This window comes from Lemur catta, chromosome 21 (assembly GCF_020740605.2).
Source record: "Lemur catta isolate mLemCat1 chromosome 21, mLemCat1.pri, whole genome shotgun sequence".
Lineage (NCBI taxonomy): Eukaryota > Metazoa > Chordata > Mammalia > Primates > Lemuridae > Lemur > Lemur catta.
Genome location: NC_059148.1, coordinates 2472424 through 2616602, shown reverse-complemented (window position 1 = coordinate 2616602; position 144179 = coordinate 2472424).

The following is a 144179-nucleotide window of genomic DNA, read 5'->3' as shown; positions in this document are numbered from 1 at the left end:
ATGATAACCCTAACCCTAACCTTAACACTATCCTTGGGCTGATGCTAACCCTAACCCTAACCCTAACACAATCCTAGAGCTGATGCTAACCCTAACCCTAACACTATCCTAGGCCTGATGATAACCCTAACCCTAACCCTGACACTATCCTAGGGCTGATGCTAACACTAACCATAACACTATCCTAGGGCTGATGCTAAGCCTATCCTTAACCCTAACACTCTCCTAGGGCTGAGGCTATCCCTAACCCTAACACTATCCTAGGGCTGATGCTAACCCTAACCCTAACCCAAACACTATCCAAGGGTTGATGCTAACCCTAACCCTAACACTATCCTAGGGCTGATGCTAACCCTAACCCTAACCCTAACACTATCCTTGGGCTGATGCTAACCCTAACCCTAACAGTATCCTGGGCCTGATGCTAACCCTAACCCTAACCCTAACACTATCCTAGGGCTGATGCTAACCCTAACCCTAACACTATCCTTGGGCTGATGCTAACCCTAACCCTAACCCTAACACTATCCTAGGGCAGATGCTAACCCTAACGCTAACCCTAACACTATCCTTGAACTGATGCTAACCCTAACCCTAACCCTAACACTATCCTAGGCCTGATGATAACCCTAACCCTAACCCTAACACTATCCTAGGGTTTATGTTAACCCAAACCCGAACACTATCCTAGGGCGGATGCTAACCCTAACCCTAACCCTAACACTATCCTAGGGCTGATGCTAACCCTAACAGTAACACTATCCTAGGGCTGATGCTAACCCTAACCCTAACCCTAACGTTATCCTAGGGCTGATGCTAACCCTAACCCTAACTCTAACACTATCTTAGGGCCGAGGCTAACCCTAACTCTAACACTATCCTACGGCTGATGGTAACCCTAACCCTAACCCTAACACTATCCTAGGGCTGATGCTAACCCTAACACTAACACTATCCTAGGGCTGATGCTAACCCTAACCCTAACCCTGACACTATCCTAGGGCTGATGCTAACCCTAACCCTAACACTATCCTAGGGCTGATGCTAACCCTAACCCTAACCCTAACACTATCCTAGGGCTGATGCTAACCCTAAACCTAACACTATCCTAGGCCTGATGATAACCCTAAACCTAACCCTAACACTATCCTAGGGCTGATGCTAACCCTAACACTAACACTATCCTAGGGCTGATGCTAACCCTAACGCTAACCCTAACACTATCCTAGGGCTGATGCTAACCCTAACCCTAACACTATCCTAGGGCTGATGCTAACCCTAACCCTAACCCTAACACTATCCTAGGGCTGATGCTAACCCTAACCCTGACACTATCCTAGGGCTGATGCTAACCCTAACCCTAACCCTAACACTAACCTAGGGCTGATGCTAACCCTAACCCTAACACTATCCTAGGGCTGATGCTAACCCTTACCCTAACACTATCCTAGGCCTGATGATAACCCTAACCCTAACCCTAACACTATCCTAGGGCTTATGCTAACCCTAACCCTAACCCTAACACTATCCTAGGGCTGATGCTAACTATAACGCTAACCCTAAAACTATCCTTGAACTGATGCTAACCCTAACCCTAACCCTAACACTATCCTAGGCCTGATGATAACCCTAACCCTAACCCTAACACTATCCTAGGGTTTATGTTAACCCTAACCCTTACACTATCCTAGGGCTGATGCTAACCCTAACCCTACCACTATCCTGGGCCTGATGCTAACCCTAACCCTAACACTAACACTATCCTAGGGCTGATGCTAACCCTAACCCTAACACTATCCTAGGGCTGATGCTAACCCTTACCCTAACCCTAACACTATCCTAGGGCTGATGCTAACCCTAACCCTAACCCTAACACTATCCTAGGCCTGATGATAACCCTAACCCTAACCCTAACACTATCCTAGGGTTTATGTTAACCCTAACCCTAACACTATCCTAGGGCTGATGCTAACCCTAACCCTAACCCTAACACTATCCTAGGGCTGATGCTAACCCTAACACTAACACTATCCTAGGGCTGATGCTAACCCTAACCCTACCCCTAACACTATCCTAGCGCTGATGCTAACCCTAACCCTAACGCTAACACTATCCTAGGGCTGAGGCTAACCCTAACCCTAACACTATCCTACGGCTGATGCTAACCCTAACCCTAACCCTAACACTATCCTAGGGCTGATGCTAACCCTAACCCTAACACTATCCTAGGGCTGATGCTAACCCTAACACTAACCCTAACACTATCCTAGGGCTGATGCTAACCCTAACCCTAACACTATCCTAGGGCTGATGCTAACCCTAACCCTAACCCTAACACTAACCTAGGGCTGATGCTAACCCTAACCCTAACACTATCCTAGGGCTGATGCTAACCCTAACCCTAACCCTAACAGTATCCTAGGGCTGATGCGAACCCTAACCCTAACACTATCCTAGGGCTGATGCTAACCCTAACCCTAACCCTAACACTATCCTAGGGCTGATGCTAACCCTAACCCTAACACTATCCTAGGGCTGATGCTAACCCTAACCCTAACCCTAACACTATCCTAGGGCTGATGATAACCCTAACACTAACACTATCCTAGGGCTGATGCTAACCCTAACCCTAACCCTAACACTATCCTAGGGCTGATGCTAACCCTAACCCTAACACTATCCTAGGGCTGATGCTAACCCTAACCCTAACCCTAACATTATCCCAGGGCTGATGCTAACCCTAACCATAACACTATCCTAGGGCTGATGCTAACCCTAACCATAACCCTAACACTATCCTAGGGCTGATGCTAACCCTAACCCTAACCCTAACACTATCCTAGAGCTGATGCTAACCCTAACCCTAACCCTAACCCTAACCCTAATACTATCCTACGGCTGATGCTAACCCTAATCCTAACCCTAACACTATCCTAGGGCTGATGCTAACCCTAACCCTAACACTATCCTAGGGCTGATGCTAACCCTAACCATACCCCTAACACTATCCTAGGGCTGATGCTAACCCTAACCCTAACGCTAACACTATCCTAGGGCTGAGGCTAACCCTAACACTAACACTATCCTACGGCTGATGCTAACCCTAACCCTAACCCTAACACTATCCTAGGGCTGATGCTAACCCTAACCCTAACACTATCCTAGGGCTGATGCTAACCCTAACCCTAACACTAACACTATCCTAGGGCTGATGCTAACCCTAACCCTAACACTATCCTAGGCCTGATGATAACCCTAACCCTAAACCTAACACTATCCTAGGGCTGATGCTAACCCTAACCCTAACACTATCCTAGGCCTGATGCTAACCCTAACCCTAACCCTAACACTATCCTAGGGCTGATGCTAACCCTAACCCTAACACTATCCTAGGCCTGATGCTAACCCTAACCCTAACCCTAACACTATCCTAGGGCTGATGCTAACCCTAACCCTAACACTATCCTAGGCCTGAGGATAACCCTAACCCTAACCCTAACACTATCCTAGGGCTGAGGCTAACCCTAACCCTAACCCTAACACTATGATAGGGCTGATGCTAACCCTAACGCTAACCCTAAAACTATCCTTGAACTGATGCTAACCCTAACCCTAACCCTAACACTATCCTAGGGTTTATGTTAACCCTAACCCTAACACTATCCTAGGGCTGATGCTAACCCTAACACTACCACTATCCTGGGCCCGATGCTAACCCTAACCCTAACACTAACACTATCCTAGGGCTGATGCTAACCCTAACCCTAACCCTAACACTATCCTAGGGCTGATGCTAACCCTAACGCTAACCCTAACACTATCCTTGAACTAATGCTAACCCTAACCCTAACCCTAACACTATCCTAGGCCTGATGATAACCCTAACCCTAAACCTAACACTATCCTAGGGTTTATGTTAACCTTAACACTAACACTATCCTAGGGCTGATGCTAACCCTAACCCTAACCCTAACACTATCCTAGGGCTGATGCTAACCCTAACCCTAACACTATCCTAGGGCTGATGCGTACCCTAACCCTAACCCTAACACTATCCTAGGGCTGATGCGTACCCTAACCCTAACCCTAACACTATCCTAGGGCTGATGCTAACCCTAACCCTAACCCTAACACTATCCTAGAGCTGATGCTAACCCTAACCCTAACCCTAACACTATCCAAGGGCTGATGCTAAACTTAACCCTAACCCTAACACTATCCTAGGGCTGATGCTAACCGTAACCCTAACACTATCCTAGGCCTAATGTTAACCCTAACCCTTACCCTAACACTATCCTAGGGCTGATGCTAACCCTAACCATAACCCTAACACTATCCTAGGGCTGATGCTAACCCTAACCCTAACCCTAACACTATCCTAGCCCTGATGCTAACCCTAACCCTAACCCTAACACTATCCTAGGCCTGATGCTAACCCTAACCCTAACACTATCCTAGGGCTGACGCTAACTCTAACCCTAACCCTAACACTATCCTAGGGCTGATGCTAACCCTAAACCTAACACTATCCAAGGCCTGATGATAACCCTAACCCTAACCCTAACACTATCCTAGGGCTGATGCTAACCCTAACCCTAACACTATCCTAGGGCTGATGCTAACCCTAACGCTAACCCTAACACTATCCTTGAACTGATGCTAACCCTAACCCTAACCCTAACACTATCCTAGGCCTGATGATAACCCTAACCTTAACCCTAACACTATCCTAGGGTTTATGTTAACCCTAACCCTAACACTATCCTAGGGCTGATGCTAACCCTAACCCTAAACCTAACACTATCCTAGGGCGGAATGCAACTCTAACCCTAACCGTAACACTATCCTAGGGCTGATGCTAACCCTAACACTAACACTATCCTAGGGCTGATGCTAACCCTAACCCTAACACTAACACTCTCCAAGGGCTGATGCTAACCCTAACCCTAACACTAACACTATCCTAGGGCTGATGCTAACGCTAACCCTAACTCTAACACTCTCTTAGGACTGAGGCTAACCCTAACCCTAACACTATCCTACGTCTGATGCTAACCCTAACCCTAACCCTAACACTTTCCTAGGGCTGATGCTAACCCTAACCCTAAGACTATCCTAGGCCTGATGCTAACCCTAACCCTAACACTAACACTATCCTAGGGCTGATGCTAACCCTAACCCTAACACTATCCTAGGGCTGATGCTAACCCTAATCCTAACCTTAACACTATCCTAGGGCTGATGCTAACCCTAACCCTAACACTATCCTAGGCCTGATGATAACCCTAACCCTAACCCTAACACTATCCTAGGGCTGATGCTAACCCTAACCCTAACACTATCCTAGGGCTGATGCTAACCCTGACCCTAACCCTAGCACTATCCTAAGTCTGATGCTAACCCTAGCCCTCACACTATCCTAGGCCTGATGATAACCCTAACCCTAACCTTAACACTATCCTTGGGCTGATGCTAACCCTAAGCCTAACCCTAACACAATCCTAGAGCTGATGCTAACCCTAACCCTAACACTATCCTAGGCCTGATGATAACCCTAAACCTAACCCTGACACTATCCTAGGGCTGATGCTAACACTAACCGTAACACTATCCTAGGGCTGATGCTAACCCTATCCTTAACCCTAACACTCTCCTAGGGCTGAGGCTATCCCTAACCCTAACACTATCCTAGGGCTGATGCTAACCCTAACCCTAACCCAAACACTATCCAAGGGTTGATGCTAACCCTAACCCTAACACTATCCTAGGGCTGATGCTAACCCTAACCCTAACCCTAACACTATCCTTGGGCTGATGCTAACCCTAACCCTAACACTATCCTGGGCCTGATGCTAACCCTAACCCTAACCCTAACACTATCCTAGGGCTGATGCTAACCCTAACCCTAACACTATCCTTGGGCTGATGCTAACCCTAACCCTAACCCTAACACTATCCTAGGGCAGATGCTAACCCTAACGCTAACCCTAACACTATCCTTGAACTGATGCTCACCCTAACCCTAACCCTAACACTATCCTAGGCCTGATGATAACCCTAACCCTAACCCTAACACTATCCTAGGGTTTATGTTAACCCAAACCCGAACACTATCCTAGGGCGGATGCTAACCCTAACCCTAACCCTAACACTATCCTAGGGCTGATGCTAACCCTAACAGTAACACTATCCTAGGGCTGATGCTAACCCTAACCCTAACCCTAACGTTATCCTAGGGCTGATGCTAACCCTAACCCTAACTCTAACACTATCTTAGGGCTGAGGCTAACCCTAACTCTAACACTATCCTACGGCTGATGCTAACCCTAACCCTAACCCTGACACTATCCTAGGGCTGATGCTAACCCTAACCCTAACACTATCCTAGGGCTGATGCTAACCCTAACCCTAACCCTGACACTATCCTAGGGCTGATGCTAACCCTAACCCTAACACTATCCTAGGGCTGATGCTAACCCTAACCCTAACCCTAACACTATCCTAGGGCTGATGCTAACCCTAAACCTAACACTATCCTAGGCCTGATGATAACCCTAAACCTAACCCTAACACTATCCTAGGGCTGATGCTAACCCTAACACTAACACTATCCTAGGGCTGATGCTAACCCTAACGCTAACCCTAACACTATCCTAGGGCTGATGCTAACCCTAACCCTAACACTATCCTAGGGCTGATGCTAACCCTAACCCTAACCCTAACACTATCCTAGGGCTGATGCTAACCCTAACCCTGACACTATCCTAGGGCTGATGCTAACCCTAACCCTAACACTAACACTAACCTAGGGCTGATGCTAACCCTAACCCTAACACTATCCTAGGGCTGATGCTAACCCTTACCCTAACACTATCCTAGGCCTGATGATAACCCTAACCCTAACCCTAACACTATCCTAGGGCTGATGCTAACCCTAACCCTAACCCTAACACTATCCTAGGGCTGATGCTAACTATAACGCTAACCCTAAAACTATCCTTGAACTGATGCTAACCCTAACCCTAACCCTAACACTATCCTAGGCCTGATGGTAACCCTAACCCTAACCCTAACACTATCCTAGGGTTTATGTTAACCCTAACCCTTACACTATCCTAGGGCTGATGCTAACCCTAACCCTACCACTATCCTGGGCCTGATGCTAACCCTAACCCTAACACTAACACTATCCTAGGGCTGATGCTAACCCTAACCCTAACACTATCCTAGGGCTGATGCTAACCCTTACCCTAACCCTAACACTATCCTAGGGCTGATGCTAACCCTAACCCTAACCCTAACACTATCCTAGGCCTGATGATAACCCTAACCCTAACCCTAACACTATCCTAGGGTTTATGTTAACCCTAACCCTAACACTATCCTAGGGCTGATGCTAACCCTAACCCTAACCCTAACACTATCCTAGGGCTGATGCTAACCCTAACACTAACACTATCCTAGGGCTGATGCTAACCCTAACCCTACCCCTAACACTATCCTAGCGCTGATGCTAACCCTAACCCTAACGCTAACACTATCCTAGGGCTGAGGCTAACCCTAACCCTAACACTATCCTACGGCTGATGCTAACCCTAACCCTAACCCTAACACTATCCTAGGGCTGATGCTAACCCTAACCCTAACACTATCCTAGGGCTGATGCTAACCCTAACACTAACCCTAACACTATCCTAGGGCTGATGCTAACCCTAACCCTAACACTATCCTAGGGCTGATGCTAACCCTAACCCTAACCCTAACACTAACCTAGGGCTGATGCTAACCCTAACCCTAACACTATCCTAGGGCTGATGCTAACCCTAACCCTAACCCTAACAGTATCCTAGGGCTGATGCGAACCCTAACCCTAACACTATCCTAGGGCTGATGCTAACCCTAACCCTAACCCTAACACTATCCTAGGGCTGATGCTAACCCTAACCCTAACACTATCCTAGGGCTGATGCTAACCCTAACCCTAACCCTAACACTATCCTAGGGCTGATGATAACCCTAACACTAACACTATCCTAGGGCTGATGCTAACCCTAACCCTAACCCTAACACTATCCTAGGGCTGATGCTAACCCTAACCCTAACACTATCCTAGGGCTGATGCTAACCCTAACCCTAACCCTAACATTATCCCAGGGCTGATGCTAACCCTAACCATAACACTATCCTAGGGCTGATGCTAACCCTAACCATAACCCTAACACTATCCTAGGGCTGATGCTAACCCTAACCCTAACCCTAACACTATCCTAGAGCTGATGCTAACCCTAACCCTAACCCTAACCCTAACCCTAATACTATCCTACGGCTGATGCTAACCCTAATCCTAACCCTAACACTATCCTAGGGCTGATGCTAACCCTAACCCTAACACTATCCTAGGGCTGATGCTAACCCTAACCATACCCCTAACACTATCCTAGGGCTGATGCTAACCCTAACCCTAACGCTAACACTATCCTAGGGCTGAGGCTAACCCTAACACTAACACTATCCTACGGCTGATGCTAACCCTAACCCTAACCCTAACACTATCCTAGGGCTAATGCTAACCCTAACCCTAACACTATCCTAGGGCTGATGCTAACCCTAACCCTAACACTAACACTATCCTAGGGCTGATGCTAACCCTAACGATAACACTATCCTAGGCCTGATGATAACCCTAACCCTAAACCTAACACTATCCTAGGGCTGATGCTAACCCTAACCCTAACACTATCCTAGGCCTGATGCTAACCCTAACCCTAACCCTAACACTATCCTAGGGCTGATGCTAACCCTAACCCTAACACTAATCTAGGCCTGATGCTAACCCTAACCCTAACCCTAACACTATCCTAGGGCTGATGCTAACCCTAACCCTAACACTATCCTAGGCCTGAGGATAACCCTAACCCTAACCCTAACACTATCCTAGGGCTGAGGCTAACCCTAACCCTAACCCTAACACTATGATAGGGCTGATGCTAACCCTAACGCTAACCCTAAAACTATCCTTGAACTGATGCTAACCCTAACCCTAACCCTAACACTATCCTAGGGTTTATGTTAACCCTAACCCTAACACTATCCTAGGGCTGATGCTAACCCTAACACTACCACTATCCTGGGCCCGATGCTAACCCTAACCCTAACACTAACACTATCCTAGGGCTGATGCTAACCCTAACCCTAACCCTAACACTATCCTAGGGCTGATGCTAACCCTAACGCTAACCCTAACACTATCCTTGAACTAATGCTAACCCTAACCCTAACCCTAACACTATCCTAGGCCTGATGATAACCCTAACCCTAACCCTAACACTATCCTAGGGTTTATGTTAACCTTAACACTAACACTATCCTAGGGCTGATGCTAACCCTAACCCTAACCCTAACACTATCCTAGGGCTGAGGCTAACCCTAACCCTAACACTATCCTAGGGCTGATGCGTACCCTAACCCTAACCCTAACACTATCCTAGGGCTGATGCTAACCCTAACCCTAACTCTAACACTATCTTAGGGCTGAGGCTAACCCTAACAATAACACTATCCTACGGCTGATGCTAACCCTAACCTTAACCCTAACACTATCCTAGGGCTGATGCTAACCCTAACCCTAACACTATCCTAGGCCTGATGCTAACCCTAACCCTAACCCTAACACTCTCCTAGGGCTGATGTTAACCCTAACCCTAACACTATCCTAGGGCTGATGCTAACCCTAATCCTAACCCTAACACTATCCTAGGGCTGATGCTAACCCTAACCCTAACACTATCCTAGGCCTGATGCTAACCCTAACCCTAACCCTAACACTATCCTAGGGCTGATGCTAACCCTAACCCTAACCCTAACACTATCCTAGAGCTGATGCTAACCCTAACCCTAACCCTAACACTATCCAAGGGCTGATGCTAAACTTAACCCTAACCCTAACACTATCCTAGGGCTGATGCTAACCGTAACCCTAACACTATCCTAGGCCTAATGTTAACCCTAACCCTTACCCTAACACTATACTAGGGCTGATGCTAACCCTAACCATAACCCTAACACTATCCTAGGGCTGATGCTAACCCTAACCCTAACCCTAACACTATCCTAGCCCTGATGCTAACCCTAACCCTAACCCTAACACTATCCTAGGCCTGATGCTAACCCTAACCCTAACACTATCCTAGGGCTGACGCTAACTCTAACCCTAACCCTAACACTATCCTAGGGCTGATGCTAACCCTAAACCTAACACTATCCAAGGCCTGATGATAACCCTAACCCTAACCCTAACACTATCCTAGGGCTGATGCTAACCCTAACCCTAACACTATCCTAGGGCTGATGCTAACCCTAACCCTAAACCTAACACTATCCTAGGGCGGAATGCAACTCTAACCCTAACCGTAACACTATCCTAGGGCTGATGCTAACCGAAACACTAACACTATCCTAGGGCTGATGCTAACCCTAATCCTAACCCTAACATTATCCTAGGGCGGATGCTAACCCTAACCCTAACCCTAAAACTATCCTAGGGCTGATGCTAACCCTAACACTAACACTATCCTAGGGCTGATGCTAACCCTAACCCTAACCCTAACATTATCCTAGGGCGGATGCTAAAAATAACCCTAACCCTAACAGTATCCTAGGGCTGATGCTAACCCTAACACTAACACTATCCTAGGCCTGATGCTAACCCTAACACTAACCCTAACACTATCCTAGGGCTGATGCTAACCCTAACCCTAACACTATCCTAGGGCTGATGCTAACCCTAACACTAACACTATCCTAGGGCTGATGCTAACCCTAACCCTAACCCTAACACTCTGCAAGGGCTGATGCTAACCCTAACCCTAACCCTAACACTATCCTAGGGCTGATGCTAACCCTAACCCTAACCCTAACACTTTCCTAGGGCTGATGCTAACCCTAACCCTAAGACTATCCTAGGCCTGATGCTAACCCTAACACTAACCCTAACACTATCCTAGGGCTGATGCTAACCCTAACCCTAACACTATCCTAGGGCTGATGCTAACCCTAACCCTAACCCTAACACTATCCTAGGGCTGATGCTAACCCTAACCCTAACACTATCCTAGGCCTGATGATAACCCTAACCCTAACCCTAACACTATCCTAGGGCTGATGCTAACCCTAACCCTAACACTATCCTAGGGCTGATGCTAACCCTAGCCCTAACCCTAGCACTATCCTAAGTCTGATGCTAACCCTAGCCCTCACACTATCCTAGGCCTGATTATAACCCTAACCCTAACCTTAACACTATCCTAGGGCTGATGCTAACCCTAACCCTAACCCTAACACAATCCTAGAGCTGATGCTAACCCTAACCCTAACACTATCCTAGGCCTGATGATAACCCTAACCCTAACCCTGACACTATCCTAGGGCTGATGCTAACACTAACCATAACACTATCCTAGGGTTGATGCTAACCCTAACCCTAACCCTAACACTATCCTAGGCCTGATGCTAACCCTATCCCTAACCCTAACACTCTCCTAGGGCTGAGGCTAACCCTATCCCTAACACTATCCTAGGGCTGATGCTAACCCTAACCCTAACCCAAACACTATCCTAGAGCTGATGCTAACCCTAACCCTAACCCTAATACTATCCTACGGCTGATGCTAACCCTAATCCTAACCCTAACACTATCCTAGGGCTGATGCTAACCCTAACCCTAACACTATCCTAGGGCTGATGCTAACCCTAACCATACCCCTAACACTATCCTAGGGCTGATGCTAACCCTAACCCTAACGCTAACACTATCCTAGGGCTGAGGCTAACCCTAACACTAACACTATCCTACGGCTGATGCTAACCCTAACCCTAACCCTAACACTATCCTAGGGCTAATGCTAACCCTAACCCTAACACTATCCTAGGGCTGATGCTAACCCTAACCCTAACACTAACACTATCCTAGGGCTGATGCTAACCCTAACGATAACACTATCCTAGGCCTGATGATAACCCTAACCCTAAACCTAACACTATCCTAGGGCTGATGCTAACCCTAACCCTAACACTATCCTAGGCCTGATGCTAACCCTAACCCTAACCCTAACACTATCCTAGGGCTGATGCTAACCCTAACCCTAACACTATCCTAGGCCTGATGCTAACCCTAACCCTAACCCTAACACTATCCTAGGGCTGATGCTAACCCTAACCCTAACACTATCCTAGGCCTGAGGATAACCCTAACCCTAACCCTAACACTATCCTAGGGCTGAGGCTAACCCTAACCCTAACCCTAACACTATGATAGGGCTGATGCTAACCCTAACGCTAACCCTAAAACTATCCTTGAACTGATGCTAACCCTAACCATAACCCTAACACTATCCTAGGGTTTATGTTAACCCTAACCCTAACACTATCCTAGGGCTGATGCTAACCCTAACACTACCACTATCCTGGGCCCGATGCTAACCCTAACCCTAACACTAACACTATCCTAGGGCTGATGCTAACCCTAACCCTAACCCTAACACTATCCTAGGGCTGATGCTAACCCTAACGCTAACCCTAACACTATCCTTGAACTAATGCTAACCCTAACCCTAACCCTAACACTATCCTAGGCCTGATGATAACCCTAACCCTAACCCTAACACTATCCTAGGGTTTATGTTAACCTTAACACTAACACTATCCTAGGGCTGATGCTAACCCTAACCCTAACCCTAACACTATCCTAGGGCTGAGGCTAACCCTAACCCTAACACTATCCTAGGGCTGATGCGTACCCTAACCCTAACCCTAACACTATCCTAGGGCTGATGCTAACCCTAACCCTAACTCTAACACTATCTTAGGGCTGAGGCTAACCCTAACAATAACACTATCCTACGGCTGATGCTAACCCTAACCTTAACCCTAACACTATCCTAGGGCTGATGCTAACCCTAACCCTAACACTATCCTAGGCCTGATGCTAACCCTAACCCTAACCCTAACACTCTCCTAGGGCTGATGTTAACCCTAACCCTAACACTATCCTAGGGCTGATGCTAACCCTAACCCTAACCCTAACACTATCCTAGGGCTGATGCTAACCCTAACCCTAACACTATCCTAGGCCTGATGCTAACCCTAACCCTAACCCTAACACTATCCTAGGGCTGATGCTAACCCTAACCCTAACCCTAACACTATCCTAGAGCTGATGCTAACCCTAACCCTAACCCTAACACTATCCAAGGGCTGATGCTAAACTTAACCCTAACCCTAACACTATCCTAGGGCTGATGCTAACCGTAACCCTAACACTATCCTAGGCCTAATGTTAACCCTAACCCTTACCCTAACACTATACTAGGGCTGATGCTAACCCTAACCATAACCCTAACACTATCCTAGGGCTGATGCTAACCCTAACCCTAACCCTAACACTATCCTAGCCCTGATGCTAACCCTAACCCTAACCCTAACACTATCCTAGGCCTGATGCTAACCCTAACCCTAACACTATCCTAGGGCTGACGCTAACTCTAACCCTAACCCTAACACTATCCTAGGGCTGATGCTAACCCTAAACCTAACACTATCCAAGGCCTGATGATAACCCTAACCCTAACCCTAACACTATCCTAGGGCTGATGCTAACCCTAACCCTAACACTATCCTAGGGCTGATGCTAACCCTAACCCTAAACCTAACACTATCCTAGGGCGGAATGCAACTCTAACCCTAACCGTAACACTATCCTAGGGCTGATGCTAACCGAAACACTAACACTATCCTAGGGCTGATGCTAACCCTAATCCTAACCCTAACATTATCCTAGGGCGGATGCTAACCCTAACCCTAACCCTAAAACTATCCTAGGGCTGATGCTAACCCTAACACTAACACTATCCTAGGGCTGATGCTAACCCTAACCCTAACCCTAACATTATCCTAGGGCGGATGCTAAAAATAACCCTAACCCTAACAGTATCCTAGGGCTGATGCTAACCCTAACACTAACACTATCCTAGGCCTGATGCTAACCCTAACACTAACCCTAACACTATCCTAGGGCTGATGCTAACCCTAACCCTAACACTATCCTAGGGCTGATGCTAACCCTAACACTAACACTATCCTAGGGCTGATGCTAACCCTAACCCTAACCCTAACACTCTGCAAGGGCTGATGCTAACCCTAACCCTAACCCTAACACTATCCTAGGGCTGATGCTAACCCTAACCCTAACTCTAACACTATCTTAGGACTGAGGCTAACCCTAACCCTAACACTATCCTACGTCTGATGCTAACCCTAACCGTAACCCTAACACTTTCCTAGGGCTGATGCTAACCCTAACCCTAAGACTATCCTAGGCCTGATGCTAACCCTAACACTAACCCTAACACTATCCTAGGGCTGATGCTAACCCTAACCCTAACACTATCCTAGGGCTGATGCTAACCCTAACCCTAACCCTAACACTATCCTAGGGCTGATGCTAACCCTAACCCTAACACTATCCTAGGCCTGATGATAACCCTAACCCTAACCCTAACACTATCCTAGGGCTGATGCTAACCCTAACCCTAACACTATCCTAGGGCTGATGCTAACCCTAGCCCTAACCCTAGCACTATCCTAAGTCTGATGCTAACCCTAGCCCTCACACTATCCTAGGCCTGATTATAACCCTAACCCTAACCTTAACACTATCCTAGGGCTGATGCTAACCCTAACCCTAACCCTAACACAATCCTAGAGCTGATGCTAACCCTAACCCTAACACTATCCTAGGCCTGATGATAACCCTAACCCTAACCCTGACACTATCCTAGGGCTGATGCTAACACTAACCATAACACTATCCTAGGGTTGATGCTAACCCTAACCCTAACCCTAACACTATCCTAGGCCTGATGCTAACCCTATCCCTAACCCTAACACTCTCCTAGGGCTGAGGCTAACCCTATCCCTAACACTATCCTAGGGCTGATGCTAACCCTAACCCTAACCCAAACACTATCCAAGGGTTGATGCTAACCCTAACCCTAACACTATCCTAGGTCTGATGCTAACCCTAACCCTAACCCTAACACTATCCTTGGGCTGATGCTAACCCTAACGCTAACACTATCCTGGGCCTGATGCTAACCCTAACCCTAACCCTAACACTATCCTAGGGCTGATGCTAACCCTAACCCTAACACTATCCTTGGGCTGATGCTAACACTAACCCTAACCCTAACACTATCCTAGGGCTGACGCTAACTCTAACCCTAACCCTAACACTATCCTAGGGCTGATGCTAACCCTAAACCTAACACTATCCAAGGCCTGATGATAACCCTAACCCTAACCCTAACACTATCCTAGGGCTGATGCTAACCCTAACCCTAACACTATCCTAGGGCTGATGCTAACCCTAACCCTAAACCTAACACTATCCTAGGGCGGAATGCAACTCTAACCCTAACCGTAACACTATCCTAGGGCTGATGCTAACCGAAACACTAACACTATCCTAGGGCTGATGCTAACCCTAATCCTAACCCTAACATTATCCTAGGGCGGATGCTAACCCTAACCCTAACCCTAAAACTATCCTAGGGCTGATGCTAACCCTAACACTAACACTATCCTAGGGCGGATGCTAACCCTAACCCTAACCCTAACATTATCCTAGGGCGGATGCTAAAAATAACCCTAACCCTAACAGTATCCTAGGGCTGATGCTAACCCTAACACTAACACTATCCTAGGCCTGATGCTAACCCTAACACTAACCCTAACACTATCCTAGGGCTGATGCTAACCCTAACCCTAACACTATCCTAGGGCTGATGCTAACCCTAACACTAACACTATCCTAGGGCTGATGCTAACCCTAACCCTAACCCTAACACTCTGCAAGGGCTGATGCTAACCCTAACCCTAACCCTAACACTATCCTAGGGCTGATGCTAACCCTAACCCTAACTCTAACACTATCTTAGGACTGAGGCTAACCCTAACCCTAACACTATCCTACGTCTGATGCTAACCCTAACCCTAACCCTAACACTTTCCTAGGGCTGATGCTAACCCTAACCCTAAGACTATCCTAGGCCTGATGCTAACCCTAACACTAACCCTAACACTATCCTAGGGCTGATGCTAACCCTAACCCTAACACTATCCTAGGGCTGATGCTAACCCTAACCCTAACCCTAACACTATCCTAGGGCTGATGCTAACCCTAACCCTAACACTATCCTAGGCCTGATGATAACCCTAACCCTAACCCTAACACTATCCTAGGGCTGATGCTAACCCTAACCCTAACACTATCCTAGGGCTGATGCTAACCCTAGCCCTAACCCTAGCACTATCCTAAGTCTGATGCTAACCCTAGCCCTCACACTATCCTAGGCCTGATTATAACCCTAACCCTAACCTTAACACTATCCTAGGGCTGATGCTAACCCTAACCCTAACCCTAACACAATCCTAGAGCTGATGCTAACCCTAACCCTAACACTATCCTAGGCCTGATGATAACCCTAACCCTAACCCTGACACTATCCTAGGGCTGATGCTAACACTAACCATAACACTATCCTAGGGTTGATGCTAACCCTAACCCTAACCCTAACACTATCCTAGGCCTGATGCTAACCCTATCCCTAACCCTAACACTCTCCTAGGGCTGAGGCTAACCCTATCCCTAACACTATCCTAGGGCTGATGCTAACCCTAACCCTAACCCAAACACTATCCAAGGGTTGATGCTAACCCTAACCCTAACACTATCCTAGGTCTGATGCTAACCCTAACCCTAACCCTAACACTATCCTTGGGCTGATGCTAACCCTAACGCTAACACTATCCTGGGCCTGATGCTAACCCTAACCCTAACCCTAACACTATCCTAGGGCTGATGCTAACCCTAACCCTAACACTATCCTTGGGCTGATGCTAACACTAACCCTAACCCTAACACTATCCTAGGGCAGATGCTAACCCTAACGCTAACCCTAACACTATCCTTGAACTGATGCTAACCCTAACCCTAACGCTAACACTATCCTAGGCCTGATGATAACCCTAACCCTAACCCTAACACTATCCTAGGGTTTATGTTAACCCTAACCCGAACACTATCCTAGGTCGGATGCTAACCCTAACCCTAACCCTAACACTATCCTAGGGCTGATGCTAACCCTAACACTAACACTATCCTAGGGCTGATGCTAACCCTAACCCTAACCCTAACATTATCCTAGGGCTGATGCTAACCCTAACCCTAACTCTAACACTATCTTAGGGCTGAGGCTAACCCTAACCCTAACACTATCCTACGGCTGATGCTAACCCTAACCCTAACCCTAACACTATCCTAGGGCTGATGCTAACCCTAACCCTAACACTATCCTAGGCCTGATGCTAACCCTAACCCTGACCCTAACACTATCCTAGGGCTGATGCTAACCCTAACCCTAACCCTAACACTATCCTAGGGCTGATGCTAACCCTAAACCTAACACTATCCTAGGCCTGATGATAACCCTAAACCTAACCCTAACACTATCCTAGGGCTGATGCTAACCCTAACCCTAACACTATCCTAGGGCTGATGCTAACCCTAACCCTAACCCTAACACTAACCTAGGGCTGATGCTAACCCTAACCCTAACCCTATCCTAGAGCTGATGCTAACCCTAACACTAACCCTAACACTATCCTAGGGCTGATGCTAACCCTAACCCTAACACTATCTTAGGCCTGATGATAACCCTAACCCTAACCCTAACAATATCCTAGGGCTGATGCTAACCCTAACCCTAACACTATCCTAGGCCTGATGCTAACCCTAACCCTAACCCTAACACTATCCTAGGGCTGATGCTAACCCTAACCCTAACACTATCCTAGGCCTGATGCTAACCCTAACCCTAACCCTAACACTATCCTAGGCCTGATGATAACCCTAACCCTAACCCTAACACTATCCTAGGGCTGATGCTAACCCTAACCCTAATCCTAACATTATCCTAGGGCTGATGCTAACCCTAACGCTAACCCTAAAACTCTCCTTGAACTGATGCTAACCCTAACCCTAACCCTAACACTATCCTAGGCCTGATGATAACCCTAACCCTAACCCTAACACTATCCTAGGGTTTATGTTAACCCTAACCCTAACACTATCCTAGGGCTGATGCTAACCCTAACCCTACCACTATCCTGGGCCTGATGCTAACCCTAACCCTAACACTAACACCATCCTAGGGCTGATGCTAACCCTAACCCTAACACTATCCTAGGGCTGATGCTAACCCTAACCCTAACCCTAACACTATCCTAGGGCTGATGCTAACCCTAACGCTAACCCTAACACTATCCTTGAACTAATGCTAACCCTAACCCTAACCCTAACACTATCCTAGGCCTGATGATAACCCTAACCCTAACCCTAACACTATCCTAGGGTTTATGTTAACCCTAACCCTAACACTACCCTAGGGCTGATGCTAACCCTAACACTAACACTATCCTAGCGCTGATGCTAACCCTAACCCTACCCCTAACACTATCCTAGCGCTGATGCTAACCCTAACCCTAACGCTAACACTATCCTAGGGCTGAGGCTAACCCTAACCCTAACACTATCCTACGGCTGATGCTAACCCTAACCCTAACCCTAACACTATCCTAGGGCTGATGCTAACCCTAACCCTAACACTATCCTAGGGCTGATGCTAACCCTAACCCTAACCCTAACACTATCCTAGGGCTGATGCTAACCCTAACCCTAACACTATCCTAGGGCTGATGCTAACCCTAACCCTAACCCTAACACTAACCTAGGGCTGATGCTAACCCTAACCCTAACACTATCCTAGGGCTGATGCTAACCCTAACCCTAACCCTAACAGTATCCTAGGGCTGATGCGAACCCTAACCCTAACACTATCCTAGGGCTGATGCTAACCCTAACCCTAACCCTAACACTATCCTAGGGCTGATGCTAACCCTAACCCTAACACTATCCTAGGGCTGATGCTAACCCTAACCCTAACCCTAACACTATCCTAGGGCTGATGATAACCCTAACACTAACACTATCCTAGGGCTGATGCTAACCCTAACCCTAACCCTAACACTATCCTAGGGCTGATGCTAACCCTAACCCTAACACTATCCTAGGGCTGATGCTAACCCTAACCCTAACCCTAACATTATCCCAGGGCTGATGCTAACCCTAACCATAACACTATCCTAGGGCTGATGCTAACCCTAACCATAACCCTAACACTATCCTAGGGCTGATGCTAACCCTAACCCTAACCCTAACACTATCCTAGAGCTGATGCTAACCCTAACCCTAACCCTAACCCTAACCCTAATACTATCCTACGGCTGATGCTAACCCTAATCCTAACCCTAACACTATCCTAGGGCTGATGCTAACCCTAACACTAACACTATCCTAGGGCTGATGCTAACCCTAACCATACCCCTAACAGTATCCTAGGGCTGATGCTAACCCTAACCCTAACGCTAACACTATCCTAGGGCTGAGGCTAACCCTAACACTAACACTATCCTACGGCTGATGCTAACCCTAACCCTAACCCTAACACTATCCTAGGGCTGATGCTAACCCTAACCCTAACACTATCCTAGGGCTGATGCTAACCCTAACCCTAACACTAACACTATCCTAGGGCTGATGCTAACCCTAACCCTAACACTATCCTAGGCCTGATGATAACCCTAACCCTAACCCTAACACTATCCTAGGGCTGATGCTAACCCTAACCCTAACACTATCCTAGGCCTGATGCTAACCCTAACCCTAACCCTAACACTATCCTAGGGCTGATGCTAACCCTAAACCTAACACTATCCTAGGCCTGATGCTAACCCTAACCCTAACCCTAACACTATCCTAGGGCTGATGCTAACCCTAACCCTAACACTATCCTAGGCCTGATGATAACCCTAACCCTAACCCTAACACTATCCTAGGGTTTATGTTAACCTTAACACTAACACTATCCTAGGGCTGATGCTAACCCTAACCCTAACCCTAACACTATCCTAGGGCTGATGCTAACCCTAACCCTAACACTATCCTAGGGCTGATGCGTACCCTAACCCTAACCCTAACACTATCCTAGGGCTGATGCTAACCCTAACCCTAACTCTAACACTATCTTAGGGCTGAGGCTAACCCTAACAATAACACTATCCTACGGCTGATGCTAACCCTAACCTTAACCCTAACACTATCCTAGGGCTGATGCTAACCCTAACCCTAACACTATCCTAGGCCTGATGCTTACCCTAACCCTAACCCTAACACTCTCCTAGGGCTGATGTTAACCCTAACCCTAACACTATCCTAGGGCTGATGCTAACCCTAACCCTAACCCTAACACTATCCTAGGGCTGATGCTAACCCTAACCCTAACACTATCCTAGGCCTGATGCTAACCCTAACCCTAACCCTAACACTATCCTAGGGCTGATGCTAACCCTAACCCTAACCCTAACACTATCCTAGGGCTGATGCTAACCCTAACCCTAACCCTAACACTATCCAAGGGCTGATGCTAAACTTAACCCTAACCCTAACACTATCCTAGGGCTGATGCTAACCGTAACCCTAACACTATCCTAGGCCTAATGTTAACCCTAACCCTTACCCTAACACTATCCTAGGGCTGATGCTAACCCTAACCATAACCCTAACACTATCCTAGGGCTGATGCTAACCCTAACCCTAACCCTAACACTATCCTAGCCCTGATGCTAACCCTAACCCTAACCCTAACACTATCCTAGGCCTGATGCTAACCCTAACCCTAACACTATCCTAGGGCTGACGCTAACCCTAACCCTAACCCTAACACTATCCTAGGGCTGATGCTAACCCTAAACCTAACACTATCCAAGGCCTGATGATAACCCTAACCCTAACCCTAACACTATCCTAGGGCTGATGCTAACCCTAACCCTAACACTATCCTAGGGCTGATGCTAACCCTAACGCTAACCCTAACACTATCCTTGAACTGATGCTAACCCTAACCCTAACCCTAACACTATCCTAGGCCTGATGATAACCCTAACCTTAACCCTAACACTATCCTAGGGTTTATGTTAACCCTAACCCTAACACTATCCTAGGGCTGATGCTAACCCTAACCCTAAACCTAACACTATCCTAGGGCGGAATGCAACTCTAACCCTAACACTAACACTATCCTAGGGCTGATGCTAACCCTAATCCTAACCCTAACATTATCCTAGAGCGGATGCTAAACCTAACCCTAACCCTAAAACTATCCTAGGGCTGATGCTAACCCTAACACTAACACTATCCTAGGGCTGATGCTAACCCTAACCCTAACCCTAACATTATCCTAGGGCGGATGCTAAAAATAACCCTAACCCTAACAGTATCCTAGGGCTGATGCTAACCCTAACACTAACACTATCCTAGGCCTGATGCTAACCCTAACACTAACCCTAACACTATCCTAGGGCTGATGCTAACCCTAACCCTAACACTATCCTAGGGCTGATGCTAACCCTAACACTAACACTATCCTAGGGCTGATGCTAACCCTAACCCTAACCCTAACACTCTGCAAGGGCTGATGCTAACCCTAACCCTAACCCTAACACTATCTTAGGGCTGATGCTAACCCTAACCCTAACTCTAACACTATCTTAGGACTGAGGCTAACCCTAACCCTAACACTATCCTACGTCTGATGCTAACCCTAACCCTAACCCTAACACTTTCCTAGGGCTGATGCTAACCCTAACCCTAAGACTATCCTAGGCCTGATGCTAACCCTAACACTAACCCTAACACTATCCTAGGGCTGATGCTAACCCTAACCCTAACACTATCCTAGGGCTGATGCTAACCCTAACCCTAACCCTAACACTATCCTAGGGCTGATGCTAACCCTAACCCTAACACTATCCTAGGCCTGATGATAACCCTAACCCTAACCCTAACACTATCCTAGGGCTGATGCTAACCCTAACCCTAACACTATCCTAGGGCTGATGCTAACCCTAGCCCTAACCCTAGCACTATCCTAAGTCTGATGCTAACCCTAGCCCTCACACTATCCTAGGCCTGATTATAACCCTAACCCTAACCTTAACACTATCCTAGGGCTGATGCTAACCCTAACCCTAACCCTAACACAATCCTAGAGCTGATGCTAACCCTAACCCTAACACTATCCTAGGCCTGATGATAACCCTAACCCTAACCCTGACACTATCCTAGGGCTGATGCTAACACTAACCCTAACACTATCCTAGGTCTGATGCTAACCCTAACCCTAACCCTAACACTATCCTTGGGCTGATGCTAACCCTAACGCTAACACTATCCTGGGCCTGATGCTAACCCTAACCCTAACCCTAACACTATCCTAGGGCTGATGCTAACCGTAACCCTAACACTATCCTTGGGCTGATGCTAACCCTAACCCTAACCCTAACACTATCCTAGGGCAGATGCTAACCCTAACGCTAACCCTAACACTATCCTTGAACTGATGCTAACCCTAACCCTAACGCTAACACTATCCTAGGCCTGATGATAACCCTAACCCTAACCCTAACACTATCCTAGGGTTTATGTTAACCCTAACCCGAACACTATCCTAGGGCGGATGCTAACCCTAACCCTAACCCTAACACTATCCTAGGGCTGATGCTAACCCTAACACTAACACTATCCTAGGGCTGATGCTAACCCTAACCCTAACCCTAACATTATCCTAGGGCTGATGCTAACCCTAACCCTAACTCTAACACTATCTTAGGGCTGAGGCTAACCCTAACCCTAACACTATCCTACGGCTGATGCTAACCCTAACCCTAACCCTAACACTATCCTAGGGCTGATGCTAACCCTAACCCTAACACTATCCTAGGCCTGATGCTAACCCTAACCCTGACCCTAACACTATCCTAGGGCTGATGCTAACCCTAACCCTAACCCTAACACTATCCTAGGGCTGATGCTAACCCTAAACCTAACACTATCCTAGGCCTGATGATAACCCTAAACCTAACCCTAACACTATCCTAGGGCTGATGCTAACCCTAACCCTAACACTATCCTAGGGCTGATGCTAACCCTAACGCTAACCCTAACACTATCCTAGGGCTGATGCTAACCCTAACCCTAACACTATCCTAGGGCTGATGCTAACCCTAACCCTAACCCTAACACTATCCTAGGGCTGATGCTAACCCTAACCCTAACACTATCCTAGGGCTGATGCTAACCCTAACCCTAACCCTAACACTAACCTAGGGCTGATGCTAACCCTAACCCTAACCCTATCCTAGAGCTGATGCTAACCCTAACACTAACCCTAACACTATCCTAGGGCTGATGCTAACCCTAACCCTAACACTATCTTAGGCCTGATGATAACCCTAACCCTAACCCTAACAATATCCTAGGGCTGATGCTAACCCTAACCCTAACACTATCCTAGGCCTGATGCTAACCCTAACCCTAACCCTAACACTATCCTAGGGCTGATGCTAACCCTAACCCTAACACTATCCTAGGCCTGATGATAACCCTAACCCTAACCCTAACACTATCCTAGGCCTGATGATAACCCTAACCCTAACCCTAACACTATCCTAGGGCTGATGCTAACCCTAACCCTAATCCTAACATTATCCTAGGGCTGATGCTAACCCTAACGCTAACCCTTAAACTATCCTTGAACTGATGCTAACCCTAACCCTAACACTAACACTATCCTAGGCCTGATGATAACCCTAACCCTAACCCTAACACTATCCTAGGGTTTATGTTAACCCTAACCCTAACACTATCCTAGGGCTGATGCTAACCCTAACCCTACCACTATCCTGGGCCTGATGCTAACCCTAACCCTAACACTAACACTATCCTAGGGCTGATGCTAACCCTAACCCTAACACTATCTTAGGCCTGATGATAACCCTAACCCTAACCCTAACAATATCCTAGGGCTGATGCTAACCCTAACCCTAACACTATCCTAGGCCTGATGCTAACCCTAACCCTAACCCTAACACTATCCTAGGGCTGATGCTAACCCTAACCCTAACACTATCCTAGGCCTGATGATAACCCTAACCCTAACCCTAACACTATCCTAGGCCTGATGATAACCCTAACCCTAACCCTAACACTATCCTAGGGCTGATGCTAACCCTAACCCTAATCCTAACATTATCCTAGGGCTGATGCTAACCCTAACGCTAACCCTTAAACTATCCTTGAACTGATGCTAACCCTAACCCTAACACTAACACTATCCTAGGCCTGATGATAACCCTAACCCTAACCCTAACACTATCCTAGGGTTTATGTTAACCCTAACCCTAACACTATCCTAGGGCTGATGCTAACCCTAACCCTACCACTATCCTGGGCCTGATGCTAACCCTAACCCTAACACTAACACTATCCTAGGGCTGATGCTAACCCTAACCCTAACACTATCCTAGGGCTGATGCTAACCCTAACCCTAACCCTAACACTATCCTAGGGCTGATGCTAACCCTAACGCTAACCCTAACACTATCCTTGAACTAATGCTAACCCTAACCCTAACACTAACACTATCCTAGGCCTGATGATAACCCTAACCCTAACCCTAACACTATCCTAGGGTTTATGTTAACCCTAACCGTAACACTACCCTAGGGCTGATGCTAACCCTAACCCTAACCCTAACACTATCCTAGGGCTGATGCTAACCCTAACACTAACACTATCCTAGCGCTGATGCTAACCCTAACCCTAACGCTAACACTATCCTAGGGCTGAGGCTAACCCTAACCCTAACACTATCCTACGGCTGATGCTAACCCTAACCCTAACCCTAACACTATCCTAGGGCTGATGCTAACCCTAACCCTAACACTATCCTAGGGCAGATGCTAACCCTAACCCTAACCCTAACACTATCCTAGGGCTGATGCTAACCCCAACCCTAAACCTAACACTCTCCAAGGGCTGATGCTAACCCTAACCCTAACACTAACACTATCCTAGGGCTGATGCTAACCCTAACCCTAACTCTAACACTATCTTAGGACTGAGGCTAACCCTAACCCTAACACTATCCTACGTCTGATGCTAACCCTAACCCTAACCCTAACACTTTCCTAGGGCTGATGCTAACCCTAACCCTAAGACTATCCTAGGCCTGATGCTAACCCTAACCCTAACACTAACACTATCCTAGGGCTGATGCTAACCCTAACCCTAACACTATCCTAGGGCTGATGCTAACCCTAACTCTAACCTTAACACTATCCTAGGGCTGATGCTAACCCTAACCCTAACACTATCCTAGGCCTGATGATAACCCTAACCCTAACCCTAACACTATCCTAGGGCTGATGCTAACCCTAACCCTAACACTATCCTAGGGCTGATGCTAACCCTAACCCTAACCCTAGCACTATCCTAAGTCTGATGCTAACCCTAGCCCTCACACTATCCTAGGCCTGATGATAACCCTAACCCTAACCTTAACACTATCCTTGGGCTGATGCTAACCCTAAGCCTAACCCTAACACAATCCTAGAGCTGATGCTAACCCTAACCCTAACCCTATCCTAGGCCTGATGATAACCCTAACCCTAACCCTGACACTATCCTAGGGCTGATGCTAACACTAACCATAACACTATCCTAGGGCTGATGCTAACCCTATCCTTAACCCTAACACTCTCCTAGGGCTGAGACTATCCCTAACCCTAACACTATCCTAGGGCTGATGCTAACCCTAACCCTAACCCAAACACTATCCAAGGGTTGATGCTAACCCTAACCCTAACACTATCCTAGGGCTGATGCTAACCCTAACCCTAACCCTAACACTATCCTTGGGCTGATGCTAACCCTAACCCTGACACTATCCTGGGCCTGATGCTAACCCTAACCCTAACCCTAACACTATCCTAGGGCTGATGCTAACCCTAACCCTACCACTATCCTGGGCCTGATGCTAACCCTAACCCTAACACTAACACTATCCTAGGGCTGATGCTAACCCTAACCCTAACACTATCCTAGGGCTGATGCTAACCCTAACGCTAACCCTAACACTATCCTTGAACTAATGCTAACCCTAACCCTAACCCTAACACTATCCTAGGCCTGATGATAACCCTAACCCTAACCCTAACACTATCCTAGGGTTTATGTTAACCCTAACCCTAACACTACCCTAGGGCTGATGCTAACCCTAAGCCTAACCCTAACACTATCCTAGGGCTGATGCTAACCCTAACACTAACATTATCCTAGCGCTGATGCTAACCCTAACCCTAACGCTAACACTATCCTAGGGCTGAGGCTAACCCTAACCCTAACACTATCCTACGGCTGATGCTAACCCTAACCCTAACCCTAACACTATCCTAGGGCTGATGCTAACCCTAACCCTAACCCTAACACTATCCTGGGCCTGATGCTAACCCTAACCCTAACCCTAACACTATCCTAGGGCTGATGCTAACCCTAACCCTAACACTATCCTTGGGCTGATGCTAACCCTAACCCTAACCCTAACACTATCCTAGGGCAGATGCTAACCCTAACGCTAACCCTAACACTATCCTTGAACTGATGCTAACCCTAACCCTAACCCTAACACTATCCTAGGCCTGATGCTAACCCTAACCCTAACCCTAACACTATCCTGGGCCTGATGCTAACCCTAACCCTAACCCTAACACTATCCTAAGGCTGATGCTAACCCTAACACTAACACTATCCTAGGGCTGATGCTAACCCTAACCCTAACCCTTAACATTATCCTAGGGCTGATGCTAACCCTAACCCTAACTCTAACACTATCTTAGGGCTGAGGCTAACCCTAACCCTAACACTAACCTACGGCTGATGCTAACCTTAACCCTAACCCTAACACTATCCTAGGGCTGATGCTAACCCTAACCCTAACACTATCCTAGGCCTGATGCTAACCCTAACCCTAACCCTAACACTATCCTTGGGCTGATGCTAACCCTAACCCTAACAGTATCCTAGGGCTGATGCTAACCCTAACACTAACACTATCCTAGGCCTGATGCTAACCCTAACACTAACCCTAACACTATCCTAGGGCTGATGCTAACCCTAACCCTAACACTATCCTAGGGCTGATGCTAACCCTAACACTAACACTATCCTAGGGCTGATGCTAACCCTAACCCTAACCCTAACACTCTGCAAGGGCTGATGCTAACCCTAACACAAACCCTAAAACTATCCTAGGGCTGATGCTAACCCTAACCCTAACTCTAACACTATCTTAGGACTGAGGCTAACCCTAACCCTAACACTATCCTACGTCTGATGCTAACCCTAACCCTAACCCTAACACTTTCCTAGGGCTGATGCTAACCCTAACCCTAAGACTATCCTAGGCCTGATGCTAACCCTAACACTAACCCTAACACTATCCTAGGGCTGATGCTAACCCTAACCCTAACACTATCCTAGGGCTGATGCTAACCCTAACCCTAACCCTAACACTATCCTAGGGCTGATGCTAACCCTAACCCTAACACTATCCTAGGCCTGATGATAACCCTAACCCTAACCCTAACACTATCCTAGGGCTGATGCTAACCCTAACCCTAACACTATCCTAGGGCTGATGCTAACCCTAGCCCTAACCCTAGCACTATCCTAAGTCTGATGCTAACCCTAGCCCTCACACTATCCTAGGCCTGATTATAACCCTAACCCTAACCTTAACACTATCCTAGGGCTGATGCTAACCCTAACCCTAACCCTAAAACAATCCTAGAGCTGATGCTAACCCTAACCCTAACACTATCCTAGGCCTGATGATAACCCTAACCCTAACCCTGACACTATCCTAGGGCTGATGCTAACACTAACCATAACACTATCCTAGGGTTGATGCTAACCCTAACCCTAACCCTAACACTATCCTAGGCCTGATGCTAACCCTATCCCTAACCCTAACACTCTCCTAGGGCTGAGGCTAACCCTATCCCTAACACTATCCTAGGGCTGATGCTAACCCTAACCCTAACCCAAACACTATCCAAGGGTTGATGCTAACCCTAACCCTAACACTATCCTAGGTCTGATGCTAACCCTAACCCTAACCCTAACACTATCCTTGGGCTGATGCTAACCCTAACGCTAACACTATCCTGGGCCTGATGCTAACCCTAACCCTAACCCTAACACTATCCTAGGGCTGATGCTAACCCTAACCCTAACACTATCCTTGGGCTGATGCTAACACTAACCCTAACCCTAACACTATCCTAGGGCAGATGCTAACCCTAACGCTAACCCTAACACTATCCTTGAACTGATGCTAACCCTAACCCTAACGCTAACACTATCCTAGGCCTGATGATAACCCTAACCCTAACCCTAACACTATCCTAGGGTTTATGTTAACCCTAACCCGAACACTATCCTAGGGCGGATGCTAACCCTAACCCTAACCCTAACACTATCCTAGGGCTGATGCTAACCCTAACACTAACACTATCCTAGGGCTGATGCTAACCCTAACCCTAACCCTAACATTATCCTAGGGCTGATGCTAACCCTAACCCTAACTCTAACACTATCTTAGGGCTGAGGCTAACCCTAACCCTAACACTATCCTACGGCTGATGCTAACCCTAACCCTAACCCTAACACTATCCTAGGGCTGATGCTAACCCTAACCCTAACACTATCCTAGGCCTGATGCTAACCCTAACCCTGACCCTAACACTATCCTAGGGCTGATGCTAACCCTAACCCTAACCCTAACACTATCCTAGGGCTGATGCTAACCCTAAACCTAACACTATCCTAGGCCTGATGATAACCCTAAACCTAACCCTAACACTATCCTAGGGCTGATGCTAACCCTAACCCTAACACTATCCTAGGGCTGATGCTAACCCTAACCCTAACCCTAACACTAACCTAGGGCTGATGCTAACCCTAACCCTAACCCTATCCTAGAGCTGATGCTAACCCTAACCCTAACCCTAACACTATCCTAGGGCTGATGCTAACCCTAACCCTAACACTATCTTAGGCCTGATGATAACCCTAACCCTAACCCTAACAATATCCTAGGGCTGATGCTAACCCTAACCCTAACACTATCCTAGGCCTGATGCTAACCCTAACCCTAACCCTAACACTATCCTAGGGCTGATGCTAACCCTAACCCTAACACTATCCTAGGCCTGATGATAACCCTAACCCTAACCCTAACACTATCCTAGGCCTGATGATAACCCTAACCCTAACCCTAACACTATCCTAGGGCTGATGCTAACCCTAACCCTAATCCTAACATTATCCTAGGGCTGATGCTAACCCTAACGCTAACCCTAAAACTCTCCTTGAACTGATGCTAACCCTAACCCTAACCCTAACACTATCCTAGGCCTGATGATAACCCTAACCCTAACCCTAACACTATCCTAGGGTTTATGTTAACCCTAACCCTAACACTATCCTAGGGCTGATGCTAACCCTAACCCTACCACTATCCTGGGCCTGATGCTAACCCTAACCCTAACACTAACACTATCCTAGGGCTGATGCTAACCCTAACCCTAACACTATCCTAGGGCTGATGCTAACCCTAACCCTAACCCTAACACTATCCTAGGGCTGATGCTAACCCTAACGCTAACCCTAACACTATCCTTGAACTAATGCTAACCCTAACCCTAACCCTAACACTATCCTAGGCCTGATGATAACCCTAACCCTAACCCTAACACTATCCTAGGGTTTATGTTAACCCTAACCCTAACACTACCCTAGGGCTGATGCTAACCCTAACCCTAACCCTAACACTATCCTAGGGCTGATGCTAACCCTAACACTAACACTATCCTAGCGCTGATGCTAACCCTAACCCTACCCCTAACACTATCCTAGCGCTGATGCTAACCCTAACCCTAACGCTAACACTATCCTAGGGCTGAGGCTAACCCTAACCCTAACACTATCCTACGGCTGATGCTAACCCTAACCCTAACCCTAACACTATCCTAGGGCTGATGCTAACCCTAACCCTAACACTATCCTAGGGCTGATGCTAACCCTAACCCTAACCCTAACACTATCCTAGGGCTGATGCTAACCCTAACCCTAACACTATCCTAGGGCTGATGCTAACCCTAACCCTAACCCTAACACTAACCTAGGGCTGATGCTAACCCTAACCCTAACACTATCCTAGGGCTGATGCTAACCCTAACCCTAACCCTAACAGTATCCTAGGGCTGATGCGAACCCTAACCCTAACACTATCCTAGGGCTGATGCTAACCCTAACCCTAACCCTAACACTATCCTAGGGCTGATGCTAACCCTAACCCTAACACTATCCTAGGGCTGATGCTAACCCTAACCCTAACCCTAACACTATCCTAGGGCTGATGATAACCCTAACACTAACACTATCCTAGGGCTGATGCTAACCCTAACCCTAACCCTAACACTATCCTAGGGCTGATGCTAACCCTAACCCTAACACTATCCTAGGGCTGATGCTAACCCTAACCCTAACCCTAACATTATCCCAGGGCTGATGCTAACCCTAACCATAACACTATCCTAGGGCTGATGCTAACCCTAACCATAACCCTAACACTATCCTAGGGCTGATGCTAACCCTAACCCTAACCCTAACACTATCCTAGAGCTGATGCTAACCCTAACCCTAACCCTAACCCTAACCCTAATACTATCCTACGGCTGATGCTAACCCTAATCCTAACCCTAACACTATCCTAGGGCTGATGCTAACCCTAACACTAACACTATCCTAGGGCTGATGCTAACCCTAACCATACCCCTAACAGTATCCTAGGGCTGATGCTAACCCTAACCCTAACGCTAACACTATCCTAGGGCTGAGGCTAACCCTAACACTAACACTATCCTACGGCTGATGCTAACCCTAACCCTAACCCTAACACTATCCTAGGGCTGATGCTAACCCTAACCCTAACACTATCCTAGGGCTGATGCTAACCCTAACCCTAACACTAACACTATCCTAGGGCTGATGCTAACCCTAACCCTAACACTATCCTAGGCCTGATGATAACCCTAACCCTAACCCTAACACTATCCTAGGGCTGATGCTAACCCTAACCCTAACACTATCCTAGGCCTGATGCTAACCCTAACCCTAACCCTAACACTATCCTAGGGCTGATGCTAACCCTAAACCTAACACTATCCTAGGCCTGATGCTAACCCTAACCCTAACCCTAACACTATCCTAGGGCTGATGCTAACCCTAACCCTAACACTATCCTAGGCCTGATGATAACCCTAACCCTAACCCTAACACTATCCTAGGGTTTATGTTAACCTTAACACTAACACTATCCTAGGGCTGATGCTAACCCTAACCCTAACCCTAACACTATCCTAGGGCTGATGCTAACCCTAACCCTAACACTATCCTAGGGCTGATGCGTACCCTAACCCTAACCCTAACACTATCCTAGGGCTGATGCTAACCCTAACCCTAACTCTAACACTATCTTAGGGCTGAGGCTAACCCTAACAATAACACTATCCTACGGCTGATGCTAACCCTAACCTTAACCCTAACACTATCCTAGGGCTGATGCTAACCCTAACCCTAACACTATCCTAGGCCTGATGCTAACCCTAACCCTAACCCTAACACTCTCCTAGGGCTGATGTTAACCCTAACCCTAACACTATCCTAGGGCTGATGCTAACCCTAACCCTAACCCTAACACTATCCTAGGGCTGATGCTAACCCTAACCCTAACACTATCCTAGGCCTGATGCTAACCCTAACCCTAACCCTAACACTATCCTAGGGCTGATGCTAACCCTAACCCTAACCCTAACACTATCCTAGGGCTGATGCTAACCCTAACCCTAACCCTAACACTCTGCAAGGGCTGATGCTAAACTTAACCCTAACCCTAACACTATCCTAGGGCTGATGCTAACCGTAACCCTAACACTATCCTAGGCCTAATGTTAACCCTAACCCTTACCCTAACACTATCCTAGGGCTGATGCTAACCCTAACCATAACCCTAACACTATCCTAGGGCTGATGCTAACCCTAACCCTAACCCTAACACTATCCTAGCCCTGATGCTAACCCTAACCCTAACCCTGACACTATCCTAGGCCTGATGCTAACCCTAACCCTAACACTATCCTAGGGCTGACGCTAACCCTAACCCTAACCCTAACACTATCCTAGGGCTGATGCTAACCCTAAACCTAACACTATCCAAGGCCTGATGATAACCCTAACCCTAACCCTAACACTATCCTAGGGCTGATGCTAACCCTAACCCTAACACTATCCTAGGGCTGATGCTAACCCTAACGCTAACCCTAACACTATCCTTGAACTGATGCTAACCCTAACCCTAACCCTAACACTATCCTAGGCCTGATGATAACCCTAACCTTAACCCTAACACTATCCTAGGGTTTATGTTAACCCTAACCCTAACACTATCCTAGGGCTGATGCTAACCCTAACCCTAAACCTAACACTATCCTAGGGCGGAATGCAACTCTAACCCTAACACTAACACTATCCTAGGGCTGATGCTAACCCTAATCCTAACCCTAACATTATCCTAGGGCGGATGCTAACCCTAACCCTAACCCTAAAACTATCCTAGGGCTGATGCTAACCCTAACACTAACACTATCCTAGGGCTGATGCTAACCCTAACCCTAACCCTAACATTATCCTAGGGCGGATGCTAAAAATAACCCTAACCCTAACAGTATCCTAGGGCTGATGCTAACCCTAACACTAACACTATCCTAGGCCTGATGCTAACCCTAACACTAACCCTAACACTATCCTAGGGCTGATGCTAACCCTAACCCTAACACTATCCTAGGGCTGATGCTAACCCTAACACTAACACTATCCTAGGGCTGATGCTAACCCTAACCCTAACCCTAACACTCTGCAAGGGCTGATGCTAACCCTAACCCTAACCCTAACACTATCCTAGGGCTGATGCTAACCCTAACCCTAACTCTAACACTATCTTAGGACTGAGGCTAACCCTAACCCTAACACTATCCTACGTCTGATGCTAACCCTAACCCTAACCCTAACACTTTCCTAGGGCTGATGCTAACCCTAACCCTAAGACTATCCTAGGCCTGATGCTAACCCTAACACTAACCCTAACACTATCCTAGGGCTGATGCTAACCCTAACCCTAACACTATCCTAGGGCTGATGCTAACCCTAACCCTAACCCTAACACTATCCTAGGGCTGATGCTAACCCTAACCCTAACACTATCCTAGGCCTGATGATAACCCTAACCCTAACCCTAACACTATCCTAGGGCTGATGCTAACCCTAACCCTAACACTATCCTAGGGCTGATGCTAACCCTAGCCCTAACCCTAGCACTATCCTAAGTCTGATGCTAACCCTAGCCCTCACACTATCCTAGGCCTGATTATAACCCTAACCCTAACCTTAACACTATCCTAGGGCTGATGCTAACCCTAACCCTAACCCTAACACAATCCTAGAGCTGATGCTAACCCTAACCCTAACACTATCCTAGGCCTGATGATAACCCTAACCCTAACCCTGACACTATCCTAGGGCTGATGCTAACACTAACCCTAACACTATCCTAGGTCTGATGCTAACCCTAACCCTAACCCTAACACTATCCTTGGGCTGATGCTAACCCTAACGCTAACACTATCCTGGGCCTGATGCTAACCCTAACCCTAACCCTAACACTATCCTAGGGCTGATGCTAACCCTAACCCTAACACTATCCTTGGGCTGATGCTAACACTAACCCTAACCCTAACACTATCCTAGGGCAGATGCTAACCCTAACGCTAACCCTAACACTATCCTTGAACTGATGCTAACCCTAACCCTAACGCTAACACTATCCTAGGCCTGATGATAACCCTAACCCTAACCCTAACACTATCCTAGGGTTTATGTTAACCCTAACCCGAACACTATCCTAGGGCGGATGCTAACCCTAACCCTAACCCTAACACTATCCTAGGGCTGATGCTAACCCTAACACTAACACTATCCTAGGGCTGATGCTAACCCTAACCCTAACCCTAACATTATCCTAGGGCTGATGCTAACCCTAACCCTAACTCTAACACTATCTTAGGGCTGAGGCTAACCCTAACCCTAACACTATCCTACGGCTGATGCTAACCCTAACCCTAACCCTAACACTATCCTAGGGCTGATGCTAACCCTAACCCTAACACTATCCTAGGCCTGATGCTAACCCTAACCCTGACCCTAACACTATCCTAGGGCTGATGCTAACCCTAACCCTAACCCTAACACTATCCTAGGGCTGATGCTAACCCTAAACCTAACACTATCCTAGGCCTGATGATAACCCTAAACCTAACCCTAACACTATCCTAGGGCTGATGCTAACCCTAACCCTAACACTATCCTAGGGCTGATGCTAACCCTAACGCTAACCCTAACACTATCCTAGGGCTGATGCTAACCCTAACCCTAACACTATCCTAGGGCTGATGCTAACCCTAACCCTAACCCTAACACTATCCTAGGGCTGATGCTAACCCTAACCCTAACACTATCCTAGGGCTGATGCTAACCCTAACCCTAACCCTAACACTAACCTAGGGCTGATGCTAACCCTAACCCTAACCCTATCCTAGAGCTGATGCTAACCCTAACACTAACCCTAACACTATCCTAGGGCTGATGCTAACCCTAACCCTAACACTATCTTAGGCCTGATGATAACCCTAACCCTAACCCTAACAATATCCTAGGGCTGATGCTAACCCTAACCCTAACACTATCCTAGGCCTGATGCTAACCCTAACCCTAACCCTAACACTATCCTAGGGCTGATGCTAACCCTAACCCTAACACTATCCTAGGCCTGATGATAACCCTAACCCTAACCCTAACACTATCCTAGGCCTGATGATAACCCTAACCCTAACCCTAACACTATCCTAGGGCTGATGCTAACCCTAACCCTAATCCTAACATTATCCTAGGGCTGATGCTAACCCTAACGCTAACCCTAAAACTATCCTTGAACTGATGCTAACCCTAACCCTAACACTAACACTATCCTAGGCCTGATGATAACCCTAACCCTAACCCTAACACTATCCTAGGGTTTATGTTAACCCTAACCCTAACACTATCCTAGGGCTGATGCTAACCCTAACCCTACCACTATCCTGGGCCTGATGCTAACCCTAACCCTAACACTAACACTATCCTAGGGCTGATGCTAACCCTAACCCTAACACTATCCTAGGGCTGATGCTAACCCTAACCCTAACCCTAACACTATCCTAGGGCTGATGCTAACCCTAACGCTAACCCTAACACTATCCTTGAACTAATGCTAACCCTAACCCTAACCCTAACACTATCCTAGGCCCGATGATAACCCTAACCCTAACCCTAACACTATCCTAGGGTTTATGTTAACCCTAACCGTAACACTACCCTAGGGCTGATGCTAACCCTAACCCTAACCCTAACACTATCCTAGGGCTGATGCTAACCCTAACACTAACACTATCCTAGCGCTGATGCTAACCCTAACCCTAACGCTAACACTATCCTAGGGCTGAGGCTAACCCTAACCCTAACACTATCCTACGGCTGATGCTAACCCTAACCCTAACCCTAACACTATCCTAGGGCTGATGCTAACCCTAACCCTAACACTATCCTAGGGCAGATGCTAACCCTAACCCTAACCCTAACACTATCCTAGGGCTGATGCTAACCCCAACCCTAAACCTAACACTCTCCAAGGGCTGATGCTAACCCTAACCCTAACACTAACACTATCCTAGGGCTGATGCTAACCCTAACCCTAACTCTAACACTATCTTAGGACTGAGGCTAACCCTAACCCTAACACTATCCTACGTCTGATGCTAACCCTAACCCTAACCCTAACACTTTCCTAGGGCTGATGCTAACCCTAACCCTAAGACTATCCTAGGCCTGATGCTAACCCTAACCCTAACACTAACACTATCCTAGGGCTGATGCTAACCCTAACCCTAACACTATCCTAGGGCTGATGCTAACCCTAACTCTAACCTTAACACTATCCTAGGGCTGATGCTAACCCTAACCCTAACACTATCCTAGGCCTGATGATAACCCTAACCCTAACCCTAACACTATCCTAGGGCTGATGCTAACCCTAACCCTAACACTATCCTAGGGCTGATGCTAACCCTAACCCTAACCCTAGCACTATCCTAAGTCTGATGCTAACCCTAGCCCTCACACTATCCTAGGCCTGATGATAACCCTAACCCTAACCTTAACACTATCCTTGGGCTGATGCTAACCCTAAGCCTAACCCTAACACAATCCTAGAGCTGATGCTAACCCTAACCCTAACCCTATCCTAGGCCTGATGATACCCCTAACCCTAACCCTGACACTATCCTAGGGCTGATGCTAACACTAACCATAACACTATCCTAGGGCTGATGCTAACCCTATCCTTAACCCTAACACTCTCCTAGGGCTGAGGCTATCCCTAACCCTAACACTATCCTAGGGCTGATGCTAACCCTAACCCTAACCCAAACACTATCCAAGGGTTGATGCTAACCCTAACCCTAACACTATCCTAGGGCTGATGCTAACCCTAACCCTAACCCTAACACTATCCTTGGGCTGATGCTAACCCTAACCCTGACACTATCCTGGGCCTGATGCTAACCCTAACCCTAACCCTAACACTATCCTAGGGCTGATGCTAACCCTAACCCTACCACTATCCTGGGCCTGATGCTAACCCTAACCCTAACACTAACACTATCCTAGGGCTGATGCTAACCCTAACCCTAACACTATCCTAGGGCTGATGCTAACCCTAACCCTAACCCTAACACTATCCTAGGGCTGATGCTAACCCTAACGCTAACCCTAACACTATCCTTGAACTAATGCTAACCCTAACCCTAACCCTAACACTATCCTAGGCCTGATGATAACCCTAACCCTAACCCTAACACTATCCTAGGGTTTATGTTAACCCTAACCCTAACACTACCCTAGGGCTGATGCTAACCCTAAGCCTAACCCTAACACTATCCTAGGGCTGATGCTAACCCTAACACTAACACTATCCTAGCGCTGATGCTAACCCTAACCCTAACGCTAACACTATCCTAGGGCTGAGGCTAACCCTAACCCTAACACTATCCTACGGCTGATGCTAACCCTAACCCTAACCCTAACACTATCCTAGGGCTGATGCTAACCCTAACCCTAACCCTAACACTATCCTGGGCCTGATGCTAACCCTAACCCTAACCCTAACACTATCCTAGGGCTGATGCTAACCCTAACCCTAACACTATCCTTGGGCTGATGCTAACCCTAACCCTAACCCTAACACTATCCTAGGGCAGATGCTAACCCTAACGCTAACCCTAACACTATCCTTGAACTGATGCTAACCCTAACCCTAACCCTAACACTATCCTAGGCCTGATGCTAACCCTAACCCTAACCCTAACACTATCCTGGGCCTGATGCTAACCCTAACCCTAACCCTAACACTATCCTAAGGCTGATGCTAACCCTAACACTAACACTATCCTAGGGCTGATGCTAACCCTAACCCTAACCCTTAACATTATCCTAGGGCTGATGCTAACCCTAACCCAAACTCTAACACTATCTTAGGGCTGAGGCTAACCCTAACACTAACACTATCCTACGGCTGATGCTAACCTTAACCCTAACCCTAACACTATCCTAGGGCTGATGCTAACCCTAACCCTAACACTATCCTAGGCCTGATGCTAACCCTAACCCTAACCCTAACACTATCCTTGGGCTGATGCTAACCCTAACCCTAACACTTTCCTAGGGCTGATGCTAACCTTAACCCTAACCCTAACACTATCCTAGGGCTGTAGCTAACCCTAACCCTAACCCTATCCTAGGCCTGATGATAACCCTAACTCTAACCCTGACACTATCCTAAGGCTGATGCTAACCCTAACCCTAACACTATCCTAGGGCTGATGCTAACCCTAACCCTAACACTAACACTATCCCATGGCTGGTGCTAACCCTAACGCTAACCCTAACACTATCCTTGAACTGATGCTAACCCTAACCCTAACCATAACACTATCCTAGGCCTGATGATAACCCTAACCCTAACCCTAACACTATCCTATTGTTTATGTTAACCCTAACCCTAACACTATCCTAGGGCTGATGCTAACCCTAACACTAACCCTAACACTATCCTAGGGCTGATGCTAACACTAACCCTAACCCTAACACTCTCCAAGGGCTGATGCTAACCTTAACCCTAACCCTAACACTATCCTAGGGCTGATGCTAACCCTAACCCTAACTCTAACACTATCTTAGGGCTGAGGCTAACCCTAACCCTAACACTATCCTAGGGCTGATGCTAACCCTAACCCTAACCCTAACACTATCCTAGGGCTGATGCTAACCCTAACCCTAACACTATCCTAGGCCTGATGCTAACCCTAACCCTAACCCTAACACTATCCTAGGGCTGATGCTAACCCTAACCCTAACACTATCCTAGGGCTGATGCTAACCCTAACCCTAACACTATCCTAGGCCTGAGGATAACCCTAACCCTAAACCTAACACTATCCTAGGGCTGATGCTAACCCTAACCCTAACACTATCCTAGGGCTGATGCTAACCCTAACCTAACCCTAACACTATCCTAAGTCTGATGCTAACCCTAGCCTTCACACTATCCTAGGCCTGATGATAACCCTAACCCTAACCTGAACACTGTCCTAGGGCTGATGCTAACCCTAACTCTAACCCTAACACTATCCTAGAGCTGATGCTAACCCTAACCCTAACACTATCCTGGGCCAGATGCTAACCCTAACCCTAACCCTAACACTATCCTAGGGATGATGCTAACCCTAACCCTAACACTATCCTTGGGCTAATGCTAACCCTAACCCTAACCCTAACACTATCCTAGGGCAGATGCTAACCGTAACGCTAACCCTAACACTATCCTTGAACTGATGCTAACCCTAACCCTAACACTATCCTAGGCCTGATGATAACCCTAACACTAACAGTGACACTATCCTAGGGCTGATGCTAACCCTAACCCTAACACTATCCTAGGGCTGATGCTAACCCTAACCCTAACCCTAACACTATCCTAGGGCTGATGCTAACCCTATCCCTAACCCTAACACTCTCCTAGGGCTGAGGCTAACCCTAACCCTAACACTATCCTAGGGCTGATGCTAACCCTAACCCTAACCCAAACACTATCCTAGGGTTGATGCTAACCCTAACCCTAACACTATCCTAGGGCTGCTGCTAACCCTAACCCTAACCCTAACACTATCCTTGGGCTGATGCTAACCCTAACCCTAACACTATCCTTGGCCTGATGCTATCCCTAACCCTAACCCTAACACTATCCTAGGGATGATGCTAACCCTAACCCTAAAAATATCCTTGGGCTGATGCTAACCCTAACCCTAACCCTAACACTATCCTAGGGCAGATGCTAACCGTAACGCTAACCCTAACACTATCCTTGAACTGATGCTAACCCTAACCCTAACCCTAACACTATCCTAGGCCTGATGATAACCCTAACCCTAACCCTAACACTATCCTAGGGTTTATGTTAACCCTAACCCTAACACTATCCTAGGGCTGATGCTAACCCTAACCCTAACCCTAACATTATCCTAGGGTGGATGCTAACCCTAACCCTAACCCTAACACTATCCTAGGGCTGATGCTAACCCTAACACTAACACTATCCTAGGACTGATGCTAACCCTAACCCTAACCCTAACATTATCCTAGGGCGGATGCTAACCCTAACCCTAACCCTAACACTATCCTAGGGATGATGCTAACCCTAACACTAACACTATCCTAGGCCTGATGCTAACCCTAACCCTAACCCTAACACTATCCTAGAGCTGATGCAAACCCTAACCCTAACACTATCCTAGGGCTGATGCTAACCCTAACACTAACACTATCCTAGGCCTGATGCTAACCCTAACCCTAACACTAACACTTTCCTAGGGCTGATGCTAACCCTAACCATAACACTATCCTAGGCCTGATGCTAACCCTAACCCTAACCCTAACACTATCCTAGGGCTGATGCTAACCCTAACCCTAACACTATCGTAGGGCTGATGCTAACCCTAACCCTAACCGTAACACTATCCTAGGGCTGATGCTAACCCTAACACTAACACTATCCTAGGCCTGATGATAACCCTAACCCTAACCTTAACACTATCCTAGGGCTGATGCTAACCCTAACCTTAACACTATCCTAGGGCTGATGCTAACCCTAACCCTAACCCTAACACTATCCTAAGTCTGATGCTAACCCTAGCCCTCACAATATCCTAGGCCTGATGATAACCCTAACCCTAACCCTGACACTATCCTAGGGCTGATGCTAACAATAACCCTAACCCTAACACTATCCTAGGGCTGATGCTAAACTTAACCCTAACCCTAACACTATCCTAGGGCTGATTCTAACCGTAACCCTAACACTATCCTAGGCCTGATGCTAATCCTAACCCTTACCCTAACACTATCCTAGGGCTGATGCTAAACCTAACCATAACCCTAACACTATCCTAGGGCTGATGCTAACCCTAACCCTAACCCTAACACTATCCTAGGGCTGATGCTAACCCTAACCCTAACACTATCCTAGGCCTGATGCTAACCCTAACCCTAACACTCTCCTAGGGCTGATGCTAACCCTAACCCTAACACTATCCTTGGGCTGATGCTAACCCTAACCCTAACCCTAACACTATCCTAGGGCAGATGCTAACCCTAACGCTAACCCTAACACTATCCTTGAACTGATGCTAATCCTAACCCTAACGCTAACACTATCCTAGGCCTGATGCTAACCCTAACCCTAACCCTAACACTATCCTATGGCGGATGCTAACCCTAACCCTAACCCTAACACTATCCTAGGGCTAATGCTAACCCTAACACTAACACTATCCCAGGGCTGATGCTAACCCTAACCCTAACCCTAAACATTATCCTAGGGCTGATGCTAACCCTAACCCAAACTCTAACACTATCTTAGGGCTGAGGCTAACCCTAACCCTAACACTATCCTACTGCTGATGCTAACCCTAACCCTAACCGTAACACTATCCTAGGGCTGATGCTAACCCTAACCGTAACACTATCCTAGGCCTGATGCTAACCCTAACCCTAACCCTAACACTATCCTTGGGCTGATGCTAACCCTAACCCTAACACTATCCTAGGGCTGATGCTAACCCTAACCCTAAACCTAACATTATCCTATGGCTGATGCTAACCCTAACGCTAACCCTAACACTATCCTTGAACTGATGCTAACCCTAACCCTAACCATAACACTATCCTAGGCCTGATGATAACCCTAACACTAACCCTAACACTATCCTAGGGTTTATGTTAACCCTAACCCTAACACTATCCTAGGCCTTATGATAACCCTAACCCTAACCCTAACACTATCCTAGGGCTGATGCTAACCCTAACCCTAACACTAACACTATCCTAGGGCTGATGCTAACACTAACCCTAACCCTAACACTATCCTAGGGCTGATGCTAACCCTAACCCTAACACTATCCTAGGCCTGATGCTAACCCTAACCCTAACACTCTCCTAGGGCTGATGCTAACCCTAACCCTAACACTATCCTTGGGCTGATGCTAACCCTAACCCTAACCCTAACACTATCCTAGGGCAGATGCTAACCCTAACGCTAACCCTAACACTATCCTTGAACTGATGCTAATCCTAACCCTAACGCTAACACTATCCTAGGCCTGATGCTAACCCTAACCCTAACCCTAACACTATCCTATGGCGGATGCTAACCCTAACCCTAACCCTAACACTATCCTAGGGCTAATGCTAACCCTAACACTAACACTATCCCAGGGCTGATGCTAACCCTAACCCTAACCCTAAACATTATCCTAGGGCTGATGCTAACCCTAACCCAAACTCTAACACTATCTTAGGGCTGAGGCTAACCCTAACCCTAACACTATCCTACTGCTGATGCTAACCCTAACCCTAACCGTAACACTATCCTAGGGCTGATGCTAACCCTAACCGTAACACTATCCTAGGCCTGATGCTAACCCTAACCCTAACCCTAACACTATCCTTGGGCTGATGCTAACCCTAACCCTAACACTATCCTAGGGCTGATGCTAACCCTAACCCTAAACCTAACATTATCCTATGGCTGATGCTAACCCTAACGCTAACCCTAACACTATCCTTGAACTGATGCTAACCCTAACCCTAACCATAACACTATCCTAGGCCTGATGATAACCCTAACACTAACCCTAACACTATCCTAGGGTTTATGTTAACCCTAACCCTAACACTATCCTAGGCCTTATGATAACCCTAACCCTAACCCTAACACTATCCTAGGGCTGATGCTAACCCTAACCCTAACACTAACACTATCCTAGGGCTGATGCTAACACTAACCCTAACCCTAACGCTCTCCAAGGGCTGATACTAACCCTAACCCTAACCCTAACACTATCCTACGGCTGATGCTAACCCTAACCCTAACTCTAACACTATCTTAGGGCTGATGCTAACCCTAACCCTAACACTATCCTAGGGCTGATGTAACCCTAACCCTAACCCTAACACTATCCTAAGTCTGATGCTAAACCTAGCCCTCACACTATCCTAGGCCTGATGATAACCCTAACCCTAACCTGAACACTGTCCTAGGGCTGATGCTAACCCTAACCCTATCACTATCCTAGGGCTGATGCTAACCCTAATCCTAACCCTAACACTATCCTAGGGCTGATGCTAACCCTATCCCTAACCCTAACACTCTCCTAGGGCTGAGGCTAACCCTAACCCTAACACTATCCTAGGGCTGATGCTAACCCTAACCCTAACCCAAACACTATCCTAGGGTTGATGCTAACCCTAACCCTAACACTATCCTAGGGTTGATGCTAACCCTAACCCTAACCCTAACACTATCCTTGGGCTGATGCTAACCCTAACTCTAACACTATCCTAGGGCTGATGCTAACCCTAACCTTAACACTATCCTTGGGCTGATGCTAACCCTAACCCTAACCCTAACACTATCCTAGGGCAGATGTTAACCCTAACGCTAACCCTAACACTATCCTAGGGCTGATGCTAACCCTAACCCTAACACTATCGTAGGGCTGATGCTAACCCTAACCCTAACCCTAACACTATCCTAGGGCTGATGCTAACCCTAACACTAACACTATCCTAGGGCTGATGATAACCCTAACCCTAACCTTAACACTATCCTAGGGCTGATGCTAACCCTAACCCTAACACTATCCTAGGGCTGATGCTAACCCTAACCCTAACCCTAACACTATCCTAAGTCTGATGCTAACCCTAGCCCTCACAATATCCTAGGCCTGATGATAACCCTAACCCTAACCTTAACACTATCCTAGGGCTGATGCTAACTCTAACCCTAACCCTAACACTATCCTGGAGCTGATGCTAACCCTAAACCTAACACTATCCTAGGCCTGATGATAACCCTAACCCTAACCCTGACACTATCCTAGGGCTGATGCTAACAATAACCCTAACCCTAACACTATCCTAGGGCTGATGCTAAACTTAACCCTAACCCTAACACTATCCTAGGGCTGATTCTAACCGTAACCCTAACACTATCCTAGGCCTGATGCTAATCTTAACCCTTACCCTAACACTATCCTAGGGCTGATGCTAAACCTAACCATAACCCTAACACTATCCTAGGGCTGATGTTAACCCTAACCCTAACCCTAACACTATCCTAGGGCTGATGCTAACCCTAACCCTAACACTATCCTAGGCCTGATGCTAACCCTAACCCTAACACTCTCCTAGGGCTGATGCTAACCCTTACCCTAACACTATCCTTGGAATGATGCTAACCCTAACCCTAACCCTAACACTATCCTAGGGCAGATGCTAACCCTAACGCTAACCCTAACACTATCCTTGAAATGATGCTAACCCTAACCCTAACGCTAACACTATCCTAGGCCTGATGATAACCCTAACCCTAACCCTAACACTATCCTAGGGTTTATCTTAACCCTAACCCTAACATTATCCTAGGTCTGATGCTAACCCTAACCCTAACCCTAACACTATCCTAGGGCGGATGCTAACCCTAACCCTAACCCTAACACTATCCTAGGGCTGATGCTAACCCTAACACTAACACTATCCTAGGGCTGATGCTAACCCTAACCCTAACCCTTAACATTATCCTAGGATTGATGCTAACCCTAACCCAAACTCTAACACTATCTTAGGGCTGAGGCTAATCCTAACCCTAACACTATCCTACGGCTGATGCTAACCCTAACCATAACCGTAACACTATCCTAGGGCTGATGCTAACCCTAACCGTAACACTATCCTAGGCCTGATGCTAACCCTAACCCTAACCCTAACACTATCCTTGGGCTGATGCTAACCCTAACCCTAACACTATCCTAGGGCTGATGCTAACCCTAACCCTAACCCTAACATTATCCTATGGCTGATGCTAACCCTAACGCTAACCCTAACACTATCCTTGAACTGATGCTAACCCTAACCCTAACCATAACACTATCCTAGGCCTGATGCTAACCCTAACCCTAACACTATCCTAGGGCTGATGCTAACCCTAACCCTAACACTATCCTAGGGCTGATGCTAACACTAAACCTAACACTATCCTAGGCCTGATGATAACCCTAACCCTAACTATAACACTATCCTAGGGCTGATGCTAACCCTAACCCTAAAACTATCCTAGGGCTGATGCTAACCCTAACGCTAACCCTAACACTATCCTTGAACTGATGCTAACCCTAACCCTAACCCTAACACTATCGTAGGGCTGATGCTAACCCTAACACTAACACTATCCTTGGCCTGATGCTAACCCTAACCCTAACCCTAACACTATCCTAGGGCTGATGCTAACCCTAACCCTAACACTATCCTAGGGCTGATGCTAACCCTAACCCTAACCCTAACACTATCCTAGGGCTGATGCTAACCCTAACCCTAACACTATCCTAGGCCTGATGATAACCCTAACCCAAACCCTAACACTATCCTAGGGCTGATGCTAACCCTAACCCTAACCCTATCCTAGGGCTGATGCTAACCCTAACCCTAACCCTAACACTATCCTAAGTCTGATGCTAACCCTAGCCCTCACACTATCCTAGGCCTGATGATAACCCTAACCCTAACCTTAACACTATCCAAGGGCTGATGCTAACCCTAACTCTAACCCTAACACTATCCTAGAGCTGATGCTAACCCTAACCCTAACACTATCCTAGGCCTGATGATAACCCTAACCCTAACCCTGACACTATCCTAGGGCTGATGCTAACCCTAACCCTAACACTATCCTAGCGCTGATGCTAACACTAACCCTAACCCTAACACTATCCTAGGCCTGATGCTAACCCTATCCCTGACCCTAACACTCTCCTAGGGCTGAGGCTAACCCTAACCCTAACACTATCCTAGGGCTGATGCTAACCCTAACCCTAACCCAAACACTATCCTAGGGTTGATGCTAACCCTAACCCTAACACTATCCTAGAGCTGATGCTAACCGTAACCCTAAACCTAACACTATCCTTGGGCTGATGCTAACCCTAACCCTAACACTATCCTGAGCCTGATGCTAACCCTAACCCTAACCCTAACAGTATCCTTGGGCTGATGCTAACCCTAACCCTAACCCTAACACTATCCTAGGGCAGATGCTAACCCTAACGCTAACCCTAACACTATCCTTGAACTGATGCTAACCCTAACCCTAACCCTAACACTATCCTAGGCCTGATGATAACCCTAACCCTAACCCTAACACTATCCTAGGGTTTATGTTAACCCTAACCCTAACACTATCCTAGGGCTGATGCTAACCCTAACCCTAACCCTAACATTATCCTAGGGCGGATGCTAACCCTAACCCTAACCCTAACACTATCCTAGGGCTGATGCTAACCCTAACACTAACACTATCCTAGGGCTGATGCTACCCCTAACCCTAACCCTAACATTATCCTAGGGCGGATGCTAACCCTAACCCTAACTCTAACACTATCCTAGGGCTGATGCTAACCCTAACACTAACAGTATCCTAGACCTGATGCTAACCCTAACCCTAACCCTAACACTATCCTAGGGCTGATGCTAACCCTAACCCTAACACTATCCTAGGACTGATGCTAACCCTAACACTAACACTATCCTAGGGCTGATGCTAACCCTAACCCTAACCCTAACACTCTCCAAGGGCTGATGCTAACCCTAACCCTAACCCTGACACTATCCTAGGGCTGATGCTAACCCTAACCCTAACTCTAACACTATCTTAGGGCTGAGGCTAACCCTAACCCTAACACTATCCAACGGCTGATGCTAATCCTAACCCTAACCCTAACACTATCCTAGGGCTGATGCTAACCCTAACCCTAACACTATCCTAGGCCTGATGCTAACCCTAACCCTAACCCTAACAGTATCCTAGGCCTGATGCTAACCCTAACCCTAACCCTAACACTATCCTAGGGTTGATGCTAACCCTAATCCTAACACTATCCTAGGGCTGATGCTAACCCTAACCCCAACCCTAACACTATCCTAGGGCTGATGCTAACCCTAACCCTAACACTATCCTAGGCCTGATGATAACCCTAACCCTAACCCTAACACTATCCTAGGGCTGATGCTAACCCTAACCCTAACACTATCCTAGGGCTGATGCTAACCCTAACCCTAACCCTAACACTATCCTAAGTCTGATGCTAACCCTAGCCCTCACACTATCCTAGGCCTGATGATAACCCTAACCCTAACCTTAACACTATCCTAGGGCTGATGCTAACCCTAACTCTAACCCTAACACTATCCTAGAGCTGATGCTAACCCTAACCCTAACACTATCCTAGGCCTGATGATAACCCTAACCCTAACCCTGACACTATCCTAGGGCTGATGCTAACCCTAACCCTAACACTATCCTAGCGCTGATGCTAACACTAACCCTAACCCTAACACTATCCTATGCCTGATGCTAACCCTATCCCTGACCCTAACACTCTCCTCGGGCTGAGGCTAACCCTAACCCTAACACTATCCTAGGGCTGATGCTAACCCTAACCCTAACCCAAACACTATCCTAGGGTTGATGCTAACCCTAACCCTAACACTATCCTAGAGCTGATGCTAACCGTAACCCTAACCCTAACACTATCCTTGGGCTGATGCTAACCCTAACCCTAACACTATCCTGGGCCTGATGCTAACCCTAACCCTAACCCTAACAGTATCCTTGGGCTGATGCTAACCCTAACCCTAACCCTAACACTATCCTAGGGCAGATGCTAACCCTAACGCTAACCCTAACACTATCCTTGAACTGATGCTAACCCTAACCCTAACCCTAACACTATCCTAGGCCTGATGATAACCCTAACCCTAACCCTAACATTATCCTAGGGCGGATGCTAACCCTAACCCTAACCCTAACACTATCCTAGGGCTGATGCTAACCCTAACACTAACACTATCCTAGGGCTGATGCTAACCCTAACCCTAACCCTAACATTATCCTAGGGCGGATGCTAACCCTAACCGTAACCCTAACACTATCCTAGGGCTGATGCTAACCCTAACACTAACAGTATCCTAGGGCTGATGCTAACCCTAACACTAACACTATCCTAGGCCTGATGCTAACCCTAACCCTAACACTAACACTATCCTATGGCTGATGCTAACACTAACCCTAACCCTAACACTCTCCAAGGGCTGATGCTAACCTTAACCCTAACCCTAACACTATCCTAGGGCTGATGCTAACCCTAACCCTAACTCTAACACTATCTTAGGGCTGAGGCTAACCCTAACCCTAACACTATCCTAGGGCTGATGCTAACCCTAACCCTAACCCTAACACTATCCTAGGGCTGATGCTAACCCTAACCCTAACACTATCCTAGGCCTGATGCTAACCCTAACCCTAACCCTAACACTATCCTAGGGCTGATGCTAACCCTAACCCTAACACTATCCTAGGGCTGATGCTAACCCTAACCCTAACACTATCCTAGGCCTGAGGATAAGCCTAACCCTAAACCTAACACTATCCTAGGGCTGATGCTAACCCTAACACTAACACTATCCTAGGGCTGATGCTAACCCTAACCTAACCCTAACACTATCCTAAGTCTGATGCTAACCCTAGCCTTCACACTATCCTAGGCCTGATGATAACCCTAACCCTAACCTGAACACTGTCCTAGGGCTGATGCTAACCCTAACTCTAACCCTAACACTATCCTAGAGCTGATGCTAACCCTAACCCTAAGACTATCCTGGGCCTGATGCTAACCCTAACCCTAACCCTAACACTATCCTAGGGATGATGCTAACCCTAACCCTAACACTATCCTTGGGCTGATGCTAACGCTAACCCTAACCCTAACACTATCCTAGGGCAGATGCTAACCGTAACGCTAACCCTAACACTATCCTTGAACTGATGCTAACCCTAACCCTAACACTATCCTAGGCCTGATGATAACCCTAACACTAACAGTGACACTATCCTAGGGCTGATGCTAACCCTAACCCTAACACTATCCTAGGGCTGATGCTAACCCTAACCCTAACCCTAACACTATCCTAGGGCTGATGCTAACCCTATCCCTAACCCTAACACTCTCCTAGGGCTGAGGCTAACCCTAACCCTAACACTATCCTGGGGCTGATGCTAACCCTAACCCTAACCCAAACACTATCCTAGTGTTGATGCTAACCCTAACCCTAACACTATCCTAGGGCTGCTGCTAACCCTAACCCTAACCCTAACACTATCCTTGGGCTGATGCTAACCCTAACCCTAACACTATCCTGGGCCTGATGCTAACCCTAACCCTAACCCTAACACTATCCTAGGGCAGATGCTAACCGTAACGCGAACCCTAACACTATCCTTGAACTGATGCTAACCCTAACCCTAACCCTAACACTATCCTAGGCCTGATGATAACCCTAACCCTAACCTTAACACTATCCTAGGGCTGATGCTAACCCTAACCCTAACACTATCCTATGCCTGATGCTAACCCTATCCCTGACCCTAACACTCTCCTCGGGCTGAGGCTAACCCTAACCCTAACACTATCCTAGGGCTGATGCTAACCCTAACCCTAACCCAAACACTATCCTAGGGTTGATGCTAACCCTAACCCTAACACTATCCTAGAGCTGATGCTAACCGTAACCCTAACCCTAACACTATCCTTGGGCTGATGCTAACCCTAACCCTAACACTATCCTGGGCCTGATGCTAACCCTAACCCTAACCCTAACAGTATCCTTGGGCTGATGCTAACCCTAACCCTAACCCTAACACTATCCTAGGGCAGATGCTAACCCTAACGCTAACCCTAACACTATCCTTGAACTGATGCTAACCCTAACCCTAACCCTAACACTATCCTAGGCCTGATGATAACCCTAACCCTAACCCTAACATTATCCTAGGGCGGATGCTAACCCTAACCCTAACCCTAACACTATCCTAGGGCTGATGCTAACCCTAACACTAACACTATCCTAGGGCTGATGCTAACCCTAACCCTAACCCTAACATTATCCTAGGGCGGATGCTAACCCTAACCGTAACCCTAACACTATCCTAGGGCTGATGCTAACCCTAACACTAACAGTATCCTAGGGCTGATGCTAACCCTAACACTAACACTATCCTAGGCCTGATGCTAACCCTAACCCTAACACTAACACTATCCTATGGCTGATGCTAACACTAACCCTAACCCTAACACTCTCCAAGGGCTGATGCTAACCTTAACCCTAACCCTAACACTATCCTAGGGCTGATGCTAACCCTAACCCTAACTCTAACACTATCTTAGGGCTGAGGCTAACCCTAACCCTAACACTATCCTAGGGCTGATGCTAACCCTAACCCTAACCCTAACACTATCCTAGGGCTGATGCTAACCCTAACCCTAACACTATCCTAGGCCTGATGCTAACCCTAACCCTAACCCTAACACTATCCTAGGGCTGATGCTAACCCTAACCCTAACACTATCCTAGGGCTGATGCTAACCCTAACCCTAACACTATCCTAGGCCTGAGGATAAGCCTAACCCTAAACCTAACACTATCCTAGGGCTGATGCTAACCCTAACACTAACACTATCCTAGGGCTGATGCTAACCCTAACCTAACCCTAACACTATCCTAAGTCTGATGCTAACCCTAGCCTTCACACTATCCTAGGCCTGATGATAACCCTAACCCTAACCTGAACACTGTCCTAGGGCTGATGCTAACCCTAACTCTAACCCTAACACTATCCTAGAGCTGATGCTAACCCTAACCCTAAGACTATCCTGGGCCTGATGCTAACCCTAACCCTAACCCTAACACTATCCTAGGGATGATGCTAACCCTAACCCTAACACTATCCTTGGGCTGATGCTAACGCTAACCCTAACCCTAACACTATCCTAGGGCAGATGCTAACCGTAACGCTAACCCTAACACTATCCTTGAACTGATGCTAACCCTAACCCTAACACTATCCTAGGCCTGATGATAACCCTAACACTAACAGTGACACTATCCTAGGGCTGATGCTAACCCTAACCCTAACACTATCCTAGGGCTGATGCTAACCCTAACCCTAACCCTAACACTATCCTAGGGCTGATGCTAACCCTATCCCTAACCCTAACACTCTCCTAGGGCTGAGGCTAACCCTAACCCTAACACTATCCTGGGGCTGATGCTAACCCTAACCCTAACCCAAACACTATCCTAGTGTTGATGCTAACCCTAACCCTAACACTATCCTAGGGCTGCTGCTAACCCTAACCCTAACCCTAACACTATCCTTGGGCTGATGCTAACCCTAACCCTAACACTATCCTGGGCCTGATGCTAACCCTAACCCTAACCCTAACACTATCCTAGGGCAGATGCTAACCGTAACGCGAACCCTAACACTATCCTTGAACTGATGCTAACCCTAACCCTAACCCTAACACTATCCTAGGCCTGATGATAACCCTAACCCTAACCTTAACACTATCCTAGGGCTGATGCTAACCCTAACCCTAACACTATCCTAGGGCTGATGCTAACCCTAACCCTAACCCTAACACTATCCTAAGTCTGATGCTAACCCTAGCCCTCACAATATCCTAGGCCTGATGATAACCCTAACCCTAACCTTAACACTATCCTAGGGCTGATGCTAACTCTAACCCTAACCCTAACACTATCCTGGAGCTGATGCTAACCCTAAACCTAACACTATCCTAGGCCTGATGATAACCCTAACCCTAACCCTGACACTATCCTAGGGCTGATGCTAACAATAACCCTAACCCTAACACTATCCTAGGGCTGATGCTAAACTTAACCCTAACCCTAACACTATCCTAGGGCTGATTCTAACCGTAACTCTAACACTATCCTAGGCCTGATGCTAATCTTAACCCTTACCCTAACACTATCCTAGGGCTGATGCTAAACCTAACCATAACCCTAACACTATCCTAGGGCTGATGTTAACCCTAACCCTAACCCTAACACTATCCTAGGCCTGATGCTAACCCTAACCCTAACACTCTCCTAGGGCTGATGCTAACCCTTACCCTAACACTATCCTTGGACTGATGCTAACCCTAACCCTAACCCTAACACTATCCTAGGGCAGATGCTAACCCTAACGCTAACCCTAACACTATCCTTGAAATGATGCTAACCCTAACCCTAACGCTAACACTATCCTAGGCCTGATGATAACCCTAACCCTAACCCTAACACTATCCTAGGGTTTATCTTAACCCTAACCCTAACATTATCCTAGGTCTGATGCTAACCCTAACCCTAACCCTAACACTATCCTAGGGCGGATGCTAACCCTAACCCTAACCCTAACACTATCCTAGGGCTGATGCTAACCCTAACACTAACACTATCCTAGGGCTGATGCTAACCCTAACCCTAACCCTTAACATTATCCTAGGATTGATGCTAACCCTAACCCAAACTCTAACACTATCTTAGGGCTGAGTCTAATCCTAACCCTAACACTATCCTACGGCTGATGCTAACCCTAACCATAACCGTAACACTATCCTAGGGCTGATGCTAACCCTAACCGTAACACTATCCTAGGCCTGATGCTAACCCTAACCCTAACCCTAACACTATCCTTGGGCTGATGCTAACCCTAACCCTAACACTATCCTAGGGCTGATGCTAACCCTAACCCTAACCCTAACATTATCCTATGGCTGATGCTAACCCTAACGCTAACCATAACACTATCCTTGAACTGATGCTAACCCTAACCCTAACCATAACACTATCCTAGGCCTGATGCTAACCCTAACCCTAACACTATCCTAGGGCTGATGCTAACCCTAACCCTAACACTATCCTAGGGCTGATGCTAACACTAAACCTAACACTATCCTAGGCCTGATGATAACCCTAACCCTAACTATAACACTATCCTAGGGCTGATGCTAACCCTAACCCTAAAACTATCCTAGGGCTGATGCTAACCCTAACGCTAACCCTAACACTATCCTTGAACTGATGCTAACCCTAACCCTAACCCTAACACTATCGTAGGGCTGATGCTAACCCTAACACTAACACTATCCTTGGCCTGATGCTAACCCTAACCCTAACCCTAACACTATCCTAGGGCTGATGCTAACCCTAACCCTAACACTATCCTAGGGCTGATGCTAACCCTAACCCTAACCCTAACACTATCCTAGGGCTGATGCTAACCCTAACCCTAACACTATCCTAGGCCTGATGATAACCCTAACCCAAACCCTAACACTATCCTAGGGCTGATGCTAACCCTAACCCTAACCCTATCCTAGGGCTGATGCTAACCCTAACCCTAACCCTAACACTATCCTAAGTCTGATGCTAACCCTAGCCCTCACACTATCCTAGGCCTGATGATAACCCTAACCCTAACCTTAACACTATCCAAGGGCTGATGCTAACCCTAACTCTAACCCTAACACTATCCTAGAGCTGATGCTAACCCTAACCCTAACACTATCCTAGGCCTGATGATAACCCTAACCCTAACCCTGACACTATCCTAGGGCTGATGCTAACCCTAACCCTAACACTATCCTAGCGCTGATGCTAACACTAACCCTAACCCTAACACTATCCTAGGCCTGATGCTAACCCTATCCCTGACCCTAACACTCTCCTAGGGCTGAGGCTAACCCTAACCCTAACACTATCCTAGGGCTGATGCTAACCCTAACCCTAACCCAAACACTATCCTAGGGTTGATGCTAACCCTAACCCTAACACTATCCTAGAGCTGATGCTAACCGTAACCCTAAACCTAACACTATCCTTGGGCTGATGCTAACCCTAACCCTAACACTATCCTGAGCCTGATGCTAACCCTAACCCTAACCCTAACAGTATCCTTGGGCTGATGCTAACCCTAACCCTAACCCTAACACTATCCTAGGGCAGATGCTAACCCTAACGCTAACCCTAACACTATCCTTGAACTGATGCTAACCCTAACCCTAACCCTAACACTATCCTAGGCATGATGATAACCCTAACCCTAACCCTAACACTATCCTAGGGTTTATGTTAACCCTAACCCTAACACTATCCTAGGGCTGATGCTAACCCTAACCCTAACCCTAACATTATCCTAGGGCGGATGCTAACCCTAACCCTAACCCTAACACTATCCTAGGGCTGATGCTAACCCTAACACTAACACTATCCTAGGGCTGATGCTACCCCTAACCCTAACCCTAACATTATCCTAGGGCGGATGCTAACCCTAACCCTAACTCTAACACTATCCTAGGGCTGATGCTAACCCTAACACTAACAGTATCCTAGGCCTGATGCTAACCCTAACCCTAACCCTAACACTATCCTAGGGCTGATGCTAACCCTAACCCTAACACTATCCTAGGACTGATGCTAACCCTAACACTAACACTATCCTAGGGCTGATGCTAACCCTAACCCTAACCCTAACACTCTCCAAGGGCTGATGCTAACCCTAACCCTAACCCTAACACTATCCTAGGGCTGATGCTAACCCTAACCCTAACTCTAACACTATCTTAGGGCTGAGGCTAACCCTAACCCTAACACTATCCAACGGCTGATGCTAATCCTAACCCTAACCCTAACACTATCCTAGGGCTGATGCTAACCCTAACCCTAACACTATCCTAGGCCTGATGCTAACCCTAACCCTAACCCTAACAGTATCCTAGGCCTGATGCTAACCCTAACCCTAACCCTAACACTATCCTAGGGTTGATGCTAACCCTAATCCTAACACTATCCTAGGGCTGATGCTAACCCTAACCCCAACCCTAACACTATCCTAGGGCTGATGCTAACCCTAACCCTAACACTATCCTAGGCCTGATGATAACCCTAACCCTAACCCTAACACTATCCTAGGGCTGATGCTAACCCTAACCATAACACTATCCTAGGGCTGATGCTAACCCTAACCCTAACCCTAACACTATCCTAAGTCTGATGCTAACCCTAGCCCTCACACTATCCTAGGCCTGATGATAACCCTAACCCTAACCTTAACACTATCCTAGGGCTGATGCTAACCCTAACTCTAACCCTAACACTATCCTAGAGCTGATGCTAACCCTAACCCTAACACTATCCTAGGCCTGATGATAACCCTAACCCTAACCCTGACACTATCCTAGGGCTGATGCTAACCCTAACCCTAACACTATCCTAGCGCTGATGCTAACACTAACCCTAACCCTAACACTATCCTATGCCTGATGCTAACCCTATCCCTGACCCTAACACTCTCCTCGGGCTGAGGCTAACCCTAACCCTAACACTATCCTAGGGCTGATGCTAACCCTAACCCTAACCCAAACACTATCCTAGGGTTGATGCTAACCCTAACCCTAACACTATCCTAGAGCTGATGCTAACCGTAACCCTAACCCTAACACTATCCTTGGGCTGATGCTAACCCTAACCCTAACACTATCCTGGGCCTGATGCTAACCCTAACCCTAACCCTAACAGTATCCTTGGGCTGATGCTAACCCTAACCCTAACCCTAACACTATCCTAGGGCAGATGCTAACCCTAACGCTAACCCTAACACTATCCTTGAACTGATGCTAACCCTAACCCTAACCCTAACACTATCCTAGGCCTGATGATAACCCTAACCCTAACCCTAACATTATCCTAGGGCGGATGCTAACCCTAACCCTAACCCTAACACTATCCTAGGGCTGATGCTAACCCTAACACTAACACTATCCTAGGGCTGATGCTAACCCTAACCCTAACCCTAACATTATCCTAGGGCGGATGCTAACCCTAACCGTAACCCTAACACTATCCTAGGGCTGATGCTAACCCTAACACTAACAGTATCCTAGGGCTGATGCTAACCCTAACACTAACACTATCCTAGGCCTGATGCTAACCCTAACCCTAACACTAACACTATCCTATGGCTGATGCTAACACTAACCCTAACCCTAACACTCTCCAAGGGCTGATGCTAACCTTAACCCTAACCCTAACACTATCCTAGGGCTGATGCTAACCCTAACCCTAACTCTAACACTATCTTAGGGCTGAGGCTAACCCTAACCCTAACACTATCCTAGGGCTGATGCTAACCCTAACCCTAACCCTAACACTATCCTAGGGCTGATGCTAACCCTAACCCTAACACTATCCTAGGCCTGATGCTAACCCTAACCCTAACCCTAACACTATCCTAGGGCTGATGCTAACCCTAACCCTAACACTATCCTAGGGCTGATGCTAACCCTAACCCTAACACTATCCTAGGCCTGAGGATAAGCCTAACCCTAAACCTAACACTATCCTAGGGCTGATGCTAACCCTAACACTAACACTATCCTAGGGCTGATGCTAACCCTAACCTAACCCTAACACTATCCTAAGTCTGATGCTAACCCTAGCCTTCACACTATCCTAGGCCTGATGATAACCCTAACCCTAACCTGAACACTGTCCTAGGGCTGATGCTAACCATAACTCTAACCCTAACACTATCCTAGAGCTGATGCTAACCCTAACCCTAAGACTATCCTGGGCCTGATGCTAACCCTAACCCTAACCCTAACACTATCCTAGGGATGATGCTAACCCTAACCCTAACACTATCCTTGGGCTGATGCTAACCCTAACCCTAACCCTAACACTATCCTAGGGCAGATGCTAACCGTAACGCTAACCCTAACACTATCCTTGAACTGATGCTAACCCTAACCCTAACACTATCCTAGGCCTGATGATAACCCTAACACTAACAGTGACACTATCCTAGGGCTGATGCTAACCCTAACCCTAACACTATCCTAGGGCTGATGCTAACCCTAACCCTAACCCTAACACTATCCTAGGGCTGATGCTAACCCTATCCCTAACCCTAACACTCTCCTAGGGCTGAGGCTAACCCTAACCCTAACACTATCCTGGGGCTGATGCTAACCCTAACCCTAACCCAAACACTATCCTAGTGTTGATGCTAACCCTAACCCTAACACTATCCTAGGGCTGCTGCTAACCCTAACCCTAACCCTAACACTATCCTTGGGCTGATGCTAACCCTAACCCTAACACTATCCTGGGCCTGATGCTAACCCTAACCCTAACCCTAACACTATCCTAGGGCAGATGCTAACCGTAACGCGAACCCTAACACTATCCTTGAACTGATGCTAACCCTAACCCTAACCCTAACACTATCCTAGGCCTGATGATAACCCTAACCCTAACCCTAACACTATCCTAGGGTTTATGTTAACCCTAACCCTAACACTATCCTAGGGCTGATGCTAACCCTAACCCTAACCCTAACATTATCCTAGGGTGGATGCTAACCCTAACCCTAACCCTAACACTATCCTAGGGCTGATGCTAACGCTAACACTAACACTATCCTAGGACTGATGCTAACCCTAACCCTAACCCTAACATTATCCTAGGGCGGATGCTAACCCTAACCCTAACCCTAACACTATCCTAGGGATGATGCTAACCCTAACACTAACACTATCCTAGGCCTGATGCTAACCCTAACCCTAACCCTAACACTATCCTAGGGCTGATGCATACCCTAACCCTAACACTATCCTAGGGCTGATGCTAACCCTAACACTAACACTATCCTAGGCCTGATGCTAACCCTAACCCTAACACTAACACTTTCCTAGGGCTGATGCTAACCCTAACCATAACACTATCCTAGGCCTGATGCTAACCCTAACTCTAACCCTAACACTATCCTAGGGCTGATGCTAACCCTAACCCTAACACTATCGTAGGGCTGATGCTAACCCTAACCCTAACCGTAACACTATCCTAGGGCTGATGCTAACCCTAACACTAGCACTATCCTAGGCCTGATGATAACCCTAACCCTAACCTTAACACTATCCTAGGGCTGATGCTAACCCGAACCTTAACACTATCCTAGGGCTGATGCTAACCCTAACCCTAACCCTAACACTATCCTAAGTCTGATGCTAACCCTAGCCCTCACAATATCCTAGGCCTGATGATAACCCTAACCCTAACCCTGACACTATCCTAGGGCTGATGCTAACAATAACCCTAACCCTAACACTATCCTAGGGCTGATGCTAAACTTAACCCTAACACTAACACTATCCTAGGGCTGATTCTAACCGTAACCCTAACACTATCCTAGGCCTGATGCTAATCCTAACCCTTACCCTAACACTATCCTAGGGCTGATGCTAAACCTAACCATAACCCTAACACTATCCTAGGGCTGATGCTAACCCTAACCCTAACCCTAACACTATCCTAGGGCTGATGCTAACCCTAACCCTAACACTATCCTAGGCCTGATGCTAACCCTAACCCTAACACTCTCCTAGGGCTGATGCTAACCCTAACCCTAACACTATCCTTGGGCTGATGCTAACCCTAACCCTAACCCTAACACTATCCTAGGGCAGATGCTAACCCTAACGCTAACCCTAACACTATCCTTGAACTGATGCTAACCCTAACCCTAACGCTAACACTATCCTAGGCCTGATGATAACCCTAACCCTAACTCTAACACTATCCTAGGTTTTATGTTAACCCTAACCCTAACACTATCCTAGGTCTGATGCTAACCCTAACCCTAACCCTAACACTATCCTATGGCGGATGCTAACCCTAACCCTAACCCTAACACTATCCTAGGGCTAATGCTAACCCTAACACTAACACTATCCTAGGGCTGATGCTAACCCTAACCCTAACCCTAAACATTATCCTAGGGCTGATGCTAACCCTAACCCAAACTCTAACACTATCTTAGGGCTGAGGCTAACCCTAACCCTAACACTATCCTACTGCTGATGCTAACCCTAACCCTAACCGTAACACTATCCTAGGGCTGATGCTAACCCTAACCGTAGCACTATCCTAGGCCTGATGCTAACCCTAACCCTAACCCTAACACTATCCTTGGGCTGATGCTAACCCTAACCCTAACACTATCCTAGGGCTGATGCCAACCCTAACCCTAAACCTAACATTATCCTATGGCTGATGCTAACCCTAACGCTAACCCTAACACTATCCTTGAACTGATGGTAACCCTAACCCTAACCATAACACTATCCTAGGCCTGATGATAACCCTAACACTAACCCTAACACTATCCTAGGGTTTATGTTAACCCTAACCCTAACACTATCCTAGGCCTTATGATAACCCTAACCCTAACCCTAACACTATCCTAGGGCTGATGCTAACCCTAACCCTAACACTAACACTATCCTAGGGCTGATGCTAACACTAACCCTTACCCTAACGCTCTCCAAGGGCTGATACTAACCCTAACCCTAACTCTAACACTATCCTAGGGCTGATGCTAACCCTAACCCAAACTCTAACACTATCTTAGGGCTGATGCTAACCCTAACCCTAACACTATCCTAGGGCTGATGTAACCCTAACCCTAACCCTAACACTATCCTAAGTCTGATGCTAAACCTAGCCCTCACACTATCCTAGGCCTGATGATAACCCTAACCCTAACCTGAACACTGTCCTAGGGCTGATGCTAACCCTAACCCTAACACTATCCTAGGGCTGATGCTAACCCTAATCCTAACCCTAACACTATCCTAGGGCTGATGCTAACCCTATCCCTAACCCTAACACTCTCCTAGGGCTAAGGCTAACCCTAACCCTAACACTATCCTAGGGCTGATGCTAACCCTAACCCTAACCCAAACACTATCCTAGGGTTGATGCTAACCCTAACCCTAACACTATCCTATGGTTGATGCTAACCCTAACCCTAACCCTAACACTATCCTTGGGCTGATGCTAACCCTAACTCTAACACTATCCTAGGGCTGATGCTAACCCTAACCCTAACACTATCCTTGGGCTGATGCTAACCCTAACCCTAACACTAACACTATCCTAGGGCAGATGCTAACCCTAACGCTAACCCTAACACTATCCTAGGCCTGATGCTAACCCTAACCCTAACACTATCGTAGGGCTGATGCTAACCCTAACCCTAACCCTAACACTATCCTAGGGCTGATGCTAACCCTAACACTAACACTATCCTAGGCCTGATGATAACCCTAACCCTAACCTTAACACTATCGTAGGGCTGATGCTAACCCTAACCCTAACACTATCCTAGGGCTGATGCTAACCCTAACCCTAACCCTAACACTATCCTAAGTCTGATGCTAACCCTAGCCCTCACAATATCCTAGGCCTGATGATAACCCTAACCCTAACCTTAACACTATCCTAGGGCTGATGCTAACTCTAACCCTAACCCTAACACTATCCTAGAGCTGATGCTAACCCTAAAGCTAAAACTATCCTAGGCCTGATGATAACCCTAACCCTAACCCTGACACTATCCTAGGGCTGGTGCTAACAATAACCCTAACCCTAACACTATCCTAGGGCTGATGCTAAACTTAACCCTAACCCTAACACTATCCTAGGGCTGATTCTAACCGTAACCCTAACACTATCCTAGGCCTGATGCTAATCCTAACCCTTACCCTAACACTATCCTAGGGCTGATGCTAAACCTAACCATAACCCTAACACTATCCTAGGGCTGATGTTAACCCTAACCCTAACCCTAACACTATCCTAGGGCTGATGCTAACCCTAACCCTAACACTATCCTAGGCCTGATGCTAACCCTAACCCTAACACTCTCCTAGGGCTGATGCTAACCCTAACCCTAACACTATCCTTGGACTGATGCTAACCCTAACCCTAACCCTAACACTATCCTAGGGCAGATGCTAACCCTAACGCTAACCCTAACACTATCCTTGAAATGATGCTAACCCTAACCCTAACGCTAACACTATCCTAGGCCTGATGATAACCCTAACCCTAACCCTAACACTATCCTAGGGTTTATGTTAACCCTAACCCTAACATTATCCTAGGTCTGATGCTAACCCTAACCCTAACCCTAACACTATCCTAGGGCGGATGCTAACCCTAACCCTAACCCTAACACTATCCTAGGGCTGATGCTAACCCTAACACTAACACTATCCTAGGGCTGATGCTAACCCTAACCCTAACCCTTAACATTATCCTAGGATTGATGCTAACCCTAACCCAAACTCTAACACTATCTTAGGGCTGAGGCTAATCCTAACCCTAACACTATCCTACGGCTGATGCTAACCCTAACCCTAACCGTAACACTATCCTAGGGCTGATGCTAACCCTAACCGTAACACTATCCTAGGCCTGATGCTAACCCTAACCCTAACCCTAACACTATCCTTGGGCTGATGCTAACCCTAACCCTAACACTATCCTAGGGCTGATGCTAACCCTAACCCTAACCCTAACATTATCCTATGGCTGATGCTAACCCTAACGCTAACCCTAACACTATCCTTGAACTGATGCTAACCCTAACCCTAACCATAACACTATCCTAGGCCTGATGCTAACCCTAACCCTAACACTATCCTAGGGCTGATGCTAACCCTAACCCTAACACTATCCTAGGGCTGATGCTAACACTAAACCTAACACTATCCTAGGCCTGATGATAACCCTAACCCTAACTATAACACTATCCTAGGGCTGATGCTAACCCTAACCCTAAAACTATCCTAGGGCTGATGCTAACCCTAACGCTAACCCTAACACTATCCTTGAACTGATACTAACCCTAACCCTAACCCTAACACTATCCTAGGCCTGATGATAACCGTAACCTTAACCCTAACACTATCCTAGGGCTGATGCTAACCCTAACCCTAACTCTAACACTATCCTAGGGCTGAGGCTAACCCTATCCCTAACACTATCCTAGGGCTGATGCTAACCCTAACCCTAACCCTAACATTATCCTATGGCTGATGCTAACCCTAACGCTAACCCTAACACTATCCTTGAACTGATGCTAACCCTAACCCTAACCATAACACTATCCTAGGCCTGATGCTAACCCTAACCCTAACACTATCCTAGGGCTGATGCTAACCCTAACCCTAACACTATCCTAGGGCTGATGCTAACACTAAACCTAACACTATCCTAGGCCTGATGATAACCCTAACCCTAACTATAACACTATCCTAGGGCTGATGCTAACCCTAACCCTAAAACTATCCTAGGGCTGATGCTAACCCTAACGCTAACCCTAACACTATCCTTGAACTGATGCTAACCCTAACCCTAACACTAACACTATCCTAGGCCTGATGATAACCGTAACCTTAACCCTAACACTATCCTAGGGCTGATGCTAACCCTAACACTAACACTATCCTAGGGCTGATGCTAACCCTAACCCTAACCCTAACATTATCCTAGGGCGGATGCTAACCCTAACCCTAACCCTAACACTATCGTAGGGCTGATGCTAACCCTAACACTAACACTATCCTTGGCCTGATGCTAACCCTAACCCTAACCCTAACACTATCCTAGGGCTGATGCTAACCCTAACCCTAACACTATCCTAGGGCTGATGCTAACCCTAACCCTAACCCTAACACTATCCTAGGGCTGATGCTAACCCTAACCCTAACACTATCCTAGGCCTGATGATAACCCTAACCCTAACCCTAACACTATCCTAGGGCTGATGCTAACCCTAACCCTAACACTATCCTAGGGCTGATGCTAACCCTAACCCTAACCCTAACACTATCCTAAGTCTGATGCTAACCCTAGCCCTCACACTATCCTAGGCCTGATGATAACCCTAACCCTAACCTTAACACTATCCAAGGGCTGATGCTAACCCTAACTCTAACCCTAACACTATCCTAGAGCTGATGCTAACCCTAACCCTAACACTATCCTAGGCCTGATGATAACCCTAACCCTAACCCTGACACTATCCTAGGGCTGATGCTAACCCTAACCCTAACACTATCCTAGCGCTGATGCTAACACTAACCCTAACCCTAACACTATCCTAGGCCTGATGCTAACCCTATCCCTGACCCTAACACTCTCCTAGGGCTGAGGCTAACCCTAACCCTAACACTATCCTAGGGCTGATGCTAACCCTAACCCTAACCCAAACACTATCCTAGGGTTGATGCTAACCCTAACCCTAACACTATCCTAGAGCTGATGCTAACCGTAACCCTAAACCTAACACTATCCTTGGGCTGATGCTAACCCTAACCCTAACACTATCCTGGGCCTGATGCTAACCCTAACCCTAACTCTAACAGTATCCTTGGGCTGATGCTAACCCTAACCCTAACCCTAACACTATCCTAGGGCAGATGCTAACCCTAACGCTAACCCTAACACTATCCTTGAACTGATGCTAACCCTAACCCTAACCCTAACACTATCCTAGGCCTGATGATAACCCTAACCCTAACCCTAACACTATCCTAGGGTTTATGTTAACCCTAACCCTAACACTATCCTAGGGCTGATGCTAACCCTAACCCTAACCCTAACATTATCCTAGGGCGGATGCTAACCCTAACCCTAACCCTAACACTATCCTAGGGCTGATGCTAACCCTAACACTAACACTATCCTAGGGCTGATGCTACCCCTAACCCTAACCCTAACATTATCCTAGGGCGGATGCTAACCCTAACCCTAACTCTAACACTATCCTAGGGCTGATTCTAACCGTAACCCTAACACTATCCTAGGCCTGATGCTAATCCTAACCCTTACCCTAACACTATCCTAGGGCTGATGCTAAACCTAACCATAACCCTAACACTATCCTAGGGCTGATGTTAACCCTAACCCTAACCCTAACACTATCCTAGGGCTGATGCTAACCCTAACCCTAACACTATCCTAGGCCTGATGCTAACCCTAACCCTAACACTCTCCTAGGGCTGATGCTAACCCTAACCCTAACACTATCCTTGGACTGATGCTAACCCTAACCCTAACCCTAACACTATCCTAGGGCAGATGCTAACCCTAACGCTAACCCTAACACTATCCTTGAAATGATGCTAACCCTAACCCTAACGCTAACACTATCCTAGGCCTGATGATAACCCTAACCCTAACCCTAACACTATCCTAGGGTTTATGTTAACCCTAACCCTAACATTATCCTAGGTCTGATGCTAACCCTAACCCTAACCCTAACACTATCCTAGGGCGGATGCTAACCCTAACCCTAACCCTAACACTATCCTAGGGCTGATGCTAACCCTAACACTAACACTATCCTAGGGCTGATGCTAACCCTAACCCTAACCCTTAACATTATCCTAGGATTGATGCTAACCCTAACCCAAACTCTAACACTATCTTAGGGCTGAGGCTAATCCTAACCCTAACACTATCCTACGGCTGATGCTAACCCTAACCCTAACCGTAACACTATCCTAGGGCTGATGCTAACCCTAACCGTAACACTATCCTAGGCCTGATGCTAACCCTAACCCTAACCCTAACACTATCCTTGGGCTGATGCTAACCCTAACCCTAACACTATCCTAGGGCTGATGCTAACCCTAACCCTAACCCTAACATTATCCTATGGCTGATGCTAACCCTAACGCTAACCCTAACACTATCCTTGAACTGATGCTAACCCTAACCCTAACCATAACACTATCCTAGGCCTGATGCTAACCCTAACCCTAACACTATCCTAGGGCTGATGCTAACCCTAACCCTAACACTATCCTAGGGCTGATGCTAACACTAAACCTAACACTATCCTAGGCCTGATGATAACCCTAACCCTAACTATAACACTATCCTAGGGCTGATGCTAACCCTAACCCTAAAACTATCCTAGGGCTGATGCTAACCCTAACGCTAACCCTAACACTATCCTTGAACTGATGCTAACCCTAACCCTAACCCTAACACTATCCTAGGCCTGATGATAACCGTAACCTTAACCCTAACACTATCCTAGGGCTGATGCTAACCCTAACACTAACACTATCCTAGGGCTGATGCTAACCCTAACCCTAACCCTAACATTATCCTAGGGCGGATGCTAACCCTAACCCTAACCCTAACACTATCGTAGGGCTGATGCTAACCCTAACACTAACACTATCCTTGGCCTGATGCTAACCCTAACCCTAACCCTAACACTATCCTAGGGCTGATGCTAACCCTAACCCTAACACTATCCTAGGGCTGATGCTAACCCTAACCCTAACCCTAACACTATCCTAGGGCTGATGCTAACCCTAACCCTAACACTATCCTAGGCCTGATGATAACCCTAACCCTAACCCTAACACTATCCTAGGGCTGATGCTAACCCTAACCCTAACACTATCCTAGGGCTGATGCTAACCCTAACCCTAACCCTAACACTATCCTAAGTCTGATGCTAACCCTAGCCCTCACACTATCCTAGGCCTGATGATAACCCTAACCCTAACCTTAACACTATCCAAGGGCGGATGTTAACCCTAACCCTAACCCTAACACTATCCTAGAGCTGATGCTAACCCTAACCCTAACACTATCCTAGGGCTGATGCTAACCCTAACCCTAACCCTAACATTATCCTAGGGCTGATGCTAACCCTAACCCTAACTCTAACACTATCTTAGGGCTGAGGCTAACCCTAACTCTAACACTATCCTACGGCTGATGCTAACCCTAACCCTAACCCTAACACTATCCTAGGGCTGATGCTAACCCTAACCCTAACACTATCCTAGGGCTGATGCTAACCCTAACCCTACCACTATCCTGGGCCTGATGCTAACCCTAACCCTAACACTAACACTATCCTAGCGCTGATGCTAACCCTAACCCTAACGCTAACACTATCATAGGGCTGAGGCTAACCCTAACCCTAACACTATCCTACGGCTGATGCTAACCCTAACCCTAACCCTAACACTATCCTAGGGCTGATGCTAACCCTAACGCTAACACTATCCTAGGGCTGATGCTAACCCTAACCCTAACCCTAACACTATCCTAGGGCTGATGCTAACCCTAACCCTAACACTATCCTAGGGCTGATGCTAACCCTAACCCTAACCCTAACACTATCCTAGGGCTGATGCTAACCCTAACCCTGACACTATCCTAGGGCTGATGCTAACCCTAACCCTAACCCTAACACTAACCTAGGGCTGATGCTAACCCTAACCCTAACACTATCCTAGGGCTGATGCTAACCCTAACCCTAACCCTAACACTATCCTAGGGCTGATGCTAACCCTAACCCTAACACTATCATAGGCCTGATGATAACCCTAACCCTAACCCTAACAATATGCTAGGGCTGACGCTAACCCTAACCCTAACACTATCCTAGGCCTGATGCTAACCCTAACCCTAACCCTAACACTATCCTAGGGCTGATGCTAACCCTAACCCTAACACTATCCTAGGGCTGATGCTAACCCTTACCCTAACACTATCCTAGGCCTGATGATAACCCTAACCCTAACCCTAACACTATCCTAGGGCTGATGCTAACCCTAACCCTAACCCTAACACTATCCTAGGGCTGATGCTAACCATAACGCTAACCCTAAAACTATCCTTGAACTGATGCTAACCCTAACCCTAACCCTAACACTATCCTAGGCCTGATGATAACCCTAACCCTAACCCTAACACTATCCTAGGGTTTATGTTAACCCTAACCCTAACATTATCTTAGGTCTGATGCTAACCCTAACCCTAACCCTAACACTATCCTAGGGCGGATGCTAACCCTAACCCTAACCCTAACACTATCCTTGAACTGATGCTAACCCTAACCCTAACCATAACACTATCCTAGGCCTGATGCTAACCCTAACCCTAACACTATCCTAGGGCTGATGCTAACCCTAACCCTAACACTATCCTAGGGCTGATGCTAACACTAAACCTAACACTATCCTAGGCCTGATGATAACCCTAACCCTAACTATAACACTATCCTAGGGCTGATGCTAACCCTAACCCTAAAACTATCCTAGGGCTGATGCTAACCCTAACGCTAACCCTAACACTATCCTTGAACTGATGCTAACCCTAACCCTAACACTAACACTATCCTAGGCCTGATGATAACCGTAACCTTAACCCTAACACTATCCTAGGGCTGATGCTAACCCTAACACTAACACTATCCTAGGGCTGATGCTAACCCTAACCCTAACCCTAACATTATCCTAGGGCGGATGCTAACCCTAACCCTAACCCTAACACTATCGTAGGGCTGATGCTAACCCTAACACTAACACTATCCTTGGCCTGATGCTAACCCTAACCCTAACCCTAACACTATCCTAGGGCTGATGCTAACCCTAACCCTAACACTATCCTAGGGCTGATGCTAACCCTAACCCTAACCCTAACACTATCCTAGGGCTGATGCTAACCCTAACACTAACACTATCCTAGGCCTGATGATAACCCTAACCTTAACCCTAACACTATCCTAGGGCTGATGCTAACCCTAACCCTAACACTATCCTAGGGCTGATGCTAACCCTAACCCTAACCCTAACACTATCCTAAGTCTGATGCTAACCCTAGCCCTCACACTATCCTAGGCCTGATGATAACCCTAACCCTAACCTTAACACTATCCAAGGGCTGATGCTAACCCTAACTCTAACCCTAACACTATCCTAGAGCTGATGCTAACCCTAACCCTAACACTATCCTAGGCCTGATGATAACCCTAACCCTAACCCTGACACTATCCTAGGGCTGATGCTAACCCTAACCCTAACACTATCCTAGCGCTGATGCTAACACTAACCCTAACCCTAACACTATCCTAGGCCTGATGCTAACCCTATCCCTGACCCTAACACTCTCCTAGGGCTGAGGCTAACCCTAACCCTAACACTATCCTAGGGCTGATGCTAACCCTAACCCTAACCCAAACACTATCCTAGGGTTGATGCTAACCCTAACCCTAACACTATCCTAGAGCTGATGCTAACCGTAACCCTAAACCTAACACTATCCTTGGGCTGATGCTAACCCTAACCCTAACACTATCCTGGGCCTGATGTTAACCCTAACCCTAACTCTAACAGTATCCTTGGGCTGATGCTAACCCTAACCCTAACCCTAACACTATCCTAGGGCAGATGCTAACCCTAACGCTAACCCTAACACTATCCTTGAACTGATGCTAACCCTAACCCTAACCCTAACACTATCCTAGGCCTGATGATAACCCTAACCCTAACCCTAACACTATCCTAGGGTTTATGTTAACCCTAACCCTAACACTATCCTAGGGCTGATGCTAACCCTAACCCTAACCCTAACATTATCCTAGGGCGGATGCTAACCCTAACCCTAACCCTAACACTATCCTAGGGCTGATGCTAACCCTAACACTAACACTATCCTAGGGCTGATGCTACCCCTAACCCTAACCCTAACATTATCCTAGGGCGGATGCTAACCCTAACCCTAACTCTAACACTATCCTAGGGCTGATTCTAACCGTAACCCTAACACTATCCTAGGCCTGATGCTAATCCTAACCCTTACCCTAACACTATCCTAGGGCTGATGCTAAACCTAACCATAACCCTAACACTATCCTAGGGCTGATGTTAACCCTAACCCTAACCCTAACACTATCCTAGGGCTGATGCTAACCCTAACCCTAACACTATCCTAGGCCTGATGCTAACCCTAACCCTAACACTCTCCTAGGGCTGATGCTAACCCTAACCCTAACACTATCCTTGGACTGATGCTAACCCTAACCCTAACCCTAACACTATCCTAGGGCAGATGCTAACCCTAACGCTAACCCTAACACTATCCTTGAAATGATGCTAACCCTAACCCTAACGCTAACACTATCCTAGGCCTGATGATAACCCTAACCCTAACCCTAACACTATCCTAGGGTTTATGTTAACCCTAACCCTAACATTATCCTAGGTCTGATGCTAACCCTAACCCTAACCCTAACACTATCCTAGGGCGGATGCTAACCCTAACCCTAACCCTAACACTATCCTAGGGCTGATGCTAACCCTAACACTAACACTATCCTAGGGCTGATGCTAACCCTAACCCTAACCCTTAACATTATCCTAGGATTGATGCTAACCCTAACCCAAACTCTAACACTATCTTAGGGCTGAGGCTAATCCTAACCCTAACACTATCCTACGGCTGATGCTAACCCTAACCCTAACCGTAACACTATCCTAGGGCTGATGCTAACCCTAACCGTAACACTATCCTAGGCCTGATGCTAACCCTAACCCTAACCCTAACACTATCCTTGGGCTGATGCTAACCCTAACCCTAACACTATCCTAGGGCTGATGCTAACCCTAACCCTAACCCTAACATTATCCTATGGCTGATGCTAACCCTAACGCTAACCCTAACACTATCCTTGAACTGATGCTAACCCTAACCCTAACCATAACACTATCCTAGGCCTGATGCTAACCCTAACCCTAACACTATCCTAGGGCTGATGCTAACCCTAACCCTAACACTATCCTAGGGCTGATGCTAACACTAAACCTAACACTATCCTAGGCCTGATGATAACCCTAACCCTAACTATAACACTATCCTAGGGCTGATGCTAACCCTAACCCTAAAACTATCCTAGGGCTGATGCTAACCCTAACGCTAACCCTAACACTATCCTTGAACTGATGCTAACCCTAACCCTAACCCTAACACTATCCTAGGCCTGATGATAACCGTAACCTTAACCCTAACACTATCCTAGGGCTGATGCTAACCCTAACACTAACACTATCCTAGGGCTGATGCTAACCCTAACCCTAACCCTAACATTATCCTAGGGCGGATGCTAACCCTAACCCTAACCCTAACACTATCGTAGGGCTGATGCTAACCCTAACACTAACACTATCCTTGGCCTGATGCTAACCCTAACCCTAACCCTAACACTATCCTAGGGCTGATGCTAACCCTAACCCTAACACTATCCTAGGGCTGATGCTAACCCTAACCCTAACCCTAACACTATCCTAGGGCTGATGCTAACCCTAACCCTAACACTATCCTAGGCCTGATGATAACCCTAACCCTAACCCTAACACTATCCTAGGGCTGATGCTAACCCTAACCCTAACACTATCCTAGGGCTGATGCTAACCCTAACCCTAACCCTAACACTATCCTAAGTCTGATGCTAACCCTAGCCCTCACACTATCCTAGGCCTGATGATAACCCTAACCCTAACCTTAACACTATCCAAGGGCGGATGCTAACCCTAACCCTAACCCTAACACTATCCTAGAGCTGATGCTAACCCTAACCCTAACACTATCCTAGGGCTGATGCTAACCCTAACCCTAACCCTAACATTATCCTAGGGCTGATGCTAACCCTAACCCTAACTCTAACACTATCTTAGGGCTGAGGCTAACCCTAACTCTAACACTATCCTACGGCTGATGCTAACCCTAACCCTAACCCTAACACTATCCTAGGGCTGATGCTAACCCTAACCCTAACACTATCCTAGGGCTGATGCTAACCCTAACCCTACCACTATCCTGGGCCTGATGCTAACCCTAACCCTAACACTAACACTATCCTAGCGCTGATGCTAACCCTAACCCTAACGCTAACACTATCCTAGGGCTGAGGCTAACCCTAACCCTAACACTATCCTACGGCTGATGCTAACCCTAACCCTAACCCTAACACTATCCTAGGGCTGATGCTAACCCTAACGCTAACACTATCCTAGGGCTGATGCTAACCCTAACCCTAACCCTAACACTATCCTAGGGCTGATGCTAACCCTAACCCTAACACTATCCTAGGGCTGATGCTAACCCTAACCCTAACCCTAACACTATCCTAGGGCTGATGCTAACCCTAACCCTGACACTATCCTAGGGCTGATGCTAACCCTAACCCTAACCCTAACACTAACCTAGGGCTGATGCTAACCCTAACCCTAACACTATCCTAGGGCTGATGCTAACCCTAACCCTAACCCTAACACTATCCTAGGGCTGATGCTAACCCTAACCCTAACACTATCATAGGCCTGATGATAACCCTAACCCTAACCCTAACAATATGCTAGGGCTGATGCTAACCCTAACCCTAACACTATCCTAGGCCTGTTGCTAACCCTAACCCTAACCCTAACACTATCCTAGGGCTGATGCTAACCCTAACCCTAACACTATCCTAGGGCTGATGCTAACCCTTACCCTAACACTATCCTAGGCCTGATGATAACCCTAACCCTAACCCTAACACTATCCTAGGGCTGATGCTAACCCTAACCCTAACCCTAACACTATCCTAGGGCTGATGCTAACCATAACGCTAACCCTAAAACTATCCTTGAACTGATGCTAACCCTAACCCTAACCCTAACACTATCCTAGGCCTGATGCTAACCCTAACCCTAACAATAACATTATCCTATGGCTGATGCTAACCCTAACGCTAACCCTAACACTATCCTTGAACTGATGCTAACCCTAACCCTAACCATAACACTATCCTAGGCCTGATGCTAACCCTAACCCTAACACTATCCTAGGGCTGATGCTAACCCTAACCCTAACACTATCCTAGGGCTGATGCTAACACTAAACCTAACACTATCCTAGGCCTGATGATAACCCTAACCCTAACTATAACACTATCCTAGGGCTGATGCTAACCCTAACCCTAAAACTATCCTAGGGCTGATGCTAACCCTAACGCTAACCCTAACACTATCCTTGAACTGATGCTAACCCTAACCCTAACACTAACACTATCCTAGGCCTGATGATAACCGTAACCTTAACCCTAACACTATCCTAGGGCTGATGCTAACCCTAACACTAACACTATCCTAGGGCTGATGCTAACCCTAACCCTAACCCTAACATTATCCTAGGGCGGATGCTAACCCTAACCCTAACCCTAACACTATCGTAGGGCTGATGCTAACCCTAACACTAACACTATCCTTGGCCTGATGCTAACCCTAACCCTAACCCTAACACTATCCTAGGGCTGATGCTAACCCTAACCCTAACACTATCCTAGGGCTGATGCTAACCCTAACCCTAACCCTAACACTATCCTAGGGCTGATGCTAACCCTAACCCTAACACTATCCTAGGCCTGATGATAACCCTAACCCTAACCCTAACACTATCCTAGGGCTGATGCTAACCCTAACCCTAACACTATCCTAGGGCTGATGCTAACCCTAACCCTAACCCTAACACTATCCTAAGTCTGATGCTAACCCTAGCCCTCACACTATCCTAGGCCTGATGATAACCCTAACCCTAACCTTAACACTATCCAAGGGCTGATGCTAACCCTAACTCTAACCCTAACACTATCCTAGAGCTGATGCTAACCCTAACCCTAACACTATCCTAGGCCTGATGATAACCCTAACCCTAACCCTGACACTATCCTAGGGCTGATGCTAACCCTAACCCTAACACTATCCTAGCGCTGATGCTAACACTAACCCTAACCCTAACACTATCCTAGGCCTGATGCTAACCCTATCCCTGACCCTAACACTCTCCTAGGGCTGAGGCTAACCCTAACCCTAACACTATCCTAGGGCTGATGCTAACCCTAACCCTAACCCAAACACTATCCTAGGGTTGATGCTAACCCTAACCCTAACACTATCCTAGAGCTGATGCTAACCGTAACCCTAAACCTAACACTATCCTTGGGCTGATGCTAACCCTAACCCTAACACTATCCTGGGCCTGATGCTAACCCTAACCCTAACTCTAACAGTATCCTTGGGCTGATGCTAACCCTAACCCTAACCCTAACACTATCCTAGGGCAGATGCTAACCCTAACGCTAACCCTAACACTATCCTTGAACTGATGCTAACCCTAACCCTAACCCTAACACTATCCTAGGCCTGATGATAACCCTAACCCTAACCCTAACACTATCCTAGGGTTTATGTTAACCCTAACCCTAACACTATCCTAGGGCTGATGCTAACCCTAACCCTAACCCTAACATTATCCTAGGGCGGATGCTAACCCTAACCCTAACTCTAACACTATCCTAGGGCTGATTCTAACCGTAACCCTAACACTATCCTAGGCCTGATGCTAATCCTAACCCTTACCCTAACACTATCCTAGGGCTGATGCTAAACCTAACCATAACCCTAACACTATCCTAGGGCTGATGTTAACCCTAACCCTAACCCTAACACTATCCTAGGGCTGATGCTAACCCTAACCCTAACACTATCCTAGGCCTGATGCTAACCCTAACCCTAACACTCTCCTAGGGCTGATGCTAACCCTAACCCTAACACTATCCTTGGACTGATGCTAACCCTAACCCTAACCCTAACACTATCCTAGGGCAGATGCTAACCCTAACGCTAACCCTAACACTATCCTTGAAATGATGCTAACCCTAACCCTAACGCTAACACTATCCTAGGCCTGATGATAACCCTAACCCTAACCCTAACACTATCCTAGGGTTTATGTTAACCCTAACCCTAACATTATCCTAGGTCTGATGCTAACCCTAACCCTAACCCTAACACTATCCTAGGGCGGATGCTAACCCTAACCCTAACCCTAACACTATCCTAGGGCTGATGCTAACCCTAACACTAACACTATCCTAGGGCTGATGCTAACCCTAACCCTAACCCTTAACATTATCCTAGGATTGATGCTAACCCTAACCCAAACTCTAACACTATCTTAGGGCTGAGGCTAATCCTAACCCTAACACTATCCTACGGCTGATGCTAACCCTAACCCTAACCGTAACACTATCCTAGGGCTGATGCTAACCCTAACCGTAACACTATCCTAGGCCTGATGCTAACCCTAACCCTAACCCTAACACTATCCTTGGGCTGATGCTAACCCTAACCCTAACACTATCCTAGGGCTGATGCTAACCCTAACCCTAACCCTAACATTATCCTATGGCTGATGCTAACCCTAACGCTAACCCTAACACTATCCTTGAACTGATGCTAACCCTAACCCTAACCATAACACTATCCTAGGCCTGATGCTAACCCTAACCCTAACACTATCCTAGGGCTGATGCTAACCCTAACCCTAACACTATCCTAGGGCTGATGCTAACACTAAACCTAACACTATCCTAGGCCTGATGATAACCCTAACCCTAACTATAACACTATCCTAGGGCTGATGCTAACCCTAACCCTAAAACTATCCTAGGGCTGATGCTAACCCTAACGCTAACCCTAACACTATCCTTGAACTGATGCTAATCCTAACCCTAACCCTAACACTATCCTAGGCCTGATGATAACCGTAACCTTAACCCTAACACTATCCTAGGGCTGATGCTAACCCTAACACTAACACTATCCTAGGGCTGATGCTAACCCTAACCCTAACCCTAACATTATCCTAGGGCGGATGCTAACCCTAACCCTAACCCTAACACTATCGTAGGGCTGATGCCAACCCTAACACTAACACTATCCTTGGCCTGATGCTAACCCTAACCTTAACCCTAACACTATCCTAGGGCTGATGCTAACCCTAACCCTAACACTATCCTAGGGCTGATGCTAACCCTAACCCTAACCCTAACACTATCCTAGGGCTGATGCTAACCCTAACCCTAACACTATCCTAGGCCTGATGATAACCCTAACCCTAACCCTAACACTATCCTAGGGCTGATGCTAACCCTAACCCTAACACTATCCTAGGGCTGATGCTAACCCTAACCCTAACCCTAACACTATCCTAAGTCTGATGCTAACCCTAGCCCTCACACTATCCTAGGCCTGATGATAACCCTAACCCTAACCTTAACACTATCCAAGGGCGGATGCTAACCCTAACCCTAACCCTAACACTATCCTAGAGCTGATGCTAACCCTAACCCTAACACTATCCTAGGGCTGATGCTAACCCTAACCCTAACCCTAACATTATCCTAGGGCTGATGCTAACCCTAACCCTAACTAAAACACTATCTTAGGGCTGAGGCTAACCCTAACTCTAACACTATCCTACGGCTGATGCTAACCCTAACCCTAACCCTAACACTATCCTAGGGCTGATGCTAACCCTAACCCTAACACTATCCTAGGGCTGATGCTAACCCTAACCCTACCACTATCCTGGGCCTGATGCTAACCCTAACCCTAACACTAACACTATCCTAGCGCTGATGCTAACCCTAACCCTAACGCTAACACTATCCTAGGGCTGAGGCTAACCCTAACCCTAACACTATCCTACGGCTGATGCTAACCCTAACCCTAACCCTAACACTATCCTAGGGCTGATGCTAACCCTAACGCTAACACTATCCTAGGGCTGATGCTAACCCTAACCCTAACCCTAACACTATCCTAGGGCTGATGCTAACCCTAACCCTAACACTATCCTAGGGCTGATGCTAACCCTAACCCTAACCCTAACACTATCCTAGGGCTGATGCTAACCCTAACCCTGACACTATCCTAGGGCTGATGCTAACCCTAACCCTAACCCTAACACTAACCTAGGGCTGATGCTAACCCTAACCCTAACACTATCCTAGGGCTGATGCTAACCCTAACCCTAACCCTAACACTATCCTAGGGCTGATGCTAACCCTAACCCTAACACTATCATAGGCCTGATGATAACCCTAACCCTAACCCTAACAATATGCTAGGGCTGATGCTAACCCTAACCCTAACACTATCCTAGGCCTGATGCTAACCCTAACCCTAACCCTAACACTATCCTAGGGCTGATGCTAACCCTAACCCTAACACTATCCTAGGGCTGATGCTAACCCTTACCCTAACACTATCCTAGGCCTGATGATAACCCTAACCCTAACCCTAACACTATCCTAGGGCTGATGCTAACCCTAACCCTAACCCTAACACTATCCTAGGGCTGATGCTAACCATAACGCTAACCCTAAAACTATCCTTGAACTGATGCTAACCCTAACCCTAACCCTAACACTATCCTAGGCCTGATGATAACCCTAACCCTAACCCTAACACTATCCTAGGGTTTATGTTAACCCTAACCCTAACATTATCCTAGGTCTGATGCTAACCCTAACCCTAACCCTAACACTATCCTAGGGCGGATGCTAACCCTAACCCTAACCCTAACACTATCCTAGGGCTGATGCTAACCCTAACACTAACACTATCCTAGGGCTGATGCTAACCCTAACCCTAACCCTTAACATTATCCTAGGATTGATGCTAACCCTAACCCAAACTCTAACACTATCTTAGGGCTGAGGCTAATCCTAACCCTAACACTATCCTACGGCTGATGCTAACCCTAACCCTAACCGTAACACTATCCTAGGGCTGATGCTAACCCTAACCGTAACACTATCCTAGGCCTGATGCTAACCCTAACCCTAACCCTAACACTATCCTTGGGCTGATGCTAACCCTAACCCTAAAACTATCCTAGGGCTGATGCTAACCCTAACCCTAACCCTAACATTATCCTATGGCTGATGCTAACCCTAACGCTAACCCTAACACTATCCTTGAACTGATGCTAACCCTAACCCTAACCATAACACTATCCTAGGCCTGATGCTAACCCTAACCCTAACACTATCCTAGGGCTGATGCTAACCCTAACCCTAACACTATCCTAGGGCTGATGCTAACACTAAACCTAACACTATCCTAGGCCTGATGATAACCCTAACCCTAACTATAACACTATCCTAGGGCTGATGCTAACCCTAACCCTAAAACTATCCTAGGGCTGATGCTAACCCTAACGCTAACCCTAACACTATCCTTGAACTGATGCTAACCCTAACCCTAACCCTAACACTATCCTAGGCCTGATGATAACCGTAACCTTAACCCTAACACTATCCTAGGGCTGATGCTAACCCTAACACTAACACTATCCTAGGGCTGATGCTAACCCTAACCCTAACCCTAACATTATCCTAGGGCGGATGCTAACCCTAACCCTAACCCTAACACTATCGTAGGGCTGATGCTAACCCTAACACTAACACTATCCTTGGCCTGATGCTAACCCTAACCCTAACCCTAACACTATCCTAGGGCTGATGCTAACCCTAACCCTAACACTATCCTAGGGCTGATGCTAACCCTAACCCTAACCCTAACACTATCCTAGGGCTGATGCTAACCCTAACCCTAACACTATCCTAGGCCTGATGATAACCCTAACCCTAACCCTAACACTATCCTAGGGCTGATGCTAACCCTAACACTAACACTATCCTAGGGCTGATGCTAACCCTAACCCTAACCATAACACTATCCTAAGTCTGATGCTAACCCTAGCCCTCACACTATCCTAGGCCTGATGATAACCCTAACCCTAACCTTAACACTATCCAAGGGCGGATGCTAACCCTAACCCTAACCCTAACACTATCCTAGAGCTGATGCTAACCCTAACCCTAACACTATCCTAGGGCTGATGCTAACCCTAACCCTAACCCTAACATTATCCTAGGGCTGATGCTAACCCTAACCCTAACTCTAACACTATCTTAGGGCTGAGGCTAACCCTAACTCTAACACTATCCTACGGCTGATGCTAACCCTAACCCTAACCCTAACACTATCCTAGGGCTGATGCTAACCCTAACCCTAACACTATCCTAGGGCTGATGCTAACCCTAACGCTACCACTATCCTGGGCCTGATGCTAACCCTAACCCTAACACTAACACTATCCTAGCGCTGATGCTAACCCTAAACCTAACGCTAACACTATCCTAGGGCTGAGGCTAACCCTAACCCTAACACTATCCTACGGCTGATGCTAACCCTAACCCTAACCCTAACACTATCCTAGGGCTGATGCTAACCCTAACGCTAACACTATCCTAGGGCTGATGCTAACCCTAACCCTAACCCTAACACTATCCTAGGGCTGATGCTAACCCTAACCCTAACACTATCCTAGGGCTGATGCTAACCCTAACCCTAACCCTAACACTATCCTAGGGCTGATGCTAACCCTAACCCTGACACTATCCTAGGGCTGATGCTAACCCTAACCCTAACCCTAACACTAACCTAGGGCTGATGCTAACCCTAACCCTAACACTATCCTAGGGCTGATGCTAACCCTAACCCTAACCCTAACACTATCCTAGGGCTGATGCTAACCCTAACCCTAACACTATCATAGGCCTGATGATAACCCTAACCCTAACCCTAACAATATGCTAGGGCTGATGCTAACCCTAACCCTAACACTATCCTAGGCCTGATGCTAACCCTAACCCTAACCCTAACACTATCCTAGGGCTGATGCTAACCCTAACCCTAACACTATCCTAGGGCTGATGCTAACCCTTACCCTAACACTATCCTAGGCCTGATGATAACCCTAACCCTAACCCTAACACTATCCTAGGGCTGATGCTAACCCTAACCCTAACCCTAACACTATCCTAGGGCTGATGCTAACCATAACGCTAACCCTAAAACTATCCTTGAACTGATGCTAACCCTAACCCTAACCCTAACACTATCCTAGGCCTGATGATAACCCTAACCCTAACCCTAACACTATCCTAGGGTTTATGTTAACCCTAACCCTAACACTATCCTAGGGCTGATGCTAACCCTAACCCTACCACTATCCTGGGCCTGATGCTAACCCTAACCCTAACACTAACACTATCCTAGCGCTGATGCTAACCCTAACCCTAACGCTAACACTATCCTAGGGCTGAGGCTAACCCTAACCCTAAAACTATCCTACGGCTGATGCTAACCCTAACCCTAACCCTAACACTATCCTAGGGCTGATGGTAACCCTAACGCTAACACTATCCTAGGGCTGATGCTAACCCTAACCCTAACCCTAACACTATCCTAGGGCTGATGCTAACCCTAACCCTAACACTATCCTAGGGCTGATGCTAACCCTAACCCTAACCCTAACACTAACCTAGGGCTGATGCTAACCCTAACCCTAACACTATCCTAGGGCTGATGCTAACCCTAACCCTAACCCTAACAGTATCCTAGGGCTGATGCGAACCCTAACCCTAACACTATCCTAGGGCTGATGCTAACCCTAACCCTAACCCTAACACTATCCTAGGGCTGATGCTAACCCTAACCCTAACACTATCCTAGGGCTGATGCTAACCCTAACCCTAACCCTAACACTATCCTAGGGCTGATGCTAACCCTAACATTAACACTATCCTAGGGCTGATGCTAACCCTAACCCTAACCCTAACACTATCCTAGGGCTGATGCTAACCCTAACCCTAACACTATCCTAGGGCTGATGCTAACCCTAACCCTAACCCTAACATTATCCCAGGGCTGATGCTAACCCTAACCATAACACTATCCTAGGGCTGATGCTAACCCTAACCATAACCCTAACACTATCCTAGGGCTGATGCTAACCCTAACCCTAACCCTAACACTATCCTAGAGCTGATGCTAACCCTAACCCTAACCCTAACCCTAACCCTAATACTATCCTACGGCTGATGCTAACCCTAATCCTAACCCTAACACTATCCTAGGGCTGATGCTAACCCTAACACTAACACTATCCTAGGGCTGATGCTAACCCTAACCATACCCCTAACACTATCCTAGGGCTGATGCTAACCCTAACCCTAACGCTAACACTATCCTAGGGCTGAGGCTAACCCTAACACTAACACTATCGTACGGCTGATGCTAACCCTAACCCTAACCCTAACACTATCCTAGGGCTGATGCTAACCCTAACCCTAACACTATCCTAGGGCTGATGCTAACCCTAACCCTAACACTAACACTATCCTAGGGCTGATGCTAACCCTAACCCTAACACTATCCTAGGCCTGATGATAACCCTAACCCTAACACTAACACTATCCTAGGGCTGATGCTAACCCTAACCCTAACACTATCCTAGGCCTGATGCTAACCCTAACCCTAACCCTAACACTATCCTAGGGCTGATGCTAACCCTAACCCTAACACTATCCTAGGCCTGATGCTAACCCTAACCCTAACACTAACACTATCCTAGGGCTGATGCTAACCCTAACCCTAACACTATCCTAGGCCTGATGATAACCCTAACCCTAACCCTAACACTATCCTAGGGCTGAGGCTAACCCTAACCCTAACCCTAACACTATGCTAGGGCTGATGCTAACCCTAACGCTAACCCTAAAACTATCCTTGAACTGATGCTAACCCTAACCCTAACCCTAACACTATCCTAGGGTTTATGTTAACCCTAACCCTAACACTATCCTAGGGCTGATGCTAACCCTAACACTACCACTATCCTGGGCCCGATGCCTACCCTAACCCTAACACTAACACTATCCTAGGGCTGATGCTAACCCTAACCCTAACCCTAACACTATCCTAGGGCTGATGCTAACCCTAACGCTAACCCTAACACTATCCTAGGGTTTATGTTAACCTTAACACTAACAGTATCCTAGGGCTGATGCTAACCATAAACCTAACCCTAACACTATCCTAGGGCTGATGCTAACCCTAACCCTAACACTATCCTAGGGCTGATGCGTACCCTAACCCTAACCCTAACACTATCCTAGGGCTGATGCTAACCCTAACCCTAACTCTAACACTATCTTAGGGCTGAGGCTAACCCTAACAATAACACTATCCTACGGCTGATGCTAACCCTAACCTTAACCCTAACACTATCCTAGGGCTGATGCTAACCCTAACCCTAACACTATCCTAGGCCTGATGCTAACCCTATCCCTAACCCTAACACTCTCCTAGGGTGATGCTAACCCTAACCCTAACACTATCCTAGGGCTGATGCTAACCCTAACCCTAACCCTAACACTATCCTAGGGCTGATGCTAACCCTAACCCTAACACTATCCTAGGCCTGATGCTAACCCTAACCCTAACCCTAACACTATCCTAGGGCTGATGCTAACCCTAACCCTAACCCTAACACTATCCTAGGGCTGATGCTAACCCTAACCCTAACCCTAACACTATCCAAGGGCTGATGCTAAACTTAACCCTAACCCTAACACTATCCTAGGGCTGATGCTAACCGTAACCCTAACACTATCCTAGGCCTAATGTTAACCCTAACCCTTACCCTAACACTATCCTAGGGCTGATGATAACCCTAACCATAACCCTAACACTATCCTAGGGCTGATGCTAACCCTAACCCTAACCCTAACACTATCCTAGGGCTGATGCTAACCCTAACCCTAACACTATCCTAGGCCTTATGCTAACCCTAACCCTAACCCTAACACTATCCTAGGCCTGATGCTAACCCTAACCCTAACACTATCCTAGGGCTGACGCTAACCCTAACCCTAACCCTAACACTATCCTAGGGCTGATGCTAACCCTAACACTAACACTATCCTAGGGCTGATGCTAACCCTAACCCTAACCCTAACATTATCCTAGGGCGGATGCTAAAAATAACCCTAACCCTAACAGTATCCTAGGGCTGATGCTAACCCTAACACTAACACTATCCTAGGCCTGATGCTAACCCTAACACTAACCCTAACACTGTCCTAGGGCTGATGCTAACCCTAAAACTAACACTCTGCAAGGGCTGATGCTAACCCTAACCCTAACCCTAACACTATCCTAGGCCTGATGATAACCCTAACCCTAACCCTAACACTATCCTAGGGTTTATGTTAACCCTAACCCGAACACTATCCTAGGGCGGATGCTAACCCTAACCCTAACCCTAACACTATCCTAGGCCTGATGATAACCCTAACCCTAACCCTAACACTATCCTAGGGTTTATGTTAACCCTAACCCTAACACTGTCCTAGGGCTGATGCTAACCCTAACCCTACCACTATCCTGGGCCTGATGCTAACCCTAACCCTAACACTAACACTATCCTAGCGCTGATGCTAACCCTAACCCTAACGCTAACACTATCCTAGGGCTGAGGCTAACCCTAACCCTAACACTATCCTACGGCTGATGCTAACCCTAACCCTAACCCTAACACTATCCTAGGGCTGATGCTAACCCTATCCCTAACCCTAACACTATCCTAGGGCTGATGCTAACCCTAACCCTAACACTATCCTAGGGCTGATGCTAACCCTAACCCTAACCCTAACACTAACCTAGGGCTGATGCTAACCCTAACCCTAACACTATCCTAGGGCTGATGCTAACCCTAACCCTAACCCTAACAGTATCCTAGGGCTGATGCGAACCCTAACCCTAACACTATCCTAGGGCTGATGCTAACCCTAACCCTAACCCTAACACTATCCTAGGGCTGATGCTAACCCTAACCCTAACACTATCCTAGGGCTGATGCTAACCCTAACCCTAACCCTAACACTATCCTAGGGCTGATGCTAACCCTAACACTAACACTATCCTAGGGCTGATGCTAACCCTAACCCTAACCCTAACACTATCCTAGGGCTGATGCTAACCCTAACCCTAACACTATCCTAGGGCTGATGCTAACCCTAACCCTAAGCCTAACATTATCCCAGGGCTGATGCTAACCCTAACCATAACACTATCCTAGGGCTGATGCTAACCCTAACCATAACCCTAACACTATCCTAGGGCTGATGCTAACCCTAACCCTAACCCTAACACTATCCTAGAGCTGATGCTAACCCTAACCCTAACCCTAACCCTAACCCTAATACTATCCTACGGCTGATGCTAACCCTAATCCTAACCCTAACACTATCCTAGGGCTGATGCTAACCCTAACACTAACACTATCCTAGGCCTGATGATAACCCTAAACCTAACCCTAACACTATCCTAGGGCTGATGCTAACCCTAACACTAACACTATCCTAGGGCTGATGCTAACCCTAACGCTAACCCTAACACTATCCTAGGGCTGATGCTAACCCTAACCCTAACACTATCCTAGGGCTGATGCTAACCCTAACCCTAACCCTAACACTATCCTAGGGCTGATGCTAACCCTAACCCTGACACTATCCTAGGGCTGATGCTAACCCTAACCCTAACCCTAACACTAACCTAGGGCTGATGCTAACCCTAACCCTAACACTATCCTAGGGCTGATGCTAACCCTAACCCTAACCCTAACACTATCCTAGGGCTGATGCTAACCCTAACCCTAACACTATCATAGGCCTGATGATAACCCTAACCCTAACACTATCCTAGGGCTGATGCTAACCCTAACCCTAACCCTAACACTAACCTAGGGCTGATGCTAACCCTAACCCTAACACTATCCTAAGGCTGATGCTAACCCTAACCCTAACCCTAACAGTATCCTAGGGCTGATGCGAACCCTAACCCTAACACTATCCTAGGGCTGATGCTAACCCTAAACCTAACCCTAACACTATCCTAGGGCTGATGCTAACCCTAACCCTAACACTATCCTAGGGCTGATGCTAACCCTAACCCTAACCCTAACACTATCCTAGGGCTGATGCTAACCCTACCCCTAACACTATCCTAGGGCTGATGCTAACCCTAACCCTAACCCTAACACTATCCTAGGGCTGATGCTAACCCTAACCCTAACACTATCCTAGGGCTGATGCTAACCCTAACCCTAACCCTAACATTATCCCAGGGCTGATGCTAACCCTAACCATAACACTATCCTAGGGCTGATGCTAACCCTAACCATAACCCTAACACTATCCTAGGGCTGATGCTAACCCTAACCCTAACCCTAACACTATCCTAGAGCTGATGCTAACCCTAACCCTAACCCTAACCCTAACCCTAATACTATCCTACGGCTGATGCTAACCCTAATCCTAACCCTAACACTATCCTAGGGCTGATGCTAACCCTAACACTAACACTATCCTAGGGCTGATGCTAACCCTAACCATACCCCTAACACTATCCTAGGGCTGATGCTAACCCTAACCCTAACGCTAACACTATCCTAGGGCTGAGGCTAACCCTAACACTAACACTATCCTACGGCTGATGCTAACCCTAACCCTAACCCTAACACTATCCTAGGGCTGATGCTAACCCTAACCCTAACACTATCCTAGGGCTGATGCTAACCCTAACCCTAACACTAACACTATCCTAGGGCTGATGCTAACCCTAACCCTAACACTATCCTAGGCCTGATGATAACCCTAACCCTAACACTAACACTATCCTAGGGCTGATGCTAACCCTAACCCTAACACTATCCTAGGCCTGATGCTAACCCTAACCCTAACCCTAACACTATCCTAGGGCTGATGCTAACCCTAACCCTAACACTATCCTAGGCCTGATGCTAACCCTAACCCTAACCCTAACACTATCCTAGGGCTGATGCTAACCCTAACCCTAACACTATCCTAGGCCTGATGATAACCCTAACCCTAACCCTAACACTATCCTAGGGCTGAGGCTAACCCTAACCCTAACCCTAACACTATGCTAGGGCTGATGCTAACCCTAACGCTAACCCTAAAACTATCCTTGAACTGATGCTAACCCTAACCCTAACCCTAACACTATCCTAGGGTTTATGTTAACCCTAACCCTAACACTATCCTAGGGCTGATGCTAACCCTAACCCTAACCCTAACACTAACCTAGGGCTGATGCTAACCCTAACCCTAACACTATCCTAGGGCTGATGCTAACCCTAACCCTAACCCTAACAGTATCCTAGGGCTGATGCGAACCCTAACCCTAACACTATCCTAGGGCTGATGCTAACCCTAAACCTAACCCTAACACTATCCTAGGGCTGATGCTAACCCTAACCCTAACACTATCCTAGGGCTGATGCTAACCCTAACCCTAACCCTAACACTATCCTAGGGCTGATGCTAACCCTACCCCTAACACTATCCTAGGGCTGATGCTAACCCTAACCCTAACCCTAACACTATCCTAGGGCTGATGCTAACCCTAACCCTAACACTATCCTAGGGCTGATGCTAACCCTAACCCTAACCCTAACATTCTCCCAGGGCTGATGCTAACCCTAACCATAACACTATCCTAGGGCTGATGCTAACCCTAACCATAACCCTAACACTATCCTAGGGCTGATGCTAACCCTAACCCTAACCCTAACACTATCCTAGAGCTGATGCTAACCCTAACCCTAACCCTAACGCTAACCCTAATACTATCCTACGGCTGATGCTAACCCTAATCCTAACCCTAACACTATCCTAGGGCTGATGCTAACCCTAACACTAACACTATCCTAGGGCTGATGCTAACCCTAACCATACCCCTAACACTATCCTAGGGCTGATGCTAACCCTAACCCTAACGCTAACACTATACTAGGGCTGAGGCTAACCCTAACACTAACACTATCCTACGGCTGATGCTAACCCTAACCCTAACCCTAACACTATCCTAGGGCTGATGCTAACCCTAACCCTAACACTATCCTAGGGCTGATGCTAACCCTAACCCTAACACTAACACTATCCTAGGGCTGATGCTAACCCTAACCCTAACACTATCCTAGGCCTGATGATAACCCTAACCCTAACACTAACACTATCCTAGGGCTGATGCTAACCCTAACCCTAACACTATCCTAGGCCTGATGCTAACCCTAACCCTAACCCTAACACTATCCTAGGGCTGATGCTAACCCTAACCCTAACACTATCCTAGGCCTGATGCTAACCCTAACCCTAACCCTAACACTATCCTAGGGCTGATGCTAACCCTAACCCTAACACTATCCTAGGCCTGATGATAACCCTAACCCTAACCCTAACACTATCCTAGGGCTGAGGCTAACCCTAACCCTAACCCTAACACTATGCTAGGGCTGATGCTAACCCTAACGCTAACCCTAAAACTATCCTTGAACTGATGCTAACCCTAACCCTAACCCTAACACTATCCTAGGGTTTATGTTAACCCTAACCCTAACACTATCCTAGGGCTGATGCTAACCCTAACACTACCACTATCCTGGGCCCGATGCCTACCCTAACCCTAACACTAACACTATCCTAGGGCTGATGCTAACCCTAACCCTAACCCTAACACTATCCTAGGGCTGATGCTAACCCTAACGCTAACCCTAACACTATCCTTGAACTAATGCTAACCCTACCCCTAACCCTAACACTATCCTAGGCCTGATGATAACCCTAACCCTAACCCTAACACTATCCTAGGGTTTATGTTAACCTTAACACTAACACTATCCTAGGGCTGATGCTAAACCTAACCCTAACACTATCCTAGGGCTGATGCTAACCCTAACCCTAACACTATCCTAGGGCTGATGCGTACCCTAACCCTAACCCTAACACTATCCTAGGGCTGATGCTAACCCTAACCCTAACTCTAACACTATCTTAGGGCTGAGGCTAACCCTAACAATAACACTATCCTACGGCTGATGCTAACCCTAACCTTAACCCTAACACTATCCTAGGGCTGATGCTAACCCTAACCCTAACACTATCCTAGGCCTGATGCTAACCCTAACCCTAACCCTAACACTCTCCTAGGGTGATGCTAACCCTAACCCTAACACTATCCTAGGGCTGATGCTAACCCTAACCCTAACCCTAACCCTAACCCTAACCCTAACCCTAACCCTAACCCTAACACTATCCTAGGGTTTATGTTAACCCTAACCTTAACACTATCCTAGGACTGATGCTAACCCTAACCCTACCACTATCCTGGGCCTGATTCTAACCCTAAACCTAACACTATCACTATCCTAGGGCTGATGCTAACCCTAATCCTAACACTATCCTAGGGCTGATGCTAACCCTAACCCTAACCCTAACACTATCCTTGGGCTGATGCTAACCCTAACCCTAACACTATCCTGGGCCTGATGCTAACCCTAACCCTAACCCTAACACTATCCTATGGCTGATGCTAACCCTAACCCTAACACTATCCTTGGGCTGATATTAACCCTAACCCTAACCCTAACACTATCCTAGGGCAGATGCTAAACCTAACGCTAACCCTAACACTATCCTTGAACTGATGCTAACCCTAACCCTAACGCTAACTCTATCCTAGGCCTGATGATAACCCTAACCCTAACCCTAACACTATCCTAGGGGTTAAGTTAACCCTAACCCGAACACTATCCTAGGGCGGATGCTAACCCTAACCCTAACCCTAACACTATCCTAGGGCTGATGCTAACCCTAACACTAACACTATCCTAGGGCTGATGCTAACCCTAACCCTAAACCTAACACTATCCTAGGGCTGATGCTAACCCTAACCCTAACCCTAACACTATCGTAGGGCTGATGCTAACCCTAAACCTAACACTATCCTAGGCCTGATGATAACCCTAACCCTAACCCTAACACTATCCTAGGGCTGATGCTAACCCTAACCCTAACCCTAACACTATCCTAGGGCTGATGCTAACCCTAACCCTAACACTATCCTAGGCCTGATGCTAACCTAACCCTAACCCTAACACTATCCTAGGGCTGATGCTAACCCTAACCCTAACCCTAACACCATCGTAGGGCTGATGCTAACCCTAAACCTAACACTATCCTAGGCCTGATGATAACCCTAACCCTAACCCTAACACTATCCTAGGGCTGATGCTAACCCTAACCCTAACACTATCCTAGGGCTGATGCTAACCCTAACCCTAAACCTAACATTATCCTAGGGCTGATGCTAACCCTAACCCTAACTCTAACACTATCTTAGGGCTGAGGCTAACCCTAACCCTAACACTATCCTACGGCTGGTGCTAACCCTAACCCTAACCCTAACACTATCCTAGGGCTGATGCTAACCCTAACCCTAACACTATCCTAGGCCTGATGCTAACCTAACCCTAACCCTAACACTATCCTAGGGCTGATGCTAACCCTAACCCTAACCCTAACACTATCGTAGGGCTGATGCTAACCCTAAACCTAACACTATCCTAGGCCTGATGATAACCCTAACCCTAACCCTAACACTATCCTAGGGCTGATGCTAACCCTAACCCTAACACTATCCTAGGGCTGATGCTAACCCTAACGATAACGCTAACACTATCCTAGGGCTGATGCTAACCCTAACCCTAACACTATCCTGGGGCTGATGCTAACCCTAACCCTAACCCTAACACTATCCTAGGGCTGATGCTAACCCTAACCCTAACACTATCCTAGGGCTGATGCTAACCCTAACTCTAACCCTAACACTAACCTAGGGCTGATGCTAACCCTAACCCTAACACTATCCTAGGGCTGATGCTAACCCTAACCCTAACACTATCCTAGGGCTGATGCTAACCCTAACCCTAACACTATCCTAGGCCTGATGATAACCCTAACCCTAACCCTAACACTATCCTAGGGCTGATGCTAACCCTAACCCTAACCCTAACACTATCCTAGGGCTGATGCTAACCCTAACACTAACACTATCCTGGGGCTGATGCTAACCCTAACCCTAACACTGTCGTAGGCCTGATGCTAAACCTAACCCTAACCCTAACACTATCCTAGGGCTGATGCTAACCCTAACCCTAACACTATCTTAGGCCTGATGATAACCCTAACCCTAACCCTAACACTATCCTAGGGCTGATGCTAACCCTAACCCTAACCCTAACACTATCCTAGGGCTGAAGCTAACCCTAACGCTAACCCTAAAACTATCCTTGAACTGATGCTAACCCTAACCCTAACACTATCCTAGGCCTGATGATAACCCTAACACTTACCCTAACACTATCCTAGGGTTTATGTTAACCCTAACCCTAACACTATCCTAGGGCTGATGCTAACCCTAACACTACCACTATCCTGGGCCCGATGCTAACCCTAACCCTAACACTAACACTATCCTAGGGCTGATGCTAACCCTAACCCTAACCCTAACACTATCCTAGGGCTGATGCTAACCCTAACGATAACCCTAACACTATCCTTGAACTAATGCTAACCCTAACCCTAACACTATCCTAGGCCTGATGATAACCCTAACCCTAACCCTAACACTATCCTAGGGTTTATGTTAACCTTAACACTAACACTATCCTAGGGCTGATGCTAACCCTAACCCTAACCCTAACACTATCCTAGGGCTGATGCTAACCCTAACCCTAACACTATCCTAGGGCTGATGCGTACCCTAACCCTAACCCTAACACTATCCTAGGGCTGATGCTAACCATAACCCTAACTCTAACACTATCTTAGGGCTGAGGCTATCCCTAACAATAACACTATCCTACGGCTGATGCTAACCCTAACCTTAACCCTAACACTATCCTAGGGCTGATGGTAACCCTAACCCTAACACTATCCTAGGCCTGATGCTAACCCTAACCCTATCCCTAACACTATCCTAGGGCTGATGCTAACCCTAACCCTAACACTATCCTAAGGCTGATGCTAACCCTAACCCTAACCCTAACACTATCCTAGGGCTGATGCTAACCCTAACCCTAACACTATCCTAGGCCTGATGCTAACCCTAACCCTAACCCTAACACTATTCTAGGGCTGATGCTAACCCTAACCCTAACGCTAACATTATCCTAGGGCTGATGCTAACCCTAACCCTAACCCTAACACTATCCTAGGGCTGATGCTAAACTTAACCCTAACCCTAGCACTATCCTAGGGCTGATGCTAACCGTAACCCTAACACTATCCTAGGCCTGATGCTAACCCTAACCCTTACCCTAACACTATCCTAGGGCTGATTCTAACCCTAACCATAACCCTAACACTATCCTAGGGCTGATGCTAACCCTAACCCTAACAATATCCTTGGGCTGATGCTAACCCTAACCCTAACCCTAACACTATCCTAGGGCTGATGCGAACCCTAACCCTAACACTATCCTAGGCCTGATGACAACCCTAACCCTAACCCTAACACTATCCTTGGGCTGATGCTAACCCTAACCCAAACCCTAACACTATCCTAGGGCTGACGCTAACCCTAACGCTAACCCTAAAACTATCCTTGAACTGATGCTAACCCTAACCCTAACCCTAACACTATCCTAGGCCTGATGATAACCCTAACCCTTACCCTAAGACTATCGTAGGGTTTATGTTAACCCTAACCCTAACACTATCCTAGGGCTGATGCTAACCCTAACACTACCACTATCCTGGGCCCGATGCTAACCCTAACCCTAACACTAACACTATCCTAGGGCTTATGCTAACCCTAACCCTAACCCTAACACTATCCTAGGGCTGATGCTAACCCTAACGCTAACCCTAACACTATCCTTGAACTAATGCTAACCCTAACCCTAACCCTAACACTATCCTAGGCCTGATGATAACCCTAACCCTAACCCTAACACTATCCTAGGTTTTATGTTAACCTTAACACTAACACTATCCTAGGGCTGATGCTAACCCTAACCCTAACCCTAACACTATCCTAGGGCTGATGCTAACCCTAACCCTAGCACTATCCTAGGGCTGATGCGTACCCTAACCCTAACCCTAACACTATCCTAGGGCTGATGCTAACCATAACCCTAACTCTAACACTATTTTAGGGCTGATTCTAACCCTAACAATAACACTATCCTACGGCTGATGCTAACCCTAACCTTAACCCTAACACTATCCTAGGGCTGATGCTAACCCTAACACTACCACTATCCTAGGCCTGATGCTAACCCTAACCCTAACCCTAACAGTATCCTAGGGCTGATGCGAACCCTAACCCTAACACTATCCTAGGGCTGATGCTAACCTAACCCTAACCCTAACACTATCCTAGGACTGATGCTAAACTTAACCCTAACCCTAACACTATCCTAGGGCTGATGCTAACCGTAACCCTAACACTATCCTAGGCCTGATGCTAACCCTAACCCTTACCCTAACACTATCCTAGGGCTGATGCTAACCCTAACCATAACCCTAACACTATCCTAGGGCTGATGCTAACCCTAACCCTAACCCTAACACTATCCTAGGGCTGATGCTAACCCTAACCCTAACACTATCCTAGGCCTGATGCTAACCCTAACCCTAACCCTAACACTATCCTAGGGCTGATGCTACCCCTAACCCTAACACTATCCTAGGGCTGATGCTAACCCTAACCCTAACCCTAACACTATCCTAGGGCTGATGCTAACCCTAAACCTAACACTATCCAAGGCCTGATGATAACGCTAACCCTAACCCTAACACTATCCTAGGGCTGATGCTAACCCTAACCCTAACACTATCCTAGGGCTGATGCTAACCCTAACACTAACACTATCGTAGGGCTGATGCTAACCCTAACCCTAACCCTAACATTATCCTAGGGCGGATGCTAACCCTAACCCTAACCCTAACACTATCCTAGGGCTGATGCTAACCCTAACACTAACACTATCCTAGGGCTGATGCTAACCCTAACCCTAACCCTAACATTATCCTAGGGCAGATGCTAAAAATAACCCTAACCCTAACATTATCCTAGGGCTGATGCTAACCCTAACACTAACACTATCCTAGGCTTGATGCTAACCCTAACCCTAACCATAACACTATCCTAGGGCTGATGCTAACCCTAACCCTAACACTATCCTAGGGCTGATGCTAACCCTAACCCTAACACTATCCTAGGGCTGATGCTAACCCTAACCCTAACCCTAACACTATCCTATGGCTGATGCTAACCCTAACCCTAACCCTAACACTATCCTAGGGCTGATGCTAACCCTAACCCTAACCCTAACACTATTCTACGGCTGATGCTAACCCTAACACTAACCCTAACACTATCCTAGGGCTGATGCTAACCCTAACCCTAACCCTAACACTAACCTAGGGCTGATGCTAACCCTAACCCTAACACTATCCTAGGCCTGATGCTAACCCTAACCCTAACCCTAACACTATCCTAGGGATGATGCTAACCCTAACCCTTACCCTAACACTATCCTAGGGCTGATGCTAACCCTAACCCTTACCCTAACACTATCCTAGGGCTGATGCTAACCCTAACCAGAACCCTAACACTATCCTAGGGCTGATGCTAACTCTAACCCTAACACTATCCTAGGGCTGATGCTAACTCTAACCCTAACACTATCCTAGGCCTAATGATAACCCTAACCCCAACACTATCCTAGGGCTGATGCTAACCCTAACCCTAACCCTAACACTATCCTAGAGCTGATGCTAACCCTAACCCTAACCCTAACCCTAACCCTAATACCATCCTACGGGTGACGCTAACCCTAACCCTAACCCTAACACTATCCTTGGGCTGATGCTAACCCTAACACTGACACTATCCTAGGGCTGATGCTAACCCTAACCCTACCCCTAACACTATCCTAGGGCTGATGCTAACCCTAACCCTAACGCTAACACTATCCTAGGGCTGAGGCTAACCCTAACCCTAACAATATCCTAGGGCTGATGCTAACCCTAACCCTAAACCTAACAGTATCCTAGGGCTGATGCGAACCCTAACCCTAACACTATCCTAGGGCTGCTGCTAACCCTAACACTAACCCTAACAGTATCCTAGGGCTGATGCTAACCCTAACCCTAACACTATCCTAGGGCTGATGCTATCCCTAACCCTAACCCTAACACTATCCTAGGGCTGATGCTAACCCTAACACTAACACTATCCTAGGGCTGATGCTAACCCTAACCCTAACACTAACACTATCCTTGGGCTGATGCTAACCCTAACCCTAACCCTAACATTATCCCAGGGCTGATGCTAACCCTAACCCTAACACTATCCTAGGGCTGATGCTAACCCTAACCCTAACCCTAACACTATCCTAGGGCTGATGCTAACCCTAACCCTAACACTATCCTAGGGCTGATGCTAACCCTAACCCTAACCCTAACCCTAACCCTAATACTATCCTACGGCTGATGCTAACCCTATCCCTAACCCTAACACTATCCTAGGGCTGATGCTAACCCTAACACTAACACTATCCTAGGGCTGATGCTAACCCTATCCCTACCCATAACACTATCCTAGGGCTGATGCTAACCCTAACCCTAACGCTAACAGTATCCTAGGGCTGAGGCTAACCCTAACCCTAACACTATCCTACGGCTGATGCTAACCCTAACCCTAACCCTAACACTATCCTAGGGCTGATGCTAACCCTAACCCTAACACTATCCTAGGGCTGATGCTAACCCTAACCCTAACCCTAACACTATCCTAGGGCTGATGCTAACCCTAACCCTAACACTATCATACGCCTGATGATAACCCTAACCCTAACCCTAACACTATCCTAGGGCTGATGCTAACCCTAACCCTAACACTATCCTAGGCCTGATGCTAACCCTAACCCTAACCCTAACACTATCCTAGGGCTGATGCTAACCCTAACCCTAACCCTAACACTATCCTAGGGCTGATGCTAACCCTAACGCTAACCCTAAAACTATCCTTGAACTGATGCTAACCCTAACCCTAACCCTAACACTATCCTAGGCCTGATGATAACCCTAACACTTACCCTAACACTATCCTAGGGTTTATGTTAACCCTAACCCTAACACTATCCTAGGGCTGATGCTAACCCTAACACTACCACTATCCTGGGCCCGATGCTAACCCTAACCCTAACACTAACACTATCCTAGGGCTGATGCTAACCCTAACCCTAACCCTAACACTATCCTAGGGCTGATGCTAACCCTAACGATAACCCTAACACTATCCTTGAACTAATGCTAACCCTAACCCTAACACTATCCTAGGCCTGATGATAACCCTAACCCTAACCCTAACACTATCCTAGGGTTTATGTTAACCTTAACACTAACACTATCCTAGGGCTGATGCTAACCCTAACCCTAACCCTAACACTATCCTAGGGCTGATGCTAACCCTAACCCTAACACTATCCTAGGGCTGATGCGTACCCTAACCCTAACCCTAACACTATCCTAGGGCTGATGCTAACCATAACCCTAACTCTAACACTATCTTAGGGCTGAGGCTAACCCTAACAATAACACTATCCTACGGCTGATGCTAACCCTAACCTTAACCCTAACACTATCCTAGGGCTGATGGTAACCCTAACCCTAACACTATCCTAGGCCTGATGCTAACCCTAACCCTAACCCTAACACTATCCTAGGGCTGATGCTAACCCTAACCCTAACACTATCCTAAGGCTGATGCAAACCCTAACCCTAACCCTAACACTATCCTAGGGCTGATGCTAACCCTAAACCTAACACTATCCTAGGCCTGATGCTAACCCTAACCCTAACCCTAACACTATCCTAGGGCTGATGCTAACCCTAACCCTAACGCTAACACTATCCTAGGGCTGATGCTAACCCTAACCCTAACCCTAACATTATGTAGGGCTGATGCTAAACTTAACCCTAACCCTAGCACTATCCTAGGGCTGATGCTAACCGTAACCCTAACACTATCCTAGGCCTGATGCTAACCCTAACCCTTACCCTAACACTATCCTAGGGCTGATTCTAACCCTAACCATAACCCTAACACTATCCTAGGGCTGATGCTAACCCTAACCCTAACAATATCCTTGGGCTGATGCTAACCCTAACCCTAACCCTAACACTATCCTAGGGCTGATGCTAACCCTAACCCTAACACTATCCTAGGCCTGATGACAACCCTAACCCTAACCCAAACATTATCCTTGGGCTTATGCTAACCCTAACCCAAACCCTATCACTATCCTAGGGCTGATGCTAACCCTAACGCTAACCCTAAAACTATCCTTGAACTGATGCTAACCCTAACCCTAACCCTAACACTATCCTAGGCCTGATGATAATCCTAACCCTTACCCTAACACTATCCTAGGGTTTATGTTAACCCTAACCCTAACACTATCCTAGGGCTGATGCTAACCCTAACACTACCACTATCCTGGGCCCGATGCTAACCCTAACCCTAACACTAACACTATCCTAGGGCTGATGCTAACCCTAACCCTAACCCTAACACTATCCTAGGGCTGATGCTAACCCTAACGCTAACCCTAACACTATCCTTGAACTAATGCTAACCCTAACCCTAACCCTAACACTATCCTAGGCCTGATGATAACCCTAACCCTAACCCTAACACTATCCTAGGTTTTATGTTAACCTTAACACTAACACTATCCTAGGGCTGATGCTAACCCTAACCCTAACCCTAACACTATCCTAGGGCTGATACTAACCCTAACCCTAGCACTATCCTAGGGCTGATGCGTACCCTAACCCTAACCCTAACACTATCCTATGGCTGATGCTAACCATAACCCTAACTCTAACACTATTTTAGGGCTGATTCTAACCCTAACAATAACACTATCCTACGGCTGATGCTAACCCTAACCTTAACCCTAACACTATCCTAGGGCTGATGCTAAACCTAACACTAACACTATCCTAGGCCTGATGCTAACCCTAACCCTAACCCTAACAGTATCCTAGGGCTGATGCGAACCCTAACCCTAACACTATCCTAGGGCTGATGCTAACCCTAACCCTAACCCTAACACTATCCTAGGACTGATGCTAAACTTAACCCTAACCCTAACACTATCCTAGGGCTGATGCTAACCGTAACCCTAACACTATCCTAGGCCTGATGCTAACCCTAACCCTTACCCTAACACTATCCTAGGGCTGATGCTAACCCTAACCATAACCCTAACACTATCCTAGGGCTGATGCTAACCCTAACCCTAACCCTAACACTATCCTAGGGCTGATGCTAACCCTAACCCTAACACTATCCTAGGCCTGATGCTAACCCTAACCCTAACCCTAACACTATCCTAGGGCTGATGCTACCCCTAACCCTAACACTATCCTAGGGCTGATGCTAACCCTAACCCTAACCCTAACACTATCCTAGGGCTGATGCTAACCCTAAACCTAACACTATCCAAGGCCTGATGATAACGCTAACCCTAACCCTAACACTATCCTAGGGCTGATGCTAACCCTAACCCTAACACTATCCTAGGGCTGATGCTAACCCTAACACTAACACTATCGTAGGGCTGATGCTAACCCTAACCCTAACCCTAACATTATCCTAGGGCGGATGCTAACCCTAACCCTAACCCTAACACTATCCTAGGGCTGATGCTAACCCTAACACTAACACTATCCTAGGGCTGATGCTAACCCTAACCCTAACCCTAACATTATCCTAGGGCAGATGCTAAAAATAACCCTAACCCTAACATTATCCTAGGGCTGATGCTAACCCTAACACTAACACTATCCTAGGCTTGATGCTAACCCTAACCCTAACCATAACACTATCCTTGGGCTGATGCTAACCCTAACCCTAACACTATCCTAGGGCTGATGCTAACCCTAACCCTAACACTATCCTAGGGCTGATGCTAACCCTAACCCTAACCCTAACACTATCCTATGGCTGATGCTAACCCTAACCCTAACCCTAACACTATCCTAGGGCTGATGCTAACCCTAACCCTAACCCTAACACTATTCTACGGCTGATGCTAACCCTAACACTAACCCTAACACTATCCTAGGGCTGATGCTAACCCTAACCCTCACCCTAACACTAACCTAGGGCTGATGCTAACCCTAACCCTAACACTATCCTAGGCCTGATGCTAACCCTAACCCTAACCCTAACACTATCCTAGGGCTGATGCTAACCCTAACCCTAACATTATCCTAGGGCTGATGCTAACCCTAACGCTAACCCTAACACTATCCTAGGGCTGATGCTAACCCTAACCGTAACACTATCCTAGGCCTGATGCTAACCCTAACCCTAACCCTAACACTATCCTAGGGCTGATGCTAACCCTAACAATAACCCTAACACTATCCTAGGGCTGATGCTAACCCTAACCCTAACCCTAACACTATCCTAGGGATGATGCTAAACTTAACCCTAACCCTAACACTATCCTAGGGCTGATTCTAACCGTAACCCTAACACTATCCTAGGCCTGATGCTAACCCTAACCCTTACCCTAACACTATCCTAGGGCTGATGCTAACCCTAACCAGAACCCTAACACTATCCTAGGGCTGATGCTAACCATAACCCTAACCCTAACACTATCCTAGGGCTGATGCTAACTCTAACCCTAACACTATCCTAGGGCTGATGCTAACTCTAACCCTAACACTATCCTAGGCCTAATGATAACCCTAACCCTAACACTATCCTAGGGCTGATGCTAACCCTAACCCTAACCCTAACACTATCCTAGAGCTGATGCTAACCCTAACCCTAACCCTAACCCTAACCCTAATACTATCCTACGGGTGAAGCTAACCCTAACCCTAACCCTAACACTATCCTTGGGCTGATGCTAACCCTAACACTGACACTATCCTAGGGCTGATGCTAACCCTAACCCTACCCCTAACACTATCCTAGGGCTGATGCTAACCCTAACCCTAACGCTAACACTATCCTAGGGCTGAGGCTAACCCTAACCCTAACACTATCCTAGGGCTGATGCTAACCCTAACCCTAAACCTAACAGTATCCTAGGGCTGATGCGAACCCTAACCCTAACACTATCCTAGGGCTGCTGCTAACCCTAACGCTAACCCTAACACTATCCTAGGGCTGATGCTAACCCTAACCCTAACACTATCCTAGGGCTGATGCTAACCCTAACCCTAACCCTAACACTATCCTAGGGCTGATGCTAACCCTAACACTAACACTATCCTAGGGCTGATGCTAACCCTAACCCTAACCCTAACACTATCCTTGGGCTGATGCTAACCCTAACCCTAACCCTAACATTATCCCAGGGCTGATGCTAACCCTAACCCTAACACTATCCTAGGGCTGATGCTAACCCTAACCCTAACCCTAACACTATCCTAGGGCTGATGCTAACCCTAACCCTAACACTATCCTAGGGCTGATGCTAACCCTAACCCTAACCCTAACCCTAACCCTAATACTATCCTACGGCTGATGCTAACCCTATCCCTAACCCTAACACTATCCTAGGGCTGATGCTAACCCTAACACTAACACTATCCTAGGGCTGATGCTAACCCTATCCCTACCCATAACACTATCCTAGGGCTGATGCTAACCCTAACCCTAACGCTAACAGTATCCTAGGGCTGAGGCTAACCCTAACCCTAACACTATCCTACGACTGATGCTAACCCTAACCCTAACCCTAACACTATCCTAGGGCTGATGCTAACCCTAACCCTAACACTATCCTAGGGCTGATGCTAACCCTAACCCTAACCCTAACACTATCCTAGGGCTGATGCTAACCCTAACCCTAACACTATCATACGCCTGATGATAACCCTAACCCTAACCCTAACACTATCCTAGGGCTGATGCTAACCCTAACCCTAACACTATCCTAGGCCTGATGCTAACCCTAACCATAACCCTAACACTATCCTAGGGCTGATGCTAACCCTAACCCTAACACTATCCTAGGCCTGATGCTAACCCTAACCATAACCCTAACACTATCCTAGGGCTGATGCTAACCCTAACCCTAACAATATCCTTGGGCTGATGCTAACCCTAACCCTAACCCTAACACTATCCTAGGGCTGATGCTAACCCTAACCCTAACACTATCCTAGGCCTGATGACAACCCTAACCCTAACCCTAACACTATCCTTGGGCTTATGCTAACCCTAACCCAAACCCTAACACTATCCTAGGGCTGATGCTAACCCTAACGCTAACCCTAAAACTATCCTTGAACTGATGCTAACCCTAACCCTAACCCTAACACTATCCTAGGCCTGATGATAATCCTAACCCTTACCCTAACACTATCCTAGGGTTTATGTTAACCCTAACCCTAACACTATCCTAGGGCTGATGCTAACCCTAACACTACCACTATCCTGGGCCCGATGCTAACCCTAACCCTAACACTAACACTATCCTAGGGCTGATGCTAACCCTAACCCTAACCCTAACACTATCCTAGGGCTGATGCTAACCCTAACGCTAACCCTAACACTATCCTTGAACTAATGCTAACCCTAACCCTAACCCTAACACTATCCTAGGCCTGATGATAACCCTAACCCTAACCCTAACACTATCCTAGGTTTTATGTTAACCTTAACACTAACACTATCCTAGGGCTGATGCTAACCCTAACCCTAGCACTATCCTAGGGCTGATACTAACCCTAACCCTAGCACTATCCTAGGGCTGATGCGTACCCTAACCCTAACCCTAACACTATCCTAGGGCTGATGCTAACCATAACCCTAACTCTAACACTATTTTAGGGCTGATTCTAACCCTAACAATAACACTATCCTACGGCTGATGCTAACCCTAACCTTAACCCTAACACTATCCTAGGGCTGATGCTAAACCTAACACTAACACTATCCTAGGCCTGATGCTAACCCTAACCCTAACCCTAACAGTATCCTAGGGCTGATGCGAACCCTAACCCTAACACTATCCTAGGGCTGATGCTAACCCTAACCCTAACCCTAACACTATCCTAGGACTGATGCTAAACTTAACCCTAACCCTAACACTATCCTAGGGCTGATGCTAACCGTAACCCTAACACTATCCTAGGCCTGATGCTAACCCTAACCCTTACCCTAACACTATCCTAGGGCTGATGCTAACCCTAACCATAACCCTAACACTATCCTAGGGCTGATGCTAACCCTAACCCTAACCCTAACACTATCCTAGGGCTGATGCTAACCCTAACCCTAACACTATACTAGGCCTGATGCTAACCCTAACCCTAACCCTAACACTATCCTAGGGCTGATGCTACCCCTAACCCTAACACTATCCTAGGGCTGATGCTAACCCTAACCCTAACCCTAACACTATCCTAGGGCTGATGCTAACCCTAAACCTAACACTATCCAAGGCCTGATGATAACGCTAACCCTAACCCTAACACTATCCTAGGGCTGATGCTAACCCTAACCCTAACACTATCCTAGGGCTGATGCTAACCCTAACACTAACACTATCGTAGGGCTGATGCTAACCCTAACCCTAACCCTAACATTATCCTAGGGCGGATGCTAACCCTAACCCTAACCCTAACACTATCCTAGGGCTGATGCTAACCCTAACACTAACACTATCCTAGGGCTGATGCTAACCCTAACCCTAACCCTAACATTATCCTAGGGCAGATGCTAAAAATAACCCTAACCCTAACATTATCCTAGGGCTGATGCTAACCCTAACACTAACACTATCCTAGGCTTGATGCTAACCCTAACCCTAACCATAACACTATCCTTGGGCTGATGCTAACCCTAACCCTAACACTATCCTAGGGCTGATGCTAACCCTAACCCTAACACTATCCTAGGGCTGATGCTAACCCTAACCCTAACCCTAACACTATCCTATGGCTGATGCTAACCCTAACCCTAACCCTAACACTATCCTAGGGCTGATGCTAACCCTAACCCTAACCCTAACACTATTCTACGGCTGATGCTAACCCTAACACTAACCCTAACACTATCCTAGGGCTGATGCTAACCCTAACCCTAACCCTAACACTAACCTAGGGCTGATGCTAACCCTAACCCTAACACTATCCTAGGGCTGATGCTAACCCTAACCCTAACCCTAACACTATCCTAGGGCTGATGCTAACCCTAACCGTAACACTATCCTAGGCCTGATGCTAACCCTAACCCTAACCCTAACACTATCCTAGGGCTGATGCTAACCCTAACAATAACCCTAACACTATCCTAGGGCTGATGCTAACCCTAACCCTAACCCTAACACTATCCTAGGGATGATGCTAAACTTAACCCTAACCCTAACACTATCCTAGGGCTGATTCTAACCGTAACCCTAACACTATCCTAGGCCTGATGCTAACCCTAACCCTTACCCTAACACTATCCTAGGGCTGATGCTAACCCTAACCAGAACCCTAACACTATCCTAGGGCTGATTCTAACCGTAACCCTAACACTATCCTAGGCCTGATGCTAACCATAACCCTAACCCTAACACTATCCTAGGGCTGATGCTAACTCTAACCCTAACACTATCCTAGGGCTGATGCTAACTCTAACCCTAACACTATCCTAGGCCTAATGATAACCCTAACCCTAACACTATCCTAGGGCTGATGCTAACCCTAACCCTAACCCTAACACTATCCTAGAGCTGATGCTAACCCTAACCCTAACCCTAACCCTAACCCTAATACTATCCTACGGGTGAAGCTAACCCTAACCCTAACCCTAACACTATCCTTGGGCTGATGCTAACCCTAACACTGACACTATCCTAGGGCTGATGCTAACCCTAACCCTACCCCTAACACTATCCTAGGGCTGATGCTAACCCTAACCCTAACGCTAACACTATCCTAGGGCTGAGGCTAACCCTAACCCTAACACTATCCTAGGGCTGATGCTAACCCTAACCCTAAACCTAACAGTATCCTAGGGCTGATGCGAACCCTAACCCTAACACTATCCTAGGGCTGCTGCTAACCCTAACGCTAACCCTAACACTATCCTAGGGCTGATGCTAACCCTAACCCTAACACTATCCTAGGGCTGATGCTAACCCTAACCCTAACCCTAACACTATCCTAGGGCTGATGCTAACTCTAACACTAACACTATCCTAGGGCTGATGCTAACCCTAACCCTAACCCTAACACTATCCTTGGGCTGATGCTAACCCTAACCCTAACCCTAACATTATCCCAGGGCTGATGCTAACCCTAACCCTAACACTATCCTAGGGCTGATGCTAACCCTAACCCTAACCCTAACACTATCCTAGGGCTGATGCTAACCCTAACCCTAACACTATCCTAGGGCTGATGCTAACCCTAACCCTAACCCTAACCCTAACCCTAATACTATCCTACGGCTGATGCTAACCCTATCCCTAACCCTAACACTATCCTAGGGCTGATGCTAACCCTAACACTAACACTATCCTAGGGCTGATGCTAACCCTATCCCTACCCATAACACTATCCTAGGGCTGATGCTAACCCTAACCCTAACGCTAACAGTATCCTAGGGCTGAGGCTAACCCTAACCCTAACACTATCCTACGGCTGATGCTAACCCTAACCCTAACCCTAACACTATCCTAGGGCTGATGCTAACCCTAACCCTAACACTATCCTAGGGCTGATGCTAACCCTAACCCTAACCCTAACACTATCCTAGGGCTGATGCTAACCCTAACCCTAACACTATCATACGCCTGATGATAACCCTAACCCTAACCCTAACACTATCCTAGGGCTGATGCTAACCCTAACCCTAACACTATCCTAGGGCTGATGCTAACCCTAACCCTAACCCTAACACTATCCTAGGGCTGATGCTAACCCTAACCCTAACACTATCCTAGGGCTGATGCTAACCCTAACCCTAACCCTAACACTATCCTAGGGCTGATGCTAACCCTAACCCTAACACTATCCTAGGCCTGATGCTAACCCTAACCCTAACCCTAACACTATCCTAGGGCTGATGCTAACCCTAACCCTAACCCTAACACTATCCTAGGGCTGATGCTAACCCTAACGCTAACCCTAAAACTATCCTTGAACTGATGCTAACCCTAACCCTAACCCTAACACTATCCTAGGCCTGATGATAACCCTAACCCTAACCCTAACACAATCCTAGGTTTTATGTTAGCCCTAACCCTAACACTATCCTAGGGCTGATGCTAACCCTAACCCTACCACTATCCTGGGCCTGATGCTAACCCTAACCCTAACACTAACACTATCCTAGGGCTGATGCTAACCCTAACCCTAACACTATCCTAGGGCTGATGCTAACCCTAACCCTAACCCTAACACTATCCTAGGGCTGATGCTAACCCTAACGCTAACCCTAACACTATCCTTGAACTAATGCTAACCCTAACCCTAACCCTAACACTATCCTAGGCCTGATGATAACCCTAACCCTAACCCTAACACTATCCTAGGGTTTATGTTAACCCTAACCCTAACACTATCCTAGGGCTGATGCTAACTCTAACCCTAACCCTAACACTATCCTAGGGCTGATGCTAACCCTAACCCTAACCCTAACACTATCGTAGGGCTGATGCTAACGCTAAACCTAACACTATCCTAGGCCTGATGATAACCCTAACCCTAACCCTAACACTATCCTAGGGCTGATGCTAACCCTAACCCTAACACTATCCTAGGGCTGATGCTAACCCTAACCTTAACCCTAACACTATCCTAGGGCTGATGCTAACCTTAACCCTAACACTATCATAGGCCTGATGATAACCCTAACCCTAACCCTAACACTATCCTAGGGCTGATGCTAACCCTAACCCTAACACTATCTTAGGCCTGATGCTAACCCTAACCCTAACCCTAACACTATCCTAGGGCTGATGCTAACCCTAACCCTAACACTATCCTAGGGCTGATGCTAACCCTAACCCTAACCCTAACACTATCCTAGGGCTGATGCTAACCCTAACCCTAACACTATCCTAGGGCTGATGCTAACCCTAATCCTAACCCTAACACTATCCTAGGGCTGATGCTAACCCTAACGCTAACCCTAAAACTATCCTTGAACTGATGCTAACCCTAACCCTAACCCTAACACTATCCTAGGCCTGATGATAACCCTAACCCTAACCCTAACACTATCCTAGGGTTTATGTTAACCCTAACCCTAACACTATCCTGGGGCTGATGCTAACCCTAACTCTACCACTATCCTGGGCCTGATGCTAACCCTAACCCTAACCCTTACACTATCCTAGGCCTGATGCGAACCCTAATCCTAACCCTAACACTATCCTAGGGCTGATGCTAACCCTAACAATAACTCTAATACTATCTTAGGGCTGAGGCTAACCCTAACCCTAACACTATCCTACGGCTCATGCTAACCCTAACCTTAACCCTAACACTATCCTAGGGCTGATGCTAACCCTAACCCTAACACTATCCTAGGCCTGATGCTAACCCTAACCCTAACCCTAACACTATCCTAGGGCTGATGCTAACCCTAACCCTAACACTATCCTAGGGCTGATGCTAACCCTAACCCTAACCCTAACACTATCCTAGGGCTGATGCTAACCCTTACCCTAACACTATCATAGGACTGATGCTAACCCTAACCGTTACCCTAACACTATCCTAGGGCTGATGCTAACCCTAACCATAACACTATCCTAGGGCTGATGCTAACTCTAACCCTAACCCTAACACTATCCTAGCGCTGATGCTAACCCTAACCCTAACCCTAACACTATTCTAGGGCTGATGCTAAACTTAACCCTAACCCTAACACTATCCTAGGGCTGATTCTAACCGTAACCCTAACACTATCCTAGGCCTGATGCTAACCCTAACCCTTACCCTAACACTATCCTAGGGCTGATGCTAACCCTAATCATAACCCTAACACTATCCTAGGGCTGATGCTAACCCTAACCCTAACCCTAACACTATCCTAGGGCTGATGCTAACCCTAACCCTAACACTATCCTAGGCTTGATGATTACCCTAACCCTAACACTATCCTAGGGCTGATGCTAACCCTAACCCTAACCCTAACACTATCCTAAGCCTGATGCTAACCCTATCCCTAACCCTAACACTCTCCTAGGGCTGAGGCTAACCCTAACCCTAACACTATCCTACGGCTGCTGCTAACCCTAACCCTAACCCAAACACTATCCTAGGGTTGATGCTAACCCTAACCCTAACACTATCCTAGGGCTGATGCTAACCCTAACCCTAACCCTAACACTATCCTTGGGCTGATTCTAACCCTAACCCTAACACTATCCTGGGCCTGATGCTAACCCTAACCCTAACCCTAACACTATCCTAGGGCTGATGCTAACCCTAACCCTAACACTATCCTAAGCCTGATGCTAACCCTAACCCTAACCCTAACACTATCCTAGGGCTGATGCTAACCCTAACCCTAACCCTAACACTATCCAAGGGCTGATGCTAACCCTAACCCTAACCCTAACACTATCCTAGGGCTGATGCTAACCCTAACCCTAACACTATCCTAGGCCTGATGCTAACCCTAACCCTAACACTATCCTAGGCCTGATGCTAACCCTAACCCTAACACTATCCTAGGGCTGATGCTAACCCTAACCCTAACCCTAACACTATCCTAGGCCTGATGCTAACCCTATCCCTAACCCTAACACTCTCCTAGGGCTGAGGCTAACCATAACCCTAACACTATCCTAGGGCTGATGCTAACCCTAACCCTAACACTAACACTATCCTTGGGCTGATTCTAACCCTAAACCTAACACTATCCTGGGCCTGATGCTAACCCTAACCCTAACCCTAACACTATCCTAGGGCTGATGCTAACCCTAACCCTAACACTATCCTTGGGCTGATGCTAACTCTAACCCTAACCCTAACACTATCCTAGGGAAGATGCTAACCCTAACGCTAACCCTAACACTATCCTTGAACTGATGCTAACCCTAACCCTAACACTAACACTATCCTAGGGTTTATGTTAACCCTAACCCTAATACTATCCTAGGGCTGATGCTAACCCTAACCCTAACCCTAACAATATCCTAGGGCGGATGCTAACCCTAACCCTAACCCTAACACTATCCTAGGGCTGATGCTAACCCTAACCCTAACACTATCCTAGGCCTGATGATAACCCTAACCCTAACCCTAACACTATCCTAGGGCTGATGCTAACCCTAACCCTAACACTATACTAGGCCTGATGCTAACCCTAACCCTAACCCTAACACTATCCTAGGGCTGATGCAAACCCTAACCCTAACACTATCCTAGGGCTGATGCTAACCCTAACCCTAACCCTAACACTATCCTAGGGCTGATGCTAACCCTAACCCTAACACTATCATAGGCCTGATGATAACCCTAACCCTAACCCTAACACTATCCTAGGGCTGATGCTAACCCTAACCCTAACACTATCCTAGGCCTGATGCTAACCTTAACCCTAACCCTAACACTATCCTAGGGCTGATGCTAACCCTAACCCTAACACTATCCTAGGGCTGATGCTAACCCTAACCCTAACCCTAACACTATCCTAGGGCTGATGCTAACCCTAACCCTAACCCTAACACTATCCTAGGCCTGATGATAACCCTAACCCTAACCCTAACACTATCCTAGGGTTTATGTTAACCCTAACCTTAACACTATCCCAGGACTGATGCTAACCCTAACCCTACCACTATCCTGGGCCTGATTCTAACCCTAACCCTAACACTATCACTATCCTAGGGCTGATGCTAACCCTAATCCTAACACTATCCTAGGGCTGATGCTAACCCTAACCCTAACCCTAACACTATCCTTGGGCTGATGCTAACCCTAACCCTAACACTATCCTGGGCCTGATGCTAACCCTAACCCTAACCCAAACACTATCCTATGGCTGATGCTAACCCTAACCCTAACACTATCCTTGGGCTGATGCTAACCCTAACCCTAACCCTAACACTATCCTAGGGCAGATGCTAAACCTAACGCTAACCCTAACACTATCCTTGAACTGATGCTAACCCTAACCCTAACGCTAACTCTATCCTAGGCCTGATGATAACCCTAACCCTAACCCTAACACTATCCTAGGGGTTAAGTTAACCCTAACCCGAACACTATCCTAGGGCGGATGCTAACCCTAACCCTAACCCTAACACTATCCTAGGGCTGATGCTAACCCTAACACTAACACTATCCTAGGGCTGATGCTAACCCTAACCCTAAACCTAACATTATCCTAGGGCTGATGCTAACCCTAACCCTAACTCTAACACTATCTTAGGGCTGAGGCTAACCCTAACCCTAACACTATCCTACGGCTGATGCTAACCCTAACCCTAACCCTAACACTATCCTAGGGCTGATGCTAACCCTAACCCTAACACTATCCTAGGCCTGATGCTAACCCTAACCCTAACCCTAACACTATCCTAGGGCTGATGCTAACCCTAACCCTAACAGTATCCTAGGCCTGATGATAACCCTAACCCTAACCCTAACACTATCCTAGGGCTGATGCTAACCCTAACCCTAACCCTAACACTATCCTAGGGCTGATGCTAACCCTAACACTAACACTATCCTGGGGCTGATGCTAACCCTAACCCTAACACTGTCGTAGGCCTGATGCTAACCCTAACCCTAACCCTAACACTATCCTAGGGCTGATGCTAACCCTAACCCTAACACTATCTTAGGCCTGATGATAACCCTAACCCTAACCCTAACACTATCCTAGGGCTGATGCTAACCCTAACCCTAACCCTAACACTATCCTAGGGCTGAAGCTAACCCTAACGCTAACCCTAAAACTATCCTTGAACTGATGCTAACCCTAACCCTAACCCTAACACTATCCTAGGCCTGATGATAACCCTAACACTTACCCTAACACTATCCTAGGGTTTATGTTAACCCTAACCCTAACACTATCCTAGGGCTGATGCTAACCCTAACACTACCACTATCCTGGGCCCGATGCTAACCCTAACCCTAACACTAACACTATCCTAGGGCTGATGCTAACCCTAACCCTAACCCTAACACTATCCTAGGGCTGATGCTAACCCTAACGATAACCCTAACACTATCCTTGAACTAATGCTAACCCTAACCCTAACACTATCCTAGGCCTGATGATAACCCTAACCCTAACCCTAACACTATCCTAGGGTTTATGTTAACCTTAACACTAACACTATCCTAGGGCTGATGCTAACCCTAACCCTAACCCTAACACTATCCTAGGGCTGATGCTAACCCTAACCCTAACACTATCCTAGGGCTGATGCGTACCCTAACCCTAACCCTAACACTATCCTAGGGCTGATGCTAACCATAACCCTAACTCTAACACTATCTTAGGGCTGAGGCTAACCCTAAAAATAACACTATCCTACGGCTGATGTTAACCCTAACCTTAACCCTAACACTATCCTAGGGCTGATGGTAACCCTATCCCTAACACTATCCTAGGCCTGATGCTAACCCTAACCCTAACCCTAACACTATCCTAGGGCTGATGCTAACCCTAACCCTAACACTATCCTAAGGCTGATGCTAACCCTAACCCTAACCCTAACACTATCCTAGGGCTGATGCTAACCCTAACCCTAACACTATCCTAGGCCTGATGCTAACCCTAACCCTAACCCTAACACTATCCTAGGGCTGATGCTAACCCTAACCCTAACGCTAACACTATCCTAGGGCTGATGCTAACCCTAACCCTAACCCTAACACTATCCTAGGGCTGATGCTAAACTTAACCCTAACCCTAGCACTATCCTAGGGCTGATGCTAACCGTAACCCTAACACTATCCTAGGCCTGATGCTAACCCTAACCCTTACCCTAACACTATCCTAGGGCTGATTCTAACCCTAACCATAACCCTAACACTATCCTAGGGCTGATGCTAACCCTAACCCTAACAATATCCTTGGGCTGATGCTAACCCTAACCCTAACCCTAACACTATCCTAGGGCTGATGCGAACCCTAACCCTAACACTATCCTAGGCCTGATGACAACCCTAACCCTAACCCTAACACTATCCTTGGGCTGATGCTAACCCTAACCCAAACCCTAACACTATCCTAGGGCTGATGCTAACCCTAACGCTAACCCTAAAACTATCCTTGAACTGATGCTAACCCTAACCCTAACCCTAACACTATCCTAGGCCTGATGATAACCCTAACCCTTACCCTAAGACTATCCTAGGGTTTATGTTAACCCTAACCCTAACACTATCCTAGGGCTGATGCTAACCCTAACACTACCACTATCCTGGGCCCGATGCTAACCCTAACCCTAACACTAACACTATCCTAGGGCTGATGCTAACCCTAACCCTAACCCTAACACTATCCTAGGGCTGATGCTAACCCTAACGCTAACCCTAACACTATCCTTGAACTAATGCTAACCCTAACCCTAACCCTAACACTATCCTAGGCCTGATGATAACCCTAACCCTAACCCTAACACTATCCTAGGTTTTATGTTAACCTTAACACTAACACTATCCTAGGGCTGATGCTATCCCTAACCCTAACCCTAACACTATCCTAGGGCTGATGCTAACCCTAACCCTAGCACTATCCTAGGGCTGATGCGTACCCTAACCCTAACCCTAACACTATCCTAGGGCTGATGCTAACCATAACCCTAACTCTAACACTATTTTAGGGCTGATTCTAACCCTAACAATAACACTATCCTACGGCTGATGCTAACCCTAACCTTAACCCTAACACTATCCTAGGGCTGATGCTAACCCTAACACTACCACTATCCTAGGCCTGATGCTAACCCTAACCCTAACCCTAACAGTATCCTAGGGCTGATGCGAACCCTAACCCTAACACTATCCTAGGGCTGATGCTAACCTAACCCTAACCCTAACACTATCCTAGGACTGATGCTAAACTTAACCCTAACCCTAACACTATCCTAGGGCTGATGCTAACCGTAACCCTAACACTATCCTAGGCCTGATGCTAACCCTAACCCTTACCCTAACACTATCCTAGGGCTGATGCTAACCCTAACCATAACCCTAACACTATCCTAGGGCTGATGCTAACCCTAACCCTAACCCTAACACTATCCTAGGGCTGATGCTAACCCTAACCCTAACACTATCCTAGGCCTGATGCTAACCCTAACCCTAACCCTAACACTATCCTAGGGCTGATGCTACCCCTAACCCTAACACTATCCTAGGGCTGATGCTAACCCTAACCCTAACCCTAACACTATCCTAGGGCTGATGCTAACCCTAAACCTAACACTATCCAAGGCCTGATGATAACGCTAACCCTAACCCTAACACTATCCTAGGGCTGATGCTAACCCTAACCCTAACACTATCCTAGGGCTGATGCTAACCCTAACACTAACACTATCGTAGGGCTGATGCTAACCCTAACCCTAACCCTAACATTATCCTAGGGCGGATGCTAACCCTAACCCTAACCCTAACACTATCCTAGGGCTGATGCTAACCCTAACACTAACACTATCCTAGGGCTGATGCTAACCCTAACCCTAACCCTAACATTATCCTAGGGCAGATGCTAAAAATAACCCTAACCCTAACATTATCCTAGGGCTGATGCTAACCCTAACACTAACACTATCCTAGGCTTGATGCTAACCCTAACCCTAACCATAACACTATCCTAGGGCTGATGCTAACCCTAACCCTAACACTATCCTAGGGCTGATGCTAACCCTAACCCTAACACTATCCTAGGGCTGATGCTAACCCTAACCCTAACCCTAACACTATCCTATGGCTGATGCTAACCCTAACCCTAACCCTAACACTATCCTAGGGCTGATGCTAACCCTAACCCTAACCCTAACACTATTCTACGGCTGATGCTAACCCTAACACTAACCCTAACACTATCCTAGGGCTGATGCTAACCCTAACCCTAACCCTAACACTAACCTAGGGCTGATGCTAACCCTAACCCTAACACTATCCTAGGCCTGTTGCTAACCCTAACCCTAACCCTAACACTATCCTAGGGCTGATGCTAACCCTAACCCTAACATTATCCTAGGGCTGATGCTAACCCTAACCCTAACCCTAACACTATCCTAGGGCTGATGCTAACCCTAACCGTAACACTGTCCTAGGCCTGATGCTAACCCTAACCCTAACCCTAACACTATCCTAGGGCTGATGCTAACACTAACCCTAACCCTAACACTATCCTAGGGCTGATGCTAACCCTAACCCTAACCCTAACACTATCCTAGGGATGATGCTAAACTTAACCCTAACCCTAACACTATCCTAGGGCTGATGCTAACCCTAACCCTAACACTATCCTAGGCCTGATGCTAACCCTAACCCTAACCCTAACACTATCCTAGGGCTGATGCTAACCCTAACCCTAACCCTAACACTATCCTAGGGCTGATGCTAACCCTAACGCTAACCCTAAAACTATCCTTGAACTGATGCTAACCCTAACCCTAACCCTAACACTATCCTAGGCCTGATGATAACCCTAACACTTACCCTAACACTATCCTAGGGTTTATGTTAACCCTAACCCTAACACTATCCTAGGGCTGATGCTAACCCTAACACTACCACTATCCTGGGCCCGATGCTAACCCTAACCCTAACACTAACACTATCCTAGGGCTGATGCTAACCCTAACCCTAACCCTAACACTATCCTAGGGCTGATGCTAACCCTAACGATAACCCTAACACTATCCTTGAACTAATGCTAACCCTAACCCTAACACTATCCTAGGCCTGATGATAACCCTAACCCTAACCCTAACACTATCCTAGGGTTTATGTTAACCTTAACACTAACACTATCCTAGGGCTGATGCTAACCCTAACCCTAACCCTAACACTATCCTAGGGCTGATGCTAACCCTAACCCTAACACTATCCTAGGGCTGATGCGTACCCTAACCCTAACCCTAACACTATCCTAGGGCTGATGCTAACCATAACCCTAACTCTAACACTATCTTAGGGCTGAGGCTAACCCTAACAATAACACTATCCTACGGCTGATGCTAACCCTAACCTTAACCCTAACACTATTCTAGGGCTGATGGTAACCCTAACCCTAACACTATCCTAGGCCTGATGCTAACCCTAACCCTAACCCTAACACTATCCTAGGGCTGATGCTAACCCTAACCCTAACACTATCCTAAGGCTGATGCTAACCCTAACCCTAACCCTAACACTATCCTAGGGCTGATGCTAACCCTAAACCTAACACTATCCTAGGCCTGATGCTAACCCTAACCCTAACCCTAACACTATCCTAGGGCTGATGCTAACCCTAACCCTAACGCTAACACTATCCTAGGGCTGATGCTAACCCTAACCCTAACCCTAACACTATCCAAGGGCTGATGCTAACCCTAACCCTAACGCTAACACTATCCTAAGCCTGATGCTAACCCTAACCCTAACCCTAACACTATCCTAGGGCTGATGCTAACCCTAACCCTAACCCTAACACTATCCAAGGGCTGATGCTAACCCTAACCCTAACCCTAACACTATCCTAGGGCTGATGCTAACCCTAACCCTAACACTATCCTAGGCCTGATGCTAACCCTAACCCTAACACTATCCTAGGCCTGATGCTAACCCTAACCCTAACACTATCCTAGGGCTGATGCTAACCCTAACCCTAACCCTAACACTATCCTAGGCCTGATGCTAACCCTATCCCTAACCCTAACACTCTCCTAGGGCTGAGGCTAACCATAACCCTAACACTATCCTAGGGCTGATGCTAACCCTAACCCTAACACTAACACTATCCTTGGGCTGATTCTAACCCTAAACCTAACACTATCCTGGGCCTGATGCTAACCCTAACCCTAACCCTAACACTATCCTAGGGCTGATGCTAACCCTAACCCTAACACTATCCTTGGGCTGATGCTAACTCTAACCCTAACCCTAACACTATCCTAGGGAAGATGCTAACCCTAACGCTAACCCTAACACTATCCTTGAACTGATGCTAACCCTAACCCTAACACTAACACTATCCTAGGGTTTATGTTAACCCTAACCCTAATACTATCCTAGGGCTGATGCTAACCCTAACCCTAACCCTAACAATATCCTAGGGCGGATGCTAACCCTAACCCTAACCCTAACACTATCCTAGGGCTGATGCTAACCCTAACCCTAACACTATCCTAGGCCTGATGATAACCCTAACCCTAACCCTAACACTATCCTAGGGCTGATGCTAACCCTAACCCTAACACTATACTAGGCCTGATGCTAACCCTAACCCTAACCCTAACACTATCCTAGGGCTGATGCAAACCCTAACCCTAACACTATCCTAGGGCTGATGCTAACCCTAACCCTAACCCTAACACTATCCTAGGGCTGATGCTAACCCTAACCCTAACACTATCATAGGCCTGATGATAACCCTAACCCTAACCCTAACACTATCCTAGGGCTGATGCTAACCCTAACCCTAACACTATCCTAGGCCTGATGCTAACCTTAACCCTAACCCTAACACTATCCTAGGGCTGATGCTAACCCTAACCCTAACACTATCCTAGGGCTGATGCTAACCCTAACCCTAACCCTAACACTATCCTAGGGCTGATGCTAACCCTAACCCTAACCCTAACACTATCCTAGGCCTGATGATAACCCTAACCCTAACCCTAACACTATCCTAGGGTTTATGTTAACCCTAACCTTAACACTATCCCAGGACTGATGCTAACCCTAACCCTACCACTATCCTGGGCCTGATTCTAACCCTAACCCTAACACTATCACTATCCTAGGGCTGATGCTAACCCTAATCCTAACACTATCCTAGGGCTGATGCTAACCCTAACCCTAACCCTAACACTATCCTTGGGCTGATGCTAACCCTAACCCTAACACTATCCTGGGCCTGATGCTAACCCTAACCCTAACCCAAACACTATCCTATGGCTGATGCTAACCCTAACCCTAACACTATCCTTGGGCTGATGCTAACCCTAACCCTAACCCTAACACTATCCTAGGGCAGATGCTAAACCTAACGCTAACCCTAACACTATCCTTGAACTGATGCTAACCCTAACCCTAACGCTAACTCTATCCTAGGCCTGATGATAACCCTAACCCTAACCCTAACACTATCCTAGGGGTTAAGTTAACCCTAACCCGAACACTATCCTAGGGCGGATGCTAACCCTAACCCTAACCCTAACACTATCCTAGGGCTGATGCTAACCCTAACACTAACACTATCCTAGGGCTGATGCTAACCCTAACCCTAAACCTAACATTATCCTAGGGCTGATGCTAACCCTAACCCTAACTCTAACACTATCTTAGGGCTGAGGCTAACCCTAACCCTAACACTATCCTACGGCTGATGCTAACCCTAACCCTAACCCTAACACTATCCTAGGGCTGATGCTAACCCTAACCCTAACACTATCCTAGGCCTGATGCTAACCTAACCCTAACCCTAACACTATCCTAGGGCTGATGCTAACCCTAACCCTAACCCTAACACTATCGTAGGGCTGATGCTAACGCTAAACCTAACACTATCCTAGGCCTGATGATAACCCTAACCCTAACCCTAACACTATCCTAGGGCTGATGCTAACCCTAACCCTAACACTATCCTAGGGCTGATGCTAACCCTAACGATAACGCTAACACTATCCTAGGGCTGATGCTAACCCTAACCCTAACACTATCCTGGGGCTGATGCTAACCCTAACCCTATCCCTAACACTATCCTAGGGCTGATGCTAACCCTAACCCTAACACTATCCTAGGGCTGATGCTAACCCTAACTCTAACCCTAACACTAACCTAGGGCTGATGCTAACCCTAACCCTAACACTATCCTAGGGCTGATGCTAACCCTAACCCTAACACTATCCTAGGGCTGATGCTAACCCTAACCCTAACAGTATCCTAGGCCTGATGATAACCCTAACCCTAACCCTAACACTATCCTAGGGCTGATGCTAACCCTAACCCTAACCCTAACACTATCCTAGGGCTGATGCTAACCCTAACACTAACACTATCCTGGGGCTGATGCTAACCCTAACCCTAACACTGTCGTAGGCCTGATGCTAACCCTAACCCTAACCCTAACACTATCCTAGGGCTGATGCTAACCCTAACCCTAACACTATCTTAGGCCTGATGATAACCCTAACCCTAACCCTAACACTATCCTAGGGCTGATGCTAACCCTAACCCTAACCCTAACACTATCCTAGGGCTGAAGCTAACCCTAACGCTAACCCTAAAACTATCCTTGAACTGATGCTAACCCTAACCCTAACCCTAACACTATCCTAGGCCTGATGATAACCCTAACACTTACCCTAACACTATCCTAGGGTTTATGTTAACCCTAACCCTAACACTATCCTAGGGCTGATGCTAACCCTAACACTACCACTATCCTGGGCCCGATGCTAACCCTAACCCTAACACTAACACTATCCTAGGGCTGATGCTAACCCTAACCCTAACCCTAACACTATCCTAGGGCTGATGCTAACCCTAACGATAACCCTAACACTATCCTTGAACTAATGCTAACCCTAACCCTAACACTATCCTAGGCCTGATGATAACCCTAACCCTAACCCTAACACTATCCTAGGGTTTATGTTAACCTTAACACTAACACTATCCTAGGGCTGATGCTAACCCTAACCCTAACCCTAACACTATCCTAGGGCTGATGCTAACCCTAACCCTAACACTATCCTAGGGCTGATGCGTACCCTAACCCTAACCCTAACACTATCCTAGGGCTGATGCTAACCATAACCCTAACTCTAACACTATCTTAGGGCTGAGGCTAACCCTAAAAATAACACTATCCTACGGCTGATGTTAACCCTAACCTTAACCCTAACACTATCCTAGGGCTGATGGTAACCCTATCCCTAACACTATCCTAGGCCTGATGCTAACCCTAACCCTAACCCTAACACTATCCTAGGGCTGATGCTAACCCTAACCCTAACACTATCCTAAGGCTGATGCTAACCCTAACCCTAACCCTAACACTATCCTAGGGCTGATGCTAACCCTAACCCTAACACTATCCTAGGCCTGATGCTAACCCTAACCCTAACCCTAACACTATCCTAGGGCTGATGCTAACCCTAACCCTAACGCTAACACTATCCTAGGGCTGATGCTAACCCTAACCCTAACCCTAACACTATCCTAGGGCTGATGCTAAACTTAACCCTAACCCTAGCACTATCCTAGGGCTGATGCTAACCGTAACCCTAACACTATCCTAGGCCTGATGCTAACCCTAACCCTTACCCTAACACTATCCTAGGGCTGATTCTAACCCTAACCATAACCCTAACACTATCCTAGGGCTGATGCTAACCCTAACCCTAACAATATCCTTGGGCTGATGCTAACCCTAACCCTAACCCTAACACTATCCTAGGGCTGATGCGAACCCTAACCCTAACACTATCCTAGGCCTGATGACAACCCTAACCCTAACCCTAACACTATCCTTGGGCTGATGCTAACCCTAACCCAAACCCTAACACTATCCTAGGGCTGATGCTAACCCTAACGCTAACCCTAAAACTATCCTTGAACTGATGCTAACCCTAACCCTAACCCTAACACTATCCTAGGCCTGATGATAACCCTAACCCTTACCCTAAGACTATCCTAGGGTTTATGTTAACCCTAACCCTAACACTATCCTAGGGCTGATGCTAACCCTAACACTACCACTATCCTGGGCCCGATGCTAACCCTAACCCTAACACTAACACTATCCTAGGGCTGATGCTAACCCTAACCCTAACCCTAACACTATCCTAGGGCTGATGCTAACCCTAACGCTAACCCTAACACTATCCTTGAACTAATGCTAACCCTAACCCTAACCCTAACACTATCCTAGGCCTGATGATAACCCTAACCCTAACCCTAACACTATCCTAGGTTTTATGTTAACCTTAACACTAACACTATCCTAGGGCTGATGCTATCCCTAACCCTAACCCTAACACTATCCTAGGGCTGATGCTAACCCTAACCCTAGCACTATCCTAGGGCTGATGCGTACCCTAACCCTAACCCTAACACTATCCTAGGGCTGATGCTAACCATAACCCTAACTCTAACACTATTTTAGGGCTGATTCTAACCCTAACAATAACACTATCCTACGGCTGATGCTAACCCTAACCTTAACCCTAACACTATCCTAGGGCTGATGCTAACCCTAACACTACCACTATCCTAGGCCTGATGCTAACCCTAACCCTAACCCTAACAGTATCCTAGGGCTGATGCGAACCCTAACCCTAACACTATCCTAGGGCTGATGCTAACCTAACCCTAACCCTAACACTATCCTAGGACTGATGCTAAACTTAACCCTAACCCTAACACTATCCTAGGGCTGATGCTAACCGTAACCCTAACACTATCCTAGGCCTGATGCTAACCCTAACCCTTACCCTAACACTATCCTAGGGCTGATGCTAACCCTAACCATAACCCTAACACTATCCTAGGGCTGATGCTAACCCTAACCCTAACCCTAACACTATCCTAGGGCTGATGCTAACCCTAACCCTAACACTATCCTAGGCCTGATGCTAACCCTAACCCTAACCCTAACACTATCCTAGGGCTGATGCTACCCCTAACCCTAACACTATCCTAGGGCTGATGCTAACCCTAACCCTAACCCTAACACTATCCTAGGGCTGATGCTAACCCTAAACCTAACACTATCCAAGGCCTGATGATAACGCTAACCCTAACCCTAACACTATCCTAGGGCTGATGCTAACCCTAACCCTAACACTATCCTAGGGCTGATGCTAACCCTAACACTAACACTATCGTAGGGCTGATGCTAACCCTAACCCTAACCCTAACATTATCCTAGGGCGGATGCTAACCCTAACCCTAACCCTAACACTATCCTAGGGCTGATGCTAACCCTAACACTAACACTATCCTAGGGCTGATGCTAACCCTAACCCTAACCCTAACATTATCCTAGGGCAGATGCTAAAAATAACCCTAACCCTAACATTATCCTAGGGCTGATGCTAACCCTAACACTAACACTATCCTAGGCTTGATGCTAACCCTAACCCTAACCATAACACTATCCTAGGGCTGATGCTAACCCTAACCCTAACACTATCCTAGGGCTGATGCTAACCCTAACCCTAACACTATCCTAGGGCTGATGCTAACCCTAACCCTAACCCTAACACTATCCTATGGCTGATGCTAACCCTAACCCTAACCCTAACACTATCCTAGGGCTGATGCTAACCCTAACCCTAACCCTAACACTATTCTACGGCTGATGCTAACCCTAACACTAACCCTAACACTATCCTAGGGCTGATGCTAACCCTAACCCTAACCCTAACACTAACCTAGGGCTGATGCTAACCCTAACCCTAACACTATCCTAGGCCTGATGCTAACCCTAACCCTAACCCTAACACTATCCTAGGGCTGATGCTAACCCTAACCCTAACATTATCCTAGGGCTGATGCTAACCCTAACCCTAACCCTAACACTATCCTAGGGCTGATGCTAACCCTAACCGTAACACTGTCCTAGGCCTGATGCTAACCCTAACCCTAACCCTAACACTATCCTAGGGCTGATGCTAACACTAACCCTAACCCTAACACTATCCTAGGGCTGATGCTAACCCTAACCCTAACCCTAACACTATCCTAGGGATGATGCTAAACTTAACCCTAACCCTAACACTATCCTAGGGCTGATGCTAACCCTAACCCTAACACTATCCTAGGCCTGATGCTAACCCTAACCCTAACCCTAACACTATCCTAGGGCTGATGCTAACCCTAACCCTAACCCTAACACTATCCTAGGGCTGATGCTAACCCTAACGCTAACCCTAAAACTATCCTTGAACTGATGCTAACCCTAACCCTAACCCTAACACTATCCTAGGCCTGATGATAACCCTAACACTTACCCTAACACTATCCTAGGGTTTATGTTAACCCTAACCCTAACACTATCCTAGGGCTGATGCTAACCCTAACACTACCACTATCCTGGGCCCGATGCTAACCCTAACCCTAACACTAACACTATCCTAGGGCTGATGCTAACCCTAACCCTAACCCTAACACTATCCTAGGGCTGATGCTAACCCTAACGATAACCCTAACACTATCCTTGAACTAATGCTAACCCTAACCCTAACACTATCCTAGGCCTGATGATAACCCTAACCCTAACCCTAACACTATCCTAGGGTTTATGTTAACCTTAACACTAACACTATCCTAGGGCTGATGCTAACCCTAACCCTAACCCTAACACTATCCTAGGGCTGATGCTAACCCTAACCCTAACACTATCCTAGGGCTGATGCGTACCCTAACCCTAACCCTAACACTATCCTAGGGCTGATGCTAACCATAACCCTAACTCTAACACTATCTTAGGGCTGAGGCTAACCCTAACAATAACACTATCCTACGGCTGATGCTAACCCTAACCTTAACCCTAACACTATTCTAGGGCTGATGGTAACCCTAACCCTAACACTATCCTAGGCCTGATGCTAACCCTAACCCTAACCCTAACACTATCCTAGGGCTGATGCTAACCCTAACCCTAACACTATCCTAAGGCTGATGCTAACCCTAACCCTAACCCTAACACTATCCTAGGGCTGATGCTAACCCTAAACCTAACACTATCCTAGGCCTGATGCTAACCCTAACCCTAACCCTAACACTATCCTAGGGCTGATGCTAACCCTAACCCTAACGCTAACACTATCCTAGGGCTGATGCTAACCCTAACCCTAACCCTAACACTATGTAGGGCTGATGCTAAACTTAACCCTAACCCTAGCACTATCCTAGGGCTGATGCTAACCGTAACCCTAACACTATCCTAGGCCTGATGCTAACCCTAACCCTTACCCTAACACTATCCTAGGGCTGATTCTAACCCTAACCATAACCCTAACACTATCCTAGGGCTGATGCTAACCCTAACCCTAACAATATCCTTGGGCTGATGCTAACCCTAACCCTAACCCTAACACTATCCTAGGGCTGATGCTAACCCTAACCCTAACACTATCCTAGGCCTGATGACAACCCTAACCCTAACCCTAACACTATCCTTGGGCTTATGCTAACCCTAACCCAAACCCTAACACTATCCTAGGGCTGATGCTAACCCTAACGCTAACCCTAAAACTATCCTTGAACTGATGCTAACCCTAACCCTAACCCTAACACTATCCTAGGCCTGATGATAACCCTAACCCTTACCCTAACACTATCCTAGGGTTTATGTTAACCCTAACCCTAACACTATCCTAGGGCTGATGCTAACCCTAACACTACCACTATCCTGGGCCCGATGCTAACCCTAACCCTAACACTAACACTATCCTAGGGCTGATGCTAACCCTAACCCTAACCCTAACACTATCCTAGGGCTGATGCTAACCCTAACGCTAACCCTAACACTGTCCTTGAACTAATGCTAACCCTAACCCTAACCCTAACACTATCCTAGGCCTGATGATAACCCTAACCCTAACCCTAACACTATCCTAGGTTTTATGTTAACCTTAACACTAACACTATCCTAGGGCTGATGCTAACCCTAACCCTAACCCTAACACTATCCTAGGGCTGATACTAACCCTAACCCTAGCACTATCCTAGGGCTGATGCGTACCCTAACCCTAACCCTAACACTATCCTAGGGCTGATGCTAACCATAACCCTAACTCTAACACTATTTTAGGGCTGATTCTAACCCTAACAATAACACTATCCTACGGCTGATGCTAACCCTAACCTTAACCCTAACACTATCCTAGGGCTGATGCTAAACCTAACACTAACACTATCCTAGGCCTGATGCTAACCCTAACCCTAACCCTAACAGTATCCTAGGGCTGATGCGAACCCTAACCCTAACACTATCCTAGGGCTGATGCTAACCCTAACCCTAACCCTAACACTATCCTAGGACTGATGCTAAACTTAACCCTAACCCTAACACTATCCTAGGGCTGATGCTAACCGTAACCCTAACACTATCCTAGGCCTGATGCTAACCCTAACCCTTACCCTAACACTATCCTAGGGCTGATGCTAACCCTAACCATAACCCTAACACTATCCTAGGGCTGATGCTAACCCTAACCCTAACCCTAACACTATCCTAGGGCTGATGCTAACCCTAACCCTAACACTATCCTAGGCCTGATGCTAACCCTAACCCTAACCCTAACACTATCCTAGGGCTGATGCTACCCCTAACCCTAACACTATCCTAGGGCTGATGCTAACCCTAACCCTAACCCTAACACTATCCTAGGGCTGATGCTAACCCTAAACCTAACACTATCCAAGGCCTGATGATAACGCTAACCCTAACCCTAACACTATCCTAGGGCTGATGCTAACCCTAACCCTAACACTATCCTAGGGCTGATGCTAACCCTAACACTAACACTATCGTAGGGCTGATGCTAACCCTAACCCTAACCCTAACATTATCCTAGGGCGGATGCTAACCCTAACCCTAACCCTAACACTATCCTAGGGCTGATGCTAACCCTAACAGTAACACTATCTTAGGGCTGATGCTAACCCTAACCCTAACCCTAACATTATCCTAGGGCAGATGCTAAAAATAACCCTAACCCTAACATTATCCTAGGGCTGATGCTAACCCTAACACTAACACTATCCTAGGCTTGATGCTAACCCTAACCCTAACCATAACACTATCCTTGGGCTGATGCTAACCCTAACCCTAACACTATCCTAGGGCTGATGCTAACCCTAACCCTAACACTATCCTAGGGCTGATGCTAACCCTAACCCTAACCCTAACACTATTCTACGGCTGATGCTAACCCTAACACTAACCCTAACACTATCCTAGGGCTGATGCTAACCCTAACCCTAACCCTAACACTAACCTAGGGCTGATGCTAACCCTAACCCTAACACTATCCTAGGCCTGATGCTAACCCTAACCCTAACCCTAACACTATCCTAGGGCTGATGCTAACCCTAACCCTAACATTATCCTAGGGCTGATGCTAACCCTAACCCTAACCCTAACACTATCCTAGGGCTGATGCTAACCCTAACCGTAACACTATCCTAGGCCTGATGCTAACCCTAACCCTAACCCTAACACTATCCTAGGGCTGATGCTAACCCTAACAATAACCCTAACACTATCCTAGGGCTGATGCTAACCCTAACCCTAACCCTAACACTATCCTAGGGATGATGCTAAACTTAACCCTAACCCTAACACTATCCTAGGGCTGATTCTAACCGTAACCCTAACACTATCCTAGGCCTGATGCTAACCCTAACCCTTACCCTAACACTATCCTAGGGCTGATGCTAACCCTAACCAGAACCCTAACACTATCCTAGGGCTGATGCTAACCATAACCCTAACCCTAACACTATCCTAGGGCTGATGCTAACTCTAACCCTAACACTATCCTAGGGCTGATGCTAACTCTAACCCTAACACTATCCTAGGCCTAATGATAACCCTAACCCTAACACTATCCTAGGGCTGATGCTAACGCTAACCCTAACCCTAACACTATCCTAGAGCTGATGCTAACCCTAACCCTAACCCTAACCCTAACCCTAATACTATCCTACGGGTGAAGCTAACCCTAACCCTAACCCTAACACTATCCTTGGGCTGATGCTAACCCTAACACTGACACTATCCTAGGGCTGATGCTAACCCTAACTCTACCCCTAACACTATCCTAGGGCTGATGCTAACCCTAACCCTAACGCTAACACTATCCTAGGGCTGAGGCTAACCCTAACCCTAACACTATCCTAGGGCTGATGCTAACCCTAACCCTAAACCTAACAGTATCCTAGGGCTGATGCGAACCCTAACCCTAACACTATCCTAGGGCTGCTGCTAACCCTAACGCTAACCCTAACACTATCCTAGGGCTGATGCTAACCCTAACCCTAACACTATCCTAGGGCTGATGCTAACCCTAACCCTAACCCTAACACTATCCTAGGGCTGATGCTAACCCTAACACTAACACTATCCTAGGGCTGATGCTAACCCTAACCCTAACCCTAACACTATCCTTGGGCTGATGCTAACCCTAACCCTAACCCTAACATTATCCCAGGGCTGATGCTAACCCTAACCCTAACACTATCCTAGGGCTGATGCTAACCCTAACCCTAACCCTAACACTATCCTAGGGCTGATGCTAACCCTAACCCTAACACTATCCTAGGGCTGATGCTAACCCTAACCCTAACCCTAACCCTAACCCTAATACTATCCTACGGCTGATGCTAACCCTATCCCTAACCCTAACACTATCCTAGGGCTGATGCTAACCCTAACACTAACACTATCCTAGGGCTGATGCTAACCCTATCCCTACCCATAACACTATCCTAGGGCTGATGCTAACCCTAACCCTAACGCTAACAGTATCCTAGGGCTGAGGCTAACCCTAACCCTAACACTATCCTACGGCTGATGCTAACCCTAACCCTAACCCTAACACTATCCTAGGGCTGATGCTAACCCTAACCCTAACACTATCCTAGGGCTGATGCTAACCCTAACGCTAACCCTAACACTATCCTTGAACTAATGCTAACCCTAACCCTAACCCTAACACTATCCTAGGCCTGATGATAACCCTAACCCTAACCCTAACACTATCCTAGGTTTTATGTTAACCTTAACACTAACACTATCCTAGGGCTGATGCTAACCCTAACCCTAACCCTAACACTATCCTAGGGCTGATGCTAACCCTAACCCTAGCACTATCCTAGGGCTGATGCGTACCCTAACCCTAACCCTAACACTATCCTAGGGCTGATGCTAACCATAACCCTAACTCTAACACTATTTTAGGGCTGATTCTAACCCTAACAATAACACTATCCTACGGCTGATGCTAACCCTAACCTTAACCCTAACACTATCCTAGGGCTGATGCTAACCCTAACACTACCACTATCCTAGGCCTGATGCTAACCCTAACCCTAACCCTAACAGTATCCTAGGGCTGATGCGAACCCTAACCCTAACACTATCCTAGGGCTGATGCTAACCTAACCCTAACCCTAACACTATCCTAGGACTGATGCTAAACTTAACCCTAACCCTAACACTATCCTAGGGCTGATGCTAACCGTAACCCTAACACTATCCTAGGCCTGATGCTAACCCTAACCCTTACCCTAACACTATCCTAGGGCTGATGCTAACCCTAACCATAACCCTAACACTATCCTAGGGCTGATGCTAACCCTAACCCTAACCCTAACACTATCCTAGGGCTGATGCTAACCCTAACCCTAACACTATCCTAGGCCTGATGCTAACCCTAACCCTAACCCTAACACTATCCTAGGGCTGATGCTACCCCTAACCCTAACACTATCCTAGGGCTGATGCTAACCCTAACCCTAACCCTAACACTATCCTAGGGCTGATGCTAACCCTAAACCTAACACTATCCAAGGCCTGATGATAACGCTAACCCTAACCCTAACACTATCCTAGGGCTGATGCTAACCCTAACCCTAACACTATCCTAGGGCTGATGCTAACCCTAACACTAACACTATCGTAGGGCTGATGCTAACCCTAACCCTAACCCTAACATTATCCTAGGGCGGATGCTAACCCTAACCCTAACCCTAACACTATCCTAGGGCTGATGCTAACCCTAACACTAACACTATCCTAGGGCTGATGCTAACCCTAACCCTAACCCTAACATTATCCTAGGGCAGATGCTAAAAATAACCCTAACCCTAACATTATCCTAGGGCTGATGCTAACCCTAACACTAACACTATCCTAGGCTTGATGCTAACCCTAACCCTAACCATAACACTATCCTAGGGCTGATGCTAACCCTAACCCTAACACTATCCTAGGGCTGATGCTAACCCTAACCCTAACACTATCCTAGGGCTGATGCTAACCCTAACCCTAACCCTAACACTATCCTATGGCTGATGCTAACCCTAACCCTAACCCTAACACTATCCTAGGGCTGATGCTAACCCTAACCCTAACCCTAACACTATTCTACGGCTGATGCTAACCCTAACACTAACCCTAACACTATCCTAGGGCTGATGCTAACCCTAACCCTAACCCTAACACTAACCTAGGGCTGATGCTAACCCTAACCCTAACACTATCCTAGGCCTGATGCTAACCCTAACCCTAACCCTAACACTATCCTAGGGCTGATGCTAACCCTAACCCTAACATTATCCTAGGGCTGATGCTAACCCTAACCCTAACCCTAACACTATCCTAGGGCTGATGCTAACCCTAACCGTAACACTGTCCTAGGCCTGATGCTAACCCTAACCCTAACCCTAACACTATCCTAGGGCTGATGCTAACACTAACCCTAACCCTAACACTATCCTAGGGCTGATGCTAACCCTAACCCTAACCCTAACACTATCCTAGGGATGATGCTAAACTTAACCCTAACCCTAACACTATCCTAGGGCTGATGCTAACCCTAACCCTAACACTATCCTAGGCCTGATGCTAACCCTAACCCTAACCCTAACACTATCCTAGGGCTGATGCTAACCCTAACCCTAACCCTAACACTATCCTAGGGCTGATGCTAACCCTAACGCTAACCCTAAAACTATCCTTGAACTGATGCTAACCCTAACCCTAACCCTAACACTATCCTAGGCCTGATGATAACCCTAACACTTACCCTAACACTATCCTAGGGTTTATGTTAACCCTAACCCTAACACTATCCTAGGGCTGATGCTAACCCTAACACTACCACTATCCTGGGCCCGATGCTAACCCTAACCCTAACACTAACACTATCCTAGGGCTGATGCTAACCCTAACCCTAACCCTAACACTATCCTAGGGCTGATGCTAACCCTAACGCTAACCCTAACACTATCCTTGAACTAATGCTAACCCTAACCCTAACCCTAACACTATCCTAGGCCTGATGATAACCCTAACCCTAACCCTAACACTATCCTAGGGTTTATGTTAACCTTAACACTAACACTATCCTAGGGCTGATGCTAACCCTAACCCTAACCCTAACACTATCCTAGGGCTGATACTAACCCTAACCCTAGCACTATCCTAGGGCTGATGCGTACCCTAACCCTAACCCTAACACTATCCTAGGGCTGATGCTAACCATAACCCTAACTCTAACACTATTTTAGGGCTGATTCTAACCCTAACAATAACACTATCCTACGGCTGATGCTAACCCTAACCTTAACCCTAACACTATCCTAGGGCTGATGCTAAACCTAACCCTAACCCTAACAGTATCCTAGGGCTGATGCGAACCCTAACCCTAACACTATCCTAGGGCTGATGCTAACCCTAACCCTAACCCTAACACTATCCTAGGACTGATGCTAAACTTAACCCTAACCCTAACACTATCCTAGGGCTGATGCTAACCGTAACCCTAACACTATCCTAGGCCTGATGCTAACCCTAACCCTTACCCTAACACTATCCTAGGGCTGATGCTAACCCTAACCATAACCCTAACACTATCCTAGGGCTGATGCTAACCCTAACCCTAACCCTAACACTATCCTAGGGCTGATGCTAACCCTAACCCTAACACTATCCTAGGCCTGATGCTAACCCTAACCCTAACCCTAACACTATCCTAGGGCTGATGCTACCCCTAACCCTAACACTATCCTAGGGCTGATGCTAACCCTAACCCTAACCCTAACACTATCCTAGGGCTGATGCTAACCCTAAACCTAACACTATCCAAGGCCTGATGATAACGCTAACCCTAACCCTAACACTATCCTAGGGCTGATGCTAACCCTAACCCTAACACTATCCTAGGGCTGATGCTAACCCTAACACTAACACTATCGTAGGGCTGATGCTAACCCTAACCCTAACCCTAACATTATCCTAGGGCGGATGCTAACCCTAACCCTAACCCTAACACTATCCTAGGGCTGATGCTAACCCTAACAGTAACACTATCTTAGGGCTGATGCTAACCCTAACCCTAACCCTAACATTATCCTAGGGCAGATGCTAAAAATAACCCTAACCCTAACATTATCCTAGGGCTGATGCTAACCCTAACACTAACACTATCCTAGGCTTGATGCTAACCCTAACCCTAACCATAACACTATCCTTGGGCTGATGCTAACCCTAACCCTAACACTATCCTAGGGCTGATGCTAACCCTAACGCTAACACTATCCTAGGGCTGATGCTAACCCTAACCCTAACCCTAACACTATTCTACGGCTGATGCTAACCCTAACACTAACCCTAACACTATCCTAGGGCTGATGCTAACCCTAACCCTAACCCTAACACTAACCTAGGGCTGATGCTAACCCTAACCCTAACACTATCCTAGGCCTGATGCTAACCCTAACCCTAACCCTAACACTATCCTAGGGCTGATGCTAACCCTAACCCTAACATTATCCTAGGGCTGATGCTAACCCTAACCCTAACCCTAACACTATCCTAGGGCTGATGCTAACCCTAACCGTAACACTATCCTAGGCCTGATGCTAACCCTAACCCTAACCCTAACACTATCCTAGGGCTGATGCTAACCCTAACAATAACCCTAACACTATCCTAGGGCTGATGCTAACCCTAACCCTAACCCTAACACTATCCTAGGGATGATGCTAAACTTAACCCTAACCCTAACACTATCCTAGGGCTGATTCTAACCGTAACCCTAACACTATCCTAGGCCTGATGCTAACCCTAACCCTTACCCTAACACTATCCTAGGGCTGATGCTAACCCTAACCAGAACCCTAACACTATCCTAGGGCTGATGCTAACCATAACCCTAACCCTAACACTATCCTAGGGCTGATGCTAACTCTAACCCTAACACTATCCTAGGGCTGATGCTAACTCTAACCCTAACACTATCCTAGGCCTAATGATAACCCTAACCCTAACACTATCCTAGGGCTGATGCTAACGCTAACCCTAACCCTAACACTATCCTAGAGCTGATGCTAACCCTAACCCTAACCCTAACCCTAACCCTAATACTATCCTACGGGTGAAGCTAACCCTAACCCTAACCCTAACACTATCCTTGGGCTGATGCTAACCCTAACACTGACACTATCCTAGGGCTGATGCTAACCCTAACCCTACCCCTAACACTATCCTAGGGCTGATGCTAACCCTAACCCTAACGCTAACACTATCCTAGGGCTGAGGCTAACCCTAACCCTAACACTATCCTAGGGCTGATGCTAACCCTAACCCTAAACCTAACAGTATCCTAGGGCTGATGCGAACCCTAACCCTAACACTATCCTAGGGCTGCTGCTAACCCTAACGCTAACCCTAACACTATCCTAGGGCTGATGCTAACCCTAACCCTAACACTATCCTAGGGCTGATGCTAACCCTAACCCTAACCCTAACACTATCCTAGGGCTGATGCTAACCCTAACACTAACACTATCCTAGGGCTGATGCTAACCCTAACCCTAACCCTAACACTATCCTTGGGCTGATGCTAACCCTAACCCTAACCCTAACATTATCCCAGGGCTGATGCTAACCCTAACCCTAACACTATCCTAGGGCTGATGCTAACCCTAACCCTAACCCTAACACTATCCTAGGGCTGATGCTAACCCTAACCCTAACACTATCCTAGGGCTGATGCTAACCCTAACCCTAACCCTAACCCTAGCCCTAATACTATCCTACGGCTGATGCTAACCCTATCCCTAACCCTAACACTATCCTAGGGCTGATGCTAACCCTAACACTAACACTATCCTAGGGCTGATGCTAACCCTATCCCTACCCATAACACTATCCTAGGGCTGATGCTAACCCTAACCCTAACGCTAACAGTATCCTAGGGCTGAGGCTAACCCTAACCCTAACACTATCCTACGGCTGATGCTAACCCTAACCCTAACCCTAACACTATCCTAGGGCTGATGCTAACCCTAACCCTAACACTATCCTAGGGCTGATGCTAACCCTAACCCTAACCCTAACACTATCCTAGGGCTGATGCTAACCCTAACCCTAACACTATCATACGCCTGATGATAACCCTAACCCTAACCCTAACACTATCCTAGGGCTGATGCTAACCCTAACCCTAACACTATCCTAGGCCTGATGCTAACCCTAACCCTAACCCTAACACTATCCTAGGGCTGATGCTAACCCTAACCCTAACACTATCCTAGGGCTGATGCTAACCCTAACCCTAACCCTAACACTATCCTAGGGCTGATGCTAACCCTAACCCTAACACTATCCTAGGCCTGATGATAACCCTAACCCTAACCCTAACACTATCCTAGGGCTAATGCTAACCCTAACCCTAACCCTAACACTATCCTAGTGCTGATGCTTACCCTAACGCTAACCCTAAAACTATCCTTGAACTGATGCTAACCCTAACCCTAACCCTAACACTATCCTAGGCCTGATGATAACCCTAACCCTAACCCTAACACAATCCTAGGGTTTATGTTAGCCCTAACCCTAACACTATCCTAGGGCTGATGCTAACCCTAACCCTACCACTATCCTGGGCCTGATGCTAACCCTAACCCTAACACTAACACTATCCTAGGGCTGATGCTAACCCTAACCCTAACACTATCCTAGGGCTGATGCTAACCCTAACCCTAACCCTAACACTATCCTAGGGCTGATGCTAACCCTAACGCTAACCCTAACACTATCCTTGAACTAATGCTAACCCTAACCCTAACCCTAACACTATCCTAGGCCTGATGATAACCCTAACCCTAACCCTAACACTATCCTAGGGTTTATGTTAACCCTAACCCTAACACTATCCTAGGGCTGATGCTAACTCTAACCCTAACCCTAACACTATCCTAGGGCTGATGCTAACCCTAACCCTAACACTATCCTACGACTGATGCTAACCCTAACCTTAACCCTAACACTATCCTAGGGCTGATGCTAACCTTAACCCTAACACTATCATAGGCCTGATGATAACCCTAACCCTAACCCTAACACTATCCTAGGGCTGATGCTAACCCTAACCCTAACACTATCCTAGGCCTGATGCTAACCCTAACCCTAACCCTAACACTATCCTAGGGCTGATGCAAACCCTAACCCTAACACTATCCTAGGGCTGATGCTAACCCTAACCCTAACCCTAACACTATCCTAGGGCTGATGCTAACCCTAACCCTAAAACTATCCTTGAACTGATGCTAACCCTAACCCTAACCCTAACACTATCCTAGGCCTGATGATAACCCTAACCCTAACCCTAACACTATCCTAGGGTTTATGTTAACCCTAACCCTAACACTATCCTGGGGCTGATGCTAACCCTAACTCTACCACTATCCTGGGCCTGATGCTAACCCTAACCCTAACCCTTACACTATCCTAGGCCTCATGCGAACCCTAATCCTAACCCTAACACTATCCTAGGGCTGATGCTAACCCTAACAATAACTCTAATACTATCTTAGGGCTGAGGCTAACCCTAACCCTAACACTATCCTACGGCTCAAGCTAACCCTAACCTTAACCCTAACACTATCCTAGGGCTGATGCTAACCCTAACCCTAACACTATCCTAGGCCTGATGCTAACCCTAACCCTAACCCTAACACTATCCTAGGGCTGATGCTAACCCTAACCCTAACACTATCCTAGGGCTGATGCTAACCCTAACCCTAACCCTAACACTATCCTAGGGCTGATGCTAACCCTTACCCTAACACTATCATAGGACTGATGCTAACCCTAACCGTTACCCTAACACTATCCTAGGGCTGATGCTAACCCTAACCCTAACACTATCCTAGGGCTGATGCTAACTCTAACCCTAACCCTAACACTATCCTAGCGCTGATGCTAACCCTAACCCTAACCCTAACACTATTCAAGGGCTGATGCTAAACTTAACCCTAACCCTAACACTATCCTAGGGCTGATTCTAACCGTAACCCTAACACTATCCTAGGCCTGATGCTAACCCTAACCCTTACCCTAACACTATCCTAGGGCTGATGGTAACCCTAATCATAACCCTAACACTATCCTAGGGCTGATGCTAACCCTAACCCTAACCCTAACACTATCCTAGGGCTGATGCTAACCCTAACCCTAACACTATACTAGGCCTGATGATTACCCTAACCCTAACACTATCCTAGGGCTGATGCTAACCCTAACCCTAACCCTAACACTATCCTAAGCCTGATGCTAACCCTATCCCTAACCCTAACACTCTCCTAGGGCTGAGGCTAACCCTAACCCTAACACTATCCTACGGCTGCTGCTAACCCTAACCCTAACCCAAACACTATCCTAGGGTTGATGCTAACCCTAACCCTAACACTATCCTAGGGCTGATGCTAACCCTAACCCTAACCCTAACACTATCCTTGGGCTGATTCTAACCCTAACCCTAACACTATCCTGGGCCTGATGCTAACCCTAACCCTAACCCTAACACTATCCTAGGGCTGATGCTAACCCTAACCCTAACACTATCCTTGGGCTGATGCTAACCCTAACCCTAACCCTAACACTACACTAGGGCAGATGCTAACCCTAACGCTAACCCTAACACTATCCTTGAACTGATGCTAACCCTAACCCTAACCCTAACACTATCCTAGGCCTGATGATAACCCTAACCCTAACCCTAACACTATCCTAGGGTTTATGTTAACCCTAACCCTAATACTATCCCAGGGCTGATGCTAACCCCAACCCTAACCCTAACACCATCCTAGGGCGGATGCTAACCCTAACCCTAACACTAACACTATCCTAGGGCTGATGCTAACCCTAACACTAACACTATCCTAGGGCTGTTGCTAACCCTAACCCTAACCCTTAACATTATCCTAGGGCTGATGCTAAACTTAACCCTAACTCTAACACTATCTTAGGGCTGAGGCTAACCCTAACCCTAACACTATCCTACGGCTGATGCTAACCCTAACCCTAACCCTAACACTATCCTAGGGCTGATGCTAACCCTAACCCTAACACTATCCTAGGCCTGATGCTAACCCTAACCCTAGCAACACTATCCTAGGGCTGATGCTAACCCTAACCCTAACACTATCCTAGGGCTGATGCTAACCCTAACCCTAACCCTAACACTATCCTAGGGCTGATGCTAACCCTAACCCTAACACTATCCTAGGCCTGATGATAACCCTAACCCTAACCCTGACACTATCCTAGGGCTGATGCTAACCCTAACCCTAACACTATCGTAGGGCTGATGCTAACCATAACCCTAACCCTAACACTCGCCTAGGGCTGATGCTAAACCTAACGCTAACCCTAACACTATCCTTGAACTGATGGTAACCCTAACCCTAACCATAACACTATCCTAGGCCTGATGATAACCCTAACCCTAACCCTAACACTATCCTAGGGTTTATGTTAACCCTAACCCTAACACTATCCTAGGGCTGATGGTAATCCTAACCCTAAACCTAACACTATCCTAGGGCGGATGCTAACCCTAACCCTAACCCTAACACTATCCTAGAGCTGATGCTAACCCTAACACTAACACTATCCTAGGGCTGATGCTAACCGTAACCCTAACCCTAACACTCTCCAAGGGCTGATGCTAACCCTAACCCTAACCCTAACACTATCCTAGGGCTGATCCTAACCCTAACCCTAACTCTAACACTATCTTAGGGCTGAGGCTAACCCTAACCCTAACACTATCCTACGGCTGATGCTAACCCTAACCCTAACACTATCCTAGGCCTGATGATAACCCTAACCCTAACCCTAACACTATCCTAGGGCTGATGCTAACCCTAACCCTAACACTATCCTAGGGCTGATGCTAACCCTAACCCTAACCCTAAAACTATCCTAGGGCTGATGCTAACCCTAACGGTAAGCCTAACACTATCCTTGAACTGATGCTAACCCTAACCCTAACACTAACACTATCCTAGGCCTGATAATAACCCTAACCCTATCCCTAACAGTATCCTAGGGTTTATGTTAACCCTAACCATAACACTATCCTAGGCCTGATGCTAACCCTAACCCTAACCCTAACACTATCCTAGGGCGGATGCTAACCCTAACCCTAACACTAACACTATCCTAGGGCTGATGCTAACCCTAACCCTAACACTATCCTAGGGCTGATGCTAACCCTAACCCTAACTCTAACACTATCCTACGGCTGCTGCTAACCCTAACCCTAACCCAAATACTATCCTAGGGTTGATGCTAACCCTAACCCTAACACTATCCTAGGGCTGATGCTAACCCTAACCCTAACCCTAACACTATCCTTGGGCTGATTCTAACCCTAACCCTAACACTATCCTGGACCTGATGCTAACCCTAACCGTAACCCTAACAATATCCTAGACCTGATGATATCCCTAACCCTAAACCTAACACTATCCTAGGCCTGATGCTAACCCTAACCCTAACCCTAACACTACCCTAGGCCTGATGCTAACAATATCCCTAACCTTAACACTCTCCTAGGGCTGAGGCTAACCCTAACCCTAACACTATCCTAGGGCTGATGCTAACCCTAACGCTAACCCAAACACTATCCTAGGGTTGATGCTAACCCTAACCCTGACAAATTCCTAGGGCTGATGGTAACCGTAACCCTAACCCTAACACTATCCTAGGGCTGATGCTAACCCTAACCCTAACACTATCCTAAGCCTGATGCTAACCCTAACCCTAACCCTAACACTATCCTAGGGCTGATGCTAACCCTAACCCTAACCCTAACACTATCCAAGGGCTGATGCTAACCCTAACCCTAACCCTAACACTATCCTAGGGCTGATGCTAACCCTAACCCTAACACTATCCTAGGCCTGATGCTAACCCTAACCCTAACACTATCCTAGGCCTGATGCTAACCCTAACCCTAACACTATCCTAGGGCTGATGCTAACCCTAACCCTAACCCTAACACTATCCTAGGCCTGATGCTAACCCTATCCCTAACCCTAACACTCTCCTAGGGCTGAGGCTAACCCTAACCCTAACACTATCCTAGGGCTGATGCTAACCCTAACCCTAACACTAACACTATCCTTGGGCTGATTCTAACCCTAAACCTAACACTATCCTGGGCCTGATGCTAACCCTAACCCTAACCCTAACACTATCCTAGGGCTGATGCTAACCCTAACCCTAACACTATCCTTGGGCTGATGCTAACTCTAACCCTAACCCTAACACTATCCTAGGGAAGATGCTAACCCTAACGCTAACCCTAACACTATCCTTGAACTGATGCTAACCCTAACCCTAACCCTAACACTATCCTAGGGTTTATGTTAACCCTAACACTAACACTATCCTAGGCCTGATGATAACCCTAACCCTAACCCTAACACTATCCTAGGGCTGATGCTAACCCTAACCCTAACACTATACTAGGCCTGATGCTAACCCTAACCCTAACCCTAACACTATCCTAGGGCTGATGCAAACCCTAACCCTAACACTATCCTAGGGCTGATGCTAACCCTAACCCTAACCCTAACACTATCCTAGGGCTGATGCTAACCCTAACCCTAACACTATCATAGGCCTGATGATAACCCTAACCCTACCCCTAACACTATCCTAGGGCTGATGCTAACCCTAACCCTAACACTATCCTAGGCCTGATGCTAACCTTAACCCTAACCCTAACACTATCCTAGGGCTGATGCTAACCCTAACCCTAACACTATCCTAGGGCTGATGCTAACCCTAACCCTAACCCTAACACTATCCTAGGGCTGATGCTAACCCTAACCCTAACCCTAACACTATCCTAGGCCTGATGATAACCCTAACCCTAACCCTAACACTATCCTAGGGTTTATGTTAACCCTAACCTTAACACTATCCCAGGACTGATGCTAACCCTAACCCTACCACTATCCTGGGCCTGATTCTAACCCTAACCCTAACACTATCACTATCCTAGGGCTGATGCTAACCCTAATCCTAACACTATCCTAGGGCTGATGCTAACCCTAACCCTAACCCTAACACTATCCTTGGGCTGATGCTAACCCTAACCCTAACACTATCCTGGGCCTGATGCTAACCCTAACCCTAACCCTAACACTATCCTATGGCTGATGCTAACCCTAACCCTAACAATATCCTTGGGCTGATGCTAACCCTAACCCTAACCCTAACACTATCCTAGGGCAGATGCTAAACCTAACGCTAACCCTAACACTATCTTTGAACTGATGCTAACCCTAACCCTAACGCTAACTCTATCCTAGGCCTGATGATAACCCTAACCCTAACCCTAACACTATCCTAGGGGTTAAGTTAACCCTAACCCGAACACTATCCTAGGGCGGATGCTAACCCTAACCCTAACCCTAACACTATCCTAGGGCTGATGCTAACCCTAACACTAACACTATCCTAGGGCTGATGCTAACCCTAACCCTAAACCTAACATTATCCTATTGCTGATGCTAACCCTAACCCTAACTCTAACACTATCTTAGGGCTGAGGCTAACCCTAACCCTAACACTATCCTACGGCTGATGCTAACCCTAACCCTAACCCTAACACTATCCTAGGGCTGATGCTAACCCTAACCCTAACACTATCCTAGGCCTGATGCTAACCTAACCCTAACCCTAACACTATCCTAGGGCTGATGCTAACCCTAACCCTAACCCTAACACTATCGTAGGGCTGATGCTAACCCTAACCCTAACACTAACACTATCCTTGGGCTGATTCTAACCCTAAACCTAACACTATCCTGGGCCTGATGCTAACCCTAACCCTAACCCTAACACTATCCTAGGCCTGATGCTAACCCTAACCCTAACCCTAACACTATCCTAGGGCTGATGCTAACCCTAACCCTAACACTATCCTAGGGCTGATGCTAACCCTAACCCTAACCCTAACACTATCCTAGGGCTGATGCTAACCCTTACCCTAACACTATCATAGGACTGATGCTAACCCTAACCGTTACCCTAACACTATCCTAGGGCTGATGCTAACCCTAACCCTAACACTATCCTAGGGCTGATGCTAACTCTAACCCTAACCCTAACACTATCCTAGCGCTGATGCTAACCCTAACCCTAACCCTAACACTATTCTAGGGCTGATGCTAAACTTAACCCTAACCCTAACACTATCCTAGGGCTGATTCTAACCGTAACCCTAACACTATCCTAGGCCTGATGCTAACCCTAACCCTTACCCTAACACTATCCTAGGGCTGATGCTAACCCTAATCATAACCCTAACACTATCCTAGGGCTGATGCTAACCCTAACCCTAACCCTAACACTATCCTAGGGCTGATGCTAACCCTAACCCTAACACTATACTAGGCCTGATGATTACCCTAACCCTAACACTATCCTAGGGCTGATGCTAACCCTAACCCTAACCCTAACACTATCCTAAGCCTGATGCTAACCCTATCCCTAACCCTAACACTCTCCTAGGGCTGAGGCTAACCCTAACCCTAACACTATCCTACGGCTGCTGCTAACCCTAACCCTAACCCAAACACTATCCTAGGGTTGATGCTAACCCTAACCCTAACACTATCCTAGGGCTGATGCTAACCCTAACCCTAACCCTAACACTATCCTTGGGCTGATTCTAACCCTAACCCTAACACTATCCTGGGCCTGATGCTAACCCTAACCCTAACCCTAACACTATCCTAGGGCTGATGCTAACCCTAACCCTAACACTATCCTTGGGCTGATGCTAACCCTAACCCTAACCCTAACACTACACTAGGGCAGATGCTAACCCTAACGCTAACCCTAACACTATCCTTGAACTGATGCTAACCCTAACCCTAACCCTAACACTATCCTAGGCCTGATGATAACCCTAACCCTAACCCTAACACTATCCTAGGGTTTATGTTAACCCTAACCCTAATACTATCCCAGGGCTGATGCTAACCCCAACCCTAACCCTAACACCATCCTAGGGCGGATGCTAACCCTAACCCTAACACTAACACTATCCTAGGGCTGATGCTAACCCTAACACTAACACTATCCTAGGGCTGTTGCTAACCCTAACCCTAACCCTTAACATTATCCTAGGGCTGATGCTAAACTTAACCCTAACTCTAACACTATCTTAGGGCTGAGGCTAACCCTAACCCTAACACTATCCTACGGCTGATGCTAACCCTAACCCTAACCCTAACACTATCCTAGGGCTGATGCTAACCCTAACCCTAACACTATCCTAGGCCTGATGCTAACCCTAACCCTAGCAACACTATCCTAGGGCTGATGCTAACCCTAACCTTAACACTATCCTAGGGCTGATGCTAACCCTAACCCTAACCCTAACACTATCCTAGGGCTGATGCTAACCCTAACCCTAACACTATCCTAGGCCTGATGATAACCCTAACCCTAACCCTGACACTATCCTAGGGCTGATGCTAACCCTAACCCTAACACTATCGTAGGGCTGATGCTAACCATAACCCTAACCCTAACACTCGCCTAGGGCTGATGCTAAACCTAACGCTAACCCTAACACTATCCTTGAACTGATGGTAACCCTAACCCTAACCATAACACTATCCTAGGCCTGATGATAACCCTAACCCTAACCCTAACACTATCCTAGGGTTTATGTTAACCCTAACCCTAACACTATCCTAGGGCTGATGCTAATCCTAACCCTAAACCTAACACTATCCTAGGGCGGATGCTAACCCTAACCCTAACCCTAACACTATCCTAGAGCTGATGCTAACCCTAACACTAACACTATCCTAGGGCTGATGCTAACCGTAACCCTAACCCTAACACTCTCCAAGGGCTGATGCTAACCCTAACCCTAACCCTAACACTATCGTAGGGCTGATCCTAACCCTAACCCTAACTCTAACACTATCTTAGGGCTGAGGCTAACCCTAACCCTAACACTATCCTAGGCCTGATGATAACCCTAACCCTAACCCTAACACTATCCTAGGGCTGATGCTAACCCTAACCCTAACACTATCCTAGGGCTGATGCTAACCCTAACCCTAACCCTAAAACTATCCTAGGGCTGATGCTAACCCTAACGGTAAGCCTAACACTATCCTTGAACTGATGCTAACCCTAACCCTAACACTAACACTATCCTAGGCCTGATAATAACCCTAACCCTATCCCTAACAGTATCCTAGGGTTTATGTTAACCCTAACCATAACACTATCCTAGGCCTGATGCTAACCCTAACCCTAACCCTAACACTATCCTAGGGCGGATGCTAACCCTAACCCTAACACTAACACTATCCTAGGGCTGATGCTAACCCTAACCCTAACACTATCCTAGGGCTGATGCTAACCCTAACCCTAACTCTAACACTATCCTACGGCTGCTGCTAACCCTAACCCTAACCCAAACACTATCCTAGGGTTGATGCTAACCCTAACCCTAACACTATCCTAGGGCTGATGCTAACCCTAACCCTAACCCTAACACTATCCAAGGGCTGATGCTAACCCTAACCCTAACCCTAACACTATCCTAGGGCTGATGCTAACCCTAACCCTAACACTATCCTAGGCCTGATGCTAACCCTAACCCTAACACTATCCTAGGCCTGATGCTAACCCTAACCCTAACACTATCCTAGGGCTGATGCTAACCCTAACCCTAACCCTAACACTATCCTAGGCCTGATGCTAACCCTATCCCTAACCCTAACACTCTCCTAGGGCTGAGGCTAACCCTAACCCTAACACTATCCTAGGGCTGATGCTAACCCTAACCCTAACACTAACACTATCCTTGGGCTGATTCTAACCCTAAACCTAACACTATCCTGGGCCTGATGCTAACCCTAACCCTAACCCTAACACTATCCTAGGGCTGATGCTAACCCTAACCCTAACACTATCCTTGGGCTGATGCTAACTCTAACCCTAACCCTAACACTATCCTAGGGAAGATGCTAACCCTAACGCTAACCCTAACACTATCCTTGAACTGATGCTAACCCTAACCCTAACCCTAACACTATCCTAGGGTTTATGTTAACCCTAACCCTAACACTATCCTAGGCCTGATGATAACCCTAACCCTAACCCTAACACTATCCTAGGGCTGATGCTAACCCTAACCCTAACACTATACTAGGCCTGATGCTAACCCTAACCCTAACCCTAACACTATCCTAGGGCTGATGCAAACCCTAACCCTAACACTATCCTAGGGCTGATGCTAACCCTAACCCTAACCCTAACACTATCCTAGGGCTGATGCTAACCCTAACCCTAACACTATCATAGGCCTGATGATAACCCTAACCCTACCCCTAACACTATCCTAGGGCTGATGCTAACCCTAACCCTAACACTATCCTAGGCCTGATGCTAACCTTAACCCTAACCCTAACACTATCCTAGGGCTGATGCTAACCCTAACCCTAACACTATCCTAGGGCTGATGCTAACCCTAACCCTAACCCTAACACTATCCTAGGGCTGATGCTAACCCTAACCCTAACCCTAACACTATCCTAGGCCTGATGATAACCCTAACCCTAACCCTAACACTATCCTAGGGTTTATGTTAACCCTAACCTTAACACTATCCCAGGACTGATGCTAACCCTAACCCTACCACTATCCTGGGCCTGATTCTAACCCTAACCCTAACACTATCACTATCCTAGGGCTGATGCTAACCCTAATCCTAACACTATCCTAGGGCTGATGCTAACCCTAACCCTAACCCTAACACTATCCTTGGGCTGATGCTAACCCTAACCCTAACACTATCCTGGGCCTGATGCTAACCCTAACCCTAACCCTAACACTATCCTATGGCTGATGCTAACCCTAACCCTAACAATATCCTTGGGCTGATGCTAACCCTAACCCTAACCCTAACACTATCCTAGGGCAGATGCTAAACCTAACGCTAACCCTAACACTATCCTTGAACTGATGCTAACCCTAACCCTAACGCTAACTCTATCCTAGGCCTGATGATAACCCTAACCCTAACCCTAACACTATCCTAGGGGTTAAGTTAACCCTAACCCGAACACTATCCTAGGGCGGATGCTAACCCTAACCCTAACCCTAACACTATCCTAGGGCTGATGCTAACCCTAACACTAACACTATCCTAGGGCTGATGCTAACCCTAACCCTAAACCTAACATTATCCTATTGCTGATGCTAACCCTAACCCTAACTCTAACACTATCTTAGGGCTGAGGCTAACCCTAACCCTAACACTATCCTACGGCTGATGCTAACCCTAACCCTAACCCTAACACTATCCTAGGGCTGATGCTAACCCTAACCCTAACACTATCCTAGGCCTGATGCTAACCTAACCCTAACCCTAACACTATCCTAGGGCTGATGCTAACCCTAACCCTAACCCTAACACTATCGTAGGGCTGATGCTAACCCTAACCCTAACACTAACACTATCCTTGGGCTGATTCTAACCCTAAACCTAACACTATCCTGGGCCTGATGCTAACCCTAACCCTAACCCTAACACTATCCTAGGCCTGATGCTAACCCTAACCCTAACCCTAACACTATCCTAGGGCTGATGCTAACCCTAACCCTAACACTATCCTAGGGCTGATGCTAACCCTAACCCTAACCCTAACACTATCCTAGGGCTGATGCTAACCCTTACCCTAACACTATCATAGGACTGATGCTAACCCTAACCGTTACCCTAACACTATCCTAGGGCTGATGCTAACCCTAACCCTAACACTATCCTAGGGCTGATGCTAACTCTAACTCTAACCCTAACACTATCCTAGCGCTGATGCTAACCCTAACCCTAACCCTAACACTATTCTAGGGCTGATGCTAAACTTAACCCTAACCCTAACACTATCCTAGGGCTGATTCTAACCGTAACCCTAACACTATCCTAGGCCTGATGCTAACCCTAACCCTTACCCTAACACTATCCTAGGGCTGATGCTAACCCTAATCATAACCCTAACACTATCCTAGGGCTGATGCTAACCCTAACCCTAACCCTAACACTATCCTAGGGCTGATGCTAACCCTAACCCTAACACTATACTAGGCCTGATGATTACCCTAACCCTAACACTATCCTAAGCCTGATGCTAACCCTATCCCTAACCCTAACACTCTCCTAGGGCTGAGGCTAACCCTAACCCTAACACTATCCTACGGCTGCTGCTAACCCTAACCCTAACCCAAACACTATCCTAGGGTTGATGCTAACCCTAACCCTAACACTATCCTAGGGCTGATGCTAACCCTAACCCTAACCCTAACACTATCCTTGGGCTGATTCTAACCCTAACCCTAACAATATCCTGGGCCTGATGCTAACCCTAACCCTAACCCTAACACTATCCTAGGGCTGATGCTAACCCTAACCCTAACACTATCCTTGGGCTGATGCTAACCCTAACCCTAACCCTAACACTACACTAGGGCAGATGCTAACCCTAACGCTAACCCTAACACTATCCTTGAACTGATGCTAACCCTAACCCTAACCCTAACACTATCCTAGGCCTGATGATAACCCTAACCCTAACCCTAACACTATCCTAGGGTTTATGTTAACCCTAACCCTAATACTATCCCAGGGCTGATGCTAACCCCAACCCTAACCCTAACACCATCCTAGGGCGGATGCTAACCCTAACCCTAACACTAACACTATCCTAGGGCTGATGCTAACCCTAACACTAACACTATCCTAGGGCTGTTGCTAACCCTAACCCTAACCCTTAACATTATCCTAGGGCTGATGCTAAACTTAACCCTAACTCTAACACTATTTTAGGGCGGAGGCTAACCCTAACCCTAACACTATCCTACGGCTGATGCTAACCCTAACCCTAACCCTAACACTATCCTAGGGCTGATGCTAACCCTAACCCTAACACTATCCTAGGCCTGATGCTAACCCTAACCCTAGCAACACTATCCTAGGGCTGATGCTAACCCTAACCCTAACACTATCCTAGGGCTGATGCTAACCCTAACCCTAACCCTAACACTATCCTAGGGCTGATGCTAACCCTAACCCTAACACTATCCTAGGCCTGATGATAACCCTAACCCTAACCCTGACACTATCCTAGGGCTGATGCTAACCCTAACCCTAACACTATCGTAGGGCTGATGCTAACCATAACCCTAACCCTAACACTCGCCTAGGGCTGATGCTAAACCTAACGCTAACCCTAACACTATCCTTGAACTGATGGTAACCCTAACCCTAACCATAACACTATCCTAGGCCTGATGATAACCCTAACCCTAACCCTAACACTATCCTAGGGTTTATGTTAACCCTAACCCTAACACTATCCTAGGGCTGATGCTAATCCTAACCCTAAACCTAACACTATCCTAGGGCGGATGCTAACCCTAACCCTAACCCTAACACTATCCTAGAGCTGATGCTAACCCTAACACTAACACTATCCTAGGGCTGATGCTAACCGTAACCCTAACCCTAACACTCTCCAAGGGCTGATGCTAACCCTAACCCTAACCCTAACACTATCGTAGGGCTGATCCTAACCCTAACCCTAACTCTAACACTATCTTAGGGCTGAGGCTAACCCTAACCCTAACACTATCCTACGGCTGATGCTAACCCTAACCCTAACACTATCCTAGGCCTGATGATAACCCTAACCCTAACCCTAACACTATCCTAGGGCTGATGCTAACCCTAACCCTAACACTATCCTAGGGCTGATGCTAACCCTAACCCTAACCCTAAAACTATCCTAGGGCTGATGCTAACCCTAACGGTAAGCCTAACACTATCCTTGAACTGATGCTAACCCTAACCCTAACACTAACACTATCCTAGGCCTGATAATAACCCTAACCCTATCCCTAACAGTATCCTAGGGTTTATGTTAACCCTAACCATAACACTATCCTAGGCCTGATGCTAACCCTAACCCTAACCCTAACACTATCCTAGGGCGGATGCTAACCCTAACCCTAACACTAACACTATCCTAGGGCTGATGCTAACCCTAACCCTAACACTATCCTAGGGCTGATGCTTTCCCTAACCCTAACTCTAACACTATCCTACGGCTGCTGCTAACCCTAACCCTAACCCAAACACTATCCTAGGGTTGATGCTAACCCTAACCCTAACACTATCCTAGGGCTGATGCTAACCCTAACCCTAACCCTAACACTATCCTTGGGCTGATTCTAACCCTAACCCTAACACTATCCTGGACCTGATGCTAACCCTAACCGTAACCCTAACAATATCCTAGACCTGATGATATCCCTAACCCTAAACCTAACACTATCCTAGGCCTGATGCTAACCCTAACCCTAACCCTAACACTACCCTAGGCCTGATGCTAACCCTATCCCTACCCTTAACACTCTCCTAGGGCTGAGGCTAACCCTAACCCTAACACTATCCTAGGGCTGATGCTAACCCTAACGCTAACCCAAACACTATCCTAGGGTTGATGCTAACCCTAACCCTGACAAATTCCTAGGGCTGATGGTAACCGTAACCCTAACCCTAACACTATCGTAGGGCTGATGCTAACCCTAACCCTAACACTATCCTAAGCCTGATGCTAACCCTAACCCTAACCCTAACACTATCCTAGGGCTGATGCTAACCCTAACCCTAACCCTAACACTATCCAAGGGCTGATGCTAACCCTAACCCTAACCCTAACACTATCCTAGGGCTGATGCTAACCCTAACCCTAACACTATCCTAGGCCTGATGCTAACCCTAACCCTAACACTATCCTAGGCCTGATGCTAACCCTAACCCTAACACTATCCTAGGGCTGATGCTAACCCTAACCCTAACCCTAACACTATCCTAGGCCTGATGCTAACCCTATCCCTAACCCTAACACTCTCCTAGGGCTGAGGCTAACCCTAACCCTAACACTATCCTAGGGCTGATGCTAACCCTAACCCTAACACTAACACTATCCTTGGGCTGATTCTAACCCTAAACCTAACACTATCCTGGGCCTGATGCTAACCCTAACCCTAACCCTAACACTATCCTAGGGCTGATGCTAACCCTAACCCTAACACTATCCTTGGGCTGATGCTAACTCTAACCCTAACCCTAACACTATCCTAGGGAAGATGCTAACCCTAACGCTAACCCTAACACTATCCTTGAACTGATGCTAACCCTAACCCTAACCCTAACACTATCCTAGGGTTTATGTTAACCCTAACCCTAACACTATCCTAGGCCTGATGATAACCCTAACCCTAACCCTAACACTATCCTAGGGCTGATGCTAACCCTAACCCTAACACTATACTAGGCCTGATGCTAACCCTAACCCTAACCCTAACACTATCCTAGGGCTGATGCAAACCCTAACCCTAACACTATCCTAGGGCTGATGCTAACCCTAACCCTAACCCTAACACTATCCTAGGGCTGATGCTAACCCTAACCCTAACACTATCATAGGCCTGATGATAACCCTAACCCTACCCCTAACACTATCCTAGGGCTGATGCTAACCCTAACCCTAACACTATCCTAGGCCTGATGCTAACCTTAACCCTAACCCTAACACTATCCTAGGGCTGATGCTAACCCTAACCCTAACACTATCCTAGGGCTGATGCTAACCCTAACCCTAACCCTAACACTATCCTAGGGCTGATGCTAACCCTAACCCTAACCCTAACACTATCCTAGGCCTGATGATAACCCTAACCCTAAC